This window comes from Doryrhamphus excisus, linkage group LG17 (genome assembly GCF_037039965.1).
Source record: "Doryrhamphus excisus strain RoL-2023G ecotype Guam linkage group LG17, RoL_Dexc_Guam_v1.1, whole genome shotgun sequence".
Taxonomy (NCBI): domain Eukaryota; kingdom Metazoa; phylum Chordata; class Actinopteri; order Syngnathiformes; family Syngnathidae; genus Doryrhamphus; species Doryrhamphus excisus.
In genome coordinates, this window is record NC_136373.1 from 6300497 (window position 1) to 6402528 (window position 102032).

Sequence of the window (102032 nt, forward strand, 5' to 3'; positions counted from 1 at the left end):
GATGCTCGTAATTACTACGGCTCCCTTCTCATAGGCAGTCCTGACTGTTAAGGATTTCTTCCACACCGCAATATGTCTAATTAACGCTATTTCTTCACTCCATTTTTACAGTGGAGGGTTCATGGCGAGTGAGAACAGAAAAGAAAAGGAAGGATCTATAGTTATTTTCCGCTCTAACGTGCAGGCGATCTGTAATGTGGGATCGGGTGATAAAGTGGACAGCAAGGCTTGTAGTGTGAAAGTGTGTTTGTGGACTGACAGCTAATTATCCAAGGAGGGGAAATCCTGTTTAGTTTCCATTCGACTGTGCAAAAAGGGGGTGTCAGGCAGTTAAAAAAAAAGATTTAGTTAATTCTTGGAGTAAAAACGTGAATGAACAATTTGTTATTAGCTAGTGTTAGCACCACTATGCAGCATAGGGATGAGGTGGATATTTGTTACGGATAATGCATTTTTGACGAGTACGAACATGAAACGAGTACGTCTCTTCATCAGTAATCGTGTATTCACTCTTCATGTTCTGTGATTGGCCAGTCACCGACGAGACCGACTCCACAGGATGCAGGCAGCAACCACAGAGGAGATATGGTGCCTCGTTTACGTACACGATGCAATTGGCTTGTGTTGCGTTTGCTTACTAGCTGCCTGTTTGCCATAATTTGCATGAATCACCAACTTCATACAACTCATTAAAACATAATTAAGTCTTACAGATCACATACACAGTACACATATAGCGGAATAATACAAACATAGAAAGATTTTTTTTTTACTTTTTGGTTAAATAAATGCTATTCCTAATCAATACAGTTCCTAACAGTGCATGTAATATGACTAGTTAAACAGAAAAGTAATTTCTTGCCATCCTCATCCTTCTCCTGCGAACTAAAACCACTAAAGTTGTTGTCTTCAGCATTGAAATTGAACAGCCTCATAATTCATTCATCACAAACTATTTTTTCTACATTCAAAAGTGAAAAATAGCTAAATAAAGTATGGATTTTTTGCATCTAAATGCAAAAATGCATTTTGCTTAGCACCATCTCACAAAGCGCAATGAATGTTTCCAGATCATTTCAGCGCTTTTGGTTTTCCCAACAAACCTGCAGCATAAAAAAAGCAGCATGAACCTGCTTCATTCATAATGCTGCCTGATTAGACCGTGATAAGAAGCCTGCGTGAATGGGTAACACACAAATACATGCTGATTATAGCAGTTGTTGATGACAGTGTGATAGGAAATCATGCAAATTGCTAAAAAAAAAAAAAAAAAAACATGAGATGGAAGTCATCCATTTTTACAGTACGCCTGGATTTAGTTAACATCACACACAAAGGTAGGACAAATTGACACTTTGAGGGTCTGATAAAGCTTCACGATTCATGTTTTGATGCAACATCCTGTGAATGTCACCTTCCTCATCAGAAGATGCTATAATGGAAGTCACTTTTACTATCTGGGTAACACATATGAATATAAATGGGGGGGATTTGACCTCTATGATAAGGTAATCGTAGTCAGAAATGTTAAAACTAAATTCAAAACATGAATTACAACAGTAATGTGTAGTCGGTTTTGACGGAATAACGCCCTCTAGTGGTCAAAATACTACATTGCAACGCTGATGAGTCTAAATTCGCATACCTGTGGGCTTTAAACAAATGTATATTTCCATATTTTATGGCTGTAACAGTGTAGTTATATTTATTAGGTTAGTTAATTGTAAAATAGTTCAACTTTAAGGAAGAACCCATTGAAATTCGACGAGGATCTGATCTATACTGATTTGTTGATTTCCATTATGTCACATCAAAATGGCCCCAATGGGAACCAAACACACCACACAGAACACCGTAGTCTGATTTCCTTCAACCTTCAGATTTTTTCCCCGTTGGCTACACTGGCGGCCAAAGCAGGGTGAGGAAAATCGATTCTGGGTCAGAATAAAATAATGAGATTTATGACGGTGACAGGATGTTCCACTGTATTATAAATCATAATTTGAAAATAGTGATATACTGCCATCTAGAGGACACCTGTGTTTCTCAATGGGTTCTTCTAGTTTAGAGGCACTGAGCACCTCATACACGTTTTGGATGCTGATAGATTCTAAATAGTGTATATAAAAAATATAATAATATTAAAAAATATATTAAAAATATATATATATAAAATATATTTTTAAAATATATTTTAAAAAATATATAAATATAGAAAAATATTACAAAAATATAAAAATAACTAAATAGTGACTATAAATAGTAATGTGCATTAGTAAATATAATTAGTGGAAGCAATGAGACATCTAATCAGCTGCCACTATTTTACACTCACACACACACTCAAAATGCACAGCTCTTCCTCGCAGAAAAACACCCCTCAGTCCTCGAACGGCTTCCCCCAGCAGTCTATTTTCTATTCCCCTGACAGTGTCTTCACTTCAGCAGTGACATTGCACCTTTTCGCTCTGTCAGTTTTTAACACACGCATTAACAACTAAACGCTTGTGCACATTAATCGTCTTGCACGTGTATGGAATGTTTATTTGTTTGTGGTTCAGTTGGAATTATAGCGCTCACAAATATATGCACCAGGGTTTGTTTTCCGAGGAACGTGAACACACCATTAAAACGTCTTTGAATACCAAAGTTGAACACCAAGTGTAGCATCACATGTCATTGTGTATTACCTCTCTGTGGCACACAACTGCCAGTCTTGGCCTAGTTTTTCCTGGCTGGGCTGGCTAGAGGGCAGATGAGTCTCTCCCCCCCAGAGGATAAAACTGCTTTTAAAAAAAAAGACAAAGAACGAAGGCTTCAATTGTTAACACCAACATCTGGCATCCAAGAAAACAACAACACTCTTAAACACACACACACTCAATTAGAGAGTGGATGTGAATATTCCAAAATGCACTATGGCGGAAAGCAACAATTCTCTTTGTTTAATTATGTAGTCACATTTTCCATGCGTGTTAACTAGGCCTCTGTATTAATTAATACATCAATCAAGGATTGGACAACAGACTGGAATCTTAATTCTTCATCTACCAGAAGTTTTTGAATGATTATGCTTCCAGCTTTGCTATTTTCTCTTCCAAGAAGGTGCCTCAAAAATGTTTGGAAACCCAGAACCCTGACCTCATCCCCATCAAAATCATTTGACGTGAACTAGAACTGAAACTGGCAGTTCAACAACAGTGACCTATAGTAATAAAATAAATTGTCATTGTTTACACATATTTCAAAATATGTTTCAAAATAATGTGTACTTTTCTATAAGAAGGTCCAGAGAAGCAATAATGAAGATATAAGGGATATATGCAGTAACAATACCGCTAGCAGCCACATGAGGGTGTATTTACATTATATCTCCAGATTGCTATGATATGCATTGATGTACTGTATGGTTCTTTAGCAATTCTGTCAAATCTCCCCTCCGGATGTTAGCAAACAAGGCATTGTTTGACATTTGTTGACATGGACAGCTAGATTTTGCTGATGTTATTTTGGCATGTTTGGTGGCTGACAATAACTGCTTTTGCTTCAATAAAGAAATTCGGCCCCATCGTCTGCCCATAGTGCTTCCTAACTATGAACCATATAAGGAAGTCCGTTCCTCTGTGACATCACAAAAGGGGTAGTTTTACCACGCCTTCTGAAACCGAACATTTTAAGCCATCCCAGGGCTCACTTCCAAATACTCAAACATCATTATCTGAAACTTTGGCATGGTTTAACACCAAAATACAACATTGTAACTACACAACAGGGACACAGTGGAGGCTTGAGTGGGTTCTTCATAATATATTACGATATATGACCCCTCCAGGTCAGTGTCATTGCCCATATGACCACCATGTTAAACCCTCTCATGCATTTTCTCTCCTCCATCTTTGCCGGCGGGAGGGGTGGAGGCGTGGGTGCGCTGAGCCTGGGTGCGCTGCTCACGGAAATTGCAAAGTGAGCTTTCTACAACACGCTGGTGCATTGTATGGAAGGTGCGCCACACCATAGGGAAGGTGCGCCGCGCCGTAGGGAAGGTGCGCCGCATCCGGTCTACAAAATTAGAGCCCTGACACTCAAGCAAGAACAACATAAACCAAGGACTGGCGACATTTATATAAATTATTTATATATATTATTTTATAAAATAAAAACCTCAGACAGGTTTACTTTATCCCGTAATTCAAATTCTGCCATTTTATGTACATATGTGCTTTATAATAATAATAATAATAATACATTTTATTTGTATAGCGCTTTTCAAAATACTCAAAGACACTTTACAGAAGAATGGAGTTGAATAAAAGCAAGTAAACTGAGTAAAAGATACATTAAAATACAACATTCATTCGTTAATACACAGCTAAAACAAGAGTAAAAGCGGGGCATATATATTTATATATGTATATGTGTAATTTTAAATGTGTTTTATTTATTTTAACAACGCTGTATGGTGACCTTAAGTGTCCTGAAAGGTGCATATAAATAAAATGTATTATTATTATTATTAGTTCTACTGTACAGTTTGTTTAAAAAGTGTACAAAATGCACAATAACACTTCTTAGGGCAGAGAGAGTTGAAGTCAAAGCTACACACACGTAATATGATGTGTTCCCAGTATGGCTTATTAATGGGTACCCATTAATTATGGCATGAAAGCTATACATATTAGCGAAGACTATATGGAGGGACAAGATAAAGCGGTTCTCACTGATACTTCATTTTAGAGAAGTCCAATCAGCGTCCATGCAAACACTGCTGGGGGTGACACACCTCCAATTTAGATTCCTATTAAACCAGCGGTGGCGCGCTTTGACGCCAAACCTCCACCGCCAAAACCCAACCCACTCACCCACACACACACACACACACACCCACTCCCAGCCGCCGTGGCCGAGCACATGAACGCGCTCCCTCGCTGTCATCAGTACAAACATCAGCATCTTCCCGGGGTGCGCGCAGAGGAGCGGGAGGAGGAGGACGGGGGAGAGAGAGAGAGAGAGAAAGATAGATAGAGAGGAGAGGACAAAAAAAAAAAAAGACAACAGAGGTGTGAGGGAGGTTAGACGTTGCGTGGATAAAGGCTCTTTGACGACGAGGAGCATGGTGATGGTAGAGGGGAGGCGGTGGAGAATTGTGGATTTGCAAGAAAGGACTGCGCGTATTTGACGCGGATTGCATCCATTCTCATTTTTTTTCTTCTTCTATCGCTTCTTTTGCACATCCTGTTTGGACATCACGGCGAGACAGAGCGGGGGGGAAACCCCACGGATGCAAGGGAAGGTAAAAAAAAGACCTCCCATCCATACCTCCATCCATCCCTTCATCCAGCTCTTAAGGACATCATGACAACATCTCCTGTCTGCTTTAAATGAAAGCATCTACTGTGAAATAAAGATTTTTTTTTAAATCATTCATAGTGTAGCCCCCCAAGGAAAAGGAGCAATGTTGAATCACTTGTCGTGGTGAATTATTCATCAGTACTATAGGTAGGCTATGATTTCTTCAATGTAGCGTTCATTTCTTCCAATGCAAGGCCCCTCATGCTGAACAACAGCGTGGATTCCATGTCATTTTCTCGGGAGGGTGTCCACAAGCAGAGGACGGGGGTGTAATCAAAAGAGATTGTAATTCTTCTTTATTTTAAAAAGCAAGAGGAACAAACATGTTGCCTTCCCAAGAAGCCTCCAAGATCTACCACGGCAACTACAACTACAATTACAACCCACGGGCGGTCGGGGTGCTGTGGGCCATCTTCACCATCTGCTTTGCCATCGTCAACGTGGTGGTCTTCATCCAGCCCTACTGGATCGGCGACAGCGTCAACACGCAGCAGGCGGGCTACTTCGGCCTCTTCCACTACTGCGTGGGCACGGGGCCGTCTTCCAGCCGGGAGCTCACCTGCGTGGGCAGCTTCTCTGACTTCAGCTCCATACCGTCGGGAGCCTTCAAGGCGGCGTCGGTTTTTGTGCTGCTCTCCATGGTGCTCATCATAGGCTGCATCGCCTGCATGGCGCTCTTCTTCTTCTGCAACACCTCGACAGTGTATAAGACCTGCGCTTGGATGCAGTTGCTGTGCGGTAGGAATGCACACACACACACGCACGCACACACACACTGTCCCTCCCTCTCTTATTATAGGGAAACACCTTCTGTTTGTGCTGCTGTTTGAATTGTTTTGAGCATCCATGCCACCGAAACAGGCTCTTGTTGTCACGCTCATATTTAAACAATTCATAAATAAAACATAAACATCATTTTTTAGGTTTAGGCATCATGCAAGTAGGTGTCCTGTACTTTAAAGGAGGTTTTGTTGTTGGGAATCCCTATGCTGAGAAAAAAAAGGGGGGGGCGGGGTGTCCATCATACTCCACAAACATGGCAGACATAATAATACTAGTTATAATGTCAAAGCTGGTAAGAGATCGGGAAGATTTGGGTTCGATTCTCCGCTTGGGCATCTCTTTATGGAGTTTGCATGTTCTCATATGTGGGTTTTGTCCGGGTACTCCGGTTAAGTGCACTGTGATTGGCCGGCGACTAGTCTAGGGTGTACCCTGCTTCTCGCTCAAAGCTGGGATAGGCTCCAGCATACCCGCAACCCTTGTGATGATAAGCGGCATGGATGGATGGATGTGATACGCTTTGCATTTGACCTACCTTTTTATAAAAATAAAAATAAAAATAAAAATAAAAATAAAAATAAAAATAAAAATAAAAATAAAAATAAAAATAAAAATAAAAATAAAAATAAATTAGGAAAGCAGGAAGTAAACAAATGTAACTGATTGTAAAAGTACCAGATGGAGGGGTAGGATTTAATAAGCTTTGCTTCTTCCTACTCCTTTTGGACATGCGGAACTGGGAACTGATTATGTGATGCATTTAATTGTAATCTGATGCTTGTTCAATTGAAATAAAACCATTACCGTTACCATATCTACTCAAAGGACAACACTACAGGACGTAAAGTTGGAAATACTTCACAGTAGTAATTGTATTATACTCTAATAATGAGTCAAAACACAGCCATTATTTAAATACCTGGCAACACAAGCGAGTAGCAAAGATGACCATGGTGGTGGTGGTGGTGGTAGCGTCATTCAAGGGCTGCACGAGTGCTGCTGCGTCTCATTGAGAGGAAACACAAATTCCAACATGTACTGTTACAAGCTGAAACAAAAACCGGACCGTATAGCAAGCTAAAACATACCTCCATGATGACAAGCGATGAAGCTGAAGGTGATGGAGTGTCCAAATATGTCTCCTCCAGACCTGAAACCAATTGAACACTTTGCATTCACATAATAATGTCTATGTATTTGCAGTGGACAGTAAATCTATACTGCTGTTTGTATTGCAAATAAATGCACCATTACATCTCTGACGCTAGTCTAGGTGTTTCCTACTGAAACATGATAAGAGTATGTCAGTAAACAAGGCAGATATAAAAACATTATATTTCAAACCAGTTATGGGGGTTACGGCACATTATTTTAATGACTGTAACTCAACAAATCAAATCGAGTTCCAGTAGAAACAAGATAAAGTGTGTGTGTGGCTAAATCAGTATTCTACAGTCAAAGGAGCTTCTTGTTACAGTTAATTAGGGCTGCTGTTTGGATTCTCCATCCCTCCATCCACAGAACAGAGACAGTGTGGGAATACATTGGTGGGATTATGCACGCTACCACAAAAAAAAAAAAAAAAAAAGTACGAGAGGGAGCTCCCTTGTAGCCATTGATATTCTAGTGTGTAAAGAATGCAGCAGCATTACAGTGTTATGCTGATGAAATGCAAATGACAATCATCCATCCATCCATCCATCCATCCATCCATCATCGGCTCATACATGCGGTGATGTGAAACAGAGTTATGAACCCGCCCTTCACGCTGTATTGCTATTTTGAGGGATGAATTCCAGGTCGATGGGATTACTGTTCCGAGGGTAGGTGACATTTTCTCTCCTTGTTTGGTGTGCTTGGATTACAGTTTACAGGAGAGCTGAGTGTGCATTAAAGGGGGTGGGTGGGGGGGGGGGGGGGGGGGCTGTGGAACAGAAGGGAAGTCGATGTGTGACATTTACAAATAGCTGTAATTCTATTATCATAATGTTGGACGGTGTTTAGATTTATGGAGAGATATTTGCATGCTGCACGGCGGGCGAGTGGTTAGCGTCCCGGCCTCCTAGCTGTGAGGGGCTAGGGTTCAATTCCACCCTCGATCATCTCTGTGTGGAGTTTGCATGTTCTCCCCGTGCATGCATGGGTTTTTTCGGGTACTCCGGTTTCCTCCCACATTCCAAAAACATGCTAGGTTAATTGGCGACTCCAAATTGTCCATAGGTATGAATGTGAGTGTGAATGGTTGTTTGCCCTGTGATTGGCTGGCGACCAGTCCAGGGTTTACCCCGCCTCTCGCCCGAAGACAGCTGGGTTAAAAAAATTCTTTTTTTAAAAAACAAAGAACGTCCACAGATGGCGGTAATGCACACGAAAGCAACCGCCAATAAACAACAGAAGAAGAAAAAAAAACTATGAAGAAGAACGCATCATGACAACTTTCCGTACCTCATTCCGGGAAAGGAATATTCCACCCCTGTGAATCCCATTATATATTCATATGGCACTTTTCTTTTGGAATGAGGTGTATACAAAGGTTACATTCTTTCTGTTTGAGCAAATAAACCGAATGCAATTGAAAAAAACTATTTTTAAAAAGAAGACAGCTGGGATAGGCTCCAGCACCCCTGCGATAGAAAATCAATGAATGAATAAATATTTTTCACATGACTTAAATGAACCTAACATACATGAACAGGTTTCAATCTTGTGTATGTGTTTCACATGCATAGCTGCCTTTTTCTTTATGAGCTGATAAATGTGATAAATAGGCCAGGCAGAATAGCGTGGGAGTCCGTTTCCCGTGCAGAATCAACCAGCATACTGAAAGAGAAAGACAGAGAACGAACAAGAGAAGATCAGCACATTTTTCTCTCTTGTATTGTTATTTTATGTCTTTCTGATCTGCCCACTCATGTCCTCTGATCGCTCGTTGGAAATGTTTGCTGCTTTCAGGTCGGCATGAATCAAAACAACATAGGCAGCTTTTACTCCCTTAAAGGGGAAGTGCATTTTTGGGGGGAATTATGCTCTGAAACTTCTTCCCGAGGGCGCATTGATACATATACATACACTACCGCTCAAAAGTTTGGGATCATTGGGAATTTTTTTTGTTCAGTCTGAGATATGGCTTTTTCTTGGCAGTCCTGCTATGAAGTCCAGCATCCTGAAGTCGCCAGGTGACGACCTGTGAGGCGTCTTTGTCTTAAACTACACACTCTCAGATATTTGTCTTCTTGCACAGTTGTGCAGCGTTTTTCTGTCCTTGTTAGACCCAGTTTGTGCTGCTCTCTGAAGGGAGTAGTTAACAGCATGGTAAGATATTTTAGTTTTAGTTTAGATTTTTAGATGGGTTTTCTAATCATCTATTAGCCTTTTAAAATGATGAACTTGGATTAGCAGCCATAGCAGGAGATTGATGCAGAGGACTGACAGTTGTTGATAGTAGGCCTCTATGCAAAAATTATAAAATTAATTTAAATTGTTTGTGAAATGGCTAAAAATGTTTGTGAAATGGTAAAAAAAATGTTTGTGAAATGCATGAAAATGTGTTTTTCTTTGGAAAACAAAGAAATTTGTAAGTGATCCCAAAATTTTGAGCGGTAGTGTACTTAAGCTAGTTCCGTCAACGACAGCAATAACTCTTACGATGTCCGCTTGTGCTGACATCAAACAAGCATCTTCATCAGTTTTTGTAGCGAAATTAAGAGCTAGGTATCCACTCTTCCGTCTGTGAATGATGCCAAAACTAGCAATTAGCGTCATGTTAGTCCGCGAGATAAAAAATGTTTTTCATGTTAGCTGCTACGAAAATAATATTTCTGTAGCTTATACACAAGTCAGTTATGTAAATGGAATACTGTTGGCGTTTTAGTTTTTTTCTGCTGTCTTTAGCATCAAAATAGGTATTTTCCATGTTGTTCATTGCTAGCTAGCTTATATTAACTTGTTTTTTGCCCCAGAATGCACAGAAAAAGGATTGTGAATGATGGGCAAAATTCCAAAAACAGTTCCCCTTTAAGGCCTTCAATTATGAGACCAGATGGTGGCTCTTCCTGGATACATCAATTACAGAAAAAAACATTAGTACCATTGTGCACACTTAAACCTCGGAAGTGCATTGATTGCACTGAGGAATAAGATGATGATGCATCCATTATCAGCAATATTGCTTTGCTGCATATGTATAATCAATGTCAATGTAATGACTCAGTATTATGTCAGTATTCTGATGGTGCCCTCAATTTGGGTCAAATAGATCAAATGCATCAATTCGAGAGCAGGTAGTAGATTGTGATAGGTCGAAATATTCACCCATACATTAATGTACATCCTACCAGATGGAGGGGTAGGATTTAATAAGCTTTGCTTCTTCCTACTCCTTTTGGACATGTGGAACTGTGAACTGATTATGTGATGCATTCAATTGTAATCTGATGCATGTTCAAATGAAATAAAACCATGATCATTAAAAGCGGAATAATTACTCGGGGAGAACTAAGGGGAGTTCAGGTTAAGGTTAAACTGAAAACGATGATGAAAAATGGCAGCGTTGCCAAAAACCACTGGGTCACAAGCATCTTGGCCCTCAAAGTGACAGTGTGTCTTGGCATCTCTCGTGTGAAAGTGGGCCAACGTTGGCTCCTTCTCAATGCTGAACTGACCAAATTCTAACAAGGTTAATGCACTGGGAGCTGAAGTGTCCTGCTTGTGAGTCGATAAACTGGGAAAGAATGTGGGACAACAACAAGAATCTTGTAAATCTAATACATGACCCGAAAGAGGACATTCAATTTTATCTGATCTTCAGGTACAAGATTTTTTTTCGACATAAAAAAAAACAAAAACAAACCTTAAACTGTATTACGGAAAGCAGGAAGTGAACAAATGTAACGGTTACTGATTGTAAAAGTACCAGATGGAGGGGTAGAATTTAATAAGCTATGCTTCTTCCTACTGCTTTTGGACATGTGGAACTGTGAAGTGATTATGTGATGCATTCAATTGTCATCTGATGCATGTTCAAATGAAATTAAACCATAACCATTACCAACTTTTTGTTGGTTTCATTGGTTATTTGTAATTCAAGAGCTTTGCAATCCGGTTTTTAAATAAATGAAGTAATCAAGTGTACAATAGAGTGTTTAGCTTCCTGTCTTCTCCTGGTAATGCTGCAGCTTTCACGGGCGCATGAATAATGGAAGCATGTTAAACTTAAAAGAGTCGAGGCTAAGCTGCATGCTTCCTCAGACGAAAAAAAAAAAAAAGAACAAGTGCAGGGCAAGATTTCCCAAATGACACGACAAATCTGCGAGGATCTTTGACATTCCGGTAAAACTCCCCTGGGTGAGTTGGAGTTTAGTAGATTTTTGTGGGACAGGTGAGACCTTTGTCTGACTAACTGATTTATTTTGGGGAATGTCTTTTTCCACCTTGTCTATCTATCCATCAATCATGTTGTCTTTATTCATTTTCTTTCCACTTTTTCATCAGCCTTGTAGAAGAAATGAGTTACCATAGGAAGGCTTTACACGGCCATTAGTCATTGCAGACCCCCCCCCATCCCATCCATCCATCAGCTCATCCATCCATCTCCTCTTCACGTCTGACCTCGTCTGTTGCAATATTAAACAGAACTAAGCAGGACACGGGCCGTGGCACAGGGGACAAGCTGTCCTGCTAGAAATCAACTGTCAGTTCCTGGTCGGCCAATGTGTGTGTGTGTGTGTGTGTGTGTGTGTGTAATTCATGTAAGTGGTGCAGGAAAGTGGACGATTTTACTCCTTATTGCAACTACTTGATAGGCAACAATTTTAAAGGCAACCTAATATGCTTCTATCACATTTCTGACCTATAAATGTTGTTAGAATGTAGTATTCTTGTGTTAAATAAAGTTTTATATCATATGCACATTTAGAAGTGAGCCCTTAAAGGGGTTTGAAATGTCTCTCAACGCTCAGTTTTTTTTCCAATGCTGAGTTTTGTGATATGCAATCCAGACTTCCTTATACGGTGTGTGACCAATCACAGTGGAGTGGGTGTGAACATGCATCAGATTACAATTGAATGCATCACATAATCAGTTCACAGTTCCACATGTCCAAAAGGAGTAGGAAGAAGCAAAGCTTATTAAATCCTACCCCTCCATCTGGTACTTTTACAATCAGTAACTGTTACATTTGTTCACTTCCTGCTTTCCTAATATTGTTTTTTTTTTTTTTAGTTTTATTTAATTTTTTGTCACGTACCGAAGTAGGAGGTGATATCCAGTAAGTGTCAATATAGTGATATATATAGCACATCATGACTGGTTCAAGACTCTTCATCCTTGTATTTAGCAAACATCAACTGCTTGTATTGTTTCTTGAATTGGCTCATCGTTGTGCATTGTTTGACTTCCTTACTCAATCCATTCCATAGTTTGATTCCACATACTGAAATGCTATGGCTTTTTAACGTAGTCCTAGCATAGAAGTGTAATGATTCCTGAATTGCGCTACTCAGATTACTCATAATATAAATTCTACAAACACATCCGTCGATCGTGCATTCACAAAGGAATACTTCATTCTTTGAACACTTTCATGGAAAAAAAACAATTTAATTCAGAGCATGTTCACATTAATATTCATATCCATATGTCCAATTATTAGCTAACACAGTCACCCCAGATCCTCATGGAGCGGTTCTGCACCCAAGACGAGTGCCGTACATTACTTTGCACCCTGCTCCAATTTCTTTTTTATGGAATTAAACTTCCACGCGTGTCATTTTAATTAGAAGTAAACCAAAAGAAATAGAATACGCATTGACATATATTCCATTTCGATGATTAGGCTTTTATGTAATAATGGCAGTGTTGTCTTATTTGATGCCAACCCAGAAAAAATATATATATTTGCCGCATTCTTATTTTGCCGTTTAATTTCCCCTACATCTGTGACAAAGCTGCAAGTTGTGCTAATTGAAATCCAGCATGTAATGTTCATAAAGAATAATTACACATTTATATGTTTTCTTATTTCTAAGGATTATTTCCAGTACTGCAGCAGGACAGTACTAGGGTCAAACTGTGGCCATCAAGAAATCTTTATTAACTGTGCATACAATGTATACACATCTGTATAAGGCATGTATACAGTCAACATGTATACACACACAACATGCCACTGCTTCCAGCAATTCAGTCGATTCCGCAGTGGTCGAGTTAAGACACAGGGAGAGAGAGAGCGAGACAGAGAATCCTGGAGGGATAACCCTGCAACCCCCGCTTCCTCTCCTCCTTTTTCCTTTTCCATTCTATCACTGAGATTTTCTGGATGACGTTTCCCAACCAAACGTACATGTTTTAATTATCAGGCACTTAATAAATAATTCCAAAGTCACCAGGGGTGCTGTCTAAAAATAGCCTGACGAATGAATAATGGATTTTCTTTTGACCCCGCTCAGCATTGTCTGTCAGTGTGTGTGTGTGTGTGTGTGTGTGTGTGTGTGAGTGTTAGTGACAATGACATCTTAATGCGCTACAAGAAGTATGATGACAAATGTCATTTTTGTGGAAGTAATATACTCAGCTCGTGTATGCATCTTCATGTATGAAACTGGTCTTAAAATAACAGCTTCAATATTATGTTAATGCTACACTGTCTTGTAGTAAGGAGAATAGACGCTCCATTGTTGCCATGGCAACCCTACTTCACCTTTAGTGGTCAGTTCTATTAGTGGGCTAGCCAAGACACCCCTTATGGTGTTTTTAGAATTGGATGTTTCAATCCTCCAAGTCATTATGTGCTAATTTTATACTTATTTATATTCATATTTATTGGGATTTATTTATTACGATATTACTGTAGTTAAAGGGATAGTTGGGATTTTTTGACATGGAGTTGTATGACACCCCCATAAGCGATTTTGATGACTCGTCTGCACTGTGCGCCTGTTAGCCACGGCGCAGGGTGCGCTTCGCCTGCGCCATTAATAGAACAGGTTGGCGATCTTTCAGTGCACCTTTGCTGCGCTGTTTTTTTTTTTACTGCGCCGAGTTTAAAATGTGGACACCTCCTCTGGTACGCTGCCACGAACCCCCCTCCAGTCTACCAAATTACGGAAAATTGGCTACGTGGGCTGCGCCACACTCTGCCACCCTGCACTGCGATATCGCCGAAATTATAGCAAAATTATTTTGTCCTTATGATGGACTATTTTAGGCTGTACAGCGGTCTAGTGGTTAGCACGCAGGCCTCACAGCTAGGAGACCCGAGTTCAATTCCACCCTTGGCCATCCCTCCCACATTCCAAAAACATGCTAGGTTAATTAGCGACTCCAAATTGTCCATAGGTATGAATGTGAGTGTGAATGGTTGTTTGTCTATATGTGCCCTGTGATTGGCTGGCCACCAGTCCAGGGTGTACCCCGCCTCTCGCCTGAAGACAGCTGGGATAGGCTCCAGCACCCGCCCCCACGACCCTCGTGAGGATAATAGAAAATGAATGAATGAATTAATTAATGTAGTATTTTAGTAATAACATTTGAGAAAAAATTTGAGGAAAAAAGTAGTTGCGTATACGATGAAATTCAAGGTACTTCTAATATATTACTATCATATCATAACTTCTACTAGTCTGTGTTTTTTTGCTGAGGTTCAAATGCCCAGCTTACATTTAAAACTCAAGTTCAAATAGTAAAGTATGTATTGTTATGCTCATGACTGCTGTAATGTGTAATGTTGATGAGACAAGTGCACTAAATCCAGCTCGGAGAGGTTTTAGTGTCTGCTGTTTCTCTGTGATAGTCTCTATCATGCTATCTCTCTTCTAATTATGAATGAGATGGATTGCCAGAGGAAAGCACTCACTGATCCCTCACTAGATCACAAAAGTGCTGTGCGTGGCTCAATGAAAAGCGATGCCCTGGACTTGTCTCTATGACACACATTATAATGTGGACAGCCTCTGTAGTGCTGCCAAGACTCTTTGCAGATTTGGGACAAGTGCCAGTGACATTCTCTCCAAGGCGAGCTGAAGGACACGGGGACAGAATGACACAAGACAAGGTGGAAAAGCGGACGAGGAAAATGGCCAAAGAAATTTTAAAACCGGGAGTGACTGGTGGTCCGGTATTTGTTGGCATGTCGGTTGGGATGGACTCCAGCCTCCTGTCAACCGAGATCAGGGCTATCCAGCTGGCGGCCCTCGGGTAATAACAGGGCTTTAAAAAAGGACATCAGGACTCAAGTTCAATTCCAAACTTGGGAGTGACTAAGAATGCAACATAAAGTCCTTGATGACATCCATTATCATTATTTGTTTACGGTGACCCGTTCTTCATTTAAACTGTACCACTTCACAGAAACACGACTTAGGGACAAGTCCTCGATGCGGTGAATGGGTCAGTGAACCTTGGCGGCATTAACATTGTGTAAAGTACCACACTCAGCATTGTATACACACACATACACACACACACACAACAGGCTTGATCTGAACATCCAATAAAAGCTGCGTACATCAGCGAGAAGGCTGTCCATTAGATAGCTAGAGGACAGCAGCAGGCCGAGGTCTAGACACAGCAGCAAAGAGAGGGCAGACATCTTTATTGCATTACACAGTGGGCATAGCCATGTCTTTATGTTTGCATGTTCACAACTTGGCACTATGGGCTACTACTGCTGTCAATACTGCACTTCAACAAGACACTACTTCTCTCATAGCTTAGTTCATGTTAAGTAAACTGGGGCTGCACGGTGGACGAGTGGTTAGCACGCAGACCTCACATCTAGGAGACCCAAGTTCAATCCCATCTTTGGGCATCTCTGTGTGGAGTTTTTGGGTTTTCTCCGGGTACTCCGGTTTCCTCCCACATTCCAAAAACATGCTAGGTTAATTGGCGACTCCAAATTGTCCATAGGTATGAATGTGAGTGTGAATGGTTGTTTGTCTATATGTGCCCTGTGATTGGCTGGCCACCAGTCCAGGGTGTACCTGGCCTCTTGCCCGAAGACAGCTGGGATAAAATGAAAAAAATATATGTAACTTTATATTTATTTTATAAAAAAAATTACTTTTTGTAAGCTACTCCTGAAAACGGTGAATGCTAGTTTTAAATCGGGTTAAAAGCTACCTAACTAACAGGAAAATACATATCTCTAAGTTTGCGGAGTACCCCAGGGGTCAATACTGTGACCAGGGTTCATTCCCACCCTCGACTATCTCTGTGTGGAGTTTGCATGTTCTCCCCGTTCATGCGTGGGTTTTCTCCGGGTACTCCGATTTCCTCCCACATTCCAAAAACATGCTAGGTTAATTGGCGACTCCAAATTGTCCATAGGTATGAATGTGAGTGTGAATGGTTGTTTGTCTATATGTGCCCTGTGATTGTCTGGCGACCAGTCCGAAGACAGCTGGGATAAGCTGGGATTGTGAGGATAAGCGGTAGAAAATGAATGAAAGTTAAGTAAACTCTACTTACGACTCAAGTAGTACTAAGTAGTATGCTACCAAATATCATCGGTCATACGGACTTCCACTCTATCTTCCCAGCCTGGGATCCTTTAAAGTATATCTATTGGATTGAAAAACCGAAGTAATCTGGTAAATCCAGGTCTTTGGCACGACGAAAGAGTCCCAAGTGGATGACTCGTATTGTCCCAGCATCACAATTCTGAGAGCATTGGTCATAGAAGAGGGGTATTCCCAACCCGGATTTAAGGGTTGGTCCTTGGAACCTATATAAACCGGAAAGCCAGATGCTATAACATGGTATACACAGGGACGATACACCATCATCCCACTTCTGACACCATTTTTCATTTCAGATTAGCACCGTCAAACCAGATATGAATCCCAGGTTTATTAACATCAGTTTGTAAGTGTTGCGTTCCAATGGATACACGTCACGGTATTTAAATCGGTTTCTCGAGCCTCTTCAATTTCCCCGTTTCTTTCTTCGACCTGAGTAGGTGATGTACACATGGAATATTTTTTTTTAATCGAGGTACAGCTAACCATACTGATAACATCTGTCCCAAGACTATAGAGCATATTCAACAATCAATAGCTTTCTTATTCATGCTATATCTCAGCAGACTAAGTCAAAATCCTCCAGAGGAAAACTTTATATTTAGAACACAGGATGTATTTTTAGCGCTCTTATATAACCACTTTGGTGTGTTAAACCAGAATAAAAGAAGAATGTCGCATGGGTAAGAAAAAAATTGTTATGTAATAGGTCTAGAAATATAATTGAGGTGCTAAAAATAGATGGGTGCGTATTTTAACTTGTTGGATTACAATCACAGCATTTTTTTTTAAACTCCCAATGTATTCTCATTAACGTGCTCATCTTTGAAGCCAAGCAGCTGACAGCTTGTAAAAAGACGGGGCGGCCATGACGCCAGATGAAAAAGACGTAACGGTGTGGTGTTGTTGCAACACATGACATCCAGCTCGCCGCTCTCCTTTTTGCTCGTTGTTCGATTCCCCAGCACGTACCCCCGTGCTTCCCCCCTCCCTTGCTTGACACCTTTGATGTCAATGGGCTCGGGAGAGATTGGAAGGCAGGAAGAGGAAAAACCCCAACAGCTTCAAAGGGCTTTTCTCTGCTTCTATTTTTAGCTCGTTGGTTGCCCACTTGACTTGGAAATGACGGAGGACAATGGCGAAAGAAGGGGGAGGGCAGAGTAGAATCATGTTGTATTTACTTAAACCTTGAAGTCAAAATACAATCAAACAATGCACTCTTAACCAAGCTAATACATTTTCAATGGGCGGCATAATTGAACATTTTAGAGTGGATTTTTATCAGCATCTTTATATGCCACACCAGAGAGATTGATTATTATGAATTCTCATTAAAACAGATTTGTGATCAATATTTGAGGGATTGTCCAGTTATGTTGAGCTTATGAAAAATGCAGTAAAAAGATACGTGTTTTTTACTTTGCTTTTACTTTCAGTTGTAATATTAGAAAGGATGCGTTTTCAGCCGGCCGAGTGGTTAGCGAGCAGGCCACACAGCTTGGACACCCGAGTTCAATTCCACCCTCGGCCATCTCTGTGTGGAGTTTGCATGTTCTCCCCGTGCATGCGTCATGCGTAGGTTTTCTCCGGGTACTCCGGTTTCCTCCCACATTCCAAAAACATGCTAGGTTAATTGGCGACTCCATAATTGTCCATAGGCGACCAGTCCAGGGTGTACCCCGCCTCTTGCCCGAAGACAGCTGGGATAGGCTCCAGCGCGCCCGCGACCCTCATGAGGATAAGCGGTAGAAAATTAATGAATGTTTAAAGCCTAGATTTGAACATTGCCGCACATCTTCTGGAAGACTACTCCAGATTTTTTGCATAAAACTGAAACTGACTCAATGTCGTGACAAACACTAAACAGCCCTCCCCTCGACTTAAACATGTTTAAATGACGATAAACAACGGTGAAAGTTGGCGGAACCTCCTCTTACGGCTCAAATAATTATTTCGAATACGTTTTTTTGTTTTTTCATGGCTTTATTAGCTTGTGTGTTTACTGATTTCTAGGGGCTTTTTGTGTGATTTTTCTTCAAATTTAGTTACTTTAACAATTATTTTCCAGCTCTGTCAACCTAAGTCATTTTCTTTTTCTTTGTGTTTTTGCAGCTTTAGTCACTTGCATGTTTTGCTTTTGGTGGTCTTTATAAACTTACACAGTTCTGTTTTTTCATGTGTTTTTTTTTTTCTTTGGCATTATTGGCTTGTGTGTTTTGCTTCATTTGTGGCTAATTGTGACTTCATTATTATGTGTGTTTTGACGGCTCTCGACGGCTTTCAGTAGCTTTAATAACTTGCATGTTTTGGGTTTTTTCTTTTGCTTTTTGTGGCTGAATTAGCTTGCATGTTTTTCTTTGGCTTATTGTAGTTTAAATGTAGTTTTTGCTCAATTGGGGGATGCGGAAATTGCTAATCCTTATTACTTATTTTGTTATTTTTTTCTATTTTGATAGTATGTCACACATATAATGACAGAGTAATATTGCTTGTACTGAATAGTAAGATGGCAACAAGCACTGGCTTATTTCGACCACATGATTTTAACCTGACAGTGCACAAACATACCCGTGCGTGTGTTTGTTTTAGCAGCAGATGTGCATGCTGGTTGTTTTTGGATGCGAACAAACAGAAGTGTTTAGTTAATGATTTGCCCCGAGGCAGACACACTATATTTGCTCCCTTCAGGATTCTTCAACGACATTGTGCAGAAAAAAAAAACTCCATGGGACTTTGGAGGACTTTCATATCACACATTCATCAAAACGCTATAAAACTTGTTACCTGACGCTCATTACCCTGTAAATGATTTTTTCCTCACGGCCCGTCTATGTGTCCATCTCGCATGGAGGTCATAAAGGGAAGCTAATAACGTGCTGATTTCCCAGGATAATGACTGCTATTGGTCGTCTTTTCTCTCATTACTTACTGTAATACCGTGATTATATCCCTTGCCATCGCCTTCCCTCATTACGCCCGCCACGCTTTCCTGGAGCACTTTGGAGTAAGTCCTGGTTGCTGATTCATCTGGTATTCTCCCTCATCTGTTGCCACCAGCCGGCCCCTCACCGCTGACTTGTGATGGATGGTGGAGGGGAAGCAGAGGCAGGGGATCTTCACAGGGAATGGCTAATGTGACACCACTCTACCATGTGATGAATGGACTTCTACCCAACAAAAAAAAAATACACCACAATATCCATGAGGTTGTGCAAATTTGGCATCGCAAAAAAGTCTTTTGCATAACAGAACGAGAGTTTAGCTTCTCAGACTTCAGATCAGCGAGCACCAATGGATTAGACTGTTTTGCTTTGCATTCAATGCAGCCGAAATGGTTGCAATGGCAACATAATGACTATTATGTATAAAGGTCCCATTGTATATTTATATTCAGTTAGTTGTGTGTCTTTTTTAGCGTAATCCAACTGCTACTTGCAAAGCTCCACTGTCAAATAAACTGCACACCCTCCAGGCCTTTTTAATTTACAATTGGTAGCGACCACAAGTGTTGAAGCAAAGTCATACAGGACAGGCGGAATGCATTATTAGTGAGGGAAACTGGGTTGTGAGCAAATTGTATGACCTTCACAAGCATTTGCCTCAAACAGAGCAAAAAATAAATTCCACCACACGCTCACAATAACAACAAGCATCTAAGGTTGCAAAACACGCAGAATCTACAGAATTAATGCAAATGTCTTCTTCTGGTCCCACGATTTGTGATTACTCAAAAAAAAAAAAAAAAACCTGCCAGACATAACATAACATAGCATACAGTGGACATTTACCGATTTCTACACAGACCCACTTGGCCGCAATTAATTTTTGCCGTGTGCACTGAACACTTGCTCCACTCTGGTAGCGAACTAGCTTCCAATCTCATAATCTACGTAGGTATGTTAACGTGACTTTTAATGAATTAATTAAGGTGTTTACATGCGTGTTTAAAAGTGCGATTTATGCCTTTTTGTGCATGGAAACGAATGTAGCGTCAATATGGTTTTGAAGGTTTTCTTTAATTAAAGTCACATTTTTTCATAGGCTTATCTATTTAGTATTATTTATTTATTTATCTATTAATTAATCTATCTATTATTAATTTCAGAAGTCTAACACTCTTAGACTTGTCAAGTATTTCACACCAGTGACAGTGTATTTTCGTCCCGGCGCTGTTGTGCTGAACTGTAGCGATTTTGTTTACTTGTTAAAATATATTGCTGTAGTGCTCCTGTTGCTGTTCTTTTCCTTAAAACCGGAGATTAATTTACTACATAATGGCGCCGTATAGACACATAACTTCTACATTCTGTCAAGTATTTCACACCAGTGACAGTGCCTTTTTGTCCTGGCGCTGTTGTGCTGAACTGTAGCGATTTTGTTTACTTGTTAAAATATATTGCTGTAGTGCTCCTGTTGCTGTTCTTTTCCTTAAAACCGGAGATTAATTTACTACATAATGGCGCCGTATAGACACATAACTTCTACATTCTGTCAAGTATTTCACACCAGTGACAGTGCCTTTTCGTCCCGGCGCTGTTGTGCTGAACTGTAGCGATTTTGTTTACTTGTTAAAATATATTGCTGTAGTGCTCCTGTTGCTGTTCTTTTCCTTAAAACCGGAGATTAATTTACTACATAATGGCGCCGTATAGACACATAACTTCTATATTCTGTCATCATGTCCAGAAGTCGAACCTTTTATGCAATGGTTAGCATCCTTCTCTGTCTTTTGGGCGCAGAATGTTTCGTACACATTGTGGGTTTTTGTCGAAACATGCAAATATATGAAGACTGCAAGCTAGCGACTCAAGGGGTTATCAGTCACTTTGAGACTCTTTCTCCAAAACCTCATCATCATGTTAGAAATCTAGGTTCAATAATGGACTCAGATCTGAACTTTCGAAATCAAGGGAATAGTGTCTAAGCCATATTTGGAGAGCCTCATCTAGTAGTCGCCACAAGGAGCCGCTGCTATCACCCCTCGCATAGTTCTTTAAAATATTCACCAAATCCATCGTGTGGACGTTGACTCTGAAGGACAGTGATTGGCGTGTAATAATCGCTAGCCGCACCAAATTTCACCCTCCCTTTTTTTCCACGAGTGGCGCTCGGTGAAAAAGACGCGTGGTGGCTGCAATGAAAATGGAGTGTGACGGCTGCCATGTATGTTCACCGTCTCCCACTGGAGCCCGCTGCTTTACTTACAGAGCCCGAGGCAGGAGCAGGCTGAATGCTATTTAAACAGAGCTGCTGAGGTGAGGGACGCAGTCCAATCAGCTCCACCCCCCCCCCCCCACCCAATCCCATCCCATCCCCTTGATGCTCACTTTGATGAATGAGCATAGGAGCAAAGTATGGATTACCATTTCTCTGGTGCTCTTTGAATTGCATGTATGGATTTCACAGGGTGTTGGGGCTTTATTTGTTTCTATTTGTGTGTAGCTTTCTTTGTGTACTGTATGTTTAAAATGCCTATACATACAGGGGGTAGTGTTGGCATTGGTGTGTGGGTTAGGCTTGAGTGGTTAGGATTAGGGCCTCTGTTCAGTATGCCTAGTTTTTTTATGATTTGCCAGCCAATCACAGGGCACATATAGACAAACAACCATTCACACTCACATTCATACCTATGGACAATTTGGAGTAGCCAATTAACCTAGCATGTTTTTGGAATGTGGGAGGAAACTGAAGTACCCGGAGAAAACCCATGCATGCACGAGGAGAACATGCAAACTCCACACAGAGATGGCCGAGGGTGGAATTGAACCCTGTGAGGTCTGCGTGTTAACCACTCAACCGCCGTGCAGCCCTCTGCATAAACATTCATTAATTCATTCATTTTCTACCGCTTTTTCCTCACGAGGGTCGCGGGGGGTGCTGAAGCCTATCCCAGGTGTCTTTGGGCGAGAGGCGGGGTACACCCTGGACTGGTCGCCAGCTAGCCAATCACAGGGCACATATAGACAAACAACCATTCACACTCACATTCATACCTATGGACGATTTGGAGTCGTCAATTAACTTAGCATGTTTTTGGAATGTGGGAGGAAACCGGAGTACCCGGAGAAAACCCACGCATGCATGGGTTAAACATGCAAACTCCACACAGATGGCCGAGGGTGGAATTGAACTCTGATCTCCTAGCTGTGAGGTCTGCGTGCTAACCCCCCACCACCGTGCAGCCCTCTGCATAAACAGTTTATTCATATTTAATTTGTTATGGTGTCTTGCTTTTGTTTTTAAAATAGTCTGTCCCCACCTGTCTTTCTCTTGTAGGAGTATGCCTGGTGCTGGGCTGCATGATCTTCCCCGACGGGTGGGATGCAGAAGTGATCCGGGATATGTGTGGGGAGCACACAGGGAAGTACTCCCTAGGCGACTGCTCTGTACGCTGGGCCTACATGTTGGCCATCATGGGCATCCTCAACGCTCTCGTCCTGTCCTTAATGGCCTTTGTTCTTGGCAACCGGCAGAACGACTTCTACCTGGACGACCTGCAAACAGACAACAAAGGTAAAGTCCTATGTTGCCATATATGACTTTGTACCTTTTTCATTAAATCTTCCAAGTAGTGCAGGTCCTTAGTTTGCTTGTAAGTTGCAATTTTCATGAAAATTTGTGGACGGGTGGCATATGAAGAACCAATAAAACCTGGGCAAATCTAGTTCAATTAAAATCTAACTATTACCATGACCATTACATAACAAAATAAGTAGCATCATCCACAAATAATACCAATTTTAAGTAATCTACAAGTTGAACAGTTTTGGTCACAGTATTGACCCCTGGGGTACTCCGTAAACTTACAGATATGTATTTTCCTAGTTTTACATACTGTTTCCTGTTAGTTAGGTAGCTTTTAACCCTATTTAAAACTAGCATTCACCGTTTTCAGGAGTAGGTTACACAAAGCAATTTTTTTATAAAATAATAAACAAAAAATAATAATAAACAAAAAAAAACTATAAAATTATATATTTTTTTCATTGTCTTTGGGCAAGAGGTGGGGTACACCCTGGACTGGTGGCCAGTCAATCACAGGGCACATATAGACAAACAACCATTCACACTCACATTCATACCTATGGACAATTTGGAGTCGCTAATTAACCTAGCATGTTTTTGGAATGTGGGAGGAAACCGGAGTACCTGAAAACCCATGCATGCACGGGGAGAACATGCAAACTCCACACAGAGATGGCCGAGGGTGGAATTGAACGCGGGTTTTCTATCTGTGAGGCCTGCGAGCTAACCACTCGACCGCCGTGCAGCCTATATATTTTTTTTCAAACAGCAGAAAAAGTTGATATCTTTTTTATGAACAAACAATGACCACTTCAGTCGTATTTCACTAATTGTTGCTGTTTTAGTTTTGGATCTGCGTTGAAAAGCTGGAGAGGCTCCCTCTGAGGCTTTTTTTGCACATCGTTGCATCAGGATACTTGAATCCCTCTGATTAAGCCTTGTGGAACGCACACACACACACACCAGTGGAGGAAAGGAATGAGAGCAGAAGGCTGTCGAATAGGACACCAGAAGAAAGCGAGCTAATCAGCTGTCAAATAGACAAACACAGCGATGATATGACATAATAGGTACAGTACTATAGTGACGATACAGCGGCAACCCTTGAGCAAGGTGGCGTCAAACAGAGCCAGTAAGATAAAGAGGGAGAACAGTGACATAAAATGTCTCACTTCTCCCATCTCTGATGGTTTCCATGGTAACTGGAGATATTCCACAGCGTGGGCGTGTCTTTCCTTTTTTATTTGATTAACCCCACTGACAGTTTTTTTTATGCATCCACTGCTCCATCGACGGTGCCAACTTCCTGTTTTTTTTTTTTACATTCATACAAATTGGCCTCTAGCTTCGTTGCAATGAGGAAAATACATGAATAAGAATAAACAGCGCACGGAAACAGGACATACATAAGATGACACATGCAGCCAGTGAATGTCCTCACCCAGCCATAAACAATGACTTTGATGCTGAACCCAGACTTACATAAGCATATTATTGTTTTGCACTAATATGCACTTTTTTGACCAACACTGTTGTGTCCTGTTTGTGTCTTTGCAGATTTTGCTGTGTCGAGGGTAAGTCTTCTTTGTCAGTTGTTGAATGCACATGCTCCTGTGTGCAAAGTCACTATTGTACAGGTCATAATTCACATTATTTATCATAGAAATGTAAAAATGTTAAATTAACGTGAATATGTCTCTTACAAATAGAATACATTACTTCTCACAAAAAAGAAAAGGCAATTCTTGTGAGCCGGCTTGCACAATCCCATGAATGATTGAAAGGGGTTCCATGCAGGTATTTGCCCAAAAATAATCAATGAAGCATGCTAATTAAGCAGATAAAGGACAGGAGCAAAGTTTGAATTTGGTCTTTGGTATGACACTTCATGGGAATGCTCAGTGGGCAGTCCATAAAGGAACACATGCAGGGAGGCAATTGTTTGGCTGGAAATACAACACGATGAAAAACAACAAATGTTAAGCCTCCAGCCTCCTAATCTACCCGTCTGCTGTTTGCTTTTGCAACGAGGGAATGCACTAACCTTGAAAATCGTCCACTGATGAATTTCATACAGTGGACCTGGACATCATTTTGTTTCCAGGTGGACAATCTATTTTTTTTGCATTTCTCAAACATCTTTCAAATTATAAGCTTTAAGGAAACCTGGACTTTAAAAAAAAATCAATTTTATGGGGTATGCTGGAGCCTATCCCAGCTGTCTTCGTGCAAGAGGCGGGGTACAAACTGGACTGGTTGCTAACCAATCACAGTGCACATGTAGACAAACAACTAGGGGGAACTAGTTAATATGAGCTAGATAACAATGCACACAATGTTAGGACCTACAAACAACTCGGGAAAACTAGTTAATATGAGCTAGCTAACAAGGCACACAATGTTATTGGGACCTATAGTACCTATTTAGACTCTAAAAACAACCTCTAACAACATTGTATTGTTTCATGCACCTGTACATTAACAAATACATTAATGATAACATGTAATACTTCACGCATCTTGACGATTTAAAACTTCTTTCCCAAGCACATCAAATTAGCCCATTAGCTTACACTATTTCCGTCAACAACAGCAGCATAGAAACGACAACACTCACAATATCCGCTCTTATTGCGATGGCTGTATCTTCCAGCACATTTGTCCTCAGGTTAAAAAATGCTGAAAACAAGCATCTTGTTGAGTATTTGTAACGAAATTGAGAGCTCGGTATCCACGAGCGGCTAGCTAACATAACAATTGTGCATGATGAACAAAAATGCCCCTTTAAGAAGAGGTGTTAAGAGCAAAATATCTGCAATATTAATAAAGGTGTTATGATGTTGACAGTTTGACCCTGTAACTGATTATTTCTATTTCCATTGTTTTCTATGGCCAAATTGTTTCAAAATACAAACATGTTGGAACTCAACCAACCTCATGTTCAATCATGGAGGTTCAACTGCAGAAATGATATAATATTTTGTGTCTAACCTTGTCTTTGTAGATTGAGGTCCGGGATAGAAGAGAACCGAGGTACGGTGTACAGCGTCTTCACTGAGGACGTCTTCCGCACTAGACGTCTTCACCTCTTCTCCTTCATCTTCTTCTACTCCGCCTCCTCTCTTTCTCTCCAATGATCAGGATATCACCCAATGTCAATAGTGACACCAAGTGTACAGGATTCTGTAAGATAAACAAAGAAAACAACAACAAATCACTGGGATAAATTATATTTTGGGGAGAAAAAAAAGAAAAATAGTTGTACAGTGCATTTAACACTTGACTTTTTCAACAAATACCTTTATGATGTGGGGGGAAAAGTAAATATTTAAAGTCTTGATTTTGTGTGAAAAACTTTTCGGATTTATTTTATGCATAATTTTTGCTACTTTTTTTTTTTTTAAATATACATACATCCTCAGATGATCACTGAGAGTCCCTGTCGGGGTTGAATGTTGCAATATGGCCACCAATGGATGATGGATGAAAGAACAGTACCCCAGCATAGCAGCTTTACTAACATCTCTGGGAGATTCTCTACTGTACATACTCGACAATGTAAATAACATTACTGCTGACAAAAAAAAAAAAAAAAAAAACTCACGCTCATTTTTTATGTTTACGTCACTTGAGAAAAATGGAGGTGTAAATTGTCTTGCGATATTTTGCAAAAACAAATGTGACTGAGTGGAGTTGTAGTGACGCACACAACACCACGTGCATCGATCTGGCTTTTTCCAATTGGATCCGTTGATTTAAAAGATACTATAGTCCTCAAGGGGAGGCTAAAAAGTGCTGCAGATGTCACTTTGGACGCCTCATTGGACAAGCAACTGTGCCTGCAAGTATCATTAATTAATACCCAAAAGGAAAAACAAATAAACAAGCTGGTGTCAGCACACTGTATAAATAATGTACCTGCAAGAATGAACTCTCCAAACCATGTTGGATTTAATGTCAATACAACCAGTGTAAAGCAGATGTCAGGGTACCGCTCTATAAATTAACACTGACTAAATAAGAGGTAGAGTGATTTTGATAAATAATGAGACCACTTATAAGTCAACTTATAACAGAATACATTTTTCCTGCTATAAATCGCAGCAAATTTGGATTAGACCTATAAAATGCAGCAGTACCTGGCCAAACTACAGTTGGAATTACATAATGTATGATTCACAACTGTTTATAACACATTGACTATATATTTATAAAGCATTAAAGACGCTCACATTGTAAAGAGACAAATGACGATTGTTACACCCGCAAACGTAATAGCTACCCACAAACATAATACAAATCTGCAGCTTTGAATATAATAATTGTGCAAATGTAATAAATTACCCACAAACGTAATAAAATTTGCTTATTGCAAACGTAATACTGAATTTCCTGTAAATGTAATAACTATTACATTTGCAGGAAGTTGTTACATATGTGGGAAAGTGAAAATCTGTAAATGTAATAACTTCCCACAAATGTAATATGAGACAAAATATTGATCTTATCAATTTTAACAAGATTATTTTTTTTATGTGGAAAAAATATTATTCAAAAATATTATTAAAAGAGTATCATTTGAATGCATTAAAGGAACCTTTAATTATTAAATTATAATTTATTTTAAAATTAAAAATATTTTACATAATTTTGATAAATTGCAATTGTTTTAATAAAATTATTATTACTATTATTATTATTATATTTTAGTATTTCTTTTGATTATTTCTTCCCCACATACACACAAAATCACACATACAATAATATACTGTAACTAAAACGCACATGAACGCACATGAATGTAATAATTTCCTGCAAATGTATAAGTTATTACTTTTGCAGGAAATTCAGTATTATGTTTGCAGTGGTCAAATTTTATTACATTTAATTATGTATTTTATATTGGATTATTACATTTAAAGCTACAGATTTGTATTACGTTTGTGGGCAGTTATTACGTTTGCGGGTGTAACAGACAATGTTTATAAATCATTCATTACACAAGAAAGGGGCAGAAGAGTTTACAACATCATTGATAAGCCATAAAAAATATATAAAAGATATATTTAAATGTATAAAAAAATACAATTTGGAGTAACAGAATTCCATCAGGATTAGCAGCCTGTTTACAAACGATAAGTAAAGCCTTTATAAAGGTATCCATATGATAAAATACGAGGTTTGCAGGTTTATCTAACAGGCATACCGTATGTTTACTTATGGTACCAATGGAACATGAACACGTTTACTTGTAAACCAGTCCAAAAAGTTCTAATATCAGTTTACATACGTTCACATTTGTAGATGGTAAATAGAATATGGATTTGATCCGGTTTTGGCTGTGCAGTAAAAACGTATGCATAGTCACAACTCGTTCACGCGTTCACACGAAGTCACTTGCAAGCAGACCGATTCCGGACTATATATAGCGTTCACACCGGACTAAAGGACCCACACAATAGGAGAAATAGTTCAATTCAAAGTAGTCACTCAGTCACATTCCAGCCTACACTGGAAACACATCCCCGCATTTTAAACAGTCCAGGTACAGTCATGAGCAGCTAGCTAGATGTACTACTACGACTACTACTACCACCACTAGATGTGTTGTTCTTTTTGGATGCTTGCTAGCTAACTCTCAGGAAGCTGTGTACGCAGCACTGTATTCAAGTGGGGAGAAAAATGTTCATTTGGGTTCGACTACTATGGGTTTACAAGCTGGGCCTTAAGGCAATATGAAAAAAAAAAAAAGCCCTTATGCTGAATCTACAGTATCTCCCAAATGTGAATATATATCCCTCACATTTTGGGATGGATTTTATCAAAACAATATCTTCTCAAAGAATAATACTTAAGAAATTTGGTTGAAATACTTTATAGTAGTCAGTGTACAGCTTGCAAAGCAATGGAGTCAAATGTGGGGGTACAGTCTGGGCTGCATGAGTGCTGCCGGCACTGGGGAGCTGCGGTCCATAGAGGGGAAATATGCATTCCAACATGTACTGTGACATTGTGACGTTTTCACATATGATGAGTCGGTGAACCGCAGCTCCGTAGTGCCAGCAGCACTCATACCCCCAGACCATGGTTGTGTTTGAAACCGCATACTTACTACTACATACTTCCATGCCCATACTATCCACACATCAGACTGTATGCAAAACGTTTACACTACAATGTACAACATGATAACCCACAATGCATTGCGCTCCTACCTGAGCCGAAATTGACAGATTGAAGCTGATTTCACTTTAGCTCTAAACTCTTTAAATACATCATTTTATTGAGATTTTTTTTTTTTTTAAATCAGACGTGAAAGTGTCCGTTTAGATCCCAAGTGTGCAATTTATATGTCCAAATACCAACCGTTTACAATTTTGTTGGGACAAATTCGGCAAAATTTAAGCTAGCCGAAGTGAGCAACGCAAAATAAAACACCTTAATTTTCTCTTACAAAAAAAACATAGTGATAAATCACTGCTTTTACTTTGAAAACAAGAAGCGAACCAACTCGCAATACTTCCTGCTTGACACCACCGTTTGGTCCATTTTTTTTTTTCGCGGTCACGTCACGTATGTATGTAAGTATGCGGTTTCGAACACAGCCCATGATGCAATCATCTCGCTACTCACTTGTGTTGCTAGCTATTTAGGCAAGAACGGCTGTGTGGTTTTCCCCGTTCTTTAGTAAAACAAAAGGTACGTTTCAGCAAAATATTTATATTTTTAGGCAAAATGTGTAAACTATAATGCCACAACATAAATAACACCAAATAATGGTTGTTGTTGTTGTTATAGAAAATAACCTTTTTTTTGCGTGCGTTAAAATTGCCCTTCAATGGGTAACCTCCTTTACGCAACACGGCGAAATGCCTTTTTACTTCGTGGTTGCTGTGTAGTGTGTATTTCAATGTGAGAAATACAGGCTGAGTTCTTATAAAATGCACTTCTGCAGTGTTTTTTTTTTTTGGGCGGGGGGCTTAAAACTGCATCAAACATGCTCTCTTCTATTGTGGAGTTGCATCATCACCTCTTTGTGCCTCTTTGTGCAAAAAAAAAAATTAAACATTGATACACATAAATATATCTTTGGTAGCAAATGAGTTAACTCGTTTGGAGCAGATACTGCTATTCAGGCTGTACATGGACTACTTGAAAGTATATCCAGGTTTACTTTCTGTAGTATTGTCCCTTGAGAGGATATATAGAAATAGCTAAAATGTGAGGGGTTGTACTCACTTTTGTGATATACCGTACCACAGATTTTTAGCCTCATTGACCATCGCAGTGCCGAGTATTTTCTTTTTAAAAGCATGTAAAATGATAGAAATCACTGTTATGGTATGTACAGATATTGCTGATTTTTTGTTTTGTTTTCTTTTTAAACAAGTAATCCACATGCTGAAAACTAAGCATGAAGGTTTCCATCAATTTGCATAAAGAAGACAGGACATGATGGGAATATATTCAAGGGTCCGGAATGACTTTCAATTAAAGAAATCTACAACGGTGATGGAAAAAGAAAAGAGGCCTACATGTTCCTGTTCGGACTTCCAAGCATCATTTGTCCGCACCGGTGTGCTTTTTCCTCCCCCCTCTTTCCTCGATCCTGAGAACGAGGACTTTTTTTTCCTGAACTAACAACCTTAAAACACGGGGAAGTGACGCTATCTTAACCCTGATGAGCACATCTTTTTACTACTCCAGGTGCCTCTAAGAACTCTTTGATCCAGATGTGGTGCAGAACCAGCAAAACAAGTAGTGACACTGTAGGCTTTTTTTTTTTTTTTTTACTATAAAATAAACAAAGACTACAACACTCCGACTGAGCTCTTGAGAAGCGACACCATGATGCGTTCGGCTGTGGATTTGAGGTCCAACTAAGATGTCCCACTTTTGATTAACGGGGGTTTGGGGGGGGGCATTTAGCTGCATTGAATGACAAGCTGAATTTACTTTATTATGTTGAGTTCAAATACAAATAAAGCTTTTCAATGATTTCAATATCATGTATTAAACATGTTTCGGTGGAAGGGGGGGGCTAACTAATGTCTAGTGATTTTTTTTTATAGTTGACTTTTATGTTCAATCCTGAAATGTTGCCAAAATATCATCATGTGTTAAAAAAAATAGAAATGTTTTATTTTGTTGGGTTGTTTTGTACAAGAAAATAATTGGATGAGAGTATTTGAACGTACTGTAATCTTTAGTTCACTTTCTGTGTATTTTACTATAATGGTTGTTCGTCACATCAGATCATCTTTTTTTTTTTTTTGGATTGATTTCACTAACGGATGATTGCTTGTTGAAATATCAACACCCCCAAAATGCATTTAAGGAAAAAAAAAGAAAAGAAAAAAAAGTATATTTATGAATTTCCAAGAAAAAAAGATGTTTGTTGCTTTTTATGAATGGTTTCTGATGTCTGAAAGTTTCGATTCCTTTATGTGAATAGTATTACAGCTCACTATGAACGTTTCTTTTACTCAAATGCATTTTGAGAGGGTCGAATAAAGATATTTTACAACTTAAAAACAACTTGTTTTATTTAATTGTGTACTTTGACCTAAAACGACAAAGGTACTAAAGATTTGAAGGCAAATAGAAAAAAGGCTTAAATGGAATGGGAGGAAAAAATATTTTTTGGAATACACATTATTTGTATATATTTCAGCAACGGAGAAGGACCAATATGGCAGCCACTGCTGTGTTACATATTATTTGATACAAAAGAAAAATAAGCATATGTTTTAGAAAAAGTATCATTGTTTTCTTCATGAAAAAGAACAGAAACAAACCACTACATTAAATGAATAAATATACTGAAATAAAGTAAGGCTACATGGTGGATGAGTGGTTAGCTCGCAGGCCTCACAGCTAGGAGACCTGAGTTCAATTCCACCATCTCTGTGTGCAGTTTGCATGTTCTCCCCGTGCATGTGTGGGTTTCCTCCCACATTCCAAAAACATGCTAGGTTAATTGGCGACTCCAAATTGTCCATAGGTATGAATGTGAGTGTGAATGGTTGTTTGTCTATATGTGCCCTGTGATTGGCTGGCGACCAGTCCAGGGTGTACCCCGCCTCTCACCCGAAGACAGCTGGGATAGGCTCCAGCACCACCGTGACCCTTGTGAGGATAAGCGGGAGAAAATGAATGAGTGAATGAATGCTGAAATAAAGTAAGGCTGCACAGTGGATGAGCGGTTAGCACGTAGGCCTCACAGCTAGGAGACCCGAGTTCAATTCTACCCTCGGCCATTTCTGTGTGCAAGTGTGGGTTTTCTCCGGGTACTCCGGTTTCCTCCCACATTCCAAAAACATGCTAGGTTAATTGGCGACTCCAAATTGTCCATAGGTATGAATGTGAGTGTGAATGGTTGTTTGTCTATATGTGCCCTGTGATTGGCTGGCCACCAGTCCAGGGTGTACCCCGCCTCTCTCCTGAAGACAGCTGGGATAGGCTCCAGCACCCCCCTTGATACTACTATAAATGAGTATAAATGTTACAAATGCATTTTTGCCAGATTTTTGAACAGACCTTTATCAATGAATACATTTTAGAAAAATCATAAAGGAAGTCACAAATGTTCAAACCATGATGTAGTGAGGGACGTGTCTATTTCCTGGGAGAGTACTTCATTAAAGTCATGACTGTATGTTCGTCCTTATGCAGTATGCCGAGGTTAGATCAGGACTTTTCATGTCATTAATAACCAAAGCAGAGCATCCAGTTCTGTGGGTGAGTCACCTCACCAAAAATATCACAGCTCAAACGTACTCACACATACAGATGGTGGCGTTGGCTGAGAGGGTCATATTCTGACTGGGTGAATGATGTGAATGTTTTTTTTCAAGTAAAACGTCACCATTTTTATTCTTGTGTGTGGTCTTTGACTGTATAGCATCACATTTTGTTCAACGTCAGCTGCATTGAATGTCTGTGTCTTTAATTCAGCCATGTTGGTAAGCAAACTTCTACTTTAAGAAAGCCTCACTGCCCAATTATTATATTACACAAAGTGTTTTTGTTGTTTTTTTCTAGCCTATACACTTATAAGGACAAGTACTACAAGTCCGGAGATTTGTTAAGGAGAGGTTGTGACAAGTGTTTCTGCCACGACATTGGCACTTACTGCTTTGCGTGAGTACATCCTTCACTTCAGGTCATATTCATTAATTGCACTTACATAATGAAGTCATGCTCAGGGTCATTCTGTCATTGCATTCGTTTCTCATAGTTCTTTCTTCTCGAACCGTGACCCACCTTCTTCCTGTCAGGCTGATGGAGCCCACCTCGTGGCCCAGGAATTGTCGTCGTATTAGGACCGAGTGTGGTTACATGGAGGTCTACAGAGAAATTCCTCCGGTGGCATGCCGAGCTTACAGCTAGATAGGATGAAAAGCACATAGACATTGTGTTCATACTGTACATTTAATCACAAAGAATAACGGCTGATTTTTGTTGAAAACAAAACATAAAATTTGGTCATTAGTTACTTTACAGTCCATAATAGGACCTTCAGGATGTCAGCCAAGGGTGAAGGAGACACTGTGAGGCAGTGGCCCTCCTGTCTGGATAATAATCTAACATGTGCAGTAGGAAGTCAGACAAAGTGGAGGCTTCATCCAAAAGGAAGTGGTATTTCTCCACCAGAACGTCGTAGAGTCTCCAGATCCGTAGCGGTCCAAAACGCCGGAGGTCACCTCAGGGTAGATAAACATTCATTATTACTAATGTAAAGCACAATTATGATCCTAAAGTTATCTCTTATTTCCTTTAGACCAGGGGTTCCAAAACTTTACCAACTCAGGGCTCACTTGAATATCTAAAAAATGTCCGCAGCCCACCTTTGTCGTATAAACAGTACATAAACAAAGTGCTGCATTCTCAGGGCACTAAAAATAAAAATAAAAATAAAAATAATGTACAATAATAATTATTATATTTATTATTTTTAATATAATATATTATTATATAATAATAACAATTTAATAATAATAATTTGTATTATTATTATTATTGTACATTTTACATTATTGTACAATAATAATTGTATTATAATTATATAATATAGTATATAATATATTATATATGTTATAATATATGTAATATAATAATAATAAGAGCTACATTCCAATCATAAACTGTATAAGGTTCCTAAAATATTGTTACAGGTCAATAACACTCAATAGGTTATTACTTAGGCCTATAAAAATTTTTTATCATGCAATAAATATTTTATAACAAAAATAATTTCTAAAATAATATTTGCAAAAATTAATATTTTTATTGACCTCTTATGGCCCACCTGCAGTATCACCACAGCCCACCAGGGGACCGCAGCCCACACTTTGGGAATCGTTGCTTTAGACAACACAAATCAGGAACATACACTTACCTTTGCGGCTGAAGTACTGTGAAGAGTATTTCCCAGAAAAAAGTACAGTTGGTGGTATTTTACCAAGCAGCTCCATGATCTGGGCTATATGATCTGAACATGTACATATAAAGAATATATTGTTTTAAACTTTAATTTTATCTTATTTAATCCAGTAACAGTAGTCTTCCTCATACCTTCCTCCAGGGAGAAAGAGGTGCCAGATTTGGGGTCGAACAGAGAGTCTCCAGTCAGCAACTCAAAGGCCTGTGTGAACACAGACGATTACATTACTGAGAGTTCATACAATAAAATACTACTCATAGCTACTTACTGTATACCTAGCTGATGGTTATGTTGTTTTCGGTCCAATGTTCAATTTTTAAGAAGCCAAAAATGTACCACTTCCACATGGAATGCGAGGAGAACTTTTTTCACGGCATCATGTCAGGTTGTAATGTAATGGTAATGTAATTTCTCATCAATGTTTGATGTAATTATTGACCTTGTGACCAGGATACTAGATATGACTAGTATTGTTCATATAGTTTGTTCATATTTTTGGACTAATAATGGACCACTTAATAATTGTAATTAGGGTTACTGGGGTATATACTGGAGCCTGTCCCAGCTGACCGTGGGTGAGGGGCGATGTTGGTTTCTCACCATGCAGGCGACGCTCCAGATGTCCGCTGGCGGGCCGTACTCGGACCCCAGTAAAACCTCCAGTGAACGGTACTGACGAGTTTGGATCGCCTCACTGAAATGTTTGTACTACTCAAAAAAAAAAAATGATTACAGTGGCATAAAAGTTAATTAGATATGACATGAACCATGTAGCAGATAAATAAACTACTGACCACCCAACAAGAACTTCCCAGGTCAGCAATCTTCACTGGAGCTTCATTTAACATAGCGGGAGTGCCGTCTTCTTTTTCTAGAAGAAAAATCGATTAAGAAATCCAATCAAAAATCTATTTATCACAATGAATTAATTGATATTGCTTGTTTAACTGTGCAGCATACATCTGTAGCAATAAATAAAAAAAACGTGCCTGTAGACTCAGCTTGATCTTCATTTGGTACCACGGACATACTGCTGCTACCCACTGGTCCACTGTGAGAATGTTGGTTCAAACACAGCAGGATATTCTCTGGCTTGATGTCCGTGTGGATGATTTTACACTGGTTGTGAAGGTAATCCAAACCTTGCAGAACCTGAATAAAAACAATAATGAAATGGACGTACTTGTGGTAATATAATTGTATATTCATAACACAATATTTACCTGAGTGAGTATTTGTTTGACGCAAGGCTGAAACAGTCGGCGATTCCGGAAATTAATTTGCAAGCTTCTCAAGTCTGGTCCCAGTAGCTCCAATACAAGACATATGTCTAACCAGCACCCATTAAGGTATAAAGAACGCAAAGCACACAATTCCATGGACTAGATAATGTCAATAAACATTGTATTGTATTGTTGTATACTAACGATAGTCATTATCATCGGATTATTTACAGTGGTGTGACGAAGCGTTTGCCCCCATGCCTGATTTCGTAGTTTTTTTGCACTTTTGTCACACTTCATTGTTTCAGATTATCAAACAAATTGAAATTTTTTGAAATTATTTTTAAATAAAACTGAATGAAAAAATTCAAAATACTGTATTTTCTTATATGTTATATGACTTATATGTTTTTTTCTACCTAATTATGCATTTTTGGCCTTGTGCGACTTATACTCCAGAGCGACTTCTAGTCCAGAAAATACGGTACACATGGGGCAGTGTGAATGATTGCCACCTAAACCTAATAAATGGTTGGTCCAACAACTGCAATCAAGCATTTGCAATAACTTGCAATTAGTCTCTTACAGCAATTCATATGCAAGTATGTGCGACTTATAGCCCGGAAAAATACGGTACACATGGGACAGTATGAGTGATTGCCACCTAAACCTAATAAATGGTTGGTCCAACAACTGCAATCAAGCGTTTGTAATAACTTGCAATGAGTCTCATTCAGCAATTTATATGTAAGTATGTGCGACTTATACTCCGGAGCGACTTATAGTCCAGAAAATACGGTACACATGGGACAGTATGAGTGATTGCCACCTAAACCTGATAAATGGTTGGTCCAACAACTGCAATCAAGCGTTTGCAATAACTTGCAATGAGTCTCTTACAGCAATTTATATGTAAGTATGTGCGACTTATACTCTAGAGCGACTTATAGTCCAGAAAATACGGTACACATGGGACAGTATGAGTGATTGCCACCTAAACCTAATAAATGGTTGGTCCAACAACTGCAGTCAAGTGTTTGCAATAACTTGCAATGACTGTCTTACAGCAATTTATATGTAAGTATGTGCGACTTGTACTCCGGAGAGACTTATAGTCCAGAAAATACGGTACACATGGGACAGTATGAATGATTGCCGCCTAAACCTAATAAATGGTTGGTCCAACAACTGCAATAAAGTGTTTGCAATAACTTGCAATGAGTCTCTTACAGCAATTTATATGTAGTAAGTATTTGCGACTTATACTCCGGAGCAACTTATAGTCCAGAAAATACAGTACACATGGGACAGTATGGTCCAACAACTGCAATCAAGTGTTTGCAATAACTTGCAATGAGTCTCATTCAGCAATTTATATGTAAGTATGTGCGACTTATACTCTGGAGCGACTTATAGTCCAAAATATATGCATGGGACAGTATAAGTGATTGCCACCTAAACCTAATAAATGGTTGGTCCAACAACTACAATCAAGCGTTTGCAATAACTTGCAATGAGTCTCTTACAGCAATTTATATGTAATATTGTGTGGTTTAATCGGAAATAGGCGGGACTAAAAGCTGGGATTAAAGCAGTACATTTTTTTGGACATGGATTTTGTGGAGTCTTTTGTGACCTCTGTTCTGCATTTTTTGCCATTTGCGGATAATGGCTCTATCTGTGGTTTGCTAGAGTCCTAAAGCTTTAGAAACGGCTTTATAACCTTTCCCAGACTCAATTAATGTCAGTTATGTTATGTTTTAGTGGGAGGGGACAATCATTTTTTCACACAGGGCCATTTTTTTCTCCCTTATAATAAAAAGTTTCATTTAAAAACTGCATTTTTTTTATACGTCTCTCTGAAAGGACACGGACGCCATTGACTCCAGCCAGCTTGAATTCATCTAGCAGCTGAACAATCTTCTCACTGTGTGGATGTCTGCTGGAAGAACTACCTGTCTGTAAATTAAATAAGGAAATAAAAGCATGAGAATCTAAATAATAGACACAAAAAACATGATGGAAGCTATAGAAAGAGTAATACGAACACATCTGAGGAGAGAAAGTTCATCTTGTCCTGCCTGAGTGAAACCAGCGCCACTCTTCAGGACCTTCACTGCAACACGCCGACCCAAACTGCAACCAACACTTCACATTTAACATACATGACATTTTGTAGCATTTAGTGTATTAAGAGGCAATGAAATACCCCAAAATATATACCTGAGGTCCACACAGAGCCACACGGTGGAGAAATAACCCCAGCCGAGTTTGGAGAGCACCTTGTACCTTCTGTTAAATATGTCACCTATCTGCACCAGATGATAACCACCTGAGAAGATTAAAGGCAAAATAAATGTGATAAATAAACATTTAATAGAGATAACTATCTTTTTTGTCTTCAAAACCATGTCTGAAATATGAAATTATAAATAATATACTGTATAAATGTAGAGTGAGTATATGAAACACTGTCATACCGTAACAATATTCTCTTGGGTCTTCAGCATCCTTGAGCTCCAGCTGCTCCAGGCATCCTAGGTCCTCGGAACTGTGGTGGAAGGCACATTTACTCCTGTTACACACACACGAGTAAAAAGACCTCCACCAAGGCCAAACAATCCTAATTTGGATCAGCACCTTCATAGAAACACCTCCCCTTTATTATGCCCGCATTTTATCATTAGGTTTCATGCATTATTCACTCTGAAACTGAGAAAAAATGAGGACAAATGCGATGTACAGTCAAGTAGTCACAAAACGAAGCAGAAAACTACACAGCTCAAGCAAAAGAATACAAGACGATCAATATTTTTCAAGGCCTGCTTTTGTTAAATACTAATAAAAACTGCTGGACATAACGTTTTTCCTTGCCCAGATGGGGGTTCAGATCAGGGGATGTGGTCCATTGTTGCCAGCTTGTAAATGTCCTTTGAGGCTCTATTGTGATTATGGGCTATATAAATAAACTTGACTTGAATTGATGATGCTCATTTATTGATCAGCATTATCGTCAATGGGCATAATTACTCAAGGAGTACTTCCTAACAAACTTTGAGACAGTTTTTTTTGGGGGGGACAAGGCTGCATACCTCTGGAGCACTGGTGTGTGTGTGTGTGTGAGAGAGAGAGAGAGAGAGAGAGAGAGAGAGAGAGAGGAAGAAAGAGTGTGTGAGAAAGAGAGAGAGAGTGTGTGTGTGTATGAGAGAGAGAGATTGTGAGGGAGAGAGAGAGAGAGAGTGAGAGAAAGAAAGAGTGTGTGAGAAAGAGAGAGAGAGTGTGTGTGTGAGAGAGAGAGAGAGAGAGAGTGTGTGTGTGAGAGAGAGAGAGAGAGAGAGTGTGTGTGAGAGAAAGAAAGAGTGTGTGAGAAAGAGAGAGAGAGACAGTGTGTGTGAGAGAGGGAGAGTGAGTGAGAGTGAGAAAGAGAGGAAGAGAGAGAGAGTTAGCGAAAGAGAGAGGAAGAGAGAGAGAGCGAAACAAAGAAAAGCGCTGAGCGGCTTGTGAAGAAGTAATTTGGCGCCTCCTGTTGGTTAGAATGTATATCGCTCTAGACCGGCAGTATCAGTATCAAGTTTTATGCTTGTTTTTTTTTACAATAATTATTATATTCGCCTCAATGTGCTTAGGGTTAGCTATCAAAATGTCTGACAGGTAGTCCTTTCAATATGAAATAGTATTTCTTTAAATCAAAGAGGTAATTATCGCCTCCTCGTCATACGATCTGAGTCAAATATTAGCAGTCAGGGATCGAGTTAGTCTCATGAACTACTTTTATAAAAAGGTTCTTACAGATTGGACCGGCGATGGAAACTTGGTGTACTATTTCCAACAGAGCTGTTAATCATTTTGGAACACCTCGTAGCCTGACAACTAGCGGCTGCTTTGGATAGGATGCCTGAGTAAGATAAGCTGAAACCTAAAAGAAGCTAATCTCCATTCCATAATATGAAACCTCATCTTCAGGATGCTTAATGCTTCTTTTGCAGATCTGTCAAAAGACTGTTAAAAGTGCATTTTAGGACACTGCAGTTGTGCATAAGAACCAATAATACACATCCATTTTTATGGTATAAAGTACACTACAGTATCTTGTACAACAAATGGCCCCCACTCACCTGTGTTGCTGCAATGGCGCTGCATAAAGTGAACGACGACTCCTCTCCATCATGTAGTGCTGAAAGACTAATATCCTTGCACGGTTAGAAGGGCTACATGTAGTAGTATTACAGTATATGTGGTAGGTAGCGGCTGGTCTACCATCGGTGTACATTCACTACTATAATGTATTTCTATCCCTCTCTCTACTGTGGGTTGCAGTAGTGTCAGTTCAATGTGACTAAAAACAGCAGGAGGAGTCACAGCTGCCAAGGAGCGTGACCTTGCTACTACAGGGGTCGCAGGGTATCTAAAGCTGGCATGAGAACAGGCACTCCGTAGTCAGGTCAGCTTATTTCCATGCTAACTGAAATGCATGTGCATGAAAATGTATCATTCATTCATTTTCTACTGCTTATCCTCACAAGGGTTGCAGGGGGTGCTGGAGCCTATCCCAGCTGTCTTCAGGACGAGAGGCAGTGTACACCCTGGACTGGTGGCCAGCCAATCGCAGGGCACATATAGACAAACAACCATTCACACTCACATTCATACCTATGGACAATTTGGAGTCGCCAATTAACCTAGCATGTTTTTGGAATGTGGGAGGAAACCGGAATAAAGCCCACACATGCACAGGGAGAACATGCAAACTCCACACAGAGATAGCCGAGGGTGGAATTGAACCTAGCTGTGAGGTCTGCGTGCTAACCACTCGTCCGCCGTGCAGCCCCATGAAAATATATAATGTTTCCAAACTCTTTCAAATGTGTCTGCATTTTTTCATGTAATCAACCTTACTAATAGCAATAAAAAGTTAGCATGTTCTCCCCATGAATGCGTGGGTTTCCTCCCACATTCCAAAAACATGCTAGGTTAATTGGCGACTCCAAATTGTCCATAGGTATGAATGTGAGTGTGAATGGTTGTTTGTCTATATGTGCCCTGTGATTGGCTGATTGGCGACCCTAGCGAGGATAAGCGGTAAATGTTGTATTCTCGTCTTAAACGATGCCAAAGTTTAGAGTTACATACCTGCATGCACGCAAATTACAACGTCACTGATGTCCGGAGTTGCTAATAGCCTTTTCCCACCACAATTATTATCAACTCTTATACCACAAAATTATAAAGTGGGGTTTGGCAGCTGCCGGGAAGTCCTCAGGAGTCATAGGGAGCGTGACCAATCACAGTGGAGTGGGCGTACCTGGAGGCGGGCTGTGGGTGGAATAAATTAAAGCAGACAATAACAAAAATGGCAACTAAACAAAACAATGTCTTAATTTGTATTATACATATATCAGTGGCCAACTAACTCTTAAATGATATACAATTCAATTTTTCAGTGCTAGCAATGCTAATACAGAGACACACTTTGAATTTTAGTATGACCCTCTACCAGAGTTGTCTATCATAGACAGAAATTTGACCTGAATTTAGAGGTGCTAATTTAAGACATACACACAAGCTAATCTTGTTGGCTGGTTAGTTTCAAATACAGACACACAAAAGCATTTGGTAGTTGTAAAAACATTAAGGATTGTCAACATGGTAAGTAATTTAAAGAATTAACGTTACTTATTGTGTATTGTTGACTTATATAACATATATTTTGTTAGCAAAAACATAGCTAATGTGCTAGCTAACACTTACCTTCATAGTAATAGTGGAATTGCTGCCCCTAGTGGTGTTACTTGTGAATTACATTTTTCATGCTTATAATAATTCCAATCTGTTTTAACTGGGAGCACTTTATTGTCACAATAGACGTGTGTATCTACTGGAATCCACAGTCACAACAGTTAAAGAAAGCCATTTTGCATCCAAACTACAGGCAACACTAAAAGGTTGTATTTACAAGGTGAGCGCTTGCAATGTTTTTAAGAAATACCACGCACAAAAAACAGTGAATTTGACTTTAAGTCACAGTAAATACTTCATATCTTAAAACAACTCAACGTAAAAAAATAATGAGTGAATTGTTTTTTCTTAAAAAGAAAAAAAAAGTACCAGATGACTTAGAAGGGGACAACTAAATCAACATTGTCTTGCCAACATAAGCAATTAAATAAATAAAAAATAAATTACATTTGTAAAAGCTAACGAACAAAAAGGTACCTTCATCAAACTAACATAAAACGACATCATCAAATTTAACTAAATAAACTAAAGCTGTTTTTCTCCAATGTTTAAACCACATTTGTCTCATTGGGCTCCAGTCGGAGTGAACAAAGCTGCGTTAAAAGGCAGTGTTCATTGGCATACAGGTGCTTTGTGCTAAATGCTAACGGCAACAATAAAAAGATGTCTTCTGTAAAAGTAACACCTCACTGTTTGCAAATATAAACACATTCCTAATCCATACAAAATATTGTTTTTAAGACAACTACTGATGCCTCTTTATGTTTTCTAACATAAAATGGGCAAAATTTGAAAAAAAAAAATGAATGACTAGCTTTCAAAAGGATGCATTCAATGTTTTTAACCACTCAAAAGAGAAACAAGCCTAATTAGTGTAACATATTTTACATAGGACGGATTGGAAACTGAAATGAATTGCATGAAACAATAGCAGTCCAATAGGAATATAATGGGTCTGCATTTGAGTAAGAATGACTGCAAGCAGATTGCAAAAAAAGGTGAGATGGTTCCTTGTAAAACTTTAAAATCCGTATGGGTACGGTAGTCCCTCAAGTCATCTTTTATGTCATCTTCCTTTTCTTCATCCAGAACATCCATTGTATCTTCACCATTGCTCTTCTGAGGACCGATGCATGTATTTTTATACATTTGCAGGAATGTCTATGTGGTTCTATATCAAGTTCCACCAAGAAATAACAAACATTCGTCCTTACGGTTTCCTTTCGACAACATGGAGTGTCTTATTTGTGCGCCACAATGCTTCTTTTTCATATTTTTGAATATAAAATTGGACTGTGTTCAAGTCAAAGTCTTTGTGGCAAAATGGACAATGTATGTAGGGTCATAGGTCAGTCACTTTGTTTTCTACAGCAGCAGCAATCTGTTGCAGCCTGTAGCCAAGCTGCATCTTCTGGGCTGTGCAGTCTTCCTCCAGGGCGGTGATGATCTGATGGCGGGTGGAAATGATTATTTGAAAATAAAATATATAATTGACCAAGCCAAATCACATGAGACACTGACTGGCCAATCACAGAGCAGCACATAAAAGGCTCCACCCCGAGGTCTGACACTTTCTTCGTGGCTCTCCATTCAATTCAATGCTATGTGTTTAATGTTTTTAATTTTGCTATTTATAAAGGTAATTAGGGAGTGCAATTTTTTTTTTATTTTGCTCATCATTCACAATGTGAAACATGAACACAAATTTCTCTCCCTTTTCTGTGCATTATAGCATGACAAAATTACATTGCGGTCATTGGAATACATCTATTTTGACACCTATGAAGCCCTCTTAAAAAAACAAAAAACAAAAAAAAACCTCTAACAACATTGCATCTTTTGATATACAGTCATGCTAGTTCTGTCAACAACACTATCACCGCTCTCATTGGGATAGCTGTGTCTTCCAGCACAAGATATGTGCTCCAGTCCTCAGGTAAAAAATGCAGACGGCAAACGAGCATCTTGTTGAGTCTTTGTAGCGAAATTGAGAGCTAGGTATCGTTCTACGAGGCAAGCTATATTTTCATCCGTCAACGGCATTTCACATGGGAGTCTTTCTGTGAACATGCGTAATACGTGCCAAACTATTATTTTATTATCAACTCCTACAACCACAAAATTAGAAAGTGGGGTTCGGCAGTAGTCCGGAAGTACTTGGGAGTGTGATTAATTACAGCGGAGTGGGCGTGCTCTACAATTTTTTTTGTCTGCTGTTTGCCCATGCTTGTGTAAGTGACAAAGACGCTTGCATGTTTACTAGCGATACTAGCGTTTTACTTACATACATACACATGAATGGGCAGGCAACCATAAGCAGGGATACAGTGGGAGATAAATATAGGTGTTTTGTGAGGTCAGATTTTTTTGAGGAGGCATTTTTGTGATACAAATGTATACTCTTTTGAACTATTCCTTTAATCATATTATAATACATATTATATATATATTATAAACATATTATATATATAATATTCATTGCGGCGCTGCAATGACGTCAGCCTCCCTCAGCGTTATGGGAAATAAAATGTCTAAATCCTGTCTTTGCGTTGCAAGAGATACTTTAGACATAATGAAAACAACTACATTCAATGACACTCACTTGATCGTAGTACTTGTTGATGTACTTGTACAGCTCATGCAAAGCCACCAAGAAGTTGACCTCCCCGGCGTAGTTCTGTGTAAAAAAAAAAAAAGGGTGAGAAGAGCCATCAGGGGACTGAAAGAAGTGGATTGGTTTCAATTCATAATTCATCTTCAACTCTTGCATCCACCTCAAAAGGAAATTTTGCATGAATTATTCATGGTGATTCTATGTAAGAAAAACATCTTGTAACATGGCAAGACAGGCAGGTAACTTACACGGGAGAGCTCCGCTAGAGCCGAGTTCATCTCCTGGTCACTGGCTGAGATGGTCTGACGGATGTCTGCATAGTACCTGAAGAGAGAGGATATATATAGTATTATAGTCTGTCAGTGGTATACAGTCAGGGCCTTCTCTGCTAGGCTAAACACTATCACAAATCAAATTATTATTATTATAAGTATCTGCTCGAGCACCTTTGTAACAATAACAAGGTTTTTAAAGCAGACAGTAAAGCTGTTTGCTATCTAATGAAGCTTTAAGTCATCACCAGTGTCCTGTGCAGTCATGAGCAGTCTGCTTCGAGAGCATCCATGCATGGAAGCCTCGCAGACAATTTGTCTACAAACACAACGTCTGCCTCTAACAGATTGTCCCGGGCCTCCATCCCATCTCCTCCTCGACTGCCTGTAACGTTTCCTACCTTTCCACCATCTGTTTGTAGCGCGGGATGTCTCTGGCGTACAACAACTTGTTGATGGGGGAGTCCTGTATAAGGAAGATAAATTGGGAAAAATTAGGAATGCTCCGATCAATCGGCCATCAGGCGATCAACATATGGCAACAAAGTCTGGTTGGGTAACAACTGCAATCAAGAATTTGTGATAACTTGGAATGAGTCTGGGATAGGCTCCAGCGTACTTGCGACCCTTGTGAGGATAAGCGGCATAGAAAATATATGAGATGAATGACGGAGAACTGTTTCATTCAGAATGACAAATTACCACAAAATCGAATAAAGATGGCTGCACGGTGGGCGAGTGGTTAGCGCACAGACCTCACAGCTAGGACACCCGAGTTCAATCCCACCCTCGGGCATCTCTGTGTGGAGTTTGCATGTTCTCCCCGTGCATGCGTGGGTTTCCTCCCACATTCCAAAAACATGCTAGGTTAATTGGCGACTCCAAATTGTCCATCGGTAGGAATGTGAGTGTGAATGGTTGTTTGTCTATATGTGCCCTGTGATTGGCTGGCGACCAGTCCAGGGTGTACCCTGCCTCTCGCCCGAAGACAGCTGGGACCCTCGTGAGGATAAGCGGTAGAAAACTGCAACTGTAGCCAACTATATAGTTTACAATCATCATATATGATGTAAGGCTGAAAAATGTATGCATTGCATTCATTGGGGCACTGCAATGACGTCAGCCTCCCTCCACATTATGGGAAAACTTGGGAAAAATGTTATTGGTACATGTTTTGTATATTTATTAGGTATATCTTTTCAGTGTTACTGTTAAGTTGCTGTTTGGTGAGTTTAGTGTCATTTAGTGTCATAGCTGGGACAGGCTCCAGCACCCCCGTGACCCTCGTGAGGATAAGCGGTAGAAAATGAATGAATGAATCGAATAAAGATGATGACCACACATTTTGAATGGAGATGTGTTTGGTAAATAAAGTAGTGTACAATTTAAACGTCGTTAGTCATAAATAAAACATAAATAGTTTACAGATCTAATAATGAAGAAAGTTTGATGAGCTCACCCGTCCCAGTTTATGGTCAGCAATGGTGCAGGAATCCATAAAGGTCTGAGCAATGACGAAGAGCACAGCATCAACATGGTCTGATGTCTGCACGTTAAAGATGAACTGCGGATTCTTCAAGATGTTGATCCAAAATCGAAGCGGTAGGCTGTTTGGTGACGCAAAGAGATTATGTTACATAGTGGTTCACACTTTGTCACAGAAATATTTTTGTGTATATTGTGTAGTAAATTAAGTACAATATGGTACTATATCCCAAAAGAGAAGTATAAATTATCTTCTAGAGTTACTATCCTTTACATTTTCACCACAATTTTCAAAGTGTTTATGGTTTGAATTGCATGTAAGTATGACTGCATAGCGAGCCAGTCACCTATTTGTTTTCCATATGTGGATGGTCTCTGGGTCAGTGATGTTGTGCTGCAGGGCCTGCTCATCCAACAAGTCAAAAAAGTATTTGACAGCCAGAGGGACGGGACGGCTGGTGCTGAGGATGGCCGTGAACAAATCATCCACAAACTTCTGCAGTGTGCCCTGTCAAAGGAGTAAAAAAAATTAATGTATTAATAGCCACGTATACATGAACCCAAATATTCCAATTCCATTCGGGTTATTTGCTCAAACGGAAAGAATGTAATCTTTGTATACACCTCATTCCGAAAGAAAAGTGCCAATCCGAATGAATATATAATCAGATTCACGGGGGTTGGAATATTCCTTTCCCCAATCCGTTTGAGGTATCTTGTACCCGCTCAAACGGAAAGTTGTCAGGGTGCGTTCTTCTTCTGTTATTTATTGGCGGTTGGCAAGCAGATAAGCCGTAACGCGCAGCTGGAGATGTTCTTCAGTTTTGGAGGTGAGGAATCAGCACCGGACTGCTGTGGAAAGTTTGTTTTTGATCCAAACTCATTTCAAGACTGGACAAATGAAAAACTCGCAATACGGAAGAGTTAGTCCAACAAGTGAAAGAAAAGCTCGGGGAAGTTGGTATCACATGATGTTGATGTTTACGTTTTACTGTGTATGCTCCATTGACTATTCTGGTTGATTATAGCGGCGCATGTAGACAAGAGATTGGAATATTCCTTTCCATGGATACCATTGTTTTCGGAAAGGTCATTCGGAAAGATTCCATTTGGAAAGAGAAAAACTCCTCATGTAAACGTGGCTAGAAACTGTCAGAGAAACTGCTATGTGATACTGGTTGCCTCAAAATTTTGTACTTGTCCAACATTCATAGTGTCAAGTTTGTATAATGTACTTAATAAATTACTATACATTTTCCTTTCCACTTTCTCATGCAATCCACACCATCGACAGAACATGACAAATGTTGGATTACCTTCATGGAAAGAAGTCGAGTAAGATAGATTTCAGGGATTGCCTTGGCTCTCTCCCCACCCTTCTCCCTCACACTGCCCCTCCTGTGTTTGGGCAGCTCCAACTCCTCGCTCGCTTTCACCAGATGCCACAACTTAACGCCTCCTTCCTCGCCATCATCCAGCATAGGAGTCTCTGATGGGGGAAAACAAAACAATACACCCACTATTAGTGCTTATTTGTTGTTATTTTCTGTAGTTTACTTACATAATGTGCAAAGTTAACTCCAAAACTAATGGTGATGGCTTGGCACCAACTACAATAACATACATTGGTTCAGTACACAGTCAAACAGCGACCTCATCTGGTTATTTAAACTCACTACTATAGCTTTCAGCAACTTACTCTCTCCAGGCATGTAATCATGGCTGTCATGGAGGTGATTTTTTGTGTTTCTTGGGACAAGAGCAACCGTTGACCCATCTGGGACCTAAACCACAAAATACACAATTATTATCACATTTGAGATGGATAAAAGCAAAAATCAGCTTCCTCGTGTTTAGTTACAGATGACACTGACCTTATAGTGCTGTAACGTATTGAGACGTTTCCAGGAGCCATGCACCACTGAGGTCAGGTCCTCATCTGACAGGATCAGGTGACCAGCCACACCTGAGCGCCACTCTGGATGGGAAAATGATGACGGCGATGAAGTGTTTTTGACAGCCATTTCTCCACATGCTGCAATAGGTGCCTGTATTGTCTATAGTTGTATCCTAGGCAATGTATATACATTTATATTATCTATATATACAACATACCTGCTATTATTAATAATAATAATAATAATAATAACATGCTAGGTTAATTGGCGACTCCAAATTGTCCATAGGTATGAATGTGAGTGTGAATGGTTGTTTGTCTATATGTGCCCTGTGATTGGCTGGCCACCAGTCCAGGGTGTACCCCGCCTCTTGCCCGAAGACAGCTGGGATAGGCTCCAGCACCCCCCACAACCCTCGTGAGGATAATAGAAAATGAATGAATGAATGAGCCAACTGTATTGTTTACAATCATCATATATGATGTGAGGCTGAAAAATGTATGCATTGCATTCATTGGGGCACTGCAATGACGTCAGCCTCCCTCCACATTATGGGAAAACTTGGGAAAAATGCTATTGGTACATGTTTTGTATATTTATTAGGTATACCTTTTCAGTGTTACTGTTAAGTTGCTGCTTGGTGAGTTTAGTGTCATTATTATTATTATTAATAATAATAATGCTTTATTACTGCATACGCTATCTGTAAATCTAAACGTTGTTGAAATATATAGACAGCGCCAAAATTACAATTTATTTCCTAAAACAAGAAAAACAGACAGCACCTTTTATAAGAGACTTACCAAGGTGTAAGGAGTCAGCATGAGGCCTCCTGGTGATGGATGTTGCTTTCCAAGTTTGGTCCAAGAGTTTCTCCTTGACCTGAGTGATGGTGTCACAATCTAGCACTTTGGCGGGCATCGTGTGGGTGGAGGTGCCTCCAATGGCGGCGGGCATCACAACATTTAGGGTCTGCATAGACAAAATTGCTATTGTCATGACAACACTACAGTGTACAGTATTTTTTTGTATTATTTATACAGTGTGTGATCTAACCAAGCTACGGTACTCTACGTCCTCTCGTAGCAGACGGTTGTCGTTTAAAGTGTACTTGGCTTTTCCTGAAACTGCATCCACAGGTCCCTTATCCACCTGGTGCTTTATTGCCCGGAACAGCATGTAGAAGGACTCTCCTGCTGATTCCTGGAAAGGAATTAATATAGAGAGTAAATTATATCGGAATATGTTCCAATTAACCACACAGTCTGCGGGTGTGTGGTTTACAAATGTAAATAAACATTGGGGTCCTACAGATATGATGTTATTAACTCCATAATATGGCAGTAGCTGGCTTTGAAACCCCCCAGTTTGAAACCCACTGTTTGAGAAGACGTTTCGCTTCTCGTCTGAGCAGGCTTCATCAGTTCCTGCTCAAAGAGAAGGTGGCCCAAACAGTCTGAGAACCTCCAGTGTATTTATCCTCCATAGGTGTTACATTGTGTTGTCATACTGAGTGACTTTTCACATTTCGGAAAATAACTGCCCTTTTTGCGCTTTAGGTAAATCAATGTCATTCAGTGAGTGTAAAAAGACAAACTACAAACATACCCGCAAGAAGTTGAAAAGACAAATTGACATCCAGTTTGTCAAAAGCTTCTCAACCACTGATTCAGTTCTGGGGAAAAAAAGGTAGTACACTAAAATAAGCATATCACAACACTTAAATGGAAATACATTGGCAATTTTGCTGTCTTTCTGACCTTCTAAGCATCAGTTTGGGGTTCTTTGCCACATACTGCTCCACCAGATCATTGAGCAACGTCTTCAGTATATCCGTGAAGTACTCCAGTTTACCATGCAAAGCCACAGTGAGCAGTGATGCTACATAGGCCCTGTCTCTCGGGGAAAATGTCTGCTGGGCCTCCAGAGTGTGAATAAACTGCGAGATGAACAACAGTATGAAGAAGTGTCGAGGAAAACTACTCAAAGAAGAAAGACAAATGTATAACAGTGACGGCTGACCTTGGTGAGAAACAGTTTACTGTTAAGCAGATTAGACAGCTGGACCAGGCCTTGCTCCACAGTCTGCCTGCGGCTTTCCGGCACGTCCAGATCCCGTCTCAGTGGTGACTCCTGGTGGCCTGGGAAAAAAATGCGCTCGGCATAGGCCCTGTAGTCCAGGAAGGGAATACCTGAGCCCACCAAGTCACTGGACATGTCCATCATCTCTGTCATCAGATCTGAAAGGAAGAAAAGACAAACAAAACCAGTCAAAGTATATACAGCGATACATTCTAATCTTATGACATCTCCTTTACTTCAGAACTACCGTGTTCCATTGTTTATTGTGGAGGATATGTTCCCAAAGTAGCCAACTGTATTGTTTACAATCATGATATATGATGTAAGGCTGGAAAATCCATACATTGCATTCATTGGGGCACTGCAATGACGTCAGCCTCCCTCAGCATTATGGAAAAACTAAAAAAAAATTATACAAATTGGTACATGTTTTGTGTATTTATTAGGTATACCTTTTCAGTGTGACTGTTAAGTTGCTGTTTGGTGAGTTTAGTGTTATTTGTAAGATGACACATTGAGTCAGACTTGAGTCACAGAGGCGCTGCAATATGCCATTTATACACTGGTGGTAATGATATTAGAATGTTAAGAATTAGAACCTGTGAACTCCTTCTTGCAGCGGTCTCGCACACTGGTCTCCAGATTCTCCAGCTGAATCTGCACCTTCTTATAGTCCCTCATGGCCTGTTTGCTTTTCCTCCTGATAACCAACAACACCACATAATGATGAATGATACACAAAAACGAGTCCATAGTACTTGCCCATGCATGTATTTACCTGTAAATGAGGACTATGATGAGCACAATGAGAGCCACTATGGAGGCCCCCACCCCAACTCCCACCTGAGCCTCCAAGGGGAATATGGACAGTGCTTGGCTGTCATACTGAACTCTACCCAGGGAGAAGTTCAAGTTGCCCATTTTCACCTGGAATACATAGAAACAATATTTGGAACAAATGCTCCATATTCAAATAGATTGATACATCCAAGATCCATACCAGACCATGGTACAAAGTCTAGATGTACAACAGAACCCCGACTTCTGATTTCTTCAATTTCTAAGTAATTCACAAAAATATCAAACTCACCGTGAACTCAGGCAGGCTGTCCATAACATCCTTTTTGTGGCTGGCTGCCACTGATGGTTGCTTGGTTGGTGGTTCACAGTACAAATGATTGTGGGTCAGGGTCTTCACGGAACAGATGCCTTCCCCAATTCGGGCCTCCACCTCGTGTTTGTAGATGGCCAGGTCCAGGTTCTCTCCCTAGGTGGTACAAATGGTTCATTAATATAAATATTAACTGTATTTTGCACTTTGTTTGGTCACCCATCTGACATCACATACCAACACACATCATTAACATTACATTAACATACACAGTTTAAATATTTAAAATTTTACTAAAGACTGTGGTTAACTTGTAGATGCAAATAAATTAAAACAGCACGATCAAGGAAATACTGCTGAAAAAGGTGCAGATTTTGCAAAATCGAAACAATTTTCTGTGTGGGTTATTGTGTGTAGCTGCTCTACAGGAGACCACAACTCCATACAAAGGGTTGAAAAATTTGCATAATAGGTCCCTTCCCTTGAAACTTAATTTCACCTCATCTATCATTGTGTTTGTCTGCTATATATGATATATTTAACTGAAATTGCTGGTCCTAAGTACGGTAAATTCCTCCCTTTTTCTTACACTTTGAACCCTGCGGTTTATACAGCCATACATTCTAATCTTATAACATCTCCTTTCCTTCATAACTACAGTGTTCCATCGTTTATTGCGAAGGATAGGTTCCCAAAGTAGCCAACTGTATTGTTTACAATCATGTTGTAAGGCTGAAAATGCATGCATTGCATTCATTGGGGCACTGCAATGACGTCAGCCTCCCTCAGCATTATGGAAAAACTAAAAAAAAATTATATTGGTATATGTTTTGTAAATTTTTTAGGTAAACCTTTTCAGTGTGACTGTTAAGTTGCTGTTTGATGAGTTTAGTGTTATTTGTAAAATGACACAGTGAGCCAGACTTATATTGAGTATTAACCTCCTGCAATTTCCCACAAGCTTGTTAAAAGTTTATACACTGGTGCTAATGATATTAAATGAAAGTTAAGAAGATGCTCTATAAAGAGACCACAACTCAATACCAAGGGTCGAAAAATGAGCACAATAGGTCCCTTCCCTTGAAACTTCATTTCACCTCATCTATCACTGTGTTTTTCTGCTATATGATATATTTAACTGAAATTGCTGATCCTAAGAACTAGTGATTTCTAAAAGGAAAATTATCAGTCGTGCCCATACATGCTAGTGTAATACAGTATATGTAATAGTCCATAGTCCTTGCGTAAAGACCATCGTCGGTGCCCACCTCAACAGATATGATGCTGCCAGGTTTGTGGTGGTACGGTTTGTTGGGGTCATCCTGGTTGAGCATGTACAGTTTGGGGTTGGGTTCATAGCTGAAAGTTTCACTGCCCACGATGTTAAAGTCAAAATGGAGACTGTCCAGCAAGAAATGAACTTTGACCCTGGCTCTCCTGGCATCCGGACCCACGGCTGGTGTTGGACACAAGATGAGGGAGGAGCTGTTGACTGTGCAGCGAGTCTCATACTGGAGTAAGGATGCAAGGAATGTTAATTTGTACCACACAAACACACAAAAGAATAGTATTTCTCTCTTTACTAAAAACGGACCTGCTTGACATGACAGAGTGCACCGTGAGAGCAGTCCACATCGGGGACGATCCTCCGTCGTCGCTTCAGTGGCTTCTGTTCGTCTTGTGCTTCAGTCCCCTGATTGGTGCTCCGCCTCCTCCTGGGAGGTAGAGAATCAGGTGGGCTGAGGGTAACCCGCATCTTTGGCTCTTGGACCACATCCAGGTTTTGACCAGACACTCGGATGATTCTGCCTCCACTGCAGAAAGATACACACACACACATATTATATACTGTATACACACATACATGTACATATATATATGTAAATATATAAATTATATTTATAATTAATATTTATTTACTATATAATGTTTGTATTACGTAATATAATGCATTAATACAATATAACATAACTGAATACAAATATATTACAAATGCATTTTATTGCCTGAAATATTAGATATTTCCAATAATAATAATAATAATGCATAAATTATATTGTTTAATAAAAAAGAAAGACATTTTAAAGTCACCTCAGAAAGCTTCTGGACGGTGCAGCCCATGTGATGTTTGGGTTGATTAATATTTTTTTACTATATAATGTTTGTATTACATAATATAATGTATTAATACAATATAACATAACTGAATATAAATATACTACAAATGCATTTTTATTGTCTGAAATATTAGATATTTCCAATAATAATAATAATGCATAAATCATATTGTTTAATAAAAAAGAAAGACATTTTAAAGTCACCTCAGAAAGCTTCTGGACGGTGCAGCCCATGTGATGTTTGGGTTGGGGGTGTAATGATACACTACACCCTGTAGGTGGCGCTCCGCCCCTCCAAACCGCACGGTGATACCATGTCTTCCAGTCCTGTTGCTGCCTCTGGTCTGGCAGCAAATCTGATCCTCATCGATGTTGAGCCTGAACAAAGACAGTACACATCATAAGAGCTGTAAATAAATATGAAATAAACGTTATTTGATAAAAAAGGTGGTAGTGTGACACTTACACCATACATGGAACTCCTCCGATGAGGACATTGACGTCACTTGGGTGGCCCGTCTTGAGGCTACGACCTTTGATGGTGACGGATGAGCCCCCCGCCTTGGGTCCTCTCTGGGGAGAGATGCCGCTCAGTGTGGGATCCTGGTAATGAAACAGAAACAATGCTAAAAATACACCAGGGCAAAATATAAATATTTGCTGAAGGGGCTGTTTCACAGCCTGTAAAGATTCATTCAGTCCAGTTTAACTGCTGTTTTTGTATTTACCTGAAAGCTGAAAGTCTGATCCGACCGTCCAAGACCTCCTCCCCTCACTCGGACTGAAGCCTGACCGCTTGTTTCTCCGTCGCTCCTCGCCGTCTCACACACAATCCTACACAATACACTTGTGTAGAAAGCAAGCTTCTGTACAATAACTCATATTTTGGCGTACTTACCTTGAGGATACTTCATATCTGCTGTTTATGACATTGCAGGGAACCCCGGCAACTGTGACAGAGTTCTGGATGTCTTCAGCCCTCTGGCCGAGATTGGAGCCTGAAATCGTCACCAGGGTGCCTCCCTCTGTGGGTCCCGACACAGGATCCAACTGCAACACAAGACAAAATGCAAGAAATAGTTATGTGAGATGATGATTTATAGAAAATCAGTCTGTCCTAGCTTGTCCTATATACACTATATAATGTATAAGGTTGTAGTGGTAGGTTACCGGGACATAATTCACCCCGGAACAATCGATAGGGGAGCGGTTGCCATGCGGATTTTTCCGCTTCCTGTTGTGGTTGAGAGACAGGGCTTTCATGTCTCACGTAGCAAAAAGTGCAAGTTAATGTTTGCAAGAAAAATAAAGTTTTCTCCCAAATTCGACACTCCGCCTCAGACTCAAGTTCTTCGGCGCTTCACTGGTGACCCCTGACACTGGCGGAGTCCCCTCGCCAGGGTCGGCCCCCACTCCCGGCAAGGTGCCCCCTGCCGGGCCAGGCATGCCAACCCCCGCGTGGACGATCCTGTCCCCTTCACGACACCGTTCTCCCCTGCCGCAAGCAGTGCGTACACGGCAGGGCCGTGCGGTTGCCCCCGCACACACGGACGATTTTGACTATGGGTGAATTCTGGGGGGGCTTGTGTGGTAGGTTACCGGGACATAATTCACCTCGGAACGATCGATGGGGGGGGGTGGGCGCAAGGGACGGTGTTTTTTCCGCTTCCTGTTGTGGTTCAGTGACACGTAGCAAAAAGTGCAAATTAATGTTTGCAAGAAAAATAAAGTTTTCTCCCAAATTCGACACTCCGCCTCAGACTCCAGTTCTTCGGCGCTTCAACGTATATAATTTAATTTCGAGCAATGTATTGTGTATTGTGATAAAAGATCCTTACAAAGTGAATGACAGGCGCAGGACAGGTGTGCTTGACGTCATCAGTGCAAGACTGGTGGTAGACACAATGGGAGTCGGAAGGACCGCTGCACCACACACAGCCGTACTTGGGGTCGGCGGTACGACACCGACTGCAGTCGGCCCTCCCCACGGCACAGTTGAATAGAGTCACTGAAGCAAAGGAAAGAGAGAACATAGAAAGGAAATAAAATAGTAACATAAAAAAGTCAAGGGTACTTCCTGTGTATGTGCTAACCAAAAAGATCATCAGCGCTGTCGATGGGGAAGTTATCTTTCCTCCTCACGTTGATCACAGCTGGATATTCCTCCATCAGGACAGAATAAGCAAACTGAAACGGTAGAAATTGAAGCTAATTTTAATGTATTCCAGCCACAATCTGTTTTTTTCCTTGAAAAGTTGATTAGGTGTTAAGTTCAGGTTACTGATTTTTGCAGACATAACGTCAATATTTTAGTGACATTTGGGTCGCTTGTTATGTGTTTTGACCACAGAAAAAAGTGACAACGTTCTGACCTGGTATGATTTGCACGTGATCAAGAAGACCGACTGCTGCTTGTCATCTGGCTCCACGATTGCTTCAACCACCACTGATCGATTCTCAATGTCCAGCACACACTCGTAATCCAGATGCTTATCCTAAATGCATGTTAAAGAAGTATTAACTCTTTAAGGCATGCACAGACGTGGTATATAAAAAAAACTCATTGTTGTGCATGAGCCAATTCAAGAAACAATACAAGCAGTTGATGTTTGCTAAATACAAGGATGAAGAGTCTTGAACCAGTCATGATGTGCTATATATATCACTATATTGACACTTACTATGGTACACATTATGGCATTGGATGGTCATATCACCTCGTACTTCGGTATGTGACAAAAAATAAAAAAATAAAAATACTTAAACTATATTAGGAAAGCAGGAAGTGAACAAATGTAACAGTTACTGATTGTAAAAGTACCAGATGGAGGTGTAGGATTTAATAAGCTTTGCTTCTTCCTACTCCTTTTGGACATGTGGAACTGTGAACTGATTATGTGATGCATTCAATTGTAATCTGATGCATGTTCAAATGAAATAAAACCATTACCATATTAATAACAAACAGAATTTATAAATAATAAATTTATGAGAATGGTTAAACTACCTGAAACAGATGGAGGTGTCTTCCCACTAGCGTGATTTTCCTCTCAACATTGACAGGAAGAAGGGACGACTCCTCGACTTTCTCCACACAGGGACAGTCCTGAAATATATGTCAATATTAGGTAATGCATGTCTACAAATACACTGGTAATTTTAAAGCCAATCAGAAGCCTGCTGAAAGTCATTATTAAAAAAAAAAGCAAAATAGCAACAATGGTGGATTCAGGAAAATCGGATGTAGGTTGTGGACATTGAGATTGATGGCGTTAAAATTACATCCACCCCCCCAACAACGATATACACTTACACAAAACAAGTAATGCATGTAATCAATGCAATGAGTTTGGGTAAAATGATCTAAAAATGTGATGTGTGGATTTGAGTGTGGAGCTTTCAATTTATTTTTCTAACGCTACCATCTTCCATGACAGGACACGTTTTGTTTGTACAGTTTAGATAAATCGATAATAATAATAATAATAATAATAATAATAATTTGATAATATCACAGTGGACCAGGATTAAGCCAGACTGACTTAAGCAGTTTCCACTGCATTATAATGTTAGGTTAAGACGCAGCAGCTGACTATTAGATATATAAAAACTGCAGATTCTGAACTCACCATCATGTAAGAACCAACAGAGGAATCTCCTTGGTAATTTGCTTCAGTGTTGGGTTTAATAACAGTGTCTGGTGATTGTATAAAGGTGAGGTTTTCGTGATGGAGTGACTTCCCGTCTGCCTCCACCTCGGGCCACTCCTTCATCCACAGAGAGCCGTCACTTTCCTCAGAGCCCACCACAAGGATCCCCTCAGAGGAATCCCTGTTTGCTACTTCAGTTAGTGTAACAACTTCACTGGATGTGGTTGAGCTTACACCAGAAGAAGAGCCAGAGGGCTCCGCTTCGGAGTCTATTGGGCCACTTGGTGATGTAGTATAAGGTGTGTTGTCAGCACTTTCGAGCAACCAATCAACAGTCTCATCCTCTAAAAAACGAGAAGTTGTGGTCAGAGAAGGGGACCGGTCTGTGACGCTGAAATCCGTGTGCAGGCTGGTCGTCCCCGTGAAGGTGGGAGTCATGTCCTGCGGAAGGTGTGATGTGGACTCGCTGTATAGAGCAGTGGGGGTCACTGTGGTGGCAGCAGGAGGAATGGTGGATGGCGGCTGTGTTGCTGTTACTGTTGTTGTAGTAGCAGTTGTCACAGTCGGGGATAAAGTGGTCTGTTTTCTGGTGGGTGGTGGGGAGGTGGGTGTCGGCGGTTTGAACTTGTCAATGAAGAAGCGCAAATGAACAAGCAAGGAAGAAACAGAAAAAAAAAGGCAAGGAAGGACAAAAATTAGGATAAATAAGCAGACTTAAGATACAAATAATAACGATAAAGCAAGACTGGAAATGGAAAATGTACACAAGCAAAGCCAAAAGACAAACATATGTATGGTTTGATGCAAGTACGGTTTCTGACAAAAGTGCATACAAGCCAAATTTAGGCAAACAAAACACTGGAAATTAAACTTGGATGTGCATTAGAGTAGCCGGTGTACAACTTGTATGGCGGAATAGAGTCACTATGCAGTGAAAATGTATTATTTTTTAAACACCTGGCAACATGTCAAGTGTCAATGTAGCATGACCACCATTGTTATCAAGCACTGGGCATGAATTCGACCAGAACTACTTTTTGGAATCCACTCAAAGGTGGACTCCTCCACCTTTCTATGCAAGACACAATTATATTGCCACTCACTTGTTTCTCACTATACAAATAATTTTGTCACTCTTTAGACAATCACTAGGTTTGCATTGTATGTTCCTTAAGAAGACATATTGTAATAAAAAATGCAACAATGGAAAACCTTTTGACTCACATTTTGGTTGTAAATAGTGACTCCTCGGCTGCAGGTGTGTCTGTGTGTACAGACATGCTCATGAATGCACCAGTTACACCCCCAGCGACTGCTTACACACCCTTGGCATCTGGTAAAAAAATATATATATTATATTACTCAAGCTTGCACACCACAGTGTTAATAACAGCTTATTGTTCAATAAAAACTGTTCCACTCGGGCAGGATAGCACATGATGCATCGAATATGCTGTGTGTGGGTGTGTACACTCACGGGCGCCGTCCAGAGAGTTCCTGTACCAGGCTGCAGTCATACAAGGTGAACTCTGTCTCTGCGACGGTCACGTTGAGGAAACGTAGGGACAAGATCACCATGACAAACTCTGCATAAGAAATAATAATTTATTAGGATTGGTTAAAATATCTTGCATTATGTGTTATGGCGCCACTTTTTATGTTAGAAAGCATCAAAAGTGCCTTTAGCTCACCATCTCCATATTCAATGGGGGGCAAACTGCTGGCATCAGGGGTGGGACATACCACACCAGTGTTTGTAAACACAGCAGGAGTCTCTGTGTCATGAAAGAAGCACGAGTAAGCCTCTTCATCTCCCAAACTAGGAAGTCCATCCACTGACACTGTGATCTATGTGAGAGAGAAAGACAACCTGAACCTTAATTCAAAAACGCTGATATATTTGCATGTATATTGTGTATATGTATGTGTAACACCCTTGCCCCCAGTCAACATTACATCAGTTTTCTCCCCACGGCTGATGTTGTACAGGCTAAGATGCTGGATGCTGAGGCACTGCTGCGTCTGATTGAAACTCCACAGCCACTGACCCTTCTCTGACCCTCGCCGGCACTCCCAGCGCTGGCCACACCTGAAGCACCAAAGCAAAAGTTGCACAGTAAGTACACAAGAAATACCAGGAAATCAAAAGAGAAAAAAAAAAAAAACAGAGAAGCCCAATTCTACCGAGTATATACGCAGACTTACCGTCCCTCCAGGACACACCAGCCACAATACGGGTCATTAGCAGAAAGACAAGACTGGCAATCCACGTGATCGCCACATTCTGCCACTGGCCGCTTCTCGACCTGAAAGTCAAATCCCGTATTGACACAAGTATAAGATGAGGTTGTTTCCAGAAAAAAAATTTAAAAATCTAGAAAAAAGGTTCTGTCTTATATCTGGCATCTAGAAATTAAATGTATACATGCAAAACCAACAAGTGGCGCCCTAAGGAGTCAGCTTTTTTTTTCTTAACGTCACACACACCAGTCACATGGAAAGACAAAAAATCTGTTAAAAATAAATATAAAGAGAAAAATATTAGGCCTTAAAAACTATGGCTGTCTTATATTTGGGTATATATTGTTATTTAGTTCTGACTCATGGTGTATTGTTTATTGTTGACAATTTACATGGTTCCTTTGCATTGTGTTTTTATGAGTGCACACCTTTTTACAATGGTGTCATCAATTGTTATTACAATAAAACAAACCCAACCAACCACAAACAATGGTACAAACAAATGGTCAGCATATTTTTTTTATTTTTTTTTTAGTAGTAACAACCTTTGGATGTTCTTCTTCTAATTTTACACTCACATTTATAACATCAAAATGATCTGTAAAGGTTTTTAGAGCTAGCTATGCTTGTCCAATTCCTGGATCTGTACAGCATATAATTTATAAAATTGTTGAGAATTGAGAAGCACAAATTTTTGAAATAATCTGGCATTAAAGTGAGATAAAGCAGCCAATGCATGAATAACACTTGCCCATATATCAGCTTCTCTGTCAGGAGTGTGCCAAAACAATAGAGCCCACTTTCTCTGATCAATACCATTGTTGTGTCTGACCCCACACCTCTTGCTGATTGTTATACCCCAACACAGAAGGTGAGTGACCTTTGACCTCCATGGCCAGCTGCTCTCATTCGGCTTTTCTGCTCATTGCCTCGTGTTCCTTTATGTTTTTTTTTTTTTTATTTATAAGAGACACAGCTTGATGAACTCTCAAGATGTGGACAATTGTGACAATCAATCAATGATTTGACCGCCGAATGCCAAGCTGTGTATAGAGACATCTGAGGGAGGAGGTTGAAAGGACAAAGGAATACACCAAAAATGCATTCGCCAAGTATTTCGTCACCTGTAAAACTAATGAGTGATCTTGGCTTCAAAAATTTAATTCCATCTAGCTCCAGATAATGATCCAAGGGAACAAAATGCATAATACTCATGTCACATCATGAGTATGATAAAAACTAGAAGGGGCATAATGCTAATTTGTGATCTATATAAAATATAATATTTTCTACTGGTCATAAAAGTGTATACTTATCCTCCAATTACTTACAGTCGTTTTGGTCATAATGTAGATGTGTGTGCCCTTCTGGTCCAGGAGTAGGTCACTGTTAATGGGGGAGTTGGGCTGGATGGTTGCGTTGGCATACACCTCCACTTGGCCATCTTGACCCAGATATACCTGAGGAAGACCATTAGAGGATAATTATACAAACCAGAAACAGTACTGTAGCTCTGTGGGTAAGGGGGACAATTAAATGGGAAAATAGGTGGATTTATACATAATGAAAGAAAATAATTAATAAAATGGGCATCCTCCTCAACACGCAACTTAAACCCAAATCCAATCACCCTCATGCAGGATCGCAGTAGAAGTGGCCATGGATGTGATTAACACCCTGCCAAATCCAATATGAAGCACAAGAGGACACCTCTGATTTGAAGTGATCCTCAAGCACTTCAAACTCTCAAGTTACCTCATGTTTATGAGATTAAGAGATGCCTCTCTCGGTCCGGAAGAGTCAGAATCTCCATTATGAGGATGCACTCCACTCAGTGCATAATGGCAATGGAAGCAGCTTTGTAGTGCTTGGTGGTTTGGAGGTATTCATGCATGTTTTAAAATATGGATATCATCGTTATTTATTAAATACAGTCTTCTTATTTGAATCCTTATCAGATGGATGTCGATGGTGTTCGAGAGGTGGTGATACGCAGCCGCAGAGTTGGCTGCCCGTCATCCACCTTTGCAAAACTAATAATATTAGATGCATCACATCGAAGTGGCTAAGAATCACATACTGCTGTTCAAGAAATAAAACCACATGATTATGTTGCTATTCTCAGCCTGTGTACCTGTCAAAGTACCGGTAAGTAGGAAGGAATGACTAGAATTTCCTAGATGGATGGTAAGAAAGGGAAGTCCAGAGTAGCACCTTGTGCAGGGTCCCTTTGGAGTCTCCCAGGAAAGCAATGCTGTGGTCTTCACGGACGTTGACAGCCACAGCAGTGAGGTGGGTGGACAAGGTTTGCCACACAGTTTTGGCTTCTAGAGGGACCCGGCTTGCCATTGGACTCGGGGTGTGATCGGAGCCACAGGGATATGCTTGCAGGGTGTTCTGCAACATTGACATGACCAAGGTAGGGTTGATATTTGGTACTTATCACATACTACAGTATTAATTGGCCCTGTACCCTAGAAACCGCCCATGAATGATACGGGAAAAGGCCGAAATGATACTGCGTCAAAGCCCAGGGCGGTGATACTGATAAAATATAGAGTTTAACCATGTCCAGTATCAGCCCCCGTAGCTGTCCACTCAGAGCGCGCTGCTCTGGTATCGTGCCCGTGAAACAACCAATCAGAGAACAGCACACGAGCGTGAACACACAGCGTTTGTTTTGTCACTGTAACTATAAATATTCCTAGTGCTTCTCCAGTCACCAAAAAACCCAAACTTGATTAATGGAACTTTAATTGTCAGACATTGATAAGATAAGACTGTTGATAAAATATTATTGTTGAAATATTTTTGCAATTATTGTGTTTACATTGTTTCGATATAATACATGTTTTGATTAAATAGTATGTGATAATAAGCGCATGATTAAATAGTATGTGATAATAAGATCATTACATGGTTTGTCTGGTATCAGGCCTCGACCTTTGGTCTCGGGCTGATACTGACACTTGGGGGCATGATACCTGGCCTGATACCAGACAAACCATGTGATAACCTATAATTATTTTCTATTATAGCACCTCAGACCTTATCAACCAGATTTGGATAGGTGGATGTTTTGAACTCCTGTTTCAATGCTGGTGAATAATTATAAGAATAACAGGAATAATGACTAAATGACATATGGGTTACTCAAATATAAACTGTAAATGTGTGTACTACTGTTTGTCAGAAAAGTAATAGCACAAGCAATGATAAAATGGTTGGGGGTAGTACAAGTAGCCTCCACTCTTTCTTCAGACATCAAACTTATTGAGCACCTTGAGCCATTTACTGCCCTCCATTTGCCTTAGATGCATTCACACAATCAACTTCTTAGCTCTGTCACCATTTCATTTAATGATGCTTAGGCTTGGCAAAGATGTGAGTGTCTATGGACAGCAAAGGAGGTCAACTGGATGCTTGCAGCTGGGCAAAGCTACTTCAGGGGCATCTGGGATTTTACAGTCCTGTGGCCTCATTACAAGAAGCATTTCCTTGCATACACTGATGCAATTTAATCTTGCTAATGCTGGCATCCTTTTGTGTTCTTGGCTGGACTTTTTATAATGTTTACCTTCTCTCTGACCACTGAAACCAAGTGACTCAATCTGCATCAGCAGGGAATGATTTATGGTGATGACTTGCTTTAGGTTATTAGCAAGTACCCAGGCCGTTACAAGCACATAAAACGAAATACAGCGTAGTGTGCAATTCTTCTGTGGCGGGAGATTAAAGATGGAAGAATGATGCTGTGTACGTACCGTGGGTAAATTGGCACAGCTTGACTTGACCTCATATTCTATGTAGGACACTTCTCCTCCATGCTGCGCCATCCCATCTTGGGTGTAACACAGGTCTCGTGTTGTGTCAATATGTTTGTCAAGTTCATCCAAAGAAAAGACACACAAAGCGGAGCCATCCAAGGGATTTTGGTTTGCCGAGCTGACACGGGTGGAGAAGACCCCCAACAGGTCCTCACCATCTCTGTCTCTTCCGTGGCCCACCTGTTACAGAACATTTAAGTAAATCTTTGTTCCAAACTAATAATGTTTAAAAGCACAGGGATATAAATACCTGAGCTGCTTGGAGTAGGTTGTACACTCTAGAGGAAGAGGATCTACAAACAAGCGGTACTTCCACATAGGAATAGTAAGAAGTGTCATCAAGGCAAACTCTAGCAGCATAGGTCTGGTACTCCCTGGATGATGACTTGATGTCTCGCCGGTAAAACAAGAAGTAGACATAACTCTGCCGTGTGAATGTGGTCACAAAGTGGTGGTCGTACTCCGACAGACGCCCGGCTACAGCAAGCTTGGCTGTCTCCTCGTAGGAAAAGAACGGCTCAAAAGAAAGGTGTCTGGTGGAAATGGGTGGCTGGCTGGCAGTGTAACCCCTTCCCACGTACATCACAGTCCTTTGCCCATCCGGAAGTCCCACCACAAGCCCCACGGTTGACACTGATGGATCATTTGCTGCCACGTACTGTGTGTCCACCGGCCTCTCGGTTGAGAAAAGAACCTCATTGATCGATGCCAGACTCCGTTTCTGGCAGGTTCCTTGGTAAACACTGCCGCAGGTGATCAACTCTAAAGCAACGGGATCCACTAGCAGTAATTTGTTATGGTTATTGGTTCTTCTAGCCTGAGGGCAGTTGGACTTAGTGACAGGAGGAATGCAGTCTTTGCTGTCACTCACGGGACCAGTCTTCTCCTCTTGCTCTAGACGTAGTCCATCTAATCCATCCAGCTGGAAGATGTGGTCCTTGGCACCAACGTACACTTTGCCGATGGAAGGGTCCGGGTGAAGGACCAGGTGCTGGAATTCTGTGTCGTCACGGGAAAAACTGGGGTAGGAGTGAGCATGGACGAAGGCAAAGATGATGTCGATGATAAGGAACAAGAGTAGGGAGGAGTTTCGAGCCTTCCCATGTAGCATGGCAGATATTCTGTGGAGGAAAACTGCAGTTAAGTTACACATAAGGAGGATAGTCCACAACCTACTTCATATACTGTAGATCAGGAGTGTCAGACATATGTCATATTGTGATATATGCTAAGCTCCATATCACTTAACCCTATTTCATATTATTTATTTGTTTCCGGCCCACTTGGAAGTAGATTTTCTTTGCTGTGAGTGGAATAAATTAAAACAGTACAAAATCCGAACAGTTGCAGATTCTGGAAGATCTAGAAAGCTTTCTGTGCTGGTTATCATGTGTCAAAAAAAAAAAAAAAGACGACAATAAACGATCGTCATGGCAATGTAGCTCATCTATAATGTATCTGAAAACAGCAGATAGCAACTGGTTCAAGATCAGCAAAGTTGATGTTTGCTAAATACAAGGATGAAGAGTCTTGAACCAGTCATGATGTGCTATATATATATCACTATATTGACACTTACTATGGTACCCATTATGTCATTGGATGGTCATATCACCTCGTACTTCGGTACATGACAAAAAATAAAAAATATATAAAAACTATATTAAGAAAGCAGGAAGTGAACAAATGTAACAGTTACTGATTGTAAAAGTACCAGATGGAGGGGTAGGATTTAATAAGCTTTGCTTCTTCCTACTCCTTTTGGGCATGTGGAACTGTGAATTGATTATGTGATGCATTCAATTGTAATCTGATGCATGTTCAAATTAAATAAAACCAAAACCAACTGTGACGAGCTGTCTGACGATTGTTATAACAATGGAAGTAAAACAAAGAAAAAAACAGATGGTGGTGGTAATAAACATTAATTAAACATGAGGATACATTAACAGCCTTACCATTGATGAGCTTTGTTAAGCTGAAGATTTCCAACACCTAATCATATCCCATTTCTTCTCCGTTTCTGTCAAAATGAACCAGAAGAAAACATTCTTTAGACAGTAACAGAGCCAACCTTCATAACAACCACAGTAGCACATTATTCATCTCCATGTGTCGCGATCTCTGATCCGATTACTTACAGTTAGTTTTGACTAGGGACCACTGATCTTTAAAGCTTCAGCATTCAAAGTAACTCGTTTTCCCATCCGAACAGCCATCACTCAACATTTCAGAGAGAGTACCTTATGGACAGTGAGAGCATTCCCATTTGTGTTAAATTATTGACCAGGTTCCTCAGCTCTTTTGTTGATCTCACTGAGGAAACGTTACGGTGGAACCCATGAACACCATGCCGTTAGAGACACACACTTACTGGGATCATTACTTTAATTGAAATGCAGCACTGCCAAGTGTTATTTATGGACCAGTACTCAACATAATGACAGCGGGGGGGATAAATTCTGCATATAACACGTATTTGTACACCATTGCCTGTCATTATTTTTGGCAAGTCTGCCGAGCCATCTACTTTGCGGGGCAACAATAAGAACAAAGCCGAGAAGGTTTTCATAGGGAGGAGGTGACCCCGGGTGTCTACAGGAGGACATGACCGGAGGCCATCCAGGAGCAGCTGCATTTTCCGTACTGTGTTGTCTGTTAAGGGGGTGGGTCTTCACTTATTCATGAGCAGAATAAGAAGCGTTCACTTTAGGCTGCTCATTAGAGCTTAAAATGCATACAGCAAATGTACGTATATGCAAATATCAAACAATTTTTATGAAAAAGTTAAAGCTAAAGACTGGATTTCAGCTAATGAAAGCTAACAATACAAATACCACAGCCTCGCTTCAGAAGATCAAGTGGGCAGTTTCTCTCTAATCACCAAAGATCATCAGTTGTTTCTGGTATGCTGCATAATAGGATACGCGGAACATTACAATAACCTTTCATACAGCATTATAGTTACATGAATGAGTACAGAAGTACTGTATAACTTATGATTTGTGTTTTCGCACATGTATTCATAGGCGTCCATAACACCAAAGTCATCTGTGATCTTTTAGACAACAAAATCTTATCCTGTCACACATTCTGTTCACATTCATAAATCCGTCACCGTTTCTACTGTGCAAGTTCATCACTAAAGGCCGCTAATGAGCCGTGACAGCCCACTGAATGACTAAGACCCCATAAAATATGTAGAGGTCAGCAGTAGCGATGCAGCAACAGACACTTGGACTGGAGCCATGGAGCACAGCCCTTGTTTCTGTTGTGTTCTGCTGGCTTGACTCAGGTCTGACCCTGGGCCTCACACTGAGACTGACTGGCTGAGATCAACGGAGAATTAACATGGTTCCACGTCTCTCTTTTTGATGTTTAATTGACAAGGAAGAACACTGTGAATCGTATTAACAGGCCGGGGTGTTTTAGACACACAGCAAATGAAACTAGAACTGGAAGAGACAACAACTGTAAAGGCTGAGATATCTGTGTTGAGTGGTACGGGATATGGCCTGCAGCCGTAAAGGACCAAGTTTGAAAGACCTGACCGCAGTAAAGTATTAATCCATGAAACATCATTGCTTGCCAACAGTCTTTGCTTCAAGACAGTCAAAACCGAAATGAAAAAGCATTTCCATATATCATCGCTGACCATCTGCTAAACCTGATTCCATCTCCACTGTCAGCCTGCTATGATCAAAAGCCAATGCTCCGTTAAATAGATTTGTTTTAACAGTTGTACTTGAAGGGCACATAAAGTTTAAAGAGCCTAGCTAATGAAAGAATTTAAAAGCACAATGAAATGCAAATCACAAGCAATATGGCTGGACTCGTAAAATCCAAGACACTTAAAAACACCCATTGACCGGCACAATGACTTTACCAAATAGGAAGGAGACAATCACTGCTTGGCTCCTGGCTCGCTGTGACATCACAGCAGGCAGACACTCTGCTACTGTATCTGGCAACTGTCAGTGGATGAAGAGAAGCTGGACAATATCATTTCTAGCACAATACTCCCGCAAGCAAAAAGATCAAAAAAGCTGTTTTTGTACCATTTACTTGGAAATGGTAGACAGTCTTTCCTACACTAGTCCATGTGTTTGGTTTGTGTTGCATTTATATTTGAACTCAAGTGAACGTAACTTCACCAAAGTTCACTTTCAAGTGGACCAAGACCCATCTCAACTCATCTCCCAAGCTGTGAATGCCAGCACAAACTTCATAAAATGAAGTCGAAGCATTATCTTTAGTTCACTTTTACTTCCATTTCCATACAGGTATTTGGGGAGAACATTTACACAAAGTGTGTGTTTGTGTGTGTGCATATGTAGATGGTTGAATCAGTGAAAGCGCTAACATTATGAAAGGCTGATGTAGGCATGCTTGGCTCCGGTCCATATCCGTCACCTTCTTTACAGTCAATGGTCATCTCTCTGCCCTCAGTTCACATGCACATACAGAGGGGGCCTGTCTGCAGGCCCCTCCGGTAGGCTGAAGGGCCTCTCTGTACTGCAGCCGCTGGAGGGAATAGTGTCCCTTTCACTGCTCTCTGGCCTAGAGCTCGGCCTGAGCGGACACGGGATCAAAGCCACTTCCTCGCAATTCAAGCCGACGCACACATCTACATAAATGCAGTGGCATAAACACACACGTTTGCGCGTACACACTCACTGAGGCCGATTTATGGCAGGATCTTTTCACCCCAAGTCTCTCTCAGAGGAAAAAACAGGTGTTAAGCCGAGCTGCTTGCTACGGATCTGCATTCAACACAACACACACAATGGTAATGGTTTTTATTTCATTTGAACATGTATCAGATTACAATTGAATGCATCACATAATCAGTTCACAGTTCCACGTGTCCAAAAGGAGTAGGAAGAAGCAAAGCTTATTAAATCCTACCCCTCCATCTGGTACTTTTACAATCAGTAACTGTTACATTTGTTCACTTCCTGCTTTCCTAATATAATTTACGTTTTTTTTTTGTTTGTTTGGGGTTTTTTTTTGTCCCGTACCGAAGTACGAGGTGATATGACCATCCAATGACATAATGGGTACCATAGTAAGCGTTAATATAGTGATATATATAGCACATCATGACTGGTTCAAGACTCTTCATCCTTGTATTTAGCAAACATCAACAGCTTGTATTGTTTCTTGAATTCGCTCATCGTTGTGCATTGTTTAATGGTCTTAAACACACAATGACAGCGTTTGATTCATTCACTACTCTCCATTTTGTTGCAATTTGCTGCTTCTCGTTTCGACTACATATGTATAAATAGATATTATCAATAGTATTTCAAATTGAAAGGGCACAAAAATATTTCTGTCCTCCAGTAGGAGCATGACAGAAAGTCCACCTAGACCATCTGATGCCTTCTGAGGCAAAGAACAGGAATAAATCTTCACCTTTATGTATATATATGTATACTACAACTGAAGGTTGTCATAAGCTGTCAGGTAAACAGCTCCAGCATCAAAGACAAAGGGTGAAAAGGGGGTTCACAGTGACTGACAAAGGCAGCTGATGCCCGAAGTTAACTTAACAGGAGGTAAGCAAATGTCTTTGACACCCAAGGGTGACGTTAAATTAGGACACTTAGGGAAGGCTCAAAACTGTTGTTTTGTGATGTCACAGAGGGCTTCCTTTTGGGCGTGGCTGTAGGCACAATATGCTCTCTGCACTACGCCTTCCCGCAAGCTCTGCTCTGTTTACGAAACACGCTCAGGCAGAAGTTATTGTATTTGGTGATTCCCAGCAACAAAAAAATATATTCATCCATCAATGGCATTTTCACACTGGAAAGGTGCATTAATGTGCGTCCACAGAGGTGGAGAGAACCACAACCGCTCACCGATGTCTGGTAGTCCCGCAAAAAACGTGTAATGATCACATTTACAAAAAAAAAGTTTTTAGACAAGGTGCCCTTCTGAGCTCCATGGCACTATCAGCGGCTCCGACAAAGTGAGTCCGACAATGAGTGCTCCTCCTTGAGCAGGAGGCAACGCCACACATCCAGCTTCCCCTGAGCTCACTTTTCAATTAGCTCTCCAAAGAATTTATTTTCAACTCCATATGCCACTAAATTAGAAAGTGGGCATGCCCAGAAGCGAGATGTAGGTGGAATAAATTAAATATCATGCTGACAAATCTAGCTGGAAAATCTAGAATGTTTTCTGTGTGGGTTATTGTGTGTAGCTGCTCGGTAGGAGTCCTCAACTCAATACACAAAGGGTCTAAAAACGAGCACAATTATTTTTGATGCCACCACAGAAGGGGTACCAATAATGGAAACAAGAAAAAGTGTTTAAAAAAAAGTACAAGACATGGATTTGATTCTTTTCCCACAAGTTATTTCTACGTTGCAACAGAGGAACATGTCCAATTCTGTCAAATTCTCCGTTTTTCAGCTGGTTCTATGGTCTCATTAAAAGGCGGTTTCTGAACGGGGCCTTACCTTGTGAGGCAGAAAGGAATACAAAAGACACTCCCTTGGGAGGTGCCAGAACACTTCATCTTAAGAAAACGTCTTTTGAAAATCTGCTCATTTAACTTCAGTTATATTTAAAAGGGAAATTTAATGGACTCAAGAGAAGACACCACAAAAACATGCTCCAAAAAATCAGTTTGTAGATCAGCTGTATTGTGTTTGACTGAGAAGTTAAACCTTCAAACAAACTAAATTTGCTTCAAAAGTCAAAACAATTTTTTAAAAAAAAAAAAAAGGTCAGAAAGTGATCATATAAACAATTTGATTTTTTTTGTTTTTGTTTCTTACTTGGTGTCTCATTAGTTTCTTTATTCAGTGAGTGATTTTACTTTATTTTTGTTTTATTCGACAATGGTAAACATCTGTTTTATATTTATGTTGTGTGGCAATATAAATGTTAAATTAATTTTTTCTTCGTGTTTTTTAATTTTTTATTTTGTATGTCATTCTCCGAGGTTAGTTTGGGCTTTTCCATTCAGTCTGGCCATATGCTCAGATGAAGCATGACGTCATTGAGGAGACGCTGGTAGGGTCATTGTATGGCAGAATGCTAAGGAGGTGGCAGTAGAGACAGCCTGGCCCACTCATTTGTTGGAGGACAGTCTGCATACATTACCACCTACTACTTGTACAGACAACATCACTCCAAGTCACTCTCTCACTCACAAACACACACACACACACACACACACACTCGTGGCCGCCTCTTTCACTGCTCTCAATTGTCTGAGAGAGCTCTTTGTCGTCCTTTCGTTGTCCTGACAACCTGCCTGGGTTGAGCGTATGCAGAGCGGAGGTTTTGCTCTGCCGGTCTGTGGGCATTTTAATCAGCTTGTCACGCTGTCTGTGGTCAACCAAACACACATGTCCCCAAAGGCTAAGATGCTACTTTTTACAATATAATACAGTCAGTTAATTTTATGGTTTATGGGCTCTGGGAAGCATGAAGCCTGGTTTTCTGCAAGTTGATTAAATTCCAGATGCTGCAATGAAAAAGGGTCCCATATCTCGCCACGAGGCTAGTGACACACAACTAATGTATTATTGCTAATATGCCAGGTCTTCTCTTCTCTGTCCAATCTCTAGTTTAATCATTTCTGTGAATAATCTCAATAGAACCACAAACAGTCGGAAGAATCCTCATCTAATTCAGTGGAGAAATTCTGAGACTCTAAATTGTGTTTTATTCATGAACACTTTTCACAGCCCATGACCTCTGGCAAACCTTTGACCGAAAACATGTCAAGTAGAGCCAGTCCTTCGTTCCCCTCTGGCTCACACCTCTCATGCTGCTCTGGGGCGTCCATCTGGATACCAAGCATTTTCTAAAAATTTAACTGGAGATGGGAGTCTCTGTGGCGTCTTGTGATGGGTGTCTGGGCAGCTGTCATTGGACTCAATTATTGGCAGGCAACAAGTCCAGAATGTCTTCAATAAGTCAGTTGGGTTAGGCTCCACCCCCTACCCATGAACATGACAAGTCCGTCAAACACATTTTTTCATTGAGCTAATTGGTGCTCTTTTATAAACAGACCATACAAATCTTTAAATACATATAAAACGTCTCTGTGACATAGCGATAACATATACATACATCACATGTTCAAGGGGTGCATTTTGCTCTCTGTTTTGCTTTATTTATTTATAACTCAGGAGTGCCAATCTGGGCTCTGAGCAAATCTGGGAGCTGGAGGATGAACTTTTAACCCCAATGGCAATCTGACGAGGGCAGACAGCGTAGATAGTCTGGGGAGAAATTAAATAATAATGTGGGAATAGTGTTTGTATTAGAACCTCCAAGGGTAATGGTTTTATTTCATTTGAACATGCATCAGATTATTGAGTGCATCATATAATCAGTTCACAGTTCCACATGTCCAAAAGGAGTAGGAAGAAGCAAAGCTTATTAAATCCTACCCCTCCATCTGGTACTTTTACAGTCAGTAACTGTTACATTTGTTCACTTCCTGCTTTCCTAAAATAGTTTTAAGTTTTTTTATTTTACTTTATTTTACTTTTATTTAATTTTTTGTCACGTACCAAAGTAGGAGGTGATATGACCATCCAATGACATAATGGGTACCATAGTAAGTGTCAATATAGTGATATATGTATATAGCACATCATGACTGGTTCAAGACTCTTCATCCTTGTATTTAGCAAACATCAACTGCTTGTATTGTTTCTTGAATTGGCTCATCGTTGTGCATTGTTTGACTTCCTTACTCAATCCATTCCATAGTTTGATTCCACATACTGAAATGCTATGGCTTTTTAACGTAGTCCTAGCATAGAAGTGTTTCAAATGTAGTTCTTCCCTGAGATCATATTTCTCCTCTCTTGTAGAGAAGTATTGGATGACATTTTTAGGTAATTTGTTATTTTTAGCCTCATGCATTATTTTAGCTGTTTGAGGCAACAAACAGGGTGGTCACGCTTAAACCTAAAACCATCTGAGTTGTCAGCAGCTTCCTTCATTTTTGGAGTACGGCAGTCAAATGTTGCACCAGAGACCAGAAAAACAAAATCAAACACTTGGGTCTTAATAGCTAACTGGCGGTGTGTACACATGCTAAGACTGCAGACGTGTTTCATGCCAGACGCGTTTCATCTGAAGCCAGGGCACCCATGCAGGCATAATCCTTCAAAAAGGAACCAGCGACAGGCATTCCTGATTCACCTATCTTTTGTTCGTGTTAGAGCACTGAAGGGGATTTGCCTATTGCTTTATACCTTGTGTGGTCATTATATAATATAATATATCATATTTGTTATTTACATTACATTAAAATGCTAAAGGTACACAGAAACACATGTGCTCCTCCCAACAAAATGTCCTATTTTTTTAACAACATATTTTCCTTACCATAAACTAATTAGTGATGTCCCGATCCAATCTTCAGGGTCTTTTGAAGATCGGGTAATATCAGCCTTCCACCACAAAATCAGGCCGATCGGGTTTGCCGTATTATGTTTGTATCCTGGCCTTCTGTCAACAAGCTGTGTGACGGACAGCTTCATTAGTAAGAAAATGAACACCCCCGGAGACACGCCTTCCACACCCCGCCACCCACACAATCTCCAACCTGGCCTGGAAGAGGGCGGACAATCTGAGCAGGTTGTTTTCAAGTGGGAGGTCTTCAATTGTCAAATGCTTAATAGACTGTGCTCTCTCCATCTTCTCGTCACTGTGTAGTGAACACACACACACACACACACACAGACACACACAGTGTAGTCACCGTTGCCTCACTATCTGAATCGCTGGCAGAAAATCAAAGATGATTGATGAGCGGAGCTTGGCTTGTGTTAAAGCTCAGAGGTGTGTTATTGTGATCTGGGGACAAAGGAGTTATTGCTAAAGGGTTAAGCACCGGATAAAATCCTCGGGGAGACAGGGAGAGGATTGCAGATGTCATTAATCACAAAGACAACACTCTTTTCATTTACACGTCATAAAAAAAAAAAAAATCAATCTGCTCGCCAATGTCACTCCTGCAGTCGCCGACCATGATACTTTCAAGAGAAAATAACTGAACACATCTACTATAATGGGTAATACAAATGTAAAGGTGACTATGGGGGTGTTATTTCATGTCTGAGGGCTCTAATAATGATAAATGTATGTATATCTCCTATCAAGGACGTGTCTGGAACCAATTGACTGCAATAATTGCTGTATCACTTGATCAAGCTTTGTGTAACACTACACACCACAAAATAAGTAATAAAAGTATGTATGTTAAATGCTGATTTCATATTGATATCATTAATTCAGTAATTCACAACAACAACTGTATTATCAGACAACCCCACTGCCACCACCGGCAGCATCTCTGAGAATTAAAAAAAAAAAAAAAAATCAGTCAGGCCTGAAAAATGCCAACCAAACTGCTCCAGGAAGCGTTAAGATGTCTTTGTCGAAGAAGGGGGCACAGGCATGGGCCCAACACTAATACGGCTAATGGCTTAGGGAACCCCATTGCTTTTTTAAATGAGGCCACTGCTCCCCTCGTCCAGTGTGGGGCGGGGTGGGTGGAAGAGAGCAGAGAGCAGAGATAAGAACGAGCCAAGGCAAGAGAGGGAAATTGAGGAGAGCAATATGGTTTAACGCTGATCTTGACACACAAGGAGGGGTTAGGACACAGAAAGTGTGTGTGTGTGTGTGTGTGTGTGACTGACTAGCAAATTAGGATGCCCCCTGAGGTCTCAGGACACCTGGGATCATCAATGATTGATCAAACCAGAGGGCTTCAACTACGATTGAAGTAAAAAAAAATAAAAAAACAAAAATATAGTATATGTGGTTAATACTGAGCTACTTGGGACAAAGACCCCTGAGTATTGGTATTGAGCACCGGTTAATTTCTTTGAATTTCCATAAAACTTAACCATAATAACCAAAATACATTCAATGCAATTTTGACCATTTTAGTGCAAATCTGGATAAAAATGAACATATGATACTTTGCTCACTTTGGAACCTTATTTCGGTCCCAAAGTGCAAATCATGCAGTTGTGTTGTAACAGTAGCCACGTTTACATGAGTTTTTCTCTTTCCGAATGGAATCTTTCCGAATGACCTTTCCGAAAGCAATGGTATACATGGAAAGGAATATTCCAATCTCTAGTCTACATGCGCCGCTATAATCAACCAGAATAGTCAATGGGGCATATGCAGTAAAACGTAAACACCAACATCACGTGATACCGACTTCCCCGAGTTTTTCTTTCACTTGTTGGAATAACTCTGTATTGCCAGTTTTTCATTTGCCCAGTCTTGAAATTTAGTTTGAATCAAAAACAAACTTTCCGCAGCAGTCCAGTGCCGATTGCTCGCCTCCATTTTTTTAAAACGAAGAACGTCTCGAACTGCGTGTTGTGAATGGCGTATAGAAGGGTTTAGATTCTGTTCCACAGATGGCGGTAATGCACACAAAAGCTGCTTGCCAACCGCCAATAAACAACAGAAGAAGAACACACCGACAACTTTCCGATTGAGCGGTTACAAGATACCTCAATCGGATTGGGGAAAGGAATATTCCACCCCTGTTCATTCGGATTGGCACTTTTCTTTCGGAATGAAGTGTATACAAAGGTTAGATTATTTCCGTTTGAGCAAATAACCCGAATGGAATTGGAATATTTGGATCCATGTAAACGTGAATAGTGACAGCCTACGTCATTCGACATAAACCAGAAAGTAGCTAACTGCTAATTCAATAAGCAATCAAAGTACCAGCAATAAGATGCTTATTCAATTGAAAATGTTGTTTTTGGATAATAATACACAAAAGTTTAGTGCAAAGGCTGAATAAAGTATAAATGTATGTCGTGCAGGCATACTTTCTAAAGCCGAGCAGGCAGCAAAAGCAGCTCATTCATGGTAAGTATATGAATAAAGGCTTGGATACATGCTCAATGTCAGACGTGAAGCTTCGGGATACATTATTAATGAGAAGAGCCTGACTGATGCTTCGGATTAATTATGTTATCTTTGAAAGCAGGCATTTTCTTTTGTGCTCAATGCAACAGAACAGTCAATACTGGTCTTTTGGTTTTTTTTTTTTTACTTCAATAAAAGTCTTGGAACAGACACTAATGTTGCTTCAATAATTTTGTTGCTCTACTGTGACAGCCTTCGCCATGGCTAAAGCCACAACAGTAACTCGTATCATTATTTTTATGTTATTATTACTGTTGTGCCTGGTGTGAGATAATTTAAACCTGGAATAAAATCTGGTTATTCAAGTTTGGTGCTTTGGTGGTAGTCCCACCGAATAACTACTGACACCTAGAATCAATGTAGAATACAATATACACAAGTTGGCGGTCTTAAGGGCTTATAGAGCGGTACATCGGTTAAAGTTCGCCTCCGGTTAGTGCATTTTTTGGTTAACAACCAAAATTTTGGCAAAGATTTTGGCCTTGGCTTGCATTCGCCTGCTTGTTTAGCATACAAAATACTTTCGTACAAAACCTTTACACTCATAGCTTCCCAAAACGTATTATGGTTTAATAGGACCAATGTAAAATGTTATTTTTTTTTTAGTTTTTTGTCTCATTTGCAACCTTTTGAAAAGAATCTCATGGCAATTTTTTTGCCTTGGCTTGAATTCGCCAGCTTGTTTAGCGTACAAAATAGTTTCGTGCAAAACATTTATACTCATAGATTCCCAAAACGTATTATGGTTTAACTGGATCTATATAACATTTTATTTTTTTTAGTTTTTTGTCTCATTTGCAACCTTTTGAAAAGAATCTCATGGCAAATTTTTGCTTTGGCTTGCATTCACCTGCTTGTTTAGCGTACAAAATACTTTCGTACAAAACATTTGCACTCATAGCTTCCCAAAACATATTATGGTTTAATCGGACCAATGTAAAATGTTTTTTTTTTTAGTTTTTTGTCTCATTTGCAACCTTTTGAAAAGAATCTCATGGCAATTTTTTTGCCTTGGCTTGAATTCGCCAGCTTGTTTAGCGTACAAAATAGTTTCGTACAAAACATTTACACTCATAGCTTCCCAAAACGTATTATGGTTTAATCGGATCAATGTCAATTTTTATTTTTTTGTCTCATTTGCAACCTTTTGAAAAGAATCCCACCGCAAATTTTTTGCCTTGGCTTGCATTCGTCTGCTTGTTTAGCGTACAAAATACTTTCGTACAAAACATTTGCACTCATAGCTTCCCAAAACATATTATGGTTTAATATGATCAATATAACATTTTATTTTTTTTAGTTTTTTGTCTCATTTGCAACCTTTTGAAAAGAATCTCATGGAAAATTTTGTGTCTTGGCTTGCATTCGCCTGCTTGTTTAGCGTACAAAATACTTTCGTACAAAACATTTAAACTCATAGCTTCCAAAAATGTATTATGGTTTAATCGGATCAATGTAAAAAAAAATTTTTGTTTGTTTTTTGTCTCATTTGCAACCTTTTGAAAATATTTTTTTGCCTTGGCTTGCATTAGCCTGCTTGTTTAGCGTACAAAATTTATTTTTTTTCTCTCATTTGCAACCTTTTGAAAAGAATCTCATGGCAATTTTTTTGCCTTTGCTTGCATTCGCCTGCTTGTTTAGCGTACAAAATAGTTTCGTACAAAACATTTACACTCATAGCTTCCCAAAACGTATTATAGTTTAATCGGATCAATGTAAAATGTTATTTTTTTTAGTTCTCCCAACAAAGACAACATGTCTGATGATCACCATATGAATTCTCCATCCTCCTCCATCCATCAACCTGACACACACATACATCCTCCCTAAAAAATGCTCATTGTCGTCTACTGTGGACTTGTTGTTGGTTTCAATTAGCAGACCCAACATCTGACACTAGGCCATAGTAGTCTTTTCTATTGATTGGCTGACGCCACACAAATGCAAGTGTCAAGGGCAACGGGGGTCAAACTGTGCAGGCTGAAAGAAGAAAAGATGCAACAAATGGCAGCAGGGATGGAACCCAGAGGGAAGCAGACAATCAAGGCCTGTCAACATTTGCCTCAGTAGGACGAGGGGGGATAGGAAGTGCTATTTATCCAGGGAACAAAGGCCTGATGGGTTAGTGGAGGGAATACATCATAACTTATTTTAGTGCTCATCTGACACATACATTTTCTAAAATAACCAAATAAGCAACTGTGTTTTACTTAGACTGGATATTTGTTGTGCTTCTGCCGTGGTCTTCATGCTCCTTAGGGGTCTTCTTGTGCAACAGTAATTGGATCAAGTGTGTTTGGCCAGCTGCTCAATTACGCCCCTACCAAGTCTAAACATACATACAATAATAAAACACTTCTGGTCTATTTTTCCTGCTTCTGTTGCCCACTTTCATGTGAATGCGTATCATCAGAACAATAAACATTGGTGTTGACTCTGGTGGGAGGCAGAAGGACCCAACGTGGTGCTCCACCACTTCTTCTTCTGTTGTTTATTGGCGTTATATGTAGCGCAAACCTTGTAATGGCTTTAGCATCCACTCACAAACATCCCACATAAAGTTGACGAAAAAAAATCCTCTGAGCCTGATAATCGAGTCATTTAAATCCACTTTTCAGGTTCAATACCAAACTTCCAGATAAATTTCAACCTAAGTGGGATAAGTATTTCCTGTTGCACAGTAGTTGATGGTCAAGTGGAATGCAGGAGGAATAATGCAGGAAATGCATCAGGACGATCTGTACAGGGCTGGACATGTTTGCCAGTCAAACTTAAGGCTGATATAATAATATAATAATCAAACTCACATTCACACCTCAGGGCGATTCAAAGTGTGTTTTGACTGCGTGAGAAGAACACGCAAACACAGGAAGTACATGCAAACTCATGAAACCATGAATATTGTGACAACTGTGCTGTCTACCATATACTAACCAAGATTCTATAAAGAGATAAAATGTCTTAATAGTAGATTTCATTTGGTAATGGTAATGGTTTAATTTCATTTGAACATGCATCAGATTACAATTGAATGCATCACATAATCAGTTCACAGTTCCACATGTCCAAAAGGAGTAGGAAGAAGCAAAGCTTATTAAATCCTACCCCTCCATCTGGTACTTTTACAATCAGTAACTGTTACATTTGTTCACTTCCTGCTTTTGTAATATAGTTTACGTTTTTTTTTTTTTTTTTTTATTGTTTGTCACGTACCGAAGTACGAGGAGATATGACCATCCAATGACATAATGGGTACCATAGTAAGTGTCAATATAGTGATATATATAGCACATCATGACTGGTTCAAGACTCTTCATCCTTGTATTTAGCAAACATCAACTGCTTGTATTGTTTCTTGAATTGGCTCATCGTTGTGCATTGTTTGACTTCCTTACTCAATCCATTCCATAGTTTGATTCCACATACTGAAATGCTATGGCTTTTTTTAGTCCTAGCATATACGTAAGTGTTTCAAATGTAGTTCTTCCCTGAGATCACATGTCTCCTCTCTTGTAGAGAAGTATTGGATGACATTTTTAGGTAATTGGTTATTTTTCATGTTTTCATTAAAGAAAAAACAGTCCTTTTATGGAGAGGAAAAGAAAGAACGGTTCTCACAAATCAGGTATGACAAGCTATTAAATAATAATGACGTCTCTTACACAGGGGATGGGAGTATACAGCAAGAATGAGTGGAATGTCAGTATTCATTTTACATGCTGCTTGTGCAAACAGCATGAAATATAAAGCCACGTTTCCTCCAGGTTCTGCAGGCCAGTCCAGTATATTTTGCTCGCATAAAAGCCTTGATCAGGTGATACGGGTATTCAGAAAACAATAGTTGGCAACAGTCGATACTGTTACTTTGCTAGCACATCATCTCGAATGGACTGCTTGTATGGGAGTACTGATATCGGAAATTGAAAATGTACATGTACATTATAAAATAGCTTTGTGTTCAAGAGAAACAAAGAAAAAAAAACAGAAAAGGCTGAATGTTTTTGTTGGAATTTGCAATTAAGGCTGTGGCAAAGAAAGCACAAAAGCCAGTAGAAACTCTTGCATGTGTTGACTTAATGCTGGGTGGCGGGCAGCCTGGAGGGTTTTATAGTTTAATCGTCAACCTTATTACTTTCCCCACAGCTTTCCGATTAATCAGTGGGAGATTTAGAAAAGGGCTTTATGGAGGAATAGCATCAGAGCGTTAAAAAAAAAGTGCAACCTAAGCTCATTCCCCAATGTAAACATCCTTTTAAAAACACTACTAAAATATATGGTATTAGCAAGTAGAATTTCATAAACTGACTTAATTGAATGCATCTTTGTCAGCATACAGTTCAGAAGCTTTAAAACAATTTTTATCACTACATAAAACACCCTAACTCCAATTGCCCTCACCACTATCAACATACAAGGGAGTCAACATCATGAACATGGTCTAACAAGGCCGCCAGAGACATGTGACCCTGAGGGGAGAAGATTCCGATTTATCCCACTCTCCCGAGTAGCCTAAGGGAATCTAACACATGTACCACTCTCTCTGCATCTAGATTGACATTCCTAAATCCCCGTCTCTACTAATAAAGCTGAGGATCAGATGAACCACTTCATAAGAGCAAGCACCTGCAGTACCCAACGTCAGCTTTGAGTGGAGGAGACTTAGCATCGGGCTTGGAGATGTGGACAAACATGTAATCCCCAGTCCATTCACTGAACTGACAGCACAATAAAGCAAAGTCTAGCTGGGTTGGTTTGATCATTCAATTCCTAGGATGTTATCTTGACACTTGTGCAAATGATATTGATCACAATAGCCACGTTTACATGGACCCAAATATTCCAATTCCATTCGGGTTATTTGCTCAAACGGAAAGAATGTAACCTTTGTATACACCTCATTCCGAAAGAAAAGTGCCAATCCGAATGAATATATAAATTGGATTCACAGGGGTGGAATATTCCTTTCCCCAATCCGATTGAGGTATCTTGTACCCGCTCAATCGGAAAGTTGTCAGGGTGCGTTCTTACTCATGGTGTTTTTCTTCTTCTGTTGTTTATTGGCGGTTGGCAAGCAGCTATTCTGTGCATTAGCGCCATCTGTGGAACAGAATCTAAACCCTTCTATACGCCATTCACAAGTCCAGTTTTATTAAAAAAAGAAAATATATATCTATATAAAACATGTGCTGAGTTTAATTATAAAATATTAGCAAGATTGAACTTTATCTTTTCCTGTTCCCGGGTGCGTTCTTTCGGCGAATGCTGAGATATGACGTAACAAGCAGCAGCAGTTCTTTGATTTAAAAAAATGGAGGAGAGCAATCGGCACTGGACTGCTGCAGAAGTTTGTTTTTGATTCAAACTAAATTTCAAGACTGGACGAACGAAAAACTGGCAATACGGAGTTATTCCAATAAGTGAAAGAAAAACTCAAGGAAGTCAGTATCATGTGATGTTGGTGTTTACGCTTTACTGCGTATGCCCCATTGACTATTCTGGTTGATTATAGCGGCGCATGTAGACACGCGATTGAAATATTCCTTTCCATGTATACCATTGCTTTCGGAAACGTCATTCGGAAAGATTCCATTCGGAAAGAGAAAAAACTCCTCATGTGAACGTGACTATTGACTCCTGGTAATTTGTGGTAGAAGGTAAAATTCATGAAAGTTACTTCTGTTTTTGCCAGAGAGTCTTATTCAGTTGCTGTAATGAACACGACTGACAGTTGCCAGTACCGCAAACGCACATCTTTATGAAATTGAATTCTCCGGCTGTGAGACAGTCCGATCGTTGGCATACTTCTGCAAAAGCAACTGTCATGGGGTTCGTCAGTGGGTATTAGGGCCATAGGCTTATAGGGGAAGCAGGTTTTAGGTTCCTGGCTTTGCAGGCAACTGAACTCACATGGGGACGCAACTCAAGGGCTCATGCAGATACAGAACTGAGCAGACTCTAACTCTCTTAACTTCTTGGTTTGTTCAGTTCAGTCAATGATTGCAATCAGACAAAAACAGGCAGCATTGAATCTGGACTTTCTCACATCTTAAAAAGCATCAGATATGACATTGAGCAATAAATTTGATGATCACTTGGTTGATATGGATGGTGAAAGGCCAGAAAGGGTTATGTTTTGGAGGTTTAAGTTATAGGCTGGACTGATGCTCCCCAGGGACGGCAACAGAAGCGGGTGGCAACGCGCATGAACAACTGTGCAAAGCCCGAGGCCTGCATCGGTACAATAGAACCACACCCTCCTCTTTCTCTTTCTCCCATCCCTGCTATAAAGAGATTATAGTTTGAAAAGTGGATTACATTGTTAAGGTTTAATCTTGCCTATATTGCATTAGACTGTTTTCAGATACAAACACAGGCTTATCTCAATAAATAGATGAAACAGATTCCACGTACCTCAAACAAAACACTAACAATACAAAACTTACCAAGAATTGGGAACAATGACACCTATTTTTGCTGCTAAAAAGTTCATATCATTAAACAGTTGATGTAGAAGTTCAGACATTAACCATGCATCAGAATCAAAACCGTAATTCTTCAAATTCCAACAATTCTCAATCCTAGTCATTAGGGTTTCAAATCGGACACTCTCAAAGGCTTCATTAAAGCGTCCAGATTTAAATCCAGAACATGTCTGAATCAACCATTTGAGGGCCATTTGGGTTACGTCGTACGCTTTTGGGATTTCCTTATCTGTCCAACAAAGCCTGTGGTGCACCAGCAAGTGTAAAATCTCCACTCCCACACCCCTGTGTAGCACAAACACCCACAAGAGAAGAATGCACCGTGCCAGACCACCAGCTGCTGCAAGGGCCGATGGAGGTATTTTTGGGCGTTCCCTTAACACCCAGATATTGGAAGAACGTTCTCATAGTATACACATGATAGCATATTGACCTTTAACATACCTAGACGCTTTATTGCAGCTTATTTTGAGGAATTATTACAAGTATGTAGAGAAGACATGTGCAAATGGTGGCAGAGTTAGGTGTAAAATAAATTAGGTAAAGACATTCAGGTCAAAACTGGAAGGATAGCCATTAGTCTTTGAACTGACCGATTTAGACTTAAAATATCTCTGCAAAGTTGAGTCCAAAGTAGCCACCACAAATAGATTTGGAGCTACTTAGTCTGCGCCTGGCCTGCCAGAGAAGAAGACAGTGTTGCCAACTAAGCAACTCGCGATATAAAGTGAGTAAACAAACATCTCTTGATATTCGTTTTCAAAAAACAAAGTAAACATGCTTAATACTGTCTTTACACAGCAACCTTTATACCAGTGGTGGGCAAACTACGGCCCGGGGGCCACATCCGGCCCGCCAAGTGTTTGAATATGACCCGCTCGTTCTTTCTAAAGTATTTCATTTCAACTCAACATTTGCATGGTTTAAGTAGTTGCAATGTCGTTATTTGATGTGGTCTAAAAAAATAAATAAAGAAAATAATAATACATAATAAAAAAAATTTAATATAATAATAATAATAAATGTATTTTTATTATAAATTTTAAACGCACTTTACATCAAATAAATGATCTCAAAGTGCACATAAAGCAGATTGCATGACACTTTTACAGATACAATAATTCCATGTGGACTGTTACGTGTAAAATATTGTATGTTGTTTACAAAGTTCTCCTGAAAAAAAGGGACCCAACACATAATTTAAAAAAATAATAATAATAATACGTAATAAAATAATAATACAAAATAATAAATAATAATAATAAATGTATTTTTGTTCTAAATTTATAACTCACTTTACAAAGAGATCAAATAAATGATCTCAAAGTGCACATAAAGCAGATTGCATGCCACTTTTACATATACAATAAAATATTGCCCCCCCCAATCATTTTTTTTTTAATCAATGCGGCCCGCCAGTCAAAAAGTTTGCCCACCCCTGCTTTATACTGTCTTTTTTAGCCTCTCCTCCTTCATATCTGAGCCAGGATCTATGATTGCTCGGCATAGCGAAGGGGTGCTCAAAGCTAGATACTGTAAACAATGGAGCAAGCAGTAAACTACAAATATAAGAAGATGAACATCCATAGCGGCACACTGGTTTAAGGGGTCGGTATGGCACAAAAAACTACAAGAAAGTAATAAATAAAGTCCTATTAAACACTAAAAACACCAAAGAAGACAGAGTTGCCTTAACTAGCTTGCACTCGGGCGGCGCCATCTTGAAACATGAAACCTTTGCATCAAATCCTGTCTATATCGATACAGACTTGTTTTTGATATTGTGCTTAACAGAAATATCAATAGTCCAGGGGGAAGCTGAAGTCAGCTGGGATAGGCTCCAGCATACCGAATACATACAAAAGGCAGACTTGCACCTACACGACATTTATACTTCTATGATACATAGAAAGGCCTAGATAGAATATGGTGCTTTCAGCTGCGGAGCATCACTTTTCAGTGACCAGCTGCAGTTTAAGTGCCTTTCAACCTATTGCTATGTGTGGTGTGGGTCTAAGGGGTTGGAGGTCCAGATGGCAACCAAACCACTTCCTGCATGCCACCTATTGACAACTGCACCATGGGGTGGTATCAAAAGCTCCACAAAAAGGAGGAACTGTCACATTGTTCTGAAAACACATGGCTGTCATCCAAGCAGCTCTCGTGGACTATATCCAATGCACGCACAAGTCACCCATGATCATGATGCGCGCTTTTATTCATATCCTTTAAATAAGTCAAGAGCGGGTAATGCGATATAGCACTTCTGGAAGCTAGCAGATGGTCAGCTATCCAAGAATGTCTGGAAGCTGGAAACACCCCAAGCGCAGAGAATGGGGCAGACAGAGGGGGGCTCTGGGCTGGCATATGTCAGCATGAGATTCTTTTCAAAAGGTTGCAAATGAGACATAATCCATTCATATTTGGCCCTTTCCATATAAACAACAGCATTGGATGGCATCACTAAGGGCCCACATGCTCATTGTACTTTTAGCGGGTCCAATGTTCTACAATCTGGTAAACTTGGAACTCCAACGACGAACCCTTAAGTGAGATACATATTTACCTCAACAAACAGAAGCCCCATCTGCTACTGTACAGTTGTCTCTCGCTAAATTGCGGTTCCCTCACACATCTTCTCCATGAGCCATAGGTTCTCACTCTCTGGTTCGACCATATCTTACTTATTGTGTGGAAATATGGGGTAATAACTATAAAAGCAATCTTCACTTGCTAAATGTACTGCAAAAAAGGTCAGTAAGGATAATTAATAATGCCGCCTACAGAGAACACACTAATTCCTTATTTCTAGAATCACAAATACTTAAACTTGCTGATATAGTTCATCTTCAAACAGCTAAAATAATGCATAAGGCTAAAAATAACCAATTCCATAAAAATGTCATCCAATACTTCTCTACAAGAGAGGAGAAATATGATCTCAGGGAAGAACTACATTTGAAACACTTATATGCTAGGACTACGTTAAAAAGCCATAGCATTTCAGTATGTGGAATCAAACTATGGAATGGATTGAGTAAGGAAGTCAAACAATGCACAACGATGAGCCAATTCAAGAAACAATACAAGCAGTTGATGTTTGCTAAATACAAGGATGAAGAGTCTTGAACCAGTCATGATGTGCTATATATATCACTATATTGACACTTACTATGGTACCCATTATGTCATTGGATGGTCATATCACCTCGTACTTCGGTACGAGGTACATTATTGAAAAAAAAAAAAAAACTTAAACTGTATTAGGAAAGCAGGAAGTGAACAAATGTAACAGTTACTGATTGTAAAAGTACTAGATGGAGGGGTAGGATTTAATAAGCTTTGCTTCTTCCTACTCCTTTTGGACATGTGGAACTGTGAACTGATTATGTGATGCACTCTTGTATCATCTTATCTGATGCATGTTCAAATGAAATCAAACCATTACCATAGGTTCCTGACCCCTGCTATTGACAGTATTAACAGTTTTTTTTGTTGCATATCTAACACGGTATTTTAGTGAACATACAAAATAGTACATGCCATTGAGAAGCATGCAAGAACGACATGCGAGCTTCACCTACAGCCACTTCTGGACAGCTGAGACAACAGCAACACGGCTGTCCCTCTGCACAGATGCTACCACGTAGTTTCAAATATCCTTTGCATGTGTCTATACTGAATCCAGCAAAAGCAGGATATTGCAGTAATTTTGTGCACTTTCTATCCCACAATCGGATCATTTAATGCTTGATGGTATCATGTGACTGGTGTGGACGGCGATCATTGCTTTCGACACAACGGAGCAGGAAAATCATCAACGTGACACATTAGTACTGTCAGTGGTGAAGACAGAAACTTTTCAAATGGGGTGGCAACTGTCTAGATGGTCAGTGGGGTGGCCGGAAACACTGAGTACTGTTGACACAAACCAGTGACACATTTTTAGTTCAAATGTGTGCTAGATAGGGCAGACTGATAATTGATTTCCACACAACACAATGGAAGAGGTGAGTGTGAAGCGTTCAACTTCACATCCTGGTTTTGGCATTGCATAATCTGTTGCAGGTATGATACTTAGGTATGATTTTTATTTTATTATTTACTTTCTTTGTCTGTCCCCTCTTTAACCAGCCAATTCCCAGTAGTGCTCCCAATACATCTCAATATAAACTGCAACAGGAGTGATATAGCAAACTCCCTTATTGCTAGCAGGTGAACATAGGGGTTGGCATTCGGTGCACACATTCCTTTGTCAGCTGACAAAAGAGTGTGTCCATCCAAAGTGTGTGTGTGTGTTTGCACAAGATGCATTGAAAGACTGCAAAAGACTTAAACATCAACAATTGCTTGGATAGTCCTGATACAGATAAAAATCAAAATTCATTTCAAAAATATGCAGTGGAAAACATGAGTGGGATTGTGAATGCAGATAAATATCGACGCAAAAAAAGTTTCTCTTCTCTTTTTTAAGTCATTCTGTTTCGTTTCAAAGTAGATCTTACCTGTAATTAAGGTGAAGAATTGGGGTCACTGGCTGTCCATGATGATGTCGCGGAGACAAGCAACGGATCCCAAACTACTAGAGTAATCAAAGTAGATCCACTTTCACTTTTCACGGCACTTAAAAGACGCCGCAAACGGCAGGGGAGTCACTTATTTAAATATTGGACACAAGCTCAGGTGGGTCCGAAAGGCGTGCTACTCAGAATGTGTCAATGACACAGATTACTTGTTCATTGGTGAGCGTTCACCAGCTTCAATGAGACCAGAGGTCAAGTCATACTCGATATGACAGGGCGGGACAGGAACAGATATGTGCTGACTTTCATAGTAAAATCCAACACAAATCAGTCCGCTCTTTAAACATGTTTGATCAGCTGAATTTAACAGTCAACTTATTTAGTTAAAATATTACAAAAGGGCCTCTAAAGTTTTCACCAAAACAAACGAAATAAGCCACCAAATACGCATTCAATAATGCTCTTATTGTGAAATGATCAACCAGATTCCGTTTTAACTGACTTGATGCATAACGGCAACTTTTTTTAATCGTTTTACTAGTTTAGCCACCAGTATTTATGTGGCGAGGCTCAAAAACATAAAAATCATATCTTGTGCCCCCACAAACGTTATTCTAGTGTAGTCTGGTTACTAACATTAACTTTAAAATATATATTTTTAATTTTCGACCCGGCTCGAATGTTACCTCATTATTAGGTTGCTGCAACTATTGAATATATGAAAATATTTAACCTAATATATATACACATTTAAATGAAGGAATAAACCGGTCTGCCACGTTTCATGTTGTAATTTTCAACTCTAGCTTATGTCCCCCTCTGCTGGCCAGTAGTGGCATAACAGCAACTTATAGCAGACTTATTGCACTTATGGAGTGAAAGCATATTAGTCAATGTAAAGTTTAGACATTATTAGTATTATTAAACATAGCAGGGAAGCCCTGACTTCCCTCTCCATCCCAGGAACCATTGCCGAAGCCACCTTATACAAGGGGGCGTGGTCTGTTGGGGGGTGGGGGCATGGCTTTTTTCCCTCCTCCAACCTTTGCTTCCACTCTCTTACCTGTCAGGTAATAACAGTTTATGTATGAGTACCAGAGTGGACATTTTCACAATGGATTCTCCGCCTAGGGAATATGCGGTCAGGCCCGGCTTTCAGAGAGTGGAAGTCCAGAAGACAACCTGGGAAGTCCCACACAGATATACTGCGCTGCGGTCTGTAGGCTCAGGTGCCTATGGGACAGTCTGGTGAGTGTAACCGGGATGCGGGATAATACTACACATATCAGTTTGATGTATATACTGTGTGTTGATCTTTATCTAATATACTGCATTTTAATTAATCTACCTTATAGAGACAATTGACAAAAATACTTCATGTTGGTATGCACACACGTGCCATTAAGCCAAAAAAGGTTGCTAATTTAAAAGCTCTTTAAACCATGTTGACTATCTATATACCCAATGTGTGCATTCCACTCCATGCACCCTCAGCTATCTCCTATCTGCAAACAGAAGCACTATTGTGTGCCTCAGGCAAGTCAGCAAGTCAATGCAGGTCTACTGATATGCAAGAATCTCCTCTGCAAACAAGAGGAGCACTTAAGGCAGAAGAAGACCACATATCTAACGATAAACCACCACTAATGGCTGACAGGTTTAAAATTGCTGTCTTAGTCATATACACTGACCTATACAGTACATCAGGTATACTATACTTTAGTCTGTTATATGTACAGTTATAATACTATTAGTTTAACAATAGACTTATTTTGTTTTTCTTGCAAGAGTCATTATACACAAAGGTTATATATACTATGTATATCTTGCGTTATTTAATGTGTGTGTCAGCTCTGCAATAGACCAGAACACTAAGGAGAAGGTTGCTATCAAGAAGCTGTATCGTCCTTTCCAGTCCCTCATCCACACCAAACGAGCCTACAGAGAGCTCAGTCTGCTTCGTCATATACAACATGAAAATGTAAGTTAAAAAAAAAAAAAACTAGGGAATTTAGATTGAAGGTACAGTATTCAAGGGCAAAGTTGACACATAATCTCATCCCAGCTCCAGGGCCAAGATGGGAGTGTTGTTTGTTGTTGTTGAGCCCACATCTGTCCATGCAGTGTTCCTGCTTGTGAAGACAGGCTTTACTGTAAACAATGTATTATGTAGTTATATAAAATATACTGTAAATCTGGGGAAAATCTGGGAAAACCGGAGTACCCGGAGAAAACCTATGCATGCACTCCACAGATGCCCAAGCGCAGATTCACAACCACTCACCCACCATGCAGCCCCACTTGAACATATGATGCATAATTAGCATAATGTACTTTCAGGCAAAATTTTTGAAGAAAAATACATAATCTCAATCTTGCCTCTTGGAAGTCAACCAATGTTGGGTCTTCAATGCATGAGGAGAATTATCAAACCGAGATGTCTTTGCTCCTCCAAAGGTGATATGTCTCCTTGACGTCTTCACACCTGATTCCTCTGTGGAAAAATTCCAAACTTTGTGAGTTTGCAAAAACATTCTTCTGTTATTTGTCACAGCTTGTCGAGACAATTTCAAAATATGTATGCATACAGTATGTGTGTCGGAGAGGTTCGTGAGGTCTGCAAGCTTATTCATGTCTATGGTTGGATTGTTCCTCATCTTTTCCTCTTTTTTTCCACATATTTACAGTTATATGGTGATGCCCTTTGTAGCGCAGGATCTGGGTCACATCATGAAGAAGCGGAGGTTAACCGACCGTATCATCATATACCTGTTCTACCAGCTTCTTAGAGGACTTAAAGTACGTGATTTTCTTATGGTATTTACATGTACTAGCAACATCACTGTCACACATCATGTGTTATGTTAACATATGTATTTTACTAGCAATAGCCAGCATATAGAAATAAGATTAAGATTAAGATATGCCTTTATTCGTCCCTCAGTGGGGAAATTTGTAAGAACTGGACCTATTCTGCTCTCACAACACGTACTTACAGTAGCTCTGTGCAGCTAGACAGATAAGATAACAACATTCAGGAAGGAGGGGAAGCTCTTTTGGATCCCTTTTTTGTCTTCTTTTCCTCACTTTATAGTTTGCAAGACAGCAAAAACAAACATAAAGTAAATATCCTAAAGTAACATCCCTTGTGAGATGTAAATTAATATGAAAAGTTCAGTGATTTGACGATATCAACACATTACCACAATAAACAACACTTGTAAATGTCACTAACAGACGTTATTGTAATTAAGACGAAGCTCTGTCGACATCTGCTGGACGAATTAAACATTACACGTTGCCAACACATTTCCCGTGAGAACAAACCAATGAAAACAACACGAAAGCATCACAAAATATTCAAATCCAAAGCAAAACAATATATATTCTCACAGAGTAAAATACCACGTTTTCGTGACGAAGCTCTCACGTGTGATTGTTTACCTTACTACTGCTAGTCTGATATGTCCGTCACTCAAAAAGGTCCGACTAGAAACAATGACTGAACTACCAGACCTATTATGGTTTTACAACTTTTCTAACCTATAAATGTTGTTAGATTATTCTATTCATGTCAAACGATGCCAAAGTTTTAGCTAATGAGGTTGAGCGTTTGGAAGTAAGCTATAAAAGAAGTTTGCGATGGTTCTGACCTTGCATTTTCAGAGATATTTTTATAACACGGACTGCCTGTGACGTCACATTAAGCTAAAATGTGTTAATACAAATATTTCCACATTTCTCTTGTATTTTAACTTGGTTTCAGCAAAATGTCGTTTAATTTGTGCTTTCTCTCTTTACAGTACATCCATTCTGCAGGAATTATCCATAGGGTTTGTACTTTTTATAATAATATGGCATTTATTCTCATACTTAATACGTTTGCTTATTATATTGGTAATACTCTAACGTTTTACGTGTCAATTATTTAAAGACTGTTTGATTTGATTTTTAGGACCTGAAACCCGGTAACCTCGCTGTAAACGAGAACTGTGAACTCAAGGTACTAAATAAATTCAAAATGATGAGTAAAGTATTTCAATTGCAATGTTTTTGCTGGGTTTTAACAAGCGCTTGATGTTTGATTATGTATTTGTCAGATACTAGACTTTGGTCTAGCTAGGCAGACGGAGAGTGAGATGACTGGCTATGTGGTGACCCGCTGGTATCGAGCTCCGGAGGTCATATTCAACTGGATGCACTACAGTCAGACGGGTACGATAATGTTTACAAACCAGCAATTTTTTATTATTATTTTATTAAATTTGATCTCTATGACTCACAGTGGATGTCTGGTCTGCTGCCTGTATCCTGGCCGAGATGATCACTGGCCATGTTCTGTTTCCTGGACACGACAGTATCCTCAAACGTGGTGTGCACGGACAACAATGAGTAAAACTGTGATGATAACCATAGAATAGAATTGAACTGTGAATTACAGTGAAATATGACCAAAACAAATCACATCAATTGCATTCATTATGCTAATATTGGGGCTGCACGGCGGTCACGTGGTTAGCGCGCAGACCTCACAGCTAGGAGACCCGGGTTCAATTCCACCCTCAACCATCTCTGTGTGGAGTTTGCATGTTCTCCCCGTGCATGCGTGGGTTTTCTCCGGGTACTCCGGTTTCCTCCCACATTCCAAAAACATGCTAGGTTAATTGTCCATAGGTATGAATGTGAGTGTGAATGGTTGTTTGTCTATATGTGCCCTGTGATTGGCTGGCCACCAGTCCAGGGTGTACCCCGCCTCTCGCCCGAAGATAGCTGGGATAGGCTCCAGCACCCCCGCGACCCTCGTGAGGAAAAGCGGTAGAAAATGAACGAATGAATGAATGCTAATATTGGGACTGGGGCTGCAGCTAGGAGATCCAGGTTCAATTCCACCCTCGGCCATCTCTGTGTGGAGTTTTGCATGTTCTAACTCATGTTTGCGTGTTTTTTTCTCCGGGTACTCCGGTTTCCTCCCACATTCCAAAAACATGCTAGGTTAATTGGCCACTCCAAATTGTCCATAGGTATGAATGTGAGTGTGAATGGTTGTTTGTCTATATGTGCCCTGTGATTGGTCGGCCACCAGTCCAGGGTGTACCTCGCCTTTCGCCCGAAGACAGCTGGGATAGCCTCCAGCATGCACAAGCGATAGAAAATGAATGAATGAATGCTAATATAGCTGAAAACATAATAGCTAATGACTTTGGTTTTACTTCATTTTAGTTTTATTTAGTTTTATTAGACTATGTTTAGCCTCACATATAACATATATGGCAGTAATTCATGTAGAAAGGTAACTTCAGATCTTACCTATACAGTTCATGAACCTTATACTTTATAATTCGAGCCTTCCCTAACCATGCTGTCCAGGTATTGATCAACTAAAAATGATCCTCCATTTGACCGGAACGCCAGACGCTTCCTTGGTGCAGAAGATGCAGAGTAAAGACGTACGTTTTTATTCATATCTATATAATAAGTGTATTAGTGCACACTGTCTACAGCTTTAGATAAAGTGTAAGCACATGTTCTACAGGCACAATCATATGTTCAAGGTCTTCCTACGCAAAAGAAGAAAAACTTCAAGGAGGTGTTCGATTGTATTGAGGACAATGGTGGGTTGACATGATTATATATATATATATATATATATATATATACACATATATATATATATATATATATATATATATATATATATATATATATATATATATATATATATATATATATATATAAAATGTCCAATGTGGTTATATATACTTTGAAAGACAAAATGAGTTGGTGATTTAGATTTTTCTTTGCATTTTGTATTCCTGCAGCTGTGTCACTATTGGAGGGTATGTTGCAGCTGGACCCTGACACCAGGCTGACGGCTAAACAAGGACTTTCGCACCCTTTTTTGGCTGAATATCACGACACGGAGAGCGAACCAGACTCTCAGCCTTATGACGACTCCTTCGAGAGCCTTGAGCTCGCTATCGGGGAGTGGAAGAGTAAGTGCGACTGTTAAATATAATATATTGTGTTTATGATAATTATGTTTTTTTTTCATTTTCTCAGGTCTAATCCATATGGAGATCATGACTTTTGACCCTGATGATCCCAGTAAGACGGCCATATAGCCATACAACAGTTACCTTAAATTAAAGTAAAAAAGACAGCGGTATCGATCCCTACATATGTGGTAACTCTCTCAAGGTTACTTCCAAGGTACTATGTTTTTTATTAATGTACAAGATGTAAACACAGATAACAATATTAACAAATTCTGTTCTCTGTTCTGAAAAAAAATCAGAATTTTGTTCTTAGATAGTGCTGTATATTTACACTGCATATTAATATATTGCTTTGTCAGCACCACTACTGTATCCACCACAAATAAGCTCAATATCAATACTTGATATAAATGTATAACATTGTAACACTTTGTTTGTCTGTGTTCCTACGTCCTTATATGATCCATTATCATGTCATTATGTTGTTTTATTCAAGTAATCTAAAGCCCATTATTATAATTATTAAATTACATTTATATGATAAGAATGATGGATTGCTCACCAAGGTTACAAAAATGCACCGCTGAGATCCAAACAGTTTGACCAGAAAGCAAGATGGAAGCACAGCTAAGAGGCAAGGAAACGTGACAATCTGGCAATACAAGACACCTTAAGTAATCCCTGGGGAATTGGCTGCAGGTGTGCCAGGGTAGCTCCTCCCATGAGGTTCAGGGTGCACTTCCACCATGGTAGAGACAGGAGGCAGCAGAGTAGCAGAAATGTACCTGCAGGGAACCCACAGGTTTAAATATGTAAAATTTACAACTATTAACAAAGCCGTCCTGCAAAGAATGCTGCCAGCATGAAATATTCCCAGTAAAGGATGCTGGGAAACGGGGAGTGCTCCTAGCAATGCTTCAATACAGTTCTAATAATAACTACTACCGTAAAGACCAACGCATTTAAACCAGTAACAAAACGCATTTTATGTTATATATTGGATTTATGAACTGTACGGTGGACGAGTGGTTAGCATGCAGGCCTCACAGCTAGGAGACCATAGTTCAATTCCACCCTCGGCCATCTCTGTGTGGAGTTTGCATGTTCTCTCTGTCCGGTTTCCTCCCACATTCCAAAAACATGCTAGGTTAATTGGCGACTCCAAATTGTCCATAGGTATGAATGTGAGTGTGAATGGTTGTTTGTCTATATGTGCCCTGTGATTAGCTGGCGACCAGTTCAGGGTATACCCTGCCTCTCGACAGCTGGGATAGGCTCCAGCACACACCGCGACCCTCGTGAGGACAAGCGGTAGAAAATGAATGAATGAATGAATGCTAATATTGCTGAAAACATAATAGCTAATGGCTTTGGTTTTACTTCATTTTAGTTTTATTTAGTTTTATTACACTATGTTTAGCCTCTCTTTATACACATATAACATATATGAAAGTTATTCATGTAAAAAGGTAACTTCAGATTTTACCTATACAGTTCATGAAGCTTATATTTTATAATTTGAGCCTATGTGCCCTGTGATTGGTTGGCGACCAGTTCAGGGTGTACCCGGTCTCTCGCCCGAAGACAGCCGGGATAGGCTCCAGCAGGTTAAACGGTAGAAAATGAATGAATATTGGATCTGCCTCCCCTCACTTCTAACTACAACAACATCAACTGTGTCATTAAATGATGTGGACCTTTTACTGGATCTCATTAGACTATGCAAGTGTATCTAAGACATCTTTTTATTTAACAAACGGGTGTGGCACCTCATTCCTTGGCTGCAAACAAGCTTTGATGGCAAAGTCTTTTGCATGGAAATGTTTTTTTTTTTTCTACATTCGCTACCAAATAATACCTGTACTGTCGGGATTTGACTCCCTTATATAACATGGCTTCTTTTGCTGTGTGTTTAATGTCTTGCATGTGACACTTTATGTTGTATTTGTCATGAGGTGTGCCTGAGAAACTCCCAATTAAAATCCACTTTCTTTACCTCGAGTGACCCAGTTGCTGAAGTGATGAGTGATGGAGATGAGTGAGGATTTCATCTGTCAAGTCTGGATGCCAAATATGAATCCATGTGGATTTTTTTTAGAATCTTTTAAACACCTTTGTTGTGATTTACATACCAGACAATAATCTGATTTGACAGTGAAGATGATACCAGATGATGAGACACTTTTTTCTTCAATATAATATAATATAATATACATAATAGTCAGTGGTAGCTAAGGTAACATGGGTATGTGTTGGCTGATAACACAGGTGCATCTCTATGAATTAGAATATTGTGCAAAAGTTAATTGCTCACCAAAATGTCAAATAATATTTGCATCAACCGTTAGTATTTTATAACATGATACCTCTATTGACAAATTGCCACCAAAAATTTACCACCGGAAATGTGTTTTTGTCTTATTCCATGAATATTACCCCCCTCTCAATATGTTAATTTTCAAAATACTACATTTCCATCACTACTATAAGAGGCTTTTGCAAATTGTCTTGCAACAGAAGTGTTTGCCGTATTTTCTGGACTATAAGTTGCTCCAGAGTACAAGTCGCATAAGGCCAAAAATTCATAATTAGGTAGAAAAAAACATACATAAGTCACATTTTTGCAGGTAGTTCTAACAATAATAAAAGAATAGAGAACAGGCTAAATAGGTGTATATGCTAACACAATGGTTATTCATTCATTCATTCATTTCCTATCGCTTATTCTCACAAGGGTCGCTAGGGTGCTGGAGCCTATCCCAGCTGTCTTCGGGCGAGAGGCGGGGTACACCATGGACTGGTCACCAGCCAATCACAGGGCACATATAGACAAACAACCATTCACACTCACATTCATACCTATGGACAATTTGGAGTCGCCAATTAACCTAGCATGTTTTTGGAATGTGGGAGGAAACCGGAGTACCCGGAGAAAACCCACGCATGCACGGGGAGAACATGCAAACTCCACACAGAGATGGCCGAGGGTGGAATCGAACCCTGGTCCTCCTTGCTGTGAGGTCTGTGCGCTAAGCACTCATCTGCCGTGCCGCCCCAATGGTTATTCAGATACACAAAAAATAAACATGAACAGAAAATGTGTCCAGTGTTTATGTAACATAAACAGTTTTTTCATTTATAATTCGCTCTGGAGTATAAGTCACAGGAACTGCCAACCAAAGACTTATAGTCCGGAAAATACAGTAATTAAAAATAAACAAATACACCAAACTCATTGAAGCTCAGCTTTATTCCAGATGGATTTAAGACCAATGTTTATTTTTCCATTCAGAGTAAAGTAGAAATTGATGCAAAATGAGTGCTGCATGTGGAGCTTTTAGCAAAAAATAGTGAAGTACTGCGTGTGACTGCCATGTATACGCTTAACACGTACGTCTGAACAAAAGAGCACCACACAGTGATTTCATTTTGTGAGGACCTCTTTATGTCATACATGTTAGCGTGTGATGATTATAGTTGCATTGCTGTTGGTGTCCTCTGTCATGATACTACAAGTATGATCTTGTCTACAGGACAGTGTGACTTGCAACTAAAAGGCAGTCACAAGTACAAGAGAGGACTGATTTGTGTTATCATGACTCAACCTCTGCTTGATGAAACCTCTCTGACTCTAAGAACTAAAAAAAAAGAACAGGAAATATATCTATATGAAGTATGCTATAGAAGCTATGGAAGGTTTTTGATTGACGGCCTGATGGTGAACCGGAGAGGCAAATATGGGCTGGTCTCAACGGCGAGAGATGCTGGTTCTTGATGTCATCATTGTGCTGCTGCTGCTGCTGCTGCTGCCGCCGCCCATGCCGCCGTAGCCACCGGACATGTTGCTGCTGTAGCTCATGCCCATGCCGCCCCCAGTGCCCATGCCGCCTCCAAAGCCCATTCCCATTCCCATTCCTCCTCCTGCGCCAGCGCCACCTGCTGATGGGAATAAGACAGACAAGATATGAGGTTACATTGTGTGTGAGTGACAAACTGCTTTCAAAATTATTTACAATTAACTTTATTTATAAATTGTTGCATGATACAAGCTCAATTTATTTATACATCCATCTTCTATGCCATTTCTCCTCACTAGGATCACAGGTATGCTGGAGCCTACCCCAGCTGTCTACTGGTCGCCAGCTAATTACATGGCACATACGAACAAACAACCATTCACACTCACATTCATACCTATGGACAATTTGGAGACGCCAGTTAACCCAACATGTATACACAAACATGCAAACTCCAGAAAGAGATCTCCATGGTAACCACTTGGTCACCATGCGGCTCTATTTATCCAATCTATTTATAATTCTCTATAACCAGCTGCACACCTGGCGCATACGTATGTTGCGCTAACCGGGTCTGGCCGGCGCACTTTGTAAATTTCATTAGCAGCGCAGTCTGGCGCAGAGCTGCGCACCCACGCCTCCATCCCTCCCACCAATGAAAATGGCACAGAGGGAGGAGAGAATGCGTGAGAAAGTTTAACATAACCAATCAAATGAACGCCTCCTCCTGGGACACGTCATTTGTTCCTGGCAGTTTTATTAAACATAGCAGCAGGCTAATCTAGGGCTGTAGTTATGAGACAAGGTTACTGAATGACTGAATTTTGTAATTGTATGACTATGTATCCAGTATTTATATTAAACGATATTAAATATCGTATTTAGTAATGGAAAGAAAAAAGTCCCATACCATAGCCGCCGCCGCCGCTCGATCCTGAGGATTGTATGTGAATGGTTGCATTTGCCCCGCCTGCACTAATCCTGCAGAGAAGGTCCAAAAAAATGGTTTCACACAATGCACTTTTAGGAAAAGATTACAAAAGTTGTGTACCTCTGTTCCTCGCCCTCCAGCAGTTTCCTGTAGGTGGCGATCTCAATATCAAGAGTCAGCTTGATGTTCATGAGTTCCTGGTATTCCTTGATCTGTTTAGCCATATCCTGTTTGGCTCTCTGCAGGGCCTCCTCCAGGTCCTTGATGCGGGCTTTGGCGTCCTTCACCGCCAGCTCCCCGCGCTCCTCGGCTTCTGCGATCTGAGCCTCCAGGTTGGCACGCTGCAAATTAGGAACGTTAGTGATGATGTATTCGGAATATGTAGTCTGGTGGAGCGTTGAACAGACCTGAGCCTTGACTGCGTCGATCTCGTTCTGGAGGCGGCTAATCAGACGGTTTAGTTCTGCGATCTCGTTTTTGGTGCTGCGGAGGTCATCTCCATACTGGCCAGCAGAGGCCTCCATTTCCTGATACTGGAGGCAGAATATGTGTTTTATATTCAGCCTGTGAGGTTTTGTAGTATTCCAAAGTATTCCAAAACCTACCTTCTGCTGATAACATGCTTCTGTGTCTTGTCGGCTACGGTTGGCGATGTCCTCGTACTGAGCCTTCACCTCTGCAATGATGGTCTCCATGTCAAGGTTACGGCTGTTGTCCATCTCCACGACGACCGAAGTGTCCTTGATCTGGCTCTGAAGCTCACGCAGCTCCTAATATAAAAGTGCGTGAAGCTTGATGGAGGTGAGGTCTTCCACCAAGGTGTTTAAAGATTGAGGTTTTCTTTACGTACTGCGTCGTAGATTGCTCTGAGGAAGTTAATCTCATCCTGGAGACTATCGATTTGTGCCTCAAGGTCGATCTTTCCCATGTAGGCATTATCAACCTCCTGTTGGTGGATGAGAAGATGCAATTAAACGTACTTTTATTTTGCTTTCCAGTTGCAGAAATAGAGAAAAAAAGCTTCTTGTGCAACCTTCTTAATGAGAACAAATTCATTCTCCAGGGTACCACGTTTGGTGATTTCATCCTCATATCTGAAAAAGATGGACAAATCAGTTTGGGAACAACAGCTGAGCAGCGGCGGCTTTCCGGTGTTCTTACTTGCACTTGAAGTCCTCCACAATTCCCTGCATGTTCTTCAACTCGGATTCCAGTTTGATCTTCTCGTTGCCAAGTCCATCCAGATGCCTACGCAGGTTGGCGATGTAGGCTTCGAACATGGCATCGATGTTTGAGCGGGTGGTGGTCTGATCTTGCAGCAGCGACCATTTGGTTTCCAGCATTTTGTTCTGTTGCTCCAGGAAGCGCACCTAGGAAAAAGGAATTTCGAGAAAAAGGTTACGGTTTTGGCAAGGATACGCCATCTTGGTATTATAAAAGTATTTTTTTGGTATCTCGGTGCCCTCAGTTAACAACATTTCAACCCCACCCAAAAAGGTTCTTAATGTAATTGTGTTGAAATTAGTGATGAGTAGTGGGAAAACATGTTTGGACTTTGGACCAGTTTGCCTGGGGGAAAAGGGGGAGGGGGTTGGAGCACATCCTTCTGTTTTGGGTGCCCCACCTCATCTGGCCACTCCCCTTTTAACACACCTCACATATTTGCTCTTCTTTTGGGAATCCATGCAAAACTGTCAAAATTGACCTAAGGTTACATTGTTGACTTTTATGCAGATGGTGTGGGATAAATTCCCAATCCTCAGCTGACTGCTACACTGGTTAAACGCACAAGTATTGAACCTACTCACAGATATCATTTGCTGCACTACTATAGGACTAGAGTTCAATAAGTTGTAACGTGATCACGCCTTGAGTTGACAGGCATCGTACATTGGATACGACTGCTATCGTGTTTCTGCCTGTACCTGTGGTAAGGGTTCCAGCAATGCTCATGGATGCTCGGTTAGATTGCATCAATCTTTCCACAAACTTAAAGGTTGTCTCTGGATATGAACATATGCCTACCTTGTCAATGAAGCCTGCAAAGCGGTTGTTCAGAGTCTTGATCTGGTCCTTTTCTTGGAGACGCACGGTCTGGATGCTGGGATCGATCTTAAGATCCAAGGGAGCCAGAAGGCTCTGGTTGACTTGGACGTTGGTAATGTGGGGCACCACCATACCGTAACCTCCGCTAGATCCGAATCCGCTTGCGCTCATCGCATAACTTCCTCCACCGACAGAACCCATGCCAAAACTTCCACCACCACCACCACCACCACCCATGTTGGACCTAAGCATTGAGGAGCTAGACGCCATCACTGGTGTCGACCTGTATACAACTGCAGAGCTGGAACTGAAGCCCTGTTTGCTTCCGCCACCGCGGCCGCTAACGAGACCGCCAATGAGACTGCCGCCGCTGCTGCCGACAGACCCATAGCTGGTGGTCACGGTTCTACTGGAACGCATGGACCTGGACATTTTCAAAGGAAAAAGGAGTGGCACAGAAAAAGAGAGAGGTTGCAAGGAGAGAGAGGTTCAGCAGAGCAGAGGGGCTCACTAAGAGGAGAGTCAAGTCCCTCTAAGTATCTTCTCCGTGTCTGTGAAGGCTTTTTATGGGCTTCTCACAGCGAAGGAGGTCCTCCTGAGCACCGCCGTCGTCCAATAACATTGGATGTACCTGCAGGGAGGCGGGCACGTGTGGGCTGTTGACAGGTAACACACCTGTAAAATGATACGGATGGGACACACCCGCATGGTCACAGCGGAATAGCTTCAGAGAAGCATATTGTTGGGATCATTGAAAAAAAAGCCTATCTCAGCTGTTTTCGGGCGTGAGGTGGGGTACACCCTGGACTGGTGGCCAGCCAATCACAGGGCACATATAGACAAACAACCATTCACACTCACATTCATACCTATGGACAATTTGGAGTCGCCAATTAACCTAGCATGTTTTTGGAATGTGGGAGGAAACCGGAGTACCTGGAAAAAAAACCCACGCATGCACGGGGAGAACATGCAAACTTCACACAGAGATGGCAGAGGGTGGAATTGAACCCTGGTCTCCTAGCTGTGAGGTCTGCGCACTAACCACTCGACCACCGTGCAACAATATTAGCATAATGAATGCAATTGATGTGATTTGTTTTGGTCATATTTCACTATAATTCACAGTTCGATTCTATTCTATGGTTATCATCACAGTTTTACTCATTGTTGTCTGTGCACGCCATGTTTATTATTGCTTCATCAATACAGTATCTTACAATTATCTAGCAATTATATAGTGTTGTACCCATGTATTTATTTAATAGTCTGCATGTATTTATTGATGTATCTATGTCATTATCATTACTATCATAATCAGTACTATTATTATTTACATGTTTCCATACTACAGTTGGTTTTTAAATGTCATTTATTTTTTCATACTTTCTTTTGTCCTTTCTTCAGGGTTGTTCATGCCACACTTTGTCAATTATGCATTCAGGCCATGTGTCCACAGAACATAAGAGACCCCCCACCAACCCTCCCAATGTGGGAGGAGTCCCCGGAGAAAACCTTGCCATGCCTTGCCGGGAGAACATGCAAATTCCACACACAGATGCCCAAATGGAGATTCGAACCCAGATCTTCCTGATCACCTGACTGAGCTGATTGGCGGAAGCATCGGCATTTTAAATATCGGTCGATACCGATCGAAGAACACCTAATACAATATAGTGAGCGCACTTCACTGTCTTAATTCATATTATGAAACATTAATTCATTCATTTTCTATGCCGGTTGTCCTCACCAGGGTGACGGGGTATGCTGGAGCCTATTCCACTGGCCACTGTTTAAACACTTGAACTCATGTAATAAATGTCAGTTTATGCATGACATGAGATTTCCTGCTGTGTCTCTACTTGTTGAAATTCAAAGTGTCTTCAGGTTTCCAAAATCTCCAAATCCTTCTTGTTGCTACAGGGCAAGTGTCACACCCCGCAAGAAATAAATACCAGGGCTAGTTTTTTCCCTGTACAACCTTTTGTACATGTGATATGATATATATGAGTTCATTCTTCAATATCTTTCCCATCAAAAATATACTCATTATTACGGATAATGCATTTTTGAGTACAAACATGAAACACACTTTCTAAGAGACGTCTTGAGGTAACCTCGTTTTAGAGATAGAGCGATTCCACCACTATCTGTATCTGTATTATCACTGGATGTTTGTATGTATCATAAATATTACATAACAAAGTCTTACAGATCACTTACACACATACACAGTACACACATAGCTGAGTAATAATACATTTAGTGACTTCGGATCAATCAATGTCAATTTAAGACTTAAAATAATGTACATATTTAAGCCCCACCCATTTCTGGTTATACCACGCCCACTTCCTGTGTATGCCCCACCCACGGAAAGTACAGATATACGTATACAGATAATTTAAATGCATGAACAGATACAATTACAGATAGTGGTGTACTCGTTCATACCTAGTATCACCATTATTATTAACTGCATACGTATTTTAATGATGCTAGCAGGTAAATAGGGAAAAATAACATTTTTAATTTTGGATAACCCTCAAAATGTAATCAGTTCTTTTATATGTAATTTCCGACAATTCCTGCAAAATTTTAGTTATTTTGAACACAAACAGACAAACAAGGAAACAACGCCTGCAAGAACTCCTACCTTCACGCAAACGCTAACCACTATTCTATGTACTTTAAACGTGAAGGCTAATATATGTATGACATAGTGATAACCTTTCCTGTCCGCACATGCAGTAGAATGTTTGCAGGCCGAGATGGTCTTCGTGAGAACTGTCACGGAGACACTATGGAGTTCACCCTGCTGAAACTTGCCGAACCGAAATGATAATTTTGAGTGAGTCCTGTAAAGCAATTGTCTGACTTAATGACGTTCTGCATTGCTTTGCCATCACTTGCATGATATTGCAACAGACATTACTGCATGTTGAGCGAATAAATGATAAAAAATTACATGATGCGTGAGAGGAACGGAGGACTTTCAATTTCATTCATTCATTCATTTTCTACCGCTTTTCCTCACAAGGGTCGCGGGGGTGCTGGAGCCTATCCCAGCTGTCTTCGGGCGAGAGGCGGGGTACACTGGCCAGCCAATCACAGGGCACATATAGACAAACAACCATTCACACTCACATTCATACCTATGGACAATTAACCTAGCATGTTTTTGGAATGTGGGAGGAAACCGGAGTACCCGGAGAACATGCAAACTCCACACAGAGATGGCTGAGGGTGGAATTGAACCCTGGTCTCCTAGCTGTGAGGTCTGCACGCTAACCACTAGACCGCCGTGCCGCCCCAATTTCATTCATTCATTCACTTTTCCTCACGAGGGTCGCGGATTTGCTGGAGCCTATCCCAGCTGTCTTTGGGCGAGAGGCGAGGTACATCTTGGACTGGTGGCCAGCCAATCACAGGGCACA

At 40.2% G+C, this 102032-nt stretch overlaps 5 protein-coding genes and 1 long non-coding RNA gene across 9 annotated transcripts; 2 read left to right on the forward strand and 4 right to left on the reverse strand.

The window, feature by feature from the left end:
• The first annotated feature begins 4902 nt into the window (after positions 1-4902).
• On the forward strand, positions 4903-28053 carry LOC131137333 (LHFPL tetraspan subfamily member 4 protein-like). Its single transcript, XM_058085164.2, has 4 exons — positions 4903-6087; positions 22924-23160; positions 24730-24746; positions 26177-28053. The coding sequence occupies exons 1-4, from the start codon at positions 5673-5675 to the stop codon at positions 26228-26230; spliced, it is 723 nt and encodes a 240-aa protein (XP_057941147.2). The 5' UTR covers positions 4903-5672; the 3' UTR covers positions 26231-28053.
• Positions 12201-67865, reverse strand: LOC144902000 (uncharacterized). Its single transcript, XR_013630223.1, has 2 exons — positions 67783-67865; positions 12201-12265 (listed from the first exon to the last, which is right to left on the reverse strand). It is a non-coding gene; the product is annotated as an uncharacterized LOC144902000 (long non-coding RNA).
• On the reverse strand, positions 33633-40123 carry LOC131137213 (SRSF protein kinase 3). The gene is made up of 12 exons (XM_078797922.1): positions 39957-40123; positions 38322-38392; positions 38065-38173; positions 37890-37977; positions 37713-37800; positions 35842-35948; positions 35608-35770; positions 35413-35489; positions 35219-35326; positions 34750-34819; positions 34574-34666; positions 33633-33878 (listed from the first exon to the last, which is right to left on the reverse strand). Exons 1-12 carry the CDS (start codon positions 40109-40111, stop codon positions 33694-33696), a joined length of 1314 nt encoding a protein of 437 aa, XP_078654048.1. The 5' UTR covers positions 40112-40123; the 3' UTR covers positions 33633-33693.
• plxnb1a (plexin b1a) lies at positions 41656-86082 on the reverse strand. 2 transcript variants are annotated; one of them, XM_058084890.2, is made up of 39 exons: positions 85808-86082; positions 64833-64897; positions 63125-63995; positions 62812-63054; positions 61262-61444; positions 60379-60507; positions 59012-59112; positions 58763-58895; positions 58498-58654; positions 58284-58392; positions 58031-58139; positions 56786-57430; positions 56164-56262; positions 55529-55651; positions 55250-55343; positions 54995-55164; positions 54055-54206; positions 53885-53990; positions 53623-53759; positions 53361-53534; positions 52634-52853; positions 52308-52550; positions 51019-51195; positions 50707-50855; positions 50528-50628; positions 49869-50086; positions 49607-49785; positions 49455-49521; positions 48903-49049; positions 48650-48818; positions 47823-47926; positions 47648-47732; positions 47265-47437; positions 46296-46456; positions 45923-46070; positions 44865-44929; positions 44440-44515; positions 44180-44254; positions 41656-43024 (listed from the first exon to the last, which is right to left on the reverse strand). In XM_058084890.2, exons 3-39 carry the CDS (start codon positions 63983-63985, stop codon positions 42920-42922), a joined length of 6387 nt encoding a protein of 2128 aa, XP_057940873.2. In that variant the 5' UTR covers positions 63986-63995; positions 64833-64897; positions 85808-86082; the 3' UTR covers positions 41656-42919. The 2 variants fall into 2 exon arrangements, with proteins under 2 accessions (XP_057940873.2, XP_057940876.2); XM_058084893.2 differs by lacking the exon at positions 56786-57430 and having other exon boundaries at positions 85808-86081.
• A 748-nt stretch (positions 86083-86830) lies between these two features.
• On the forward strand, positions 86831-92247 carry LOC131137390 (mitogen-activated protein kinase 12). Of its 2 annotated transcripts, XM_058085296.2 has the most exons (13): positions 86831-86895; positions 86957-87073; positions 87677-87806; positions 88283-88341; positions 88513-88624; positions 89629-89658; positions 89781-89828; positions 89926-90040; positions 90111-90182; positions 91193-91272; positions 91359-91437; positions 91645-91818; positions 91886-92247. In XM_058085296.2, the coding sequence occupies exons 1-13, from the start codon at positions 86846-86848 to the stop codon at positions 91945-91947; spliced, it is 1128 nt and encodes a 375-aa protein (XP_057941279.2). In that variant the 5' UTR covers positions 86831-86845; the 3' UTR covers positions 91948-92247. The 2 variants fall into 2 exon arrangements, with proteins under 2 accessions (XP_057941279.2, XP_078653986.1); XM_078797860.1 differs by lacking the exon at positions 86831-86895 and having other exon boundaries at positions 86908-87073; positions 87688-87806.
• Positions 92248-95053: 2806 nt separating this feature from the next.
• Positions 95054-99136, reverse strand: LOC131136935 (keratin, type II cytoskeletal 8-like). 2 transcript variants are annotated; one of them, XM_078797712.1, is made up of 9 exons: positions 98575-99136; positions 97711-97919; positions 97583-97643; positions 97400-97495; positions 97155-97319; positions 96957-97082; positions 96670-96890; positions 96529-96599; positions 95054-95757 (listed from the first exon to the last, which is right to left on the reverse strand). In XM_078797712.1, exons 1-9 carry the CDS (start codon positions 99025-99027, stop codon positions 95570-95572), a joined length of 1590 nt encoding a protein of 529 aa, XP_078653838.1. In that variant the 5' UTR covers positions 99028-99136; the 3' UTR covers positions 95054-95569. The 2 variants fall into 2 exon arrangements, with proteins under 2 accessions (XP_078653838.1, XP_057940272.2); XM_058084289.2 differs by having other exon boundaries at positions 95054-95760.
• Positions 99137-102032: the final 2896 nt, after the last annotated feature.

Coding starts and splice junctions, on each gene's coding strand:
- LOC131137390 (XM_058085296.2), top strand. CDS start 86,846: ATGGCTTTTTTCCCTCCTCCAACCTTTGCTTCCACTCTCTTACCTGTC. Junction 87,807..88,282: donor GTCATATACAACATGAAAAT/GTAAGTTAAAAA, acceptor GCTCCTCCAAAG/GTGATATGTCTCCTTGACGT. Junction 90,041..90,110: donor GATGCACTACAGTCAGACGG/GTACGATAATGT, acceptor TATGACTCACAG/TGGATGTCTGGTCTGCTGCC.
- LOC131137213 (XM_078797922.1), bottom strand. CDS start 40,111: ATGTACACCGATGGTAGACCAGCCGCTACCTACCACATATACTGTAAT. Junction 38,174..38,321: donor CCCAAGAGAATATTGTTACG/GTATGACAGTGT, acceptor TAATCTTCTCAG/GTGGTTATCATCTGGTGCAG. Junction 35,490..35,607: donor AGATCAAGCTGAGTCTACAG/GCACGTTTTTTT, acceptor TTTTTCTTCTAG/AAAAAGAAGACGGCACTCCC.
- plxnb1a (XM_058084890.2), bottom strand. CDS start 63,985: ATGCTACATGGGAAGGCTCGAAACTCCTCCCTACTCTTGTTCCTTATC. Junction 47,438..47,647: donor TGATTACATGCCTGGAGAGA/GTAAGTTGCTGA, acceptor TTCCCCCATCAG/AGACTCCTATGCTGGATGAT. Junction 44,516..44,864: donor TACAAACAGATGGTGGAAAG/GTAGGAAACGTT, acceptor CTCTCTCTTCAG/GTACTATGCAGACATCCGTC.
- LOC131136935 (XM_058084289.2), bottom strand. CDS start 99,027: ATGTCCAGGTCCATGCGTTCCAGTAGAACCGTGACCACCAGCTATGGG. Junction 97,083..97,154: donor AAGCATGTTATCAGCAGAAG/GTAGGTTTTGGA, acceptor TTCTGCCTCCAG/TATCAGGAAATGGAGGCCTC. Junction 96,600..96,669: donor CTGGAGGGCGAGGAACAGAG/GTACACAACTTT, acceptor CCTTCTCTGCAG/GATTAGTGCAGGCGGGGCAA.
- LOC131137333 (XM_058085164.2), top strand. CDS start 5,673: ATGTTGCCTTCCCAAGAAGCCTCCAAGATCTACCACGGCAACTACAAC. Junction 6,088..22,923: donor TTGGATGCAGTTGCTGTGCG/GTAGGAATGCAC, acceptor TTTCTCTTGTAG/GAGTATGCCTGGTGCTGGGC.